Source organism: Clarias gariepinus, chromosome 2 (genome assembly GCF_024256425.1).
Source record: "Clarias gariepinus isolate MV-2021 ecotype Netherlands chromosome 2, CGAR_prim_01v2, whole genome shotgun sequence".
In the NCBI taxonomy this organism is placed as follows: Eukaryota; Metazoa; Chordata; class Actinopteri; order Siluriformes; family Clariidae; genus Clarias; species Clarias gariepinus.
The window spans coordinates 31,783,211-31,912,500 of record NC_071101.1 but is presented as its reverse complement, the minus strand read 5'-3'; the positions used below and the strand labels follow the sequence as shown (position 1 = coordinate 31,912,500).

General features: G+C 37.0%; 7 protein-coding genes across 12 annotated transcripts in view; 1 reads left to right on the top strand and 6 right to left on the bottom strand.

Moving 5' to 3' along the window:
* The window catches only part of shisal1b (shisa like 1b), a 38,847-nt gene extending 16,344 nt beyond the window's left edge, over nt 1-22,503 (top strand). The window contains exons 2-5 of one of the 2 annotated variants that reach the window (XM_053486410.1): nt 3,696-3,881; nt 5,650-5,863; nt 7,578-7,907; nt 20,671-22,503. In XM_053486410.1, the coding sequence (XP_053342385.1) occupies nt 3,797-3,881; nt 5,650-5,863; nt 7,578-7,907; nt 20,671 (630 nt within the window). In that variant the 5' untranslated portion in view covers nt 3,696-3,796 and the 3' untranslated portion in view covers nt 20,672-22,503. Of the gene's footprint in view, nt 1-3,695; nt 3,882-5,649; nt 5,864-7,577; nt 7,912-20,670 lie in introns of those variants that run through there. The other variant, XM_053486402.1, reaches the window with a different exon arrangement.
* An 8,361-nt stretch (nt 22,504-30,864) lies between these two features.
* Nucleotides 30,865-40,381, bottom strand: parvg (parvin, gamma). The gene is made up of 13 exons (XM_053481448.1): nt 39,968-40,381; nt 39,422-39,478; nt 39,152-39,216; nt 38,959-39,061; nt 38,699-38,848; nt 36,617-36,732; nt 35,378-35,433; nt 35,247-35,269; nt 35,088-35,149; nt 34,906-34,974; nt 34,381-34,482; nt 33,682-33,754; nt 30,865-31,304 (listed from the first exon to the last, which is right to left on the bottom strand). The coding sequence occupies exons 2-13, from the start codon at nt 39,456-39,458 to the stop codon at nt 31,231-31,233; spliced, it is 930 nt and encodes a 309-aa protein (XP_053337423.1). The 5' UTR covers nt 39,459-39,478; nt 39,968-40,381; the 3' UTR covers nt 30,865-31,230.
* Nucleotides 40,382-42,453: 2,072 nt separating this feature from the next.
* On the bottom strand, nt 42,454-56,146 carry parvb (parvin, beta). 3 transcript variants are annotated; one of them, XM_053481438.1, is made up of 13 exons: nt 52,277-52,341; nt 49,301-49,390; nt 46,862-46,932; nt 45,793-45,895; nt 45,460-45,600; nt 45,274-45,389; nt 45,136-45,194; nt 45,025-45,044; nt 44,420-44,481; nt 44,154-44,222; nt 43,943-44,044; nt 43,779-43,851; nt 42,454-42,816 (listed from the first exon to the last, which is right to left on the bottom strand). In XM_053481438.1, coding segments are annotated over exons 1-13 (984 nt in total). In that variant the 5' UTR covers nt 52,278-52,341; the 3' UTR covers nt 42,454-42,739. The 3 variants fall into 3 exon arrangements, with proteins under 3 accessions (XP_053337413.1, XP_053337396.1, XP_053337405.1); XM_053481421.1 differs by lacking the exon at nt 52,277-52,341 and adding an exon at nt 55,870-56,146 and having other exon boundaries at nt 42,455-42,816; XM_053481430.1 differs by lacking the exon at nt 52,277-52,341 and adding an exon at nt 50,460-50,573 and having other exon boundaries at nt 42,455-42,816.
* Nucleotides 56,147-59,574: 3,428 nt separating this feature from the next.
* Nucleotides 59,575-73,304, bottom strand: hdac10 (histone deacetylase 10). Of its 2 annotated transcripts, none has more exons than XM_053489609.1 (20): nt 73,103-73,304; nt 72,880-73,014; nt 70,133-70,229; nt 69,864-69,961; nt 69,609-69,713; nt 69,448-69,516; nt 69,232-69,358; nt 67,701-67,766; nt 67,529-67,588; nt 66,188-66,277; nt 65,977-66,083; nt 65,684-65,751; nt 64,864-65,095; nt 64,453-64,543; nt 64,055-64,140; nt 63,840-63,893; nt 63,657-63,738; nt 61,871-62,062; nt 61,285-61,444; nt 59,575-61,039 (listed from the first exon to the last, which is right to left on the bottom strand). In XM_053489609.1, the coding sequence occupies exons 1-20, from the start codon at nt 73,162-73,164 to the stop codon at nt 61,008-61,010; spliced, it is 2,013 nt and encodes a 670-aa protein (XP_053345584.1). In that variant the 5' UTR covers nt 73,165-73,304; the 3' UTR covers nt 59,575-61,007. The 2 variants fall into 2 exon arrangements, with proteins under 2 accessions (XP_053345584.1, XP_053345574.1); XM_053489599.1 differs by having other exon boundaries at nt 59,575-60,359.
* Nucleotides 73,305-76,352: 3,048 nt separating this feature from the next.
* Nucleotides 76,353-86,310, bottom strand: LOC128508998 (von Willebrand factor A domain-containing protein 5A-like). The gene is made up of 5 exons (XM_053480508.1): nt 86,271-86,310; nt 83,541-83,579; nt 78,057-78,196; nt 76,798-76,921; nt 76,353-76,633 (listed from the first exon to the last, which is right to left on the bottom strand). The coding sequence occupies exons 2-5, from the start codon at nt 83,563-83,565 to the stop codon at nt 76,554-76,556; spliced, it is 369 nt and encodes a 122-aa protein (XP_053336483.1). The 5' UTR covers nt 83,566-83,579; nt 86,271-86,310; the 3' UTR covers nt 76,353-76,553.
* Nucleotides 86,311-89,333: 3,023 nt separating this feature from the next.
* On the bottom strand, nt 89,334-105,880 carry LOC128508988 (von Willebrand factor A domain-containing protein 5A-like). Its single transcript, XM_053480497.1, has 13 exons — nt 105,743-105,880; nt 101,755-101,957; nt 101,245-101,467; nt 100,993-101,159; nt 99,039-99,153; nt 94,705-94,880; nt 94,473-94,561; nt 93,226-93,370; nt 92,980-93,059; nt 90,879-90,993; nt 90,411-90,560; nt 90,210-90,319; nt 89,334-89,730 (listed from the first exon to the last, which is right to left on the bottom strand). Exons 1-13 carry the CDS (start codon nt 105,780-105,782, stop codon nt 89,391-89,393), a joined length of 1,953 nt encoding a protein of 650 aa, XP_053336472.1. The 5' UTR covers nt 105,783-105,880; the 3' UTR covers nt 89,334-89,390.
* Nucleotides 105,881-107,103: 1,223 nt separating this feature from the next.
* Nucleotides 107,104-128,798, bottom strand: LOC128508693 (von Willebrand factor A domain-containing protein 5A-like). Of its 2 annotated transcripts, none has more exons than XM_053480133.1 (21): nt 128,670-128,798; nt 128,432-128,516; nt 125,574-125,776; nt 125,264-125,486; nt 124,253-124,419; nt 121,336-121,450; nt 120,132-120,307; nt 119,875-119,963; nt 117,041-117,185; nt 116,714-116,793; nt 116,442-116,556; nt 116,019-116,168; nt 115,707-115,816; nt 114,987-115,204; nt 114,822-114,848; nt 113,799-113,933; nt 109,613-109,642; nt 108,786-108,851; nt 108,552-108,700; nt 107,554-107,677; nt 107,104-107,390 (listed from the first exon to the last, which is right to left on the bottom strand). In XM_053480133.1, exons 2-21 carry the CDS (start codon nt 128,466-128,468, stop codon nt 107,311-107,313), a joined length of 2,439 nt encoding a protein of 812 aa, XP_053336108.1. In that variant the 5' UTR covers nt 128,469-128,516; nt 128,670-128,798; the 3' UTR covers nt 107,104-107,310. The 2 variants fall into 2 exon arrangements, with proteins under 2 accessions (XP_053336108.1, XP_053336116.1); XM_053480141.1 differs by having other exon boundaries at nt 108,561-108,700.
* Nucleotides 128,799-129,290: the final 492 nt, after the last annotated feature.

The window sequence follows — 129,290 nt, the reverse complement described above, 5'->3', positions numbered from 1 at the left end:
TTCAATAGATGGTTATTCTCTCTCTCTCTCTCTCTCTCTCTCTCTCTCTCTCTCTCTCTCTCAAAAAAGCAGCTTGACATTTTACAGAGATTCCAGAAGATCCTTTTCCTGTAGTCTTTCCCATGCTGGGATATTTATTTTCAGTGTAACGAAGCGCTTACAGCTGAGACTAATCTGTAATTTGTAAATAAATGTCTCCTCTAAAAACACTTCACCACATTAACAATTGCAGGTTTTAAGTTTGTTAATAAACAACATGCGTATAATTGATTTTTTAGATTTGTTTTTAATGAATTTCTTTTTTTTTGTTTTAAGTTGATTTCTTTTTAGTTTTAGAGTATGCATTCACCTGTGCTATGATAAAGTAAATCAATAAAATTGAAAAAGAATATTTTACATACAGTAAGAGAACCAGCTACATTGCTTAAAAGTTCGAAATATCTTCACATCTATTTTTTCTTATTATGAGAAGCATAAAGCAAACAAGACTAAGTAAAACTAAATAGAAAAATACAACTGATTTATGCATGTGTTCTCTGATAACTTGTGATAGAAATATTCAACAGCATGTAGCTGAAGTGTTTCTAATGCACTTTGTTGTCTTGCCACTCAAGTAATTAAGGAAGTAAACAGCCAGGACCACAACTAAACAGTGTATTCCTGAGAGAATGTTCCACAGGGTCTGGTTACCATGGTGATAATTAAGGGAACACGGAGTTGAGGCTGATGGCATACATAAAAGACAGAAAAGGAAAAAAAAGGAAGTAGTAATCCATGTACATGCAATAGAAATAAGAAATGTGTAAAAGAATACTGTAAGGATAAACTACTTCACAATACTGTATTTTACAGACCCATTAGTGTAGTGTTAACAGAAGCAAAAAAAATCTCCTAACTACAGTACTACTAACAGGGTGCAGATCAGTGGACTGGGGAATAACAGTGAGAAGGTAGCAAAACGATTAGCATGTATACACTGTTTATAGTAATTATTAATCTTCTCAGATCACCTGAAGCAAAATAGATAAGTAAGAATGTACGTACATATGTAATCACCAGCAACAATAAAGTATTCTGACTAACTTGCTACACAGGCCAAGGTAGCAGCTTATAGTGGCATAGTTATTATTTAAAAAAGACATAACTTCATATGCATACCTAAGCAGTAATAAAGATTTTCTATCTGAGGGCTAAAATTTCTGATTTCTTATTTGTTTGTTTGTTTGTTTGTTTGCTTGTAAGTGGAGAGAGCTTTCTAGCCAGATTATACATAGAACTTTTACATTTAAATCTTTTATATAATATATATATATTTTTGCAGGCCTTCCAGGTGGACCCCCTCTTTGTTCATGAAAGAAAAGTCTGGTCTAGCTGTAAATATTATTATTATTATTATTATTAGAAGTAGTAGTTGTAGTACTAGTAGTAATCCTAATAGTAGTAGTAATTTCAAATTCTAATTTTATTTGTCACGGACTCAACCATACACAGTATGATATGCAGTGAAATGTTCAGTAGTAGTAGTAGTAGTGGTAGTGGTAGTAGTAGTGGTAGTATTGATTTTGACTGAATAATTACATTTTCTTTAAAAAAGTTTAATGCAAGTAGACATATAAGTGCCATTTAAATATTGTTTATATTATTAAATATTGATCAGAAATCATGAGTGTATTTCAATGTATAATTATCACAAATAAAATGTTAACAGAAAAGCTGACAAAAACAGAATGCTTTTGCCTTAATACTTCAATAAAAGTAGTAAAGTTTAGTGCTCTTCCCAGACAATACTTAGTAAAAGAAAATACTTTTAACAAATTTAATACAGTGACACTGTAAGCACCTTTAAACACATTATGTTGAAAATATTCTAGGAACACCCTGAAGCTTGAAGGTTTGATATCACCAGATGTTCCTGGAACCAGTTAGAAATGTGCTACAGTTTTTACCTGGGCAGCAGCAGTTTACTGCATTTACCTTCTTTTTTTTATGTCAACCCGGTTACTGTGGCGCTTCTATTTGACGATTAGATTCTGTTTAATAAAATCAGAAGACTGCTTTAGACTCTTTTTCCTCTCACATCTCTCGCCTGACTATTCCAACATGTGTTAGGAATTTTGCCTCTCTTTTTCTTGGTTTGTGTGTGTTGCGCATTTATGTTAGTGGCTGCCTGCCTCAGTAGATCTGAGACTTTAATGGCCAGAACTGTCTGCATTTGCAGCCAAAGCTGCACTCTGATATGCGCTAAAGGTTAACTTATATTCAAGATGTGTAACGACTTTACCATACTCTATATTACATTTGCTGTTTTATATACAGTACCACGACCATAACGCTATTTCTGAGCTGAAAAAAACCCACTAAAAATGAAAACCCTTTATTCGTATTGTTGCACAGTACATGCAACCCATTTTCTCATATGTGTAAAGAACAGAGGTTGTTTAACAGAAACACAGGAATGAACCCTATACTTCTGTCCTATACAGATATACTGTGCATAGAAACATTTTGCAATCAAATTAATGAAGAAATGAATTTGCCAGAAATATATTCCTTTACACCCACAATGCTGTAGTACATGTTTTATCAGGTCTAAAATAATGTGAGAAATGGTGCCTGGAAACAGAAAAAGAAACAAAGGTAAGGACTAAAACAGGTCCTATTTTTAATTCCAAGTGTTCAGTTGTGTTACAAGAATCATCACTGCTCTGAAGGGAAATTCATTATTGCTACAAACAGTGTAAATTTGTACCTATGCCAAATCATGTTTATTTAGATAAAAACAACAACAACAACAACATATATCAGATTTTAGGTAGTGAAGAAATTCTTGGAAATCCTGTTTCTTTTATGATGTGTCTATTACTGCATACTGCATAAATTACACTTATTTTATTAGTCTATGTATAGTCTAATGTATAGACCTTGAACACAATATAAACATGGATGGTTATGAATGCTTGAACTTCACCTAGGGTTTTCAATCAGGACAGATATACAAAAGACAATGTAAGACTATACTGTATATACATATACAGTATATATATATATATATATATATATATATATATATATATATATATATATATATATATATATATATATATATAGTGCTAAATGCTTCGGTATAAAATGCACGATAAAATCTTTCTGAACCCTGAATGCTTAAAATGCTAGGTTTGGTGACCTGTATTAGAAAGAAATCCTAGAAAGACTTAATAGTAGAGGAAGGAACTGAGGTAGACACTTTGAATTACAGGACTGTTCCTCTTTGAATGTGTTCATGTAAATGACCATACTTATGCACAGTAGCAATGCTCTTTGCTTAAACACAAGGCTTCAGGCAAGAGCTTAGGTGCAAATCATTTTCAATTTCATAAGGAACTATTAAATGAGCATTTTATGTGCTTTGCTATGGTGTGGACACATCTTTAATGGTACTTTACTCACTCTATTTTTATGCATATTTATTCACCTGCCTGCACCTTTAATCTGCATCTCTCTGTTAATATCACTTTCAACCTACTGTATGCTGTTATTTATTTCTTTTTTTTTTTTTAGCAACACAATGAACATAATTAAATATTTTGAATTGTGAATTGTGATTTAGTGGGAAAAATTGGATAGAATTCAATCCCTTACTGTGACACAACTGTCGTTAGATCCATCCTGACCAGCTGGATATTCTGTCTTGACAGGTGGCCTGTCAGATTGCTGCAGCCATGACAACATCAGCTGGACACAACACATGATGCCTGAGCTCAGCTGAAGCTGTCCGTCCTCCTCTGGCCATCCTCTCATGGGGGAGGGAAAAAAAATGAGTGTCACTAGATGTCGGTCCATCAACCTTTTGGCCATCATCCTACTCCTATTTTCCTCTGCAGGTAAGACTAAAAGATCAGTGTTTGAGTATATGAGCTTGCTACATATGGTATCGCAGGATGTTTTCTACTCCAGAATAATTGAGACTGTGCGTAAGAATAAAAAAGTGTATAAAGCAAATGAGACACTACTCAAACTAATATGTATATGAACCATTACACAACATATTTAGTTTGTGGAATGTAAAAAGTTAAATTTCCCACAATACAATTGACACCTTTAAAGAATATTCGAAATAAATCCAAGTAGATAGCAAAAAATGCAACAAATAATAATCCATTAGGGGAAAAAGCATTATACTGTATATATACAGTACATATGATGTATAAAATTGTACATACAGTATGTAAACAACTTTTTATTTAATGCAAAAACAAACAAACAAACAAAAACACTATTTAATACAACAAATTTGCCCAAAAAAAGTTCCATTGTACACTGAACTTTTTATTTTTTTTTAAATAATAAAAAAAACAAAGTGGTTAAAAAAAAGATACAACAAAGTTGTTAATTCAAAGAAGTGCCTATTTCTATTCCATATACTGTATATACTAAGTATTTTGTAAAACTGCATCAGGATTAATGTCTGGTATTACTATAGAAATACAGCTATACAAAGTTATTAAACATGGAAACAAAAGGATTTGAATGATGTCTCAAGCGGGGTATTTGTGTCTTGAAGCAAACTAAAGCTTTGTCTGAATTTTTATACCTCATAATATTATCTACTTGCAAACTTTTTTCCCTTTGTCCATCAATACGATTGCTCTTAATAAGAAAAGCCTGAACACAACAGAGTCCATTCAAGAATGGATGGAAACAGGAATGCCCTCCTTATTCGAACCTTATTCAGTGCTTGCTTTTAAAAGCACATTGTTCATTATACATGACAGAAATAGATTTAACCGTATCCAACCATTTACAATGAGTTATTAATATCTATTTTAAAAAATGCTGCTTTTACCATGTTGACTTTCTTTTGTGATAAATGTTTTTAACATGGCCTGAAACAGGGACTTTGTTTTAAATCCAGGTCAGTTTATAAATTATACAGCAGGTTTGTTTGAGGTTCTAAAAAAAAATCTAATGTAAATGGTTCATATAAAAGGGGGTTCATATATTGACTCAGCTCTCTTTATTAAATGCTTTTCTGCCTAGTTGTGGTTTAAAAGCTTGCATGTTGGCAGGGCTTATTTAAAGCATGGGGAGGTAGACAAGTTTTTAAATTCATTATGAAAAACAGGCCCAAATACGGAGCTCAGGCAAACAAATTAGATTCGGTAGGAATAAGAGAAAAAAAGTAAGTTGACCAAACACTATGTGTCTAATTGCACGATAACTGATTCAAAATAAACCTAGGTTATTATGGGTCATGTGATGTGATGTAGAACACTGCAAAATTAATGCAAATTTTCTCTCTTTTTTTTTTTTTTTTTTTTTACTATTTCTAGCGATTCAGATGGCTGCATTTACTCCTGTGTGGTGTACACACACAAAAAATTAGAGAAAAATTGTTGTTTTTTATCTTCTTCCTGTTTTTAACAGTCCAAGGCTTAAACAAGCCAATTAGATTTTTCTGCTCTCTAGTGTGGTGCAGCTAGGCATTTACACAGACACTGAAATGACAGTTCAGAGCAGGAAAATGCCTTATCTGGGCGTTTTAGCTGGAGCATTAATAGACACACTTTGAAGCAAGCTCTAAGACTTGTGTTAACTTATTAAAGAAATGCTAAAACATGGTCCTTTTAAATTCTGTTTTCTGTTTTGCAGCTCTCTCAGCTCATTTTCGGGTGTGTGAACCCTACACTGACCACAAGGGCCGGTATCATTTTGGATTCCACTGTCCTCGTCTGTCAGACAACAAGACCTATATGTTCTGTTGTCACCACAACAACACTGCTTTCAAGTACTGCTGCAATGACACTGAGTTTCAAACCATCATGCAGGTCAACCTCACAACCACTCTAGATGGGTTTTCTCACAAGTAAGTCAATTAATGTGTTTATATACTACATTGTTTCTTAATAGCCACTTAAGCTTGATAATTTCGTTGGAAGCAGCTAATAGACTTGATCTGCTTGTGTAAAATTTCTGTGTAGTAATATTATGATTTTTACATTTTTCTTTTTTTTTTTAATCATTACCCAAACATGATTTTTTTATATTAGTATAAGCTAACATGGAATAGCAGATTTTCATTGACATTAAGCTGTGTCTACCATGTTGGTTGACCACACACCACTGTTATGTTGTTCCCACTGAGAAGACAGCAAATAGCAAAGCTTCCAGATGGATGGTGGAGCAAGTAACTGACATTTAGATAGCATGAGGCATAGATAGAGGGATTATCAGCCTGGCACCAACCCGTGCAGCCCACTCAGATCGGAAAGCAAGATTATGTGATAAATCTGGACCTCAAAAGAGTCTGATATTTTTTGCTGCATCTTGGAACAACATCTCATTTCCTACGCAGACCTTGCTGTTTTTAAAATGCTAAATTAATTTATGCGACTCTCATGCACTCCTTCGCCTTTAACCTAATGAAGTTATTATCACAGTTTAGGAAGGCTAGGAGTTGTACTTTGTCTCCCACACAGTATGTCTCCTTTTACTAATGGTCACGCCAGACTGTGCTCACCTACTATACTCTCAGGCATTATTGTGTAAGAAAAGGAAACCTGGGGAGAAGCCATTTTATTCACATTTGCGGTCAGCAGGACATAGCCAGTGATATTTATCAGTGCCCTTAGGTTATAAAAAAAGACCAAATCCACTCACACTCAGCTCAGCAGTGGACACTTTTTGACAAAGCAAGCTGATGCATAACAATCCAGTAATGAGAATAGAGTAAAAAGTGTTTTTTGTCTACAGATTGGTGTGGGATTGAATAAATATTTCAAGGAAGTTAACCTAAATGCACATAAAAGACAGAATTTGTTTAAAAATTACTTTGTGAAAGGGCTTGCTTTTACAGCTACCATAATTTTCATCCTTTTGTATTTCACCTTGTCTGATCAGGTAATTGAATTTCCTGTGCATAAAATTTTGTGCACTTATGCACATTTAATTTGTTCAAAAATAACCATCGGCTATACACAGTGTCTATAAAAAAGGGCATGTTTTTGAAAAGTCTGAATTTCACTGCTAGTAAAAGCAAGTAACTGAAGTAGTTATCAGCTTAAAACATCTATGGTCTTCAGTGACAGGCTGTAAATGATTAAAAGTTGTTTTATACTCAAGTAGGAAATCATTTTGCCATTAACATGAGATGCAAAATCATTTGTATCAAATTTTACAGCTACTTAAATATAACAGGCTGCCTCATTCATCAGTTCATTTATCTTCAGTGTCTGCTATATCCTGGTTGTAGTGGTGGAGGTTTGTTACAGAAACTCAGACGAAGAAGCATGAAAATTACCCTTTATTGCACTTTAATGATAACTTTTATATTATACTTTTCATTCTCTTCTCCAAGTACTGCTAGCTTAAAATGTTGCACAGACTTATTTTTGCCAAGAAGAATTGTGTCAAAGCCAAAAATATCTTTATATTGCTGCAGCCAGCTAAAACAAATAAACAAACATAATCAAAACCAAGGCAACTAGACATTATAACCAGTCGTAGGCCTTAAAGTGCTCGATTTGCTACCATTACTGAACAGAATCAACTGTTCTTACCGTATCTGTGCTTTATTTCAGTAACTACACAGCACTAGTTGGAGTGTGGATCTATGGCTTTTTCATCATGGTGCTGCTGGCACTGGACTTCCTCTACTATTCAGCCATAAACTATGAAATGTTCAGGGTTTACCTGGAGAAGTGGGGGCTTGGGGGGCGCTGGTTGAAGCAGGCTCGCAATCAGTGGCAACGGCCTGAGCAAGAGGAGAGTCAGGGGCAGCCTTCTCATCCTGGAGCTCTGTCAGGATTATCCCACTACCAACAACCACAATATCAATCCCAGCCCAGACACAGCCTGAAGCCAGAAGCCCAGAGTCCGACACACACCGCACACAACACATCAATCGCCTGGTGAGTGCTAAACTGTTCTGTACTCTAGATTTAAGGTCCCTAAAGTGTATTTTAGTGTATTGCAATGAGAATCTGAGCAAATTTTTAGCAATTCTTGTTTTTATATAAAAATAATAATAATAAATAAAAAAGGTTGTTTTTTTTTATTTGGACAATTTAAATGTACAGATGCTTCTTTTCTATTGTAACTTATCAGATAAATTTTAAAAAGTATTCTCTGATATTAAGTGGAAAGGTACAAACCGGATTCCAAAAAAGTTGGGACACTATACAAATCGTGAAAAAGGTGCCAACTTCTAATATTTTATTCAGAATAAAACATAAATCACGGAACAAAAGTTTTAACTGAGAAAATTTATTATTTTAAGGGGAAAAATATGTTGATTAAAAATTTCATGGTGTCAACAAATCCCAATAAAGTTGGGACAAGGGCATTTTTTTACCACTGTGGGGCATCTCCCCTTCTTCTTACAACACTCAACAGACGTCTGGGGACCGAGGAGACCAGTTTATCAAGTTTAGAAATAGGAATGCTCTTCCATTCTTGTCTAATACAGACCTTTAACTTAGGCCTTCTTTGTCGCACCTTCCTCTTTTTGATGCGCCAAATGTTCTCTATAGGTAAAAGATCTGGACTGCAGACTGGCCATTGATTGTTGTGATTGATGCAGAATGTGGTCTGGCACAGAATGGGCTCAGGAATACTGACCACATTCTGCATCAATCACAACATCATGGCTGCGTAGTAGAAGGATCCGGGTACTGAAATGGCCAGTCTGTTCTTGTTGAAAAATGCAGGGTCTTTCCTGAAAGAGATGACGTCTGGATGGGAGCATATGTTGTTCTAGAACCTAAATATATTTTTCTGCATTTATAGTGCCTTTCCAGACATGCAAGCTGTCCATGACACATGCACTCATGCAACCCCATACCATCAGAAATGCAGGCTTCTGAACTGAGCGTTGATAACAACTTGGGTTGTCCTTGTCCTCTTTGGTCCGGATGACATGGCGTCCCAGATTTCCAAAAAGAACTTCAAACCGTGACTCGTCTGACCACAGAACAGTCTTCCATTTTGCCACACTCCATTTTAAATGATCCCTGGCCCAGTGAAAATGCCTGAGCTTGGGGATCTTGCTTAGAAATGGCTTCTTCTTTGCACTGTAAAGTTTCAGCTGGCAACGGCGGATGGCACGGTGGATTGTGTTCACTGACAATGGTTTCTGAAAGTATTCCTGAGCCCATTCTGTGAATTCCTTCACAGTAGCATTCCTGTTTATGGTGCAGTGTTGTTCAAGGACCCGGAGATCACGGGCATCCAGTATGGTTTTACGCCCTTGACCCTTATGCACAGAGATTGTTCCAGATTCTCTGAATCTTCGGATGATGTTATGCACAGTTGATGATGATAACTGCAAAGTCTTTGCAATTTTTCGCTGGGTAACATCTTTCTGATATTGCTTCACTATCTTTCTGCGCAACATTTTGGGAATTGGTGATCCTCTACCCATCTTGGCTTGTCAGAGACACTGCCTCTCTGAGAAGCTCTTTTTATACTCAATCATGTTGCCAATTGACCTAATTAGTGTTAATTGGTCTTCCAGCTCCTCGTTATGCTCAAATTAACTTTTTCCAGCCTCTTATTGCTACTTGTCCCAACTTTTTTGGGATTTGTTGACACCATGAAATTTTGAATTAACATATTTTTCCCTTAAAATGATATTCAGTTTTTATTCACGATTTGTATAGTGTCCCAACGTTTTTGGAATCTGGTTTGTAAAGTGAGTAAGTTTTATGATATTTATTTAACAAATTGTTGTAGTAACAGGTAGTCTGTCTGGAAACGCCACCTCAGAGTACTATATATTGAGTCCTTCATCTTCTGTAACTACATACACTTACTGGACTCTATGATAAATGATCTGATTTCTTTACTTAAGGAAGAACAACCAAATTCACAGTCAGACAGAAACAAACAATAATGCACACAAAGGTAAGGACACATGCTCATGTGGCATGATAACATGTTTAGATGATTATACACTGTACAGATGAAGCCCATGCATACACACACAACACACACCCTCCCCTGTTATATTGAACTTGCAGCCTCTTAACACCCTGTATGACTGCAAATCAATTCCTGCTATCCATTATCACCAAAATGAGGATGGGTTCCTTTTGTATCTGATTCCTCTCAAGGTTTTTTTCTATTGCCATCTTAGTAAGTTTACACTTGCCACCATTGCCATCAGCTTGCTCATCAGTGACAAACTGATCATTTTGATTTATACATATTTTCTCAGACATTTCATACTAATTTCACAATTTTTTTTAAAACATTCTGTTAAGTTCATGACAACAATGACCCTTTTAAAAATAATTAAATGTATAAAATTATTTAGTATCAGATTTCTGTTCAGTTAGACCCATAGTCAATCTGATGCCGATGCTGCCAGGCAGGGAATCAAGAACAATACAAAACACCTGCTTTGCCTGTTTATAAGGTGCTTGGTTGCCTTGCTTATGAGCACATTAATTCTGTTTGAAAGTGGGTCCATACCGCTCTGGTATTGGCAAAGGTATATTTTAAAAAATATATATTTTTTTAAAGAAATATCTAATCAGAGAAAAAATTTGATAAGAGAGAATATTTTATATTTTGAGATTTATTTTACAAAAGCACTTAGCTTCACCCTACACTTCACTTACGTATATCACATTAACAATGTGGCATCGCCAAACCATTCTGGTATTTGGTTCGCATTCTTCCCTAGCCTGTATTTCTTTCTATCCAGTAGATGCCTGCCACTTACTCCAGTTCAGCATTTCTATAACTTTCCAGGTTCTTAACTCAGCATTTTATTAACAGCTCAAACCACAGATTACCAAATTCTGGCACATCATTTACCTTTTAAAACAAAGCTGTCCATAACCAAACTTATTTTTCCAGTTGTAATATTTTCTTTTATTTGTAGCTTATGAATTACATGTTTTTTGCAAAACACAACAGTGAATGACAACATGTAATAGAAAAGTACACCACATCCCCATAGACATTCTTCTTTCTGAAACCTGATCAGTAGAGTGAGTCTACCAGCTGTGCAAAAAAAGTGGCGCCATGAATGAGCTAAATGTGATAGATGGAATATTTGAGAATGTTGGTGCCAAGAAAAAGGAGGTTTACAGTCTGGTTTAGCCATTTCAGTTCTCCCAGCAGTTATGGATTACTATGATAAACTGCTGGTGACAGCTACCGAAGAAGAGTAGAAGGCTAATGATGCATTTTAAAAATGAACCCTTTGTATTGTTTTTGTTTTTTAAATGTTTCTCATGATCACAACAATCTTTATAAATAGAGCCAAGGCCATAAATTTTGGAACAAGTATAAGTTTTACTTCCTCATGATGAAGAAAAATTCATTTGCAGCATACAGTTTACCCAACTCAAGGACAATCTTAAGAAGATGGACACGTTATTGTCAAAGTAAATACAAATGTCAAGAGTAAATGTCAAGTAAATACAAAAGCTCCTTAATAAGCTACAACCCACTGCTTATGCTCAAGAAAGGCCAGATTAGACTTTGTCAGAAAAGTTTGCCAGATTCTTTGCACTGATGGAACCAAAATTAACTTGGACAGGAATAAAGGAAAGAGAAAAGTAAGGAGACCAAAAGGAACAGCTCATGAGCCAAAGCATACCACATCATCTGTCAAACATGGTTGAGGCAATGTTATGGCTGCCAATGGAAGTGAAAGAGTCTGGTGTTTATTGATGACCTGACTGGTGATAAAAGTAGCAGGATGAATTATGAAGAATAGACTGTAGGGCTATTCTGTTAACCAGATGCTGCAAAACTGAGAGGATGCTGTTTCACATGTACTGTATTCACATTCATATAGATGGATATGTTTTAAGTATGGACCAAAACATCCAGTGAAAACTATACAAGGCAATGAGATGGGATCATTTTTACTGGCCAAGCCAGTCCTTGGCCCAGTAGAGCAGGCCTTTCACTTGAAGGCAGCTGCATAAAAGGGTGGGCAAAGCATCTTGTAAGAAGAAAATCAACATTTGGTCATGACCATGGGTTTCAGGGTTAGTACTGTACAGAGGCCAAATGGCAAAATGTTTTGTTGTTCCAAAATTTATAGAATATATAAAGAGGCCAGAGGGATTTTGAGCCATTCTTCTTGCAGAATAGTGGGCAGGTCATTATGTGATCCTGGTGGAGGAAAATGTTTCCTGACTCGCTCCTCTACAACACCCCAAAGTAGCTCAATAATATTTAGATCTGTGACTGTGTAGACCATGGGAGATGTTCAACTTCACTTTCATGTTTATCATACCACTCTGTCACCAGTCTTGCTGTGTGTATTGGTGCATTATCATCCTGATACACGGCACCGCCTTCAGGATACAATGTTTGAACCACTGGGTACACATGGTCCTCCAGAATCGTTCGGTAGTCCTTGGTAGTGATGCGCCCATTTAGCACAAATACTGGGCCTAGGGAATGCCATGATATAGCAGTCTAAACCATTACTGATTCACAACCCATGCTTTACTCTGGGCATGCAACATACCCGGTTAGTACCCGGACATCCCTTTCAGACAGCTTCCTCTTGAGTCCACAGTTACTCCTGTTGAATGTGGTTCGTCCTTCTTGGTGATATGCTGACATTACCCTGGATACCTTGGCTCTTGGTACATCACAAGGACTTGCTGTCTTGGTCACAGCTGCCCCAGCGAGATGCACACCAACAATTTGTCCTCTTTTGAACTCTGATATGTCACACATAATGTTGTGTAGTATTACACATAATATTTTAAGCAAAACTGTGCTATTACTCTGATAATTAAACCTTCACACTCTGCTCTTACTGGTGGAATGTGCAATCAATGAAGGTGGCTGGTCAGATTTAGCCAAGAAACCTCCAACACTAAATTGGCCAGTGTTTCAGTTTCATTGTCCAACCCCCATAAATTTAGAGTCACTCATATAATATGCTGCTTTTTCTATTCACTTTATCAATAGCACGTTACAAATTTTGTTATATGTTTATCATGCCTGCATTTTTATGTACAAAAAAATCTAATATTTCCAAACGTAAAAATTTTAAATAAATAACAACAGAAAAAAATAATTTATTATTTGTGACAAATCTACCAGAAGAAATATTTTAAAACCTGCTATCTGTTTACTTATAAAATTGCGCAAATCTGGATCTAACTCCTTTTTTCAAGTTTTATTTTCAAGTAATGGGTGTTCACACAAAATACTGTGTTTATTTTATTACTTTTAAGTGCTCATTATAAAATTAGAAATGCATCTTTGCTTATGACTTGTTTCTAAAAACATTTGCACAATACTATAAATAAGTACTTTTTTTGTTTATATCTAAAAACTGGTCTGCTACAGTATGTAATATTTTACTTTCTTTATATCCAAATAACCTTCTGTAATGTTCTTATTTTTAAAGTTATTAATTTTTAAGTTTGAACACAGTGAATGATTTTATACATAATAATGCAGACATGATAAACATACATAGATCCATTGGACTAAAGATACAGTAATATGGTGCAGTTTAAGGGTCCTCAAATCTTTCCTGCATCTCTCTCAGCTCAAACCTGGATAAATCAAATGCCTTTTATTTAACACAGTTTTTGAATCTTTCTTTTTTTCACCTAGTTTAAAGAAGCCTTCCATAGAGGTCTATGACATCCATCTCTTAGGCAGCTGTTATTGTTACCTTGCAAGAACAGGGCAGAGATTGCAGAAACAACTCAGTTTTTGTGACTGTTCTCCATAGACACAATGGATATGTCAGCATACTGCATTGAATTAAATTGTCTGCTTGAGGTCATTGAAGACAGTCTAATCTGTTCCTCGGGGAACATTAAGGAAATTAATAGAACTGGCTCCAATCCTGAAGAAAATATCTGAGGGTCAAAGCTTGTAAGATAGGTCACTGTTATTTTATTGGTTGTGATGTACTTGGGAATTGAAGCAAGCGGAATATTTTAAGCCAATTTTATGTCTTTGTATAAGAGTTCTCTAAGCCATTTCCCCCTGGTATGGGTATGGTATGAATATTGTGCCATTTGGATACCAAGAGGCAACCCCTGGGAATGTTATCAGGAGACAGAATTATTCCCCTATTTGTTGGTTGACTTGTGTTCTATCAACATCCTGCATGTTTGAAGTAAATTAACAGTTACTGCATATAAACACCACATACATATTTATGTGTAATCTTACTGTGAAGAGGGTGGTGTTTTAGTTGTTTTCTTAAAAATCTCAGACAACCCAAAACACAAAATAAGACAACCTTACTTAGGCATATTATATGGGACCATTAGAGACTCTTCCTAATGTATAAATGCTGGAAGCGTATATACAGTACTGTAACTGGAGTTCCATTAACTGCCACTTGGCTACCTCCTTGTACAAAGTCACATTGTGACACATGATGCAGTAGTTTCAATAAATAACTTTTATCCCACAATCTATCCATGAAACCATTGCACATGCAAACCTTTGCATTAAACATGGTAAAAATAAATAGATTACATATATCATGGAACAATACTGATCCAAGGAATGAGCGTAAGTGTTAAGATTTGATGACAGCTACGTCTGCACAACTGTAGGAGCTGATTGTGAACATGGACAAGGTGCTGGGTGATACTAAGGAGCAAGATTTGTCTGTCTCCAAATAATCCCACTCCTCATACAGCAAGAAGTCATAGTATCATGTATAGGCCATGATAATAAGTCCAAATCAGTTGCAAATCAGTATTTAATTTGGGACACCGCGTCACTCTTCAGTACGTCCAGTAACTCCAGGACTGCTTGGGCTCTTACCAGTATACACCGACATCCCCGCAAGGCATGCTGGTCGTCAGCCGCCGCCCCGCCCACGCCACACTGCCCCCACCCGAGCTGTGACCGTCCCTGGTCACCATGACGAACTCCGTTTCGGAGGCGTGGAGGCGGTCGGCGCTGGCGGTGGGAACACCGGCGTCCTTTGGCAAGACGGTCCCGGTGGGGCAAAACTCATGCCTGCCCTGCCAACCGCACCCGGTAGATGACATCGGAGAGCCGAGCTGGCTGTGAGTGTCCATGCCCATTCGCCCCATAGGTGCCCCCACCCAAAAGTCTTGCAGCGGTGGCCGCGAGCGCTGGGTGGGGCCCTTCTGCCTGGCGATGAGCGGTTCACAGTTCCACAACCCGTGGGAAACAGTGGAGCCGGTGTCTACGAGCGCCCGCAGTAAGACGCCGTCCGGCACACAGTCGATGTAAAGCCCCGCGGGGCTCCCCAACCGTCCACCCGGCGTGTGAGCTTATTATTTGCTGCCCAATGCAATGGCTGTGAGTACTTATTTAGCACACAGCAGGTATGGCATGAGCAGCCCCTTCACTCAGGAGCCTACATCCAATTCAGCACTAGCTTGAACTGGAGCACATTTCACACGTCACACACCCCCATCACACACAACAGGGCCTAAGCCACTAACCAGAACACCTTTCCCCAACATGGTGAACACACACCGACATCCCAGAAAGGCATGCTGGTCGTCAGCCGCCGCCCCGCCCACGCCACAATATATTTGTTTTGTTAAAAATAAAGTAAAGGAAGAAAAATTATAGCTAAATGCATCTGCTGCATCTCAACACACTTAGCAACTGGCTCCCTAGAGAGGGACGAACACGAATGAAGTTGTCATTACTAAGAGATGATTGGCCACAATGCCCTATGACTGTCACCGCAACAGTCATTTCTATAGGGAAGATTACATTATTGATGACTCCATCCATGGAAAATAATACAATAAAAAGAAATATGCATTTAGTAGGTGAACTTATCATCATGAACTAGATCATGGTGCAGGTGACATTCTGCAAGTTTTTCAGGCACATGCCTTGTGTCACGTACATCTGTTAACAAGATACAAAAGTAATTAACATGTTCCAGGTAGAACAAAGAGAATTAGTCATATGAAGACTCGGAGATAGACAGATGATAGGAACCACACTGACATGTTCCAATTAGACAAAAGGATTTCAGCAAGCCATAGGAATGATTACCCTATAAGGAATGCACAGCAAGAAGGTAGTTTTATGGACATATGACATAGAACAAAGAGAGATGTAAGAAATAGAGACATGGGAAAGTTCACACAATTTCAAAAAACCTTACAATATTATAGATAATGAGGACAAAGTCTATTTGGTTTAATGTCATGTGGCTCATTCTCTGTCTCTTGGGCTTGTTATCTCACTCCCCATATTCACAGTCTTCTCCTGACTTACTGACTGTTAGAACTGAAAAAACAAGGTTTAAGAAGGTCTGTTTGTGTTTCCTCCCATTGTTGACTATAGTAAATTCTCAAAAAATTATGTACTAGTTAAAAACTGTTTATGAATTTAAATAGAGCCAAGTATTTATTTAGTGATGTAATTAATTGCAACAACATTAAATCTGTAAACTGGAATATTTAAAATTATGGAACTCAAATATTTGTTATTGTGAAATTATTATATAAAAAAATGTCATTAACCAGTGACAAGCATGAAATAAGTAAAAAGTCTACAAGATACAATAGACAATTATTTTTTATATATTTTATATATTTTTTTTATTTATATTTTCTAATATACAGTATACTAATATACTAAGAGAAATATTACTTGAATTTGCACATATTATAGATTTATATTTGTTAGAATATTTTTTTTATGTTCTATGCAATTCCTGGACACATGACTGTTCCATATTACATCAGTCAAAGTCTGGCTTTAAACAAATAAGAATTTCATCTGGTCTTTATTTTTAGAAAACCACACCATATTGCTTGCAACATACTATTCTCATGGACACACGTCTTTCAATTACTGTTATCAATCCATCATGTTATTTAGCTTAAAAATGTCCTAAATGGTGACTTAATCAGCACAAAAAGGCATGCAAATGAATTCTTGACTCAGGTGATTTTAGGATGTATTTAAGTTAGAGGTGAAAAAACCCATTGCACTAGCTAAGGCTTTGTCAGCATCTTGTTGTGCTTGTGAGTTGTTACTGAATGTTTGTGACTAGCAAGCTGTTTAGACTGCTGTGTTTAGGCCAGATTCGACTCTGTACAAGGGTCTGAAACTGTCAGCTGGGCTCACCATGTCAGCATTATTTGCCTGAAAATAAAAAGGGGAAGCCGACTGTAGTGGACGCTCTGGGGCATTCTGCTAAAAAAATGCTTATAATACAGTATACAGTAAATACACACCAAGATGGAAAGAAGGAAAAAGAGACTATTTTATTTCTGGGTGACAGAATATTTGTAGCAGAAAAATACTCTGTTGCATGGCTTTCTGTTGTGCTTTAAGTCATGCTTTATGTGTTATTTGTCACAACACACACTCCATCACTGGTGCTGTAAAGTCAAGGTTAAGTCAGATACCTTAAAAGGAGGACGGTATATTGATCCATTCATTCAAGTTGTCATTACTAAGAGATGATTGGCCACAATGACCTTTGACTGTCACTGCAGCGGTCATTGCTACTGTATAGGGAAGATTACATCATTGATGACCCCATCTATGAAAAATAATACAATAAAGAGAAAAAGGCATTTATTGGGTAAACTTATCATCATGGACTAGATCATGGTGCAGGTGACATTCTGCACCATTGCAGGTAATGAAAATCGTATAGGCATTACACTGGGTCTGGGATGGTAGCAATAAATAAGGTCTAATCACAAGAGTACAAAGAAACACTTTGATGTTGATAAAACAAGATTTTGCATATGTTGCTTTGTAAATAAGATAGAAAGCCAACAGAAGAGCAGTTGGGCTGTAGGCCTTGGCAGTGTCTCTACAGACCATTGCAGGGCATGCATGTTAACTTTTGCATCCCAACTGAAGACAGAATGCCAAATGGTCTGGCTTAAGTTACAGACATCTAAAAGCCCACTGGGATTCTGCACTAAGCTGAGGAAACTCTATCTGGCTGTGCTATAGTAGTTGGGGCAGTCAGAACTTGGGGCATGCCATCATTTTAGCTAAAAATACACCATAAATGAAAACAGACAGAACGAGGCAGTGGGAGTGCTCCTTCTGGACACAATTATATCAGTAGCTGTGCAATGCATCTTTTCCTACTGTTGGGAAAATGATCATGATTGTCTGTAGATTTTGATGTCATGACCTTTATAAAAAACTACTTGGCTGACTTGGAAAAGAGATCATGCTCTGAAACAGAATGAGACTACAGAATATCAGAGTATGCTATAAATGAACAATATTGATGGTATTGTAATTTATTTCAGTTTTATTTCAGAGGGTAAGATAAAAGCAATGATTACAATTCTGATTTTGATACAATAATGAATTATGATTTCTATAATTATACAAAATGTATGATTAAAATATAAATACTACTTAACAGGTATACTGTAAATACTGTATATACACTAAACAATTGAGGGTAGTGGTCGAGCCACCGGTTCTCCACTGTTGGATTCTTGGACAAGCCCGCAACCTATGCCCATGCAACACAGCAACTGCATGCAGTGTTGGTGCCAAACCTGGATAGAAAAAAAGGGAGCATATTTTTTTTAGAACAAAAGAGAGGGTTGTGACAGGAATGGCATCTTGCGTAAAACCCATGCCAGGTCTTGCGGATCAAATGATCCAGTGTGATGACTTGCAGGATAAAAAGGGCAAAGCCAAAGAAAAAAAATAGCTTAAAACTGCATAGTAAAAATATCTTCCTACATGCTGACACAAAAGCATGATAAAATATTATTAGGCCAGGTTTAAGGTTTTATCCAGCAGAAACATCATAACTGACAAAGACAGCCTTTATCAAATATTCATCACATACACAGTCCCTGCATTGTATTGAATGTAAGAACAATATATACTAAAAGTAGCACAGTATGCTGACTTTTCAGTCACACAGTGTGTTGAATGAATCTCATGGAAGCACAATAACTGATGTTTAAAAATCATTGTTTTCCATATTATTATCTAACTATCAAAGATATTATGATGCCTAGGACATAATGTAACATGACTTATTACGCATAACAATTTTACATGTTACTTACCATCTTTACTCATTATGCAAATGTTAATGCTATTCTTGGAATTTTTGCAACTGTACCTACCGAAATATATTTTTTTGTACTAACTGTGCATTTTCTTGTTGTTGGGGTAGTATGGTATCTTTTCTTTTTTAATAAGTGTCTTTTAGCTTTAAATGTGGATATAGTTGATATAGTGAAAAAATATTTAACATATATCATTAGGATCATAAGGACCATAAATACCTTTTAGAGTAAACCTTTAAAGGTGTACATTAAGTATACAGCCACAGCAACAAGTAATGGTATATTTAATTACCTTTTTTCTGACCATCTGCCATAAGTAGTTAATTGAATAATAAACCATATCCCTACAGTATGCTGTAACTAATATTCATAATCTCAATTACTTTAAAAAATGCTAATGTTTCCAAGGACGTGACTTGAGGGTCAGATTGAGTGTACTTCAGCTGCCTACAATAATGCTTAGTAAATTTATGCTTAAGCACTTCTTGACTGAGATCTGGTGTGGAACCAATTTATATTAGTGCTGCCCTAAAACACATGAAACCACACTGTCACTCAGTTACTTACTGTACACTTCTTTTCTGACTGATGCTTATATTATTTCGTAACTTATTCATAGGAAAGCATCAACTGCCCTTTTTTTGTATGCATAAATCTACAGATATGCATTTTCATTTAATAAGATTAGGTTCCATACTCCAAAAGTACAAATATATATATTTTTTTTATCTTACGGAATCCCCCAGTTTAAAAGTATGTTACAAATGAGAAATTACAGAAGTAATTTAATTAATAAAGTAATTTAAAGTAAACAAAAATCATTCTATTTTTAAAATGTGCTTGGCATATTGTATGTAAAATTAAAAAGGAAACAGAAAACACCTTCCACTTAAAATAAGACTGCTCCTTAAATCTCCTGAATACTAGGCCATTTTTCTAATGCCAAGTTCCATCAGCCTGAGGTTATAATACAAAGAAGTTTATTTTCTAATATATTCATGTTGTGTTTAAACATTTTGGGAAAGGAAACAATGTTATGGCTGTGAAGTTGGTTACTCTTTATCTTAAAGCAGAAATAAAATAATGATAAAAAATGATCATCTTCTTCATCTTCTATACTGCTTACCCTGTAAAGAAATGGGGGGGGTACAACCTGGACTCCTAAGTCTCCTAATGCGAATTGCCCTGGAGGTTTTCATATGGTTCAGCATTTTTTTCATCAGAAACTTACAGAAACTATTTAGATAATACCCCTTAGGAAGTATTTTGCTTTTAGCAGGGATTGTTAGCAGTGCCTGAATAAATCTGTAAATGACATTTACAGAAGGAGAAGGAGAAGGAATAGGGATTCCATTTGCTACCAATGTTATGTTCAAGTAAAGTTTTTAACTACAGTAAAGATAGTAGATAGTAGATAAAAATCATGGTGAACCTACAGCATATTGTTTATTAAGCTCTACAAATTATCCAGGAACTACAGCAAACCAAATATGTAAATTACAGTATGTAAAACGCACATCTGAACCCCTGGGAGTTTATAGAGGGTTAAATTTGAAAATGCTCATAGTTTTGCCAGACTTGGATACAGTGGAGTGCATGTTTGTCCTTAAATCTCTCTGACTCTGTATTCTTTCCCCCTTTTCAGAGATGCCTGATGATGGGAAAACATCTGAGCAGAACGCTTGGAGGAAAATAAAGTTTGTGCCTCAGTCCTTGGAGAATAACCCTGTTGTTAGTGAATGCTTGTTCAGGCGTGCATCCCCTTCCAGCTGTCGCTCTTCAAGCACAACCATGTCTAATCATCTGTTCTTCTGTATGGATTTCCCATCAGAATCACACAGAGAAACAGTAGAATCACTGGCATACTTGGTTCTGTTATAAAATCAGGTAATTAAAGGAACTTCATCATAGACTGGATTGAAGGAAAAAGCAATGATGATGATCATATGAACTGAACTGAACTTCAGGAAGATCTAATGAACTTACTGTAGAACACCTCTATGTTTAATATAGATTTATTTATATTGTTGACACATTGTTTATGACTTAATCCCGAATAATTACTGAAGTTGTGTGGTGCAACCAGCTTTTTTCAATTTTACATTATTTATGTATTTTTTTATTTAGGAAATATTATGAAAACCCTAAAAGAAGCCACTGAAACAATATCATTTCTGCAAAAGCAGCTTACTGAAGTCTGAACATGGTACATGTACATATTGTACTCCATCATATGTGCAGTGTTTTCTTTTTTCTTTTTTAAGTAATATTTAATTGTGATGAAGCCAGCTAACAGAAATTTGAGAGATTTTCAGTTCCTGGACAGCAAAGATGTTTACCATTCCAAACATGTAAACAGGTGTGATCATACTGTAAATGTCAGCATCATGTACTGTAGGTTCAGTCAATTGTGTTTACTTTGTTCAAATTGTTAGAATCGCTAAAACATCAGATGGAGGCCATCTGAAAGCAGGTAATGCTTTCAGTTATTAAACTGTATTTTTATGTAGATTTTTTACATTTTTTTTATTTAAGACTAGGAAATTATTTAAGGAGTGAAAGTAGCAGCTTCCATTTGCAATCAATGTTTAACCAGTGAATCCATCAGTATGTGTACTTAGTACTGCCTCATCATTGATGTTTTATTAATAAGTTGGAGTTGTAAAATGAACATGAATACAGCATGCACTGCAACATTATGTGAAAAGAAATAACAAGTCTCATGGGAAATGTGTGACTGATTAGTTAATGATTGTAATCCTGCAGTCTGTAATTATGGCAAATACACTTAAAAATGCCCAATATAGCTAAAATCCTATTACTTGATTTCTAGAGTGGAACGGTATCATCTCGTATTATACTGTACCTTAACATTCACTGCAATGATTAGCTGGCTGAGTATTCAGGAGGAAGACAGGCAAAGAATGAACAATGGCAGATAAAAGGAACAAGATAGGTGATGGGAATTTAATTGGAGATGGGAGGCAATTTATAATTCATTGTGGTCTAGTACACAGACTGCTAGGCTGATTCAATCTATAAACATCATTAAGTGTTCGGATTGGAATTCACCAAATGTCAGGATTTTTAAGGGAGTAGACAAGTCATTAGGCTGATATTAATAAATTAATATTAAATAAATTAATGTCATTGGTTTACCACAAAGAGGAAACAGCCTCGCATTATTATTTTCTGTTTATTTATTAACAATTTTTTTTTCAAGACAACCTGTCTTGGCAAATGTTGCCTTAGTAACTTTATACTTGTACGCAGCAGCAGTGTAGCTACTGGTACCTTAAAGAAGGTTTGTGTGATGTTCCACATGTATACCCACACCCACCCACAAATGTGCAGGCAACATTCTGCACTGCACCTGTGTTTTGCTGTTAGGTAGACTGTACAGTCTCTATTTTAACTGTACTTGCGATTGTTTACTTTGTACTGTTACTAATGGGAAAAATAAAGATCTATCTTTCCAGCTGTGTTTCTTGCTAAAAAAAAAAAATGTGTGACTCATTTTTCTTTTCTTAAATGCAATCTAAAGCATACATCAGCTATGAATTTGCAACAGCATGCTCATCTTAATACATATTGAAGTAGCCTATGTTGTTGAGTGGAACAACAAAAAAGCCATTACCTTAAAGTCTATGGAAATTGTGAGTTTAAATCCTGATGATGCTGTAGCTTTTCATGTCCAGGAGCCAAGGGCGCATGGGGATGGCAAACTGTCTATTACATTTCAACCACCGGGATATGGTAGTCTATCGTGGACATCTGTAAGATCATGTTTGTGGGAGAATGTGTTATGCCACTCTGTGATGCAACATGACCAGCAGTTTAAAAAGTTGCATTTGGTTGGTTTCATCCTTCTCATTTAGTAGATGTTGTATTATCAGGGAGAACTGACTTTTGTGTGGGAATTTTTACACTGATAAAATTTTCGAAAATACATGTGTCCTAAGGAAGAGACATATTCTGTTTCTCCTCACAAATGTCTTTATCTTGTTAGAATGTTAGTGTGCCTCATTATTGAGGAGTCATATGGTCAATACTTCAAAGCCACTCTTGTCTGTGACTCTCCTGTTTTGATCATTTTGACAGTATCATCTGATCCATCTGGCCGGAACTCAATCCTCCCACTGCCCCTGTGAGCCCTCATGACTCTTGGGGTTGTGAAACATCATTAAGACTAAGACAGACTGTCATATCCGCAGCCATGTTCTGGAATTAGGACATAGCTGCAGATCTAGATTTAGCCTCATTGCACCTGGGATGTCCAGCAAGAATCACACATCTACATGCTTTGTCTGCACGCTTTGGTTTGTCTGGGCATTCTTTTGACAGTTGTCGGGGTGCCAAGAGCAGCCAGCCGTTCTGAGACTACTGCCACCAAAAACTGTTCAATCTCTTCCTACAATAACTTCATTTATGATATATTTTCTTTCTTTATTTATTTATTGCAGCAGGTATATGCAATTTTTTAAAAATATTTTGTACATGGGTCTAAATCTGTTTAAAGGGTTTGACTAATGAATTGGAAAATATAATAGGTATTTAAATTGATCTTAAAATTGGACATGATATTATGTTATAACATTATGAAAATAATACAACTTTTCAGTCTTACTGCATATATACATTTAAACTGTGATATTGAACCTGCTTAACTCAGATTTGTGGACTGTTGACACTAAATTCAAAAATAATTGTTTTTTAACAGTATGTGTCGGATATTTGAATCACTTAAATAGTTGTCACATCAACAAATAAAAAATAACTGATTGTAAAATACAAAGTAAATAAATACAGATGCACACAAACACACACTACAAGGCTAAAAAAAGTCACACACTTGAAGATTTCATTGACTTCCTTTAGCTTTGATTATTGTGCACAGTGGTGGCCATGTACTTATGTGAAAATGATTCCTGATGCTCCACACTTTCACAATTTGAATTCTGTAATGTGCCTGTGCCATCAGGAAAAAGAAAAACTCCATAGATGTTGAGCAAGGCCCTTAACCCTCAACTGCTCAGATGTGTAATGAGATAAAAATGTAAGTTGCTCTGGATAAGAGTGTCTGCCAAATGCCTAAATGTAAATGTAGATGTAGATGTGATAACATGGTCATTTAGTCTATTCAAGTCATCAGCTTACTTCATTGTATTGCCACAAAACCTTGCTAAGCCTAGACCTGACCAACTCAAGCAGCACCAGATCATACCACTGCCTCACTTCATGTCATCACTCTGGAATAGGGTCAATGACCTTTTTTCCTTCGATCCAAACTCCAATATTTATGCCCCATATTAAAGTTAAGTGTTTTTTTCCTCCTGATTAGTCTCACTAACAAGTAGATTTCTTATGGCTCTAATTATGCTGTTATAAAAGCCTTTATTACAGCTTTTATCTGAGGTGCTGTTAATTTGTGATTTTTGATGCTAACTCTAAATGAACTCCTCCTCTGCAGCAGAGGTAAGTTCCATCAGGGTATTTCATGGTTTTTGCAAATGCACATGATAGAACTGATCCAGAACAGTTGACCTACACCCACATTGAACAATGACAACAATAAAAACAACAACAACAACAATTTCCTATTGTTGTTACTTACAGTAATTACCTATTTACATATGTTTCACAGTTTTGAAGTATCCACTATGTTTTAGAAAATAAATAACCAAACAAATAACATTGAATTAGAAGACGTGTCCAAACATTTGACTGGTACTGTATTCCTCTATGAGATGTTTGTATGAGATCAGCTCCAAAAAAAAAAGCATGCTTTTCAGTTAAAAAATTAATCTTATTTATTTTTATATTAAAACTTTAATTGAAAAAAACAAGGATTCATCAAAACAGCTGTGTGAGATTTTTTTTCTCAGTGTGCTTGATTTTTCAGTATGCTTTACTGTATTCCAAAACCAACAAAATCTATTTTTAAACCTTTTTTTTTGTATTATGGAAACGCATTTGCTAGTGAAGTTGGTGTTTTGACATTCCTCATGATGTCTGACATGGGTATAATATGGGTGTAGCTTTTTGTCATATGATAACAATTAGTACTGTGCAAAAAGCAGAATGATTGTATGGATGTCACAATCATAGGTGCAGAAACAGATCCATAGAATGAAGTGCTGCTAATCAGAAGAGAATAAATGCAGATTAATTTATATGCACTGAGAAATCCTGAAAGCAAAGAAGAATAAAGCAGCACAAATAATTTAAATCATTCAAACAACATGAACTACAATTAACTAGAAGAGCTAAAAGGGTAATAAAACACCTGAACAATGCAATCTTACTTAGAAATCATTACTCTACATTCACATCTATATTCAGTCAGAGACATCATTACAGTACATTTGCTCATGTTTGCTCAAGACATACAGGAAGTTCTGTAGTAGCGGTAGATTTCTGTGTGTTTGAATGTGCAAACATTATTGTGGTTTCAAATATGGCGTAACGGTGGCCCTAAAGTCAGTTTTGTTAATTTGTTTTGCACGTCAAGGCCATCATAGTTTAAAGTGAAGCAGAACACACAAAAAACAAAGATAGAAAAATAAGTTTGTACTTCCTGTATAGCTTGAATGACAGATGTCTCGTCCAATCAGCGGTAAGCATTTCATTCACAAACTATACCTACCTTTTCCGGTTTGTATCGGACTGGCCGAGAAGTGCAATACAAATTAACAAAACGAAAAATGAAAATAAATTAACAAATTCAAAACCAAACCAGTGGTTAAGGCATTGGATTATGGTTTGGAAGATCACAGGTTCAAACCCCACAATCACCAAGTTGCCACTGTTGGGCCCTTGAGCAAGGCCCTTAACCCTCAACTGCTCAGATGAGTAATGAGATATATAAAAAAAAATGTAAGTTGCTCTGGATAAGAGCGTATGTCCAAATGTAAATTAACAAATTCGAAAACAAAATAACAAACCCCCGCCCCAAAAAAATAGTTTTGGGTTTTGAATTTGTTAATTTGTTTTCCGTTTTGTTAATTTGTATTGCACTTCTCGGCCAGTCAGATATTAGTTATTTTGTTTTCTGTTTTGTTAACTTGGTTTTAAATTTGTTATTTTGTTTTCGGTTTTGTTATTTTGTTTTCAGTTTTGTTAATTTGTTTTGCACTTCACAGCCACGGTATATTATTGTACTATACAATTATTTTGAATTTAAAGTTTAATTAAAAAATCTGGCAAAAGCATGATGTTAGTATACTTTTTATATATTAACTGATGGTACAACTTTTTGTTAGTATGTTTGCAATATACTATCCAGGATTGCAAAATATATTTTTGTAATACACTAAAGTGTTTTTTTTTTTTTACTGGGGATGGTCCAACATGGCCAACTCTTTTCAAGAAGATTCATAGTTAATTAAATGAACTGCTACATGTTATCAATAAACTTACCCTAAATACAGGCATGCCACAGGGTTGTGTTATACCAATCAAACTATTCGTCATTTAAGTAATAAAATTTAAACTTAGAATTCTTTAGCTCTTATATAAAGATGGGAATATACTGTAAAGTTCATATATTTCATATATATTGGCAAAGTTCCTAACTGGTGTTCCAATAGTTATCATGCTTTAAATACAAGTAAAGTAAGAGTAAATTATAAGCAACAAAAATTTAGGCATCCAAGATGCTAATTAAGCTAAATACTTTACAAGTGTACAAAGATTTAATTGAAAGCCTTTTAAACTACAAAATATTTACTTGGGTTTGGTCTATTCGGGTAAAGAATAGAATAAAACTGTCTAGGATTGTTAACAAGGCAGAGAGAATTATAGGCAAACCACAGATGCAGAAAACTGAGCAGTTTGTGAGAAAGATCTCTCTTTCCATTCTTTGTTTAGTGAATTTGATAAGTCTACATCTGGGTAAGTGATATAAATAACATTGAGGAATCCTTTTATACAACAAGCTGCTTTACACATTGTATTTATTTTAGCCTGATGGATACATTCCCATTTCAGATTTAAAATTATATGTTTGTTTCTACCAGATTGCTCATTGCACTTTTTAACAAGAGATTGAAGTTCCTGTATTTGTTATTTGTTGTCTCACATTCTATGTCCAGGCCTCTGAGTCATGTCTCTGCATGTGGGTGTATGGACGTGACATGGGTTTTTGTCAAGTCAATGTCACTTTCCAAAAATTAACAATAAAACAATTCAATAATTATGCAAGGGCAAATCAAGAATGTAATAATTATTTGAAATAAATAATAAATTGACACTGTTAACAAACCTATAAAACAAATAGGTTTTTATTAATTAATAATTATACTGCTGTTTAATAGATTTTACTATACTCCTTGGTTTCCACATAGGATTAAGGTTTCAAGATTGTCTATGCTATTCTATGACCTTGATGGTATATTTTAGGTCATTGTCATGCTGGAAGGGTCCAACCATGATCCAACTTCAGAAGGTTCTTATCCAGGATTTTACAATACATGGCTCTGGCCACTGGCCCCTCAAATCAGCAAAGTCAGCCTGTACCTTTAGCAGAGAAACACCAGCTCCAAAGCATAATGTTTCCACCTTTTGACTATAGGGATAATGTTCTTAGAGCCATAGCCATCATTCTTTTTCACCAAAAGCGGGAAGTTAAGTTAATGCCAAAGAGCTGAATTTTGGTCACAGCACTTTCTCCAAATCCTTCTCTGTTCATTGGCAATCCTTTTCACCAAACTTCTTGCTGATGGTCAATTTTAGTGCATGTCTACAATCTTGTTACTAAAGTTCTTTTACAGCTCTTTTGCTCATGGTGGTAGGGTTTAAATTGAAGGTAGAGATTCTGTGGACAGGTGGCTTTTATACACATAACAAACTGTGTTTGGATCGTCTTACATTAGTCTGTGCACCACATAAAAAACATAAGCAGTCTGTGGGAGACAGAATTATTGTTGCTTGGTAGGGGATCTCTTACTTATTTTACTCACTGAAATGCAACTTAATTTATAACATTTATATAATGTGTTTTTTTCCGCATTTCTTGAGAGATATTGTTTCTCTATCTTTTAAAATAAATCTATGATAAAAATTATAGACCCTTCATTTATTTGTAAGTGAGCAAACTTTAAAATCTACAGGGGATCAAATAATAATTTTCCCCACTGTGTACACTTACAGTACAGACGGGCCCAAAAATATGTTTACAAACTTCAACATGAAAAATATATGTCTCTCTTCTGATGGTCACATGATCTTTAGAGGAATTATAGTATTATACATGGCTACCATAATAAAAATTTTAAAATAAAGACTTTTTAAAAAGGGCATAGATAACAACTGTTGAAGTGTGTATACATTTCTGCGTATATATATATATATATATATATATATATATATATATATATATATATATATATATATACACACGCAGAAATGTATACACACTTCAACAGTTGTTGTATATATATATATATATATATATATATATATATATATATATATATATATTTATATTTATATATGTTTTCATTATCTGTAGCACAAATTTTCTTATATATGTTTAACAATTTTTGCTTTTATTGGTATAACACCTATCTTTACCTTTAAAAAGAATGCCGTTAGTTGTGTATGTTTGTGTGTGTGTTTGTTTCCAGCACCAGCTCCACTAAGTCCAGCTTAAAGCCTACCACAGATTCTGCCATTTCTTTGCGCAGTAACATAGCTGTAGTTTTTCTGGTAACTTTGTCACACCTGCCCCTCTCTATTTTCATCCAAAACCCAAATTTTTTTCCATCTGAAAACTGGTCTGACATGTAATATGTTTCTTTCTTTACAAACATGCAAATATTCTTCTGTAAAGTTATCTATTTAGATAATCTGATAATAATAAAGTGAGAATACTTACATATTGGCTTTCTAAATAACTATGTTATAGATGTTCAAAAAAAAAAACAAGAAGATAGCTTTCTGCACAATAGCATTAGTAATGGTTGCACATTGACCTACTATTTTTTAACCATTTGTGTATTGTCAAATTTAGTACATATTTAAGCCTTACTTTCTGAATTTCTCACACATTTTATTTTCTAAGAGATTTGAACACACATCTCACATCACATGGTGGAAAAATAAACTGGAGGTCTTCCAGATAGCATGGAGGCAATCTGTTAAGAACTACAGCCAGAAGAGCCTAATTTACAAACTTGCAACAGTATAAGGTCCTTATTTAACAAATGTTTGGGATATTTATTTTCAAATTCCTCTAAACCTTAGCAACAATGATTTCTCAGATATGTTTTGCAAGAAATTATAGACCATAAGGGCTGAAATTCAGCCAGGAATCCATTAGGTGTTATCCCATCATTTAATGACCTATGGTGCCATAATCCAAGATGATTCAGTGAGACATATTAGGTATAATAAGCTCTAAACCTTGATTCTGCCATATGTCCGCAACCAAAATAATAATAATTGATAAAATAGTTACTTATCAAATTGTGAATTATTTCAAATTGTCAGTTTTCCTGTAAACAGTATTGAGAAAATTATACTAATTATCTGGTTTTTTTTTTCTGGAGGTTAATTAGTTTGACAGTTTAGGATGTATTTACGGTATGGTAACTTTGCACATGGCAAATTACTGTAATTTAGTGGTTTTGTACTGGCATCCTGTTTCTTTAACTGTGTTTTATAGGTTATTTTTAATGGTTTAGCTCAGCTGGTGCAAGATGTTATTTTTACATCCCACCTAAACTCTATAACAGTGTTTCAGAGGTGCAAGCAAACAGTTTTTTAACATTGTGAAAGGCATTTATTTGGTTAAATTATACTTAATTTAATTAGTAATTATTATAGATGTATAGGCACTTATTTAATAAATCAATATGGAGTGTCAAAATCAACATTTTATGATATTTACACCAACTATGGTTGCACTTTGGCATAGTGGTTAGCACTGTGGCCTCACACCTCCAAGGCTGAGGGTTCGATTTCCACCATGCTGTCTGGCTTCTTCCCACGGTCCAAAGACATGCAGGTTAGATTAACTGGTGTTCCCAAATTACCCATAGTGTGTGCCCTGTCATGGATTGTGTACTGCATGTTCAAAGTCTTAAGCGGTATAGAGGACAAATAAATGAAAGAATGAATAACACCAACAATATGAACATGACCGAGTAAATATTAACACATAAATTAAACTTGTCACGTACAGTAGGCAAATATGGTACAGTATGCGCCAAAATATACAGTACTGAAACTCACTTTGCGTTTGTTTACAGGGCATAGTGAATCCAGTTGTTGTGCATTTGTTGTTGGAAATAAGTCTCTTAATAGAGGAAAATGTATTCATAGCTGAGTTTCCACCATCTGCATTCTGCGAGCAAATCATCTCTTTTTGCAGGAGTGCAGCAACCTTTGTTCCGAGATATGTTTGAGAATCTGTGAAAGATATGAACACTGTCTACACACTGATAGTCTGTATGTTAGTTTCTTTCAAGAGAAATAAACTCAACGTATGTTTTTAATGTTTGTTTTTGTTTTTTCTATGATCAAAAAAAATAAATAATAATAATAATAATAAAATTAGCATTTTGTGAGTTCTACATTTTTTGCAATCTCATTCCTATATTCCTGAAGCATTAAAACTTGATAAAAATAATCATAACTTTGGTTCTACCTGATATATTTAAACACCCAAATGCACAGTTTGAGGTTTTTCCATCTACACACAATGACAGCACTTCCATATAAGAAGTTTTTGTTTGTTTGTTTTGTTTGTTTGTTTGTTATCAGTCAATAAATAAGGGTGAAGACAGTGGGAAAGACTCTTGACAAAAACAGGGTGAATGAAGGACACACGTCAAGCTTTTGATGGAAAGGTCTTTATTTGACAGGAAGAGAGATGACATAAAGAAGTCCGTCTATAAGAATGAGTGACAACCTCAAGGGCACTCATTCAATTAAAGAGTGTGTGGGAAGACAAGGGATGGAGAAATGGAGAGGGGGGGGGGGTCACCATGCTGCCACTATCCACAGCCAATCTGTGTAATGGGCTGAGAAATCCAGTGTTCACTCATTTTTATTAAACTAGATGACTATGAGCTGTTTTTACAATTTTGAGACTATGTATATACTGTATCATTACAAAATTGCACTCCAGGAGGATTTAAAGCTTATCCCATGACTTTTAAAGTCATTTTCATCAAAGGCTGTAGCTGTGGCTTGTAGGGGATTATTTGTCCTTGTGTTTCTTAAACAAGGCGTAGAGTACTTTCAGTGTAGCCGACTCATCTTGTGACACAATATCTGTAGAAATAGAAGATCAGGCACAGAAGACAGGGAATCATGAAAAGATTCTCTTTTTGGAAAATCACACGTGCATGTACAAATGTATAAAACATTATAGACCAATTAGTTACACAATACTCAACTACATACATAACGATCAATTCATTACATAATTATAGATAAGCATACACACATGATGCCTATTTTAGTTTACTATTGCATGCTTATTATCTTTCTATGGTGCAGGAAATTAACTTAAAATTCGGATCGTCCTTATTTTTATTCAATTACTTTTTCTGCCAAACTCAGCAAATGAAGAACTAATGAATGATTGATTATTGAGATGAACAATTATGACCTCTGAGCAGCAAGTGATTTCTACTTAATTATTTACATACGAGAATGATTCCCTTCTCTCTGATTGCAGAATAGCACAAATAATAAATTCATACACTATACAGTATATAAAAAGGTCTGTGGGTCTTCCCCTACTTGTTGACACATAATTAGAAACACACAATTGCATAGGATGTCATTGAATACTGTATTTTAAACCTTGAATGGGATGTACAAAAGCTTCATTTATCCACAGGCTTTTGGCCATAGAGTGTAAGATACAGTAGATAGGAATGTGGGGGCTATCATCTACAGTGCTGTGAAAAAGTATTTGCATTCTTTCAAATTCATGTTTTTTGCACATTTGTCACACTTAAATGATTTAGATCATCACTCAAATTTTAATATTACACAAAGATAATCTGAGTTAATACAAAATTCATTTTTAATTTAATTTATTGAGGGAAAACAGCTGTCCAAACCTACCTTGCCCGGTGAAAAAAAGTTATTGGCCCTAAACCTAACAACTGGTTGTGCCACTCATGATGGCAACAGCTGCAATCAAATGTTTGCGATAACTAGCAATAAATCTTTCACATTGTAGTGTAGGAATTTTGGCCAACTCTTCTTTGCAAAATTGTTCTAATTCAGCCATGTTGGAGAGTTAAACCTGTAAAGGTCATGCAACAGCATTTCAATTGAATTTAAGGCCGGACTAGGCCACTCTAAAACCCTTATTCATATATTTAATTTTGAATCATTTAGAGGTGGACTTGCTGGTGTGTTTCGGATCATTGTCCTGCCACAAATCCAAGTGCGCTAAAGCTTGAGGTCACAAACTGATGACTGGACAGTCTCCTTCAGGATTTTCTGGTAGAGCGCAGAATTCACAGTTCCATCAGTCATGTCATTTACTTTGCTGTTTATATGTTTTTGAACTTCTTTAGATAATGCTGCTTTTTTTTTTATTTAATTTTTTTTAGATCTTTTAGCATGCTTCACTTTGTCAGACAGGTTAAAATCAGGTGCCAAGTAAAATTTAACTCAGCTTTTCAAAAATCACTGTTCATTTATGATTTAGCAAGAGGGAAATTACTTTTTCATATAGGGCCAGTTAGGTTTGGATAGCATTTTTCTCTTAATAAATGAAATTATAATTTAAAAACTGCATTTTGTATTTACTTAGGTTATTTTTGTGCAATGTATATATTTTTGATGATCTCAATCTTTTAAATATGACAAATATGTGACAACAAAACAAAAAAATCAGGAAGGACAAATACAGTATAGGGCACTTTTCACAGCACTGTACATCCTTGCACACAATTAACATACTGTACCATGGATGCTTGGTTGGATTAAGATCTGGAAAACTTGTAGGGCATATCAGCAACCTTTAACTATTTCCCTGCTAATCCCCATATGCAGCAGGCTGTGATGTACTGGGTGTCCTAATACCTTTCTTTAATAGCCAACATTTTTTTATTATTATTAATATTTATTTATTTTTAAAAGAAAGAAAGAAAAAAAGAAAAAGGCAGACAGACAGACAAACAAGCACACAGAAGGATACTGTATAGCTTTATTTTTAGTTCCCAGAGTCCCGTCCATTTTCGTAAACGGCGGAGCTTTGTTTATTTTGTTTGTTTTCGTTGAGTTAACTAATTAATAACCTTACAATTTCTCCAAACGGAAAGGTCTTCCCATGTTTATCTTACAAACATTAAAACATCTCGTGTTGCAGCTCTCCATACCACACCACGTAACAGATGGTGTTAATGTTGTGAGTGATCACTGTACAATTTCGGTTGTTCATTAATTACTCTTCCTGAGGAATTTGTTGAACTATTTAGTCACCTTTCTTAAATCAGTTAAAATTACATGACTGTGCAGGTAAAATCAAACATCACTTGCACAACTTTAAGGTGAGTTTATCTTTATTTCAATTCAAACACTACTCAAGGATCTTAAAAAAAAAAGTTCAAACATTGATATTGCATAAGAGATAAAATCCTTATACAGACCTTTACAAAGCATACATAGATAAGTTCTTTCTCACCTTCTGGGCCAACATTTGGTACTTGTATTTCTCTGTCATTAAGTAGATCCAAAGCCAGGGTGACATTATGAAGCTAGAAGTAATTCAGGTAAAGAGAGGCAACATTATTAGGAGATACAGTTGAATTTATTGTACAAACAAACAGAAAATTTATTGATGTCAACTTTTTCTGCGCAATTACATTTAAAACTAAACTACAAGCTATTACAGCAAAACCAGCACTGATATTGATTTGCTTATTTTGTGGTTCAGGCCTAGTGTCTCAGTTGAATTATGAATTATACGATTAAGGCTTCACATGCCTTTATAGTTAGAACATGACTGGACTGATATCTTGGTAACTGCATTTTGGTTCATGGCCAGGTGCCATTATTCCTGGGTATACTGTTAAAACACATAGTTATTCATAGATGGGTAGTGAGAGAGTTATCTATTTTGCACTAACCTAACTGAAATACTTCGGTTTTAATCCAGATGCTCTTTCATAGTTACAGCTAAGTAAGATATAGATGTAGAATAATTTTAGCACAGGGGTAGTAACATATAATCACTTAGAAAACAGATTTCCTTTCTCTGTCCTATTGTAGGTCCTCATTATAAAGCTTCATGACTAGTAATTTACTTCTAGATTATTGTTTTCAGTACATGAGGGAGAATACATAGACACTTTATAACCATAAAATTTGCTATGATGTTTACCATCTCTGAATGGCTGGCAGGGGAGAGGTAAAACTCGTAGAGTGGAATGAAGAAGCCCTCCAACTCACCAATCAGCAAAAGCAGAATCACACCGTCTGCAAACTGATTATAGCAATATTATATTCTAATGATTATATACACTTTTGCATATTCTTATACAGTACAAACACTTTATGTTAAGTTGCATTGTGGTGTCTTTGGATTTTAGTCATTCTTTGGACATCCTAGTCATTGCATTCATGTCTATTTATATTCTATGCTGTTTGCACTAGAACTGTCACTTAGCTGACATCTTATCTAATTTGTCACTTTACTTCAACTAACACTACAGTGTTTAGATTTCTGGTAATAAGTCTAATCTAATCTTGTCTAACTTAAAACATGGGTGTGTGATACAGCATACTATTTATAAAATATTAGTAATGTACCTATTGCCTACAGTAGATAGAAAGCTTTACCGTTACTACCGTTAAGTATTGACTGCCTTACTTTCTTTGAGAAAATAAATCAAGTGTGTTGATTTACCTGTTTTTCCATGTCTGACACCTGCAACCTTAATGGTGACATGTTCTTATTGATAAAGTGCAAGAGGGCCTGTGGATAATGTAGATAATGGTAAAATGTATCAGTAGTTAGTTAACAGTATAACTGTTTTGACTGTATTACTGTTCTAATTGCAGATGTAGTACTGTACAATAGTGTTCTACCTTTTTGACTGTGGCAATTTTGTGTGTCTCAAGCTTAAGCAGCTCATCTATGGGATCATCTTCTGATGAGAAAGACATTAAAATATTTTTGGGTTTACATTACTAATTAGTACATAATCACAGAAAAAAAGATAGGTCGCAAATAAAAACTCGACTTACTTTTACAATCTTCTGTATCCTCACTGGAATTGAGTTTTAACATGAGATAGGTAAAGACTAAGTATTTTAGTATGCATCATGCATATACCATGGATCATATAATTAATTTAAATGGTATTTTATAATTATACCTTTGTGAAGTGATGTATTCTATCTGCTTTTCGGACTTGATGCCACTTTTGTTTACCTACATATTAAAAATCAGGAGGGGATGTTATACAAGGAATGTGTCTTCAATTTAACAAAGTTAAAACATGTTGAACTGGACAAGGATATTCAGTATACTATTTCTTACTTACTTCCACAAAAGGAAATAATCATTTGGAAACTTGTGCACTTCATAGTGGCCTGAGAAACTACGAAACCGCAACTATATCACATATTGCACATCCTGAATCCCACCCCCTGTTGCATTATGTATGTACTTCCACAAGACCTACCTAATGGTAGCATGCACTGATGATAGCGCAAGATGATCAGAAACAAGCGTATAATATTGTTTTGGTGAGGGCACAAACATGATGTGCTACATTAGGAACAATGGGCCTCATTTATCACGCTGCACACAAATGGATTTATCAAGCAAAAAAAAAAAAAACAACAACTAAGAATATTTGAATTTACTAAGAGGGTGTTAAGAACACTTTAAGATCTTATCAAAACCTGGAAGGATAGTGCTGAACTGTCAGCTTTGTAAAAGAAATGTGCTCGAGAAAAAAATCATGGAGATTGAAGCGATGCATCCATCGTGCATAATGGCCACTGCACTTGTGTCTGGAGGCAGTGTAATGATGTGGGGTTGTTTCAGCAACATCATGTAGCAATAAAATTGTCAGGTAATGACTAGGATGGACTGGACTAGAACCAGGTTAAGCCATCAATGGAGGTTTTTCTCCCTGATAGACCAGGCATATTTCAGAACTTAAACTGAGAAAGAGTGATTCAGGGAGCATGAGGAATCATTTTCCTAGAGTGGGTGACTTTTTTAATTATTTTTTTTGCCCCAACTGTATGGTCTCACATCTGGCAGTGCACGTGTCCTCTTATGGAATTTAGGGGTCATCAAGAAAGTCAAAAAAGCTGTTCTGTACATTTGCTAGGTATTTTACCAGTGACTGGCATTCAACAGCAATAAGTACAAAGAAAAGAAGATTTTCAAAAAATGTCAGGAAAAAAATAATAATTATAATTAATTAATGATTAATTTCTCTTAGTGTATTAATTCTGTTATTTAAATTACTCTCTTGCCAAACATTATTGCATTACTTAATTAACACATTGCTGTAGTTAGTGAAGTTATGTTATGTTCAGTCTAAGATGATACTGTGCAAGTCCATTGTAACTTTTACTAGATCATATTCAAAAATCACCTCAAGCAGGACGACTTCCACAGTGACATTTTGGGGAAGGGCCAGTTCAGGCTGGTAGCACTTCACCATGGCAACCAGCAGATGCAGAGTGGACAACAGGTCTCGACTATGAATGACTTAACAGCAGAGAAAGCCTTAATCACACACTCAAAATTATTACGTTTATATATTAAACTAATTAAGAATGAACAGAGCAGCAAGTTCACCATTCATTATTCTGTAATGAATGAAAGGTTATAAATGATAATCATAGGACTTAAGAAGGCTGTCATAGAGGTCCTTGAACAAGACCATTAACCCTTACTTACATAGCTAAATGCCAGGGTATGTTCTGCCCCATGCCTTATACAGAGAAGGAGTATTAGCATCAGTACAGGTGTTAAAGTTTATATGCATGTCTTTTTAAGCAGTTAAATAATATTAATACAAATAATAAAATGCACTAATGAGAATGACAAATTTCGTTAAAAAAAAACAGTTAATTAAGCAATATTACATGAAGTGTGTTGTGCTGGTTACCATCACGCTTCCAGAGCACCACAGGTATTAAAGCCATGATGATAACCAGCACAACAGCACAACTTTAAGTAGATATTGCTTTCATACAACAGTTCCGAAAACATTTTTTTATGATAATATAAATCATTTCAATTACAGTAGAACCTCGGATTTCGAGCATAATTCGTTCTGGAAGTGGGCTTGTATTCCGAAACACTCGTAAACCAAATTTATTTTCCCATAGGAAATAATGGAAACTTAAATTATTCGCAAAAAAATAAATACATAAAAATAATTAATACAAAATATTAAGTAAAAAAAAAAAATTAACCTGCACTTTACCTTTCAAAAAAGTAAAAAATAAATCCCGGCAGATAAATGTTTCCCTTTGTGCATGCAGGCGCTGTGTGTGTGTGTGTGTGTGTGTGTGTGTGTGTGTGTGTGTGTGTGTGTGTGTGTGTGTGAAATGCGCACAGAAATTAAGGCAAGAGACACACTTTGCCCCCCCGAAGAAACTTTGTCACAAATCTTTTCAGAGGTAAGGTGCTGGCTCATTTGTTTGTTTTAATTTACAGCAGTGATTTTGTTAGTTTGCCCTCACACGAGTAAAGTGTAGGAAGTGTACACACACACACACACACAGCGATGAGGAAGAAAATTGATTTTTAACCTCTGTATTGAGAATTTCTTTTGCTTTACTCGCGCGCTCACACGTGTGTTATAAGAAACAGTACACGCGCTGTACACACACGCTTTAACACAAAATAAAATATGTTTTACACACATGTGTTATAGTATTATTACAGTTTTATAGTAAACAGTAGGCTACATGTGTGCACGAATGTTGATTATACCAGTAAGAGGCGAGCACTAAGACCCACCAGGGAAGACGATTTTGCAGCGCAAGAAAAACCGTTGGCTCAGTTGTGATCACGTGACGCTCGGCATCAAAACAAGAAGCGCATGCGTGAAACATGATACTTGGTGCTCGTAAACCAAGACAATGCTCGTTTTTCAAGTCAAAATGTATTAGAAATCTTTGCTCGTCTTGCGGAACACTCGTAAATCGCGTTACTCGTAATCCGAGGTTTTCCACTTATTCCATTAGAATATTAGTTCCATTAACCTCTGGGTTCTGAGTTAAATGAAAAGCTAGTGTACCATTACTTGCTCAAATAACCGAGTAGTGCTCTTGATTATGGGTTACAGAGGGCCCTGTGATAGAAGCTAGTTAACTTTCTAGCTTGGCTAAGACATAAATCAAACAACATGCAGGCAATTTGGAGTGTTGTTTAAAATGACAACGCTATCAGATGTATTAAAAAAAAAGTGTCTGTGACTAGTTTTGAATGTGCATCCTGGCAGATTACTGCTCTCGTCTTAGTATTACATTCCACACCAACCTACATTCACCACTGTTGGTGATTGACAGTTTAAATTAATGATTGGAACATAAATACATATAGTTGAACTTCCCAATGGTGTTACCGTCCATTCTCATTACTTCTGCAATACCTCTCATCCAATCAGATTGCTCTCTTGTAAACTCTTGTATAATAAGCAATGAAATCAATAATTACTCACGTTTAGAACTCCATTTAGCTGTACTGTCTGCTTTAGCACCAGAATCTAGCTTCTGATTGAGGGCCTGTAGAATCAGCTCCAGTTTGTACATCTGAGCAGCAGTAGTAAGTGCGATCTCCTCAACTTGTAAATGCACTCCTCCTAACTTGCCTGAGGGGTAAAAAAAAAAAAAAAATCTAATTATGTAACTTTTTATTTTTTTCCACAAACGAATGTTATTGTAATGACTGTTGCACTAAAAATGAATGCCAATTTCTTACGTATTAGGTGATGAATCACAAGTCCATCATAGATGTCTTCCTCCAGAGTCTGGACTACAATGTGTTCTTCCTTCAGAGTGGTGTTTATCCATTCCACCAAGACCTGTTGTTCAGCCAGATAGGTTAGATATGGATGTAACATTCCCACAGTATACAAGACATAGTATAATTTACAGTATAATCAGGATCTCACCTCTTTAAGCTTCACTAGTTTGGGATCATTTATAGATGAAGGCTGGATTATCTTTCGTCTTTCTCCTTCATAATAAAATAATATTAGTGGTGTGTCACTTTTTTTTCTTTTTTTTTTACATTTCAGCACCATACACAAGAAGGCTTTTCATGTTTTATTTAGTAATACAGATGCAGGGGATGAAAAGGCTAGCACAGGCTCTGTGATGTTCACAGCTATTAATGGGGTTGTAGCTTATTAAAGGTAAAGGCCTTGCAGTCAAACACTCACCTTGGAAAGCTCCCTCATTAAATTGCTCACATTCCATCACTTCATCCAACTGCTGTTCTGTAATTATATGTAAAAAAAAAATGGATAAGTAAACAAAAGTAAACAAAATAAACAGTAATCTGTAGAATTAGCAAAAAACAAACAAACAAAAAAAAACATTACCAAGCTCTCAGAGGTATTTGTTTAATCTATTTCTGTGAAATGTCTGTTTTTAAACCCTAACTTTAGTATTATAAGATGCAATTCACTATTTATGCTAAGGTCATGATTCGAATAACATGTGAATTAAATCAGCACTTTGATAAATGAACTCAAATCAGATGTTCTCTTGATAGAAGGGTGTGAATAGTTTACTTTATTTTCTGTCGCAAACATATACACATAATGCCAGCACTGACACAACAAACTGACAGAGAAAACATCTTCAACACAGCTGGAGATAGAAATGTTTATTTGTGTGTGGTGCCAGTTGTCAGGCCTATTTGCCTCAAGATGACACAAGCCTTTGCTTCATGTCTCGACACACATCTGAATAAACAGGCCTACCTTTAGCAGCGCATCAGCCACACGAGCGCCCTGGCCTTGCTCTCTGCTCTGACTCGTCTCTTGTGAACGTCTTCGCAAGTCGACACTGTGACAATCGAAATCCCACCCTGGCAGACAGTCTCAGATGTAACACTCCTGTATTATGCACTTTCCCCCAAGCAAACAAAAAAGCAACAAAGAACTGAAGTGAAATGTCAGGCTACTTTTGTTAAGGAAGTAGCACTGAAGAAACACAGCTTCCTGTTTCAGTTACATGGTGTCAGGGGTGAAAACTGAACAGCGCTGCAGTTTTGTTGCCCAACTGTTACATACATTTTTGCAGTCATGAGACAGCAATATTTAAACATTTCAATTAAATATTCAGTACTAAACCATATACCTGACTGCTGACAACCAAATGCTTGAGAGTATAAGAGACTTATAGTTGAAAGAGAGGTGTGCATTTTTTTTTTTTGTTGTTGTTGTTGCTATATAACCGTTGTTCCATTTCACACATGATGTTTAAATGTTTCGAAAATCTAAACATCTTTATATGGCGCTTTACATATCCATTTCTTAGAAAGATTATATGCGTCTTCATCCTCTCTCTGTTTCTCTGAAGTGTTGAGAGTCAGACTATGACAAGGAAGAATCTGTACTTTGGGCAGGGAGGTTACCATGGTTACCTGGCAAATAGACAAGACCCGATTAACTTCCAAGTAAACAGAGATTAGAAGCACAGTGTTCACCTTATAACTTGGCTCTACACAGACAGCACGTTCCTATATACTTATATACTGCAGATAAGTAGTCCTTTTACATTTTTTTATGATCACCAATTGTGACTGGGATAGTGCACCAAAATCCATAGTGCATACATGCAATGAATTAAAAAAAAATAGTCAAATGGTGTACTTTGTTATTGTTTTGCTTTTTCTTTTTAATGTGACTTAGTGATATGTAGACATACTATATATGCATTACATGTTAACATATAAAACATGGTTGACTATGTGGTAGGTCTGGCTTTAGGAATGTGCATCTGAGAAGTACTTATTGGTAATTGTGGGTACAAAGATGAGAAGCCTGGCTAACTTCTGCTTTCAGACCAAGTGATGTGAATATCATTATGTTTCAAATGTTTACTAGAAGATGAAAAAAAGAACTATACAGTGTCCTTAGCAACAAATACACTACAAAATGTATCTTTCTTAGCAAACAAGTCCTTATTAGATAATCAAGATTTTTTTGTTCTGGCCCAATCCTGAGCTTGGTTCCTGTATCTAATTTTGCATATTCACAATGTACATGTAGCATTCATGTGGGTTTCTGATATTCTCCCAAAAAACATGCAAATTATACCAGTAAGGTTTTGAGTGTGGGATGTCAGTCCAACGCAGGGTACACACACCCACAACTAGGGTATATTCCTGCCTCATGCACAGTTGTCTTGGAAGAAGCTACAAATTCAGATGAACTCAAATGGAGAGCAAAAGGGGAACCTAAAGCCTTTGTGGTTTTAATGTGAATGGTTTAAAGCTTTGACTAATCGGTATTGTACTGCAGTGGAATAAGTTAAGCCAGTGGTCTTGGAGATCCACCTGCCCTGCATATTTTAATGTTTTTATAGCTCCCCGTTTACCTGATTCAAGTAATCAATTAATTAACAGCCTTTTCTAAAGAGAAAAACCCTAATACAATATGTCCTACTGTGCAGGAATTGATGCCATATTGGCTGCAAAAGGAGGCCCTACACCAGACTAATCAGTTATTGTGGTCTAAAACCAAGCGTTTCAGTTTTATTGCCCAAAACCCTGTAGATGGCTTCTTTTACCTCGTTCTTGAACCATCTATCCTCTCTGTCATTTAGCAGCCCTTTGAATGGTCCTTACTTAACCCCGCAGGATTGTTGTGACTCTATTTGTGATAGTGCTCTCCAGACAAAAGCAGAATTTAAAGCATTTGAGGATCCCACGTTTCTCCCTGTTATGAAGGCAATAAAATAAAGATTAATTAAGTTTCATACTTGAGTATAATCTTATGGTGTACTCATGGGTTTCCTTATCCGGTCCTTTAGTTATTTGTAACTCTGCTTTTTAGGTTTGTTCTCCATCTTTTTAATCTTCCCCAAAAAAATCAGACACAATGTTGTTTCTCTGAAGTGACCTTAAAAAAAAACAGCTTTACAGCCAACTTAATATCTCTTTCTGCATGTTCCGGATAGGCCTAAATTCAGGAGCTTCCTATGCTAAGCTAGAATAGCATAGCTATTTCCACAGCATTACTATAGGTCTAGGGGAAAAGGTGTGTGTCCAGACATATTAGCACAGATCTTATTCTGTACTTAAATCAAGACAGACTTTTACCTTTAAAATTTGTCATTAATAGCTTAAATGTATGCTTATATACTTAGCAAATAATTGTTAAAATGAACAGGTAGTTTAAATAATAATAATTACTAGGACAAATTTTTTTTTACATAAATGTTTAATAATTGTAAGAATACATAAATTATATATATATATATAATATTTAAAATAATCAATTGTGTGCACAGTTCATAACATATCCAAAAGTCAATCATTTATTAATCTAATCTAACCATGTGAGGAGCAGTGAGCCTTGTTTGCATAAATTATGCATAATAGCAGTTGAGTTACATTTAGTGCTTTTTGAAAGAACAGAGCATAAAACATGGGCAAAAATAAGTCTTCTTAAATAGAAACAGTGGACATATAGCATCAGTGAGGCATACAGTAAGCAATGATCCACAGTGAGATTCTCTTTTCTCCATCACTCGGCAGCTTTGTAGTTGGTGAAGAGGTTATACAGCACTCTCAAAGTAGCCTTCAGGTTCAAATTCACAACATCTACAACAAACACATAAGGCATATAACAACAAAATGCAGTGTTAGAAAAAATTGGTTGCAGTTCTAGAGCAGCCAGGTATTCAAAATGCAAGACAGTGCCGTTTTCTCCCTAATCCATTTAAGGTTTTTAGGGAAGATCTTAGAATCTGTCAGTAAAACAGTTGCAATTACTGTACCAACTTCCACAATTTTCATCACAAGTTCAACCTGACAAACTGTCTAGATAATGTTGCTTCTTTTGAAACAGTGGGATATGGTCTTGAAGTTATTATTCCATATTCAGCACCAGAGAATTGTGCTGTAATGCATTGCATTCCCGTTTTTAACTCTTGTCCCTGACCATATGTTCATACTGGAGGAGTACAGACTGTGCTTATGTTATTCTGAGTAGGTGACTCTTTGTTTCCGTATTGTGTTTCTTTGTGTTAAATAATAATAATAATAATATTAATAATAATAATAATAATAATAACTAATAAATCAATGAGCCTTCATTTTATAAAACAGTTGGCGAGAGAATCTCTAACATCTTAGTAGCTTGTTAACCCTATAACATTGAACTAGCCCCAGTTTAGTTTAATTTTAATCAAGGTTTGTGGATCCAAATATAAAATTTTTATTATCAAAAACAAAAAAAAGAGATTAATTCAGGGAAAGCCTTATCCTCATAAATCTTTGACCAATGTCAACAGTTTGATACGAAAGCAACCTTGTGGTTTATTAGTTAATAACCACAAAATTTCCAATAGGTTCAGAAGAATTACAAGAGAACTGGATGGTTATATGGTAATTGTCGCCATCTACTGAACAAACCAAACACTACAGGTCAGATGCTACATATTTCAGGTGCTCTATAAGCACTCACCTATATTAATTGTCTGTGCAACTTATACAAGTCATATTAATTTTGGAAGATTCATATTTTTGTGTTCTATTCTAGTAAAGGTATTATAATTTATTACCCTCCGGTCGAGCTTTGGGTTTTTTCAGTCCTCCATCCTGCATCAATTCAAAGGCAAATGCTACATTATGGACCTGACAACACACAAATATATTACAGTTCATTACCAGTTACATGGTACAAGGTGGTCAGTGCAGATGGAAGAATCAGGAGCTTTACACTCACTTTCTGTTCAAAGCTCTCTGGTGTGAGGTAAAAGTTATACAGCGGGACAAAATAACCTTCCAATAGACCCATCAGCAGCACCAGATACACACCATCTGCAAACTATAAATACGTACACACACCTATGATTTGCACAAATTAATCTTTAGATGTTCACAGGTACACAACATGTATGAAATATAAAAGAGTAGAGAAAGTCAGTTTGGCGCACCTGTGACTCCAGCTCAGTAACTTCCAGATTCAGCTTATTCAAGTGTTTATTTACGAAGGTAATCAGAGACTGAGAAAGACAATTAAACATCATCAATCGCTATTTATTTTGGTTCGTCTTGTTTTGAATCGTAGATCGTTCCAGTAACAGTAGTAGGTAATGGCTGAACTTGGATGGCAGATCGTAAAGTTAATATAATTAACTACTAGTAAGACTTTATAATATATCAAGGCATAAATACAATCCTTTGAGGCAAGGTTTTTTACCGTCTTGACCACATTGAGCTTGTCAGGTGCATGGTCCAATAAGGTGTCAAAGGCATCCCTCTCTATATTATAAAACAATATAAGCATGTATATAAGAAATTTACAGATACAGTATTTACTGACAGTGTTATGCAGCCATTTCTTATACACTTTATAGCCAAAAGTTTGTAGACACCTGATTATCACATCATGTGGTTCTTTCCCAAAATGTTGGCACAAAGTTTGAACCACACAATTGCAGTGTGTCTTTATATGTGGTGGCAGTATAGTGGAACTAAAAGCCTAAACCTGTTCCAACAGTATAGTGTAAGTATGCACAATTTGGGCTCCATGAGTGTGTGTGAGTTGGGGTAAAAGAACTTAAATTACTTGCACAGAGCCATGACCCCAACTTCAGTGAACATTTGGGATCAACTGCAGCTGAAACCTTCAAAGACTAACATCAGGAAATCCTTTCCAGAAGCACGGAGATTATTAAGGCAGAGTAAATTTGGAACAGGATGCGCACTGTTGGGTGTAATGCTCAGGTGTCCACATACTTTTGACAATACAGTGTACTCTTGTTAGGTTACTGTCTTGTGTTTACCAACATATTTCCTACTCACCAAATCTTCCCATCATCATCCTGCAAAAGAAGAGGGTAACATAAGTTAGATATTGCCTTGAAAGCATCATCTGACCACTAGAGGGCACTAAGGGGCTGGTCAGAAACTTACTCTGTAGTACTTGTGAGTTCTTTGGTTATACGTGATGTGTGTAAGATGCCTTCCTTTTTCTGCAAAAGAATAAGAAATTGAGATCATTCCTGATATGAATTAAACGAGTATGTCTATGTTATAGACACGGTTACACACCTTAACTACCACCACCTTTACAGAGACATGCTCAGGGAGTCTGATTGGGGCCTGAAAGTGCATAGCCAGGGTCACCAGCAGGTACACGATGGCCACCAGGTTCTTTGAGTGGATCGCTGAAAAACCACAATATTTAGCCTTTTATTAATATAGGTGAACACACACTTCTCCCAGTGCTGTACTCACAATCAACTCCCCAATCTATCGTCCAGCCTTGAGGGCGGAGCAGCTCATTCACTGCTTCCAGTACAGTCTGTAGCTTCTGTTTCTGACCGATCTCTGATTGGGTCACTTCTGCTACGTTCAGCTTACGTCCTGACAGCTTCTCTATTTTCACACACACACACACACACACACACACACACACACACACACACACACACACACAATTCTCAGAATAAATTACAACACAGGAAATTTAAATTCAAATTTTTAAATCTATTTTAAAATTCAGATATAAAAAATTATATATTTTTTTATTTAATTATTAAAAGATTTGCTATCAATGCATTCTCTTACCAAATAGCTTCTGCAGCACCTGTCCATCATAAAGATCCTCTTCTAGGTCTTTAACAATGATTCTCTCTTCCTCTAGTTCATTATTGATCCAATCGATCAGAGCCTGGGATTAATGCAAAAGCAAGCAGCTTTGTTTATTCCAACCTATGGAACTTGGGATAAATGGGACTGCTAAACTTTTTCAAACAATTCAATTTAATTTGTATAGCGCTTTTAGCAATTGTCATTGCCGCAAAGCAGCTTTACACAATCAAAAGAATTATTAATGAAAACTTAATGGGCTTCTCCCTGCCTCAGTACAATTTAGCCAGTATGTGGTAGACCGCTTTTACTCCACATGAACATTTTGATCCCAAAATAAGAAAACATTTTTGTATTTTTAAAAAACAAATGTAATAGGAAGTATTGCAAACTGTGTCACAAGGGGGCTAAAAAGCACAAATTCCAAAATTATACGCCAAAATTGTTTGGTCATAAGGGCTTCTATTGTTAAAAATCATGAAAAATTTTCTAAAAATACAACAAAAAATGAAATGCAGCATCATTAGCCTACTCTACCAATTCTAGTTTAATTTTGATACTTGGCTGCAGACCTACAGTACAGACCTTATTGCGGACATTAATCGAAGCAAACTTGCACTTCATTAGTGCTGGGTTGACGGCAGTGGCGGTAAAAGAGAGTAAATGTCTTTTTCTTGGCATTACCATTCTCCAAAGACAATATAGCTTACTTGATGGTAACTACTGACTTGCGCACCTTGTTGTTTCATTTCTGATTGATATGATAGAAAGAAACGATGCTTATTAAAACATGTGCTACGTGTGGAGGTTTAAAAGTTCAAAGCTTGTATAGTAGTCTTCAAATGAAATGTTTTGTTACAGACACATTGTGTCACATTGTGAGAGAAGAATAATTAGCCAAAATTAGGTAAAAAAAAAAGTGTTTATTGTGTTTTGCTGTCAAACTGTTCACATGTTTTCTTGAACGCTTTATAGTTGTCTAGGTTGGCTAAGCTTTGTTTTGTTGCTATAAATGAAAGCAAATAAGCAAAGTGATTGAGAAACACACCTTCTGTAGCTCTTTAAATTTGGGATTCTCTCTAGAGGTGGGATCTAACATAATCCTCTCAGCATTCTCCTCTGTGAAGAAAACAAGGCATAATGAACACTCTACAAACACCTGTGTACCTAACCTAACAATAAAATGCAAAAATAAATGTTTTGTCACTTTTACTTTTAAAATAAATTGTTGATTGATTTAACAAAAACTGCAAAAAACAAACAAACAACCTATCAATTAAACCCTTATGAGGACCATCCAATTGTCCCCACAAGGTCAAAACTTTCAGACATTTTACTCCCATCAAGATTTAGAAATATGCCCGTTTCACTCACACACACATTCATTCAGTAGACAGCTTATGTACCCACCCTCCACCCTGACCAAAAATAAGTTGGGGCAGTGAGTCAGTACTTTATTTCTCTTTAAAGACGCGGATCAAATCTTCCTACTTTCCTGTGACTCAGATGTAATTCTGAGTAACAGTGGGTGTTAATGGTAAAAAAAAAATGACCAAAGAGAAATTGCTTCATATCCATATGACATTTAATTGCGTTCAAAAGTAAAGTTTGTTTTGTTTAGATGTGAAGTTGAAACTAACAATAAAGTTTTAGTTCTTTATAATTCAAGACAGAAATCTGCAGAAATAGCATCATAGCCATTAGACTAACTCAGAGTATAAAGCAGACTAGGCAATGTACAGTAAGTGCTTAGTTCCTGATTATTTGCTTACTGCTTCTTCTACTGGCATTTCAATTCCCCATGATTACAAATATCACTATTATGGAAAATAGCCTCCTCAAACCCAAACTCTAATGTTGTGTACTTTGTAATGTCTCTTCACTGTTTTTGTTTATTACTACCAGATAACTATTGAACTTGATTATTGTCAGCAAATATAAATCAGTAGGCCGTTCTTATGTATTAGTAATTGAAAATTATTACATTCGGAGGACAATGTGGCATTTACTGTCCTGTCTACTATGATGTCATAGGGTTGCTGTTATAGTGCTCGGGTCCTAATGAGTTTGTGCATAACAGCAGCCCTATGACATCATAGTGTATGAAGGCCCCTCTTGTTTTTCTAAGGATTTTTATTTTTCCAGCATCCAGGGCTTTTTTTTTTTGGGAGGTCAAAAAGTCATGAAAATCAGCACACAGGGTGAAATCTGCTGCCATACAAGATTTTGCTGCACAGGTCATACACACTTATTGCATTTATATGTGTTAAACCCAGTACAAATTTAGATCTCATTGAGCTGAACAACTTTCGCTGTGCATGTCATGGGCTACTCAACAGGAAGTGAGTTATTTTTGGTTGTTTGCAAAACACACCCAATTGAATTTGATATACTCCTCCAAGGGGACCACCAAACCGGGCAATATGATCTGAAGACCCTGAGGAGGCAAAATTGCGAAGAGATTTTTGATATCTCAAACAGTTCCGCAGTGCCTTAATCTTGTGCTTAAATATGGCTAATAGCTTCCTGAGTGACATCAGATTGAGTGACATCATAGCATGATACTTGTTCCCCTAGCACCTGGGGCTTTTTGAAGGTCTTAATATGAACATAACCCTATTATAAAATCATGTCATAATGGTATTGGTAGTTCCCATTTAAATGCACATGTCCACTGTGCCAACTGTTTTTCTGGTGCGCACAGGCCCAGTCATTGTTGCTTTGCAACTATACAGTATTTTATATTGTTGGTTGATGTTTGTTTGTTTGTTTTTAAATAAAAACAGTCACTTTTACATCTTAAAAACGTCATGCACTGGAAGAAGTCAAAGTGTGCTACAATGCAAAAGTGCAAAAGTTAAAAAAAAAAAAAGGCTGTTCAATCGAGAATGACAATCCTCACTGAGGTGGCTTGGAGCCCACTGCAGCCATTCCTGTATACATTCAGCGAGTGGAAAAACGACAAATAACTTGTTGCCCAATTTTCTGTGGGAACTGTACACCCAATAATTCATGAACACCACTTGCACATTACTGGAATTCAGCTGGGAGTTATTGTCACAGTCCTGACCTCACACCAAACCATTTCCACGTGTTTGTGCCAAATGAGTTCCTGGGAGGCCAATGTTTTAGATGTGAAGCAGGCAGTCCAATCCAGAATACTGAGAAAACTTTCTAGCACTAGTCAAACTCTCGGATAATTGCATTAGTGTAGCAGGGGAAAAAAATAAAGGTAGTTTATAAATGTGTTGTGTTAATCTGCACAATTAAAGATCCAGGTGTTGACTTCAAAGCCCCTCACAGATGGAACCTTTTGGTATGATTTCAGAGACACTGAAAATCAAGTGCTTTAAGCATCAGCAAAAAGAAGCTTTTGCTATAAGAAGAACAGAGAATCAACATGATGCAGATACTATGTGTGTTCAATCATTCCCGGTAGTAAGACAGTAAATTTAATTGAATTGATGAAGAGGGAGGAGAACGTTACCTAGCAGCATGTCCTCTGGGAGCAGGTCAGAACTGGCAGGGAGGAGTGGAGCGTTAATGGCATACTTCCCCTCTTCCTGAAGGTCACTCACTAAAGATGCACAAACATTAGAGACAATGTTAACACAACATTTAAGCAACATAAGGGGATTTCTGAAGCTGTATTTGTGGACCATTTTTCCGATATAAAAAGTGTACTGCCGACGTGTCGTTGGAAGAGCAGCTGTATTTGCGATGTCAAATAACCCACAGACACAATACACCCTACACCCATATCATCCATATTTCCCCTTTTTCCTCCTTCCCCTTTTGGAGCAGGTCACTAATGGCTATTCAAAGTGACAGAAATGTCCTCTCACTTCCTCTTGTACTACAGTTTGCCAGATCCTTACTTATATATATATATATATATATATATATATATATATATATATATATATATATATATATATATATATATATATATATATATATTTCATACTATATCCTAAGGGGGTATGTGGAAGCAGAGATTCGAGATTCATACAGTATGAGAGACATTTATTAGCCACCAAAAAACAGCCACAGCCTTGGCTGAGATACTGATATTAAGGTTGCCATAAAGCTAAGAAGCAAAATTTGTTCTCACCTCTCAGCTTTCCTGAAGTTATGAACTACAGAACGTATGTATACTTCTTACTAGTGACTTCTTTCCATATTTCCTGTTTCAAAAGTCTGCTAAGAGGCTTACAGTGGGAGCATGTTCTCTATGTTAAACCAAACTGGCATTTCCTTCGTAATTACAGCCTAAGCATTTATCATAATTATGCTATTTCCTTGCAAAATAGCTGCACTGGCTAGATAATCTCTGGACCCTCCAGCTCTGAACACAAACTAATCTGATATAAAAAGAGAAACCAGACTTGCTGGGTATAAATAATCATAAAATCTCAGCAGTGACTGCAGCAGCATTTATCCATGCAGTAGAACTAATGGACTGCACAAGCAAACAAATATCAGGCATTTGGTCCGAAGTCTATTGAGCTGCACCACATGCATTTTCAAAGATACAAATTCTGAATAATAACACAAGTGTCCACTATGAAGCACAGTCACGTACTCAAACAACTAAACAACACATTATTTTCATCATCCATTGATTCCCTTAAACCCAACACTACCTTGCTTTTTTTTCTTAGTCCCACACAGTAGCCCAGCCATATTGTTAATACCGTCCGGGATCCAGCAGGTACCCTTACGATAATGACAGGAGAAAGAGAGTGAGGATTTGTGTGTGTGTGTGTATGTGGGCACATTTAGTGGGCTGCTGTTTGAAGGGCTATGGCATTGAATCCAGCTTTTGCGGCGTTATTTCTGTCCATGCACAACCCCCTACACTTTGCTGCTCCTGTTTCACTAGGCGACAGGAGAGGAGGGGAGACGACAAAAACAGCTAAAATCCCATAACAAGGCTGAATCATAAAGGACTCGAAAGCACAGGTAGACTGGCAATTTCTTATAATATCAGTTTTTTATATGCTGGTGTGTGCATGAAAACACGCTGCATGACGATCAAACAAGTGGCTTTGGTTTCCTTAAGTATACATGCAATACCAGTTCCAAATAATATAATAAAACAAATCCATAAACATCATAAATGTTCAACAGCAGGTGTTTTTAATTATGTTTACATTATATTTTAAAATTCCCTTCGTTTTGCTATGATACATGCTGTCTTTAATTTTAATTAATATTTAAATTAATCAGCAAACCTTTTGCTTACTGGTGAGCCTCACATATCCCTAAAAGCAATGCAGGCTTAATCTTCTAAAACCATTTTCATGTTCAACCTTCCATTAGGAAAGTGCAGCTGAGCAGGCTAAATCTAACTGCATTGTCACAGAGCACCACTTACAACCAGTACAAATCAATACCACTGCAACCTGGACAGAGAAAATCGACTCAGGTACTGACTCCAAAACAGGTTCTTGCCAGATTCTATGGTCAATTTTTACCCATAGGCTTAGTTTTATCACCAAAGTAAAGTAGATACAGTAAATTAGCAATTAAAAATACCTCAAATAACTTAAAATAGTTTTATTCTTAATAGCTGACCATTTTGTATTTTTCAAGCCTTTATTTCTGTATATAATATATACTGTATAGGGTTGCGTGGGGCCTGGAGCCTCACCCAGGAAACTTATTTACGAGGCAGGATACACCCTAGACAGAGTGCCAGTCTATTACAGGACGGACGGACGGACTGACACACACACACACACACACACACACACACACACACACACACACACACATACACACACACACAACTGGCAATTTGGAAACACCAATTAGCCTAATCTGCATTTCTTTGGACTGAGGGAGGACCCAGAGTACAAGGAGGAAACCCAAACAAAAACACAGGGAGACCATATAAACTCCACACACGTACAAACAGGACCTTGGAGGAGCAAGGCGACAGTGCTAACCACTAAACCATGGCGCTGTCTGCCTTTATTTCTATTAAAAAAAAAAAAAAAAAAAGAACATCTGCCAACAGAACAGGACAATTTTAAGCTTTTAAAAATTGTCTTTAAGTATTTGTTATAATAAGATGAAATATTAAATACCATTCACCTACTAAGATACCATATGTTGCAGTCTGATATGTTTAAACTGCTAGGAATATAAAAGATTTTTACAATCAAGCCATGGTAACATGTCACATGTTCTGCGAGACAAAATAAAAGTTATTTGAGCTTGGCCACACAAGGAGTCACCATAAATGTAGCCCTGGATATTTCTGGAGCATTGCTGGTTAAATTTGACTCATAACTGCCAAATGAGCAACAGGGCACAGACTAAAAGATAGAGCTACTGCCTTTAAAAAAAATGTGTGTTGTCGAATAATAGTAGTTAAGCCTAAATTTACAATTAGGAAATTGAAAGCAGAGGATCATATTTAACAGTTTAAGAAATGAAAATATACACAACTTACTTTTAGAACCTTTCTTCTGTGTCACTACGGTTAACACACCCTGGAAAATGTAACTGTGAGTATGTAGAAAGCAATGACTTGCATTTATGCAACTCTATTTCATGCTTGTCAGTGAGTAACATTCGGATTGACAGATCACAGACACACAGTTCCTCCATGCTTATCTGTGAAAAACTAATTGTGCATTAGAAAATACAACTGTAGACAATTTCTGTTCATATACAGTAAATGGTGACTGGTCTAGTTTGCCAAACTAATTGGCCTTAACCACATTTCTACTTTAACATTCTAACAATCTTATTTTAAAATACAATTTCTCTGTATTATAGTTTTCTCCATGTGCAAACAAAAGACAACCATGCAAATTTAAATGCTAAGACAAATCTCTTCAGTTTGTACATTTCAGTTGTAATTAATAATAATTAAAAAAAAAATGTTAGGTTGCAAGAGTGACACCAGTCAGACAAAAAATGCTTTTATATGTTTAGCCAGTAGAAGGGTGCCAATGTAGCACTGGGCCTTGCCCTTGCTGTTCTCTTTATGGAGCTCATTGGCATCACCACACCCTTGACTGCAGTATTCACATATTTTTTGTACTAATAATATAGTCCACATTGCTCTTTTTTTCCCCTTTTTTTTTAATGATTGTGTGGGCATGGCATCTGACTGTTATGTCTCAAAAACAAATAATTACTTCTGGAAGGATCACAGGATGAGATAGTAGATATTCATTAGTATAGCAGGATATGGGTAAAGTTTGTTTCATAGTAATGAACACACTCAGCAAAGTGGACAGATTATTTCCAAACTTTGGAACTGGAAATAATGTGAGGCAATAGATACTAAAGTATTCAGTTGAATGGACATTAATGCAGTTCGGTGGACTATGGAGAGAAATCTGGATATACAGTAGGTTAATTTCTTCCCAAATACTGTATGTACTAGCACCATACCAAATTATGCACATCTACCATTAGGAGGGTCCTACATGGGCATGATCTAAAAGGCTGCTGTGCAAGAAAAAAGCCTCAACTTAAAGTCCATCATAAAAAAAGTGAACTGAAGTTGATGGCAAGTGATTAACTGCCTTTAACAACATCAACTGTGAAGCAGGGAGAGCTGCATCATGTTGTGGAGAGGTTTGCTGGAAAAGGGATGTTCAGATGACATTATCTACAAATCCAGACAACTCAAAACATCTGTAAGAAAGCTGAAACTTGGTCACAACTACATCTTCCAGCAGGACAATGATAATAATTATACCTTATAAAATTGAAGTTGGCACCCTAATTAACTCAATACAGGAACTGTATATAAACATAAATGTATGGATGTGTAAACAATTGAGTTTGGCCTTAATTCTATAGTAGAACAACCAAAACTACAACAACTACAACAACAAGATGTAGTCGTTTTAGGTTTATATGCTACAGTATGTGACCTAAGGTTTGTGGATGTCACATGTGTCACATGTGTGTTCCTTCCTCCAAACTGTTGTAACTGTATTACGCTTTCTCATCCATGGAAATAAAAGGCTAAAAATTCTTCCTGCATGACAATGCCCCTGTTCACAAAGTGAGCTCCATGAAGATATATTTTGTAACTCAGGAACTCGAGTGACCTGCACAGAGCCCTGACCTCAATCCCACTGAACACCTTTGGAATTAAAAGAAATGCCTCTTATCACGACCTGACCTCATAATTGTTTTGGGGGCTAAATAAACTTATTTTCAAAACCACACAGAAGGTTTTTAAGATAGCAAAACAAGGGGACAAAATCTGGAATCAGATGGTAAAGTAAACTAGCAGGCATCCACAGCCTTCTGCCATATATTACAAACTACGATCAAATCAATTTAACTCATGTAGCAAATGTCAACTTAAAAAAAATCTATACAGTGGCATTAAAATGATGATATTAGACAAAAAGAGAAGATCTAGGGCATTGGTGGCTCGGTTCAATTCCCTGCCCAGAATGAGGGGATTGCATTAGGAAGGACATCTGATGTAAACCTCGTGTCAAGTTGTATATGTGGATTGAGTGGTTCACTGAGGTGACCACATAACAAGAGCAGCTGAAAGAACAGCCACTGAAGATGTATCGAATTTTTGTTTTCATTCAGTCTCCTCTTTACCACTGACCACATGCAAGTTATCCACCCATGAAGTACCACACCCTTGAAAATCTAATCAAGGAAGTTTATTTTTTTTCAGGATAAATAGTGTGTCCCAAAGGTATTAGTTCTCAGTATTAAAGTCCACAACAGGGTTATAAGCTAAGATGAAAAATCTAATATAGAGTGGGTGGAATAATATAAAGTGACGTACTGCTGCTGTATGTTGTTGTCAGTGGTGACATGTCATTTAAATGTCATGTAAATGTCATGTAGTCCAATTAACTACTGAGCTTCATAACAAATTTTATAATGTTTTAAGCGGTAAAAGATTAGTTCCCACACCATGCACCTGTCAGGTCCATAACAGAATGTCACCAGTATTACCAAACTGACCACCTGTCTTAGCGCTATTTCAGCCCAACAGTCAGCCCCGGCAACTTCACATGGCTGTGTTTCTGTCATCAGGATAACTTCCTGAGCAACTTATTTGTTGATAGACTACACAATGGATACAATATTCCTCATTTTAAAATTAACCAGTCACAGAGGAAGTGTCTCTCACACACACAACTGTCAAAACAAGGCTGTCAAACAGTCCTAAGACATGGTTGATTAAAATGTAATCCTGGTAAGAAGAAGAAAGGAAAAGAAAAAAACCCTTTTGTTCAACATAATTGGGTTTGCTAACAATGAGTCCTCCTATCTTAAGAGTGTTCAGCAATCATGCATAAATAAAACAACACAGTACAACCAATAAAAGTTTGTCCTTGTTCGTCCTACTATCCCTGTGAGGACCTTCCTCTAACATGAGTAATTAATGCAAGGCTTACACCTAAAACTAAGCTTTACCTCGGTAATCTAAGAAACATTTTCATTCTAAAAAAAAAAAAAGTCTGACATTTCTTCATTGAGTCAAAACTTTCAAATAGCACTATCCATGTGGGTCCCCACAAGGACACACACACACACACACACACACTTTGCAGCTGTTCACACATAACAGTGAGGTGACTGATGAAGAATAAAACTAAAGGGAGTGAAACTAAAGTGAAAATGTATTTTAATAACACCATCCAAAGTACAACAGAAGTTGTAGAGTAATAAATGCAGGTAGGAAAATAAGTCGTGTTATCTTCACCTCCCTACATTCCTGACATACGTGTCTATTTACAGGATGTTCATTTCATCTGCACCGGTGCCAGCATGCAGGGTGACATTTTCACACACCTCCACTGGACACCAGTGATTATTCCCTTTTAATATCACTCCTGGATTCTTTACCTGAACATCATGACCAAGATAAAGACGACTGATGTCAGATAGACACGCAGGGGGAAAGGTGTACAGTGTATAAAACAGCACCATGGACAGTAGCGCTACAGTACAGCTCTGCGTGTCACATCACATTTCATTTCAGCTCTCATACTGTATAACAGCGAGCTTGATTTGTTTTTTTTGTTTTTTTTTTTGAAATACCTTCTTTCGCCTTCTTCTTGCGCGCCAGTGAGCCTCCCAGCTTCCCCAGAAAAGACTCGTCCTTCTTCATCTTCCCCGAGTGCGGCGCGGATCTGCCTGAAGTAGCGGACATCTCCTCTCACACTGCCGAGATTTCCTTCGCATCCAGGGCTGTGTTTCAATCCGGTTAGAAGTAGACTTCAGAGCGCACCTGGTGCTAGCAGAAGTGCCACGTTAAAGCACTACAGCGGCGCAGACAATAGCCAGGCCTGCATTAGGACGAATGGTCAAGGGGACTCGTTATACAGTGACCAGGCTGAGCTACTGTATGGAAGGCCAACAGGGCCGAAACACGTAGAGTATTTTGGGACATTAACCTTTTGCAGACACATGACTTCCACAACAACTTCCACAACTGTGGATGGAGGAAGGACTTTTAACTGACATCAGGCCATTTGGTTATTATATTGCTAATTATGTTCAATGTGTATTTCAGAGCCAAAACAATACAAATATTGCCTGATGATTAACTGATCAGCTACTGGATCACCCACTTCCTCGTCACACACTAGAAATCCATAGCTGCTTTTCTGTTAATTATTTTAATATGCATTATGCGGTGATGGGCATATTCAAAAGAGACAATCATGTAAAAATGATTGAAGAAGGTAATTAAAAAAAGGGGGCAATTGTAGATCAGAGGGTTAGGGCATCGAGTTACTGTTTGGAAGGTCAGTGGCTCAACCACCAGCTCACACAATCAATCTGCCCTTAATCAATCAATCTGCACCGTATCATGGCTGACACAGCGCTCTAATATCAGTCCTGAAAGTAAGAATTTTACTGTGCTGTAATGTACGTGTAACAAATAAAAGTTTAACTTAAAAAGAATACTAATTGCAGAAGTTTGATTTGTTACCATAATGTAATTACCTCAGATGTGCAGGTACAGTTGTGCTCAAAAGTTTCCATACACTGGGAGGATTTGCAAGGTATACAAAGGTGTACCATTTAAAAAAAAAAAAAAAAAAGAATGAGAGGGCAAAAAAATCATTTTATTTCTTATAGGACTTTAATTCATATGTAAGGCATAATCAACAAACAAAACATGGCAGTAAAGAAAAAGTTTGCATACTTTTAGTCTATACATATGATAAAACTTTAAAGTTTACTTTAAAAATACTTGAAACATTTTTTTTGGGGGGGGGGGGGGGTGTAAGATAAGTAATAGACAAAATGTTTTTGGGAATTTTTGTCAGTCTGTTTGTTTGTGCAAACATCACGTAAAAACTACTGAACGAATTTTAATTTTCAGAGGTGTATTTGGCCGAGCTTGAGTAATAGGCTTTGTTTCCTCTGAATCGGCCTACGGGAAGAGAAGGTATGGTGAAAACCATGCACTGCACAGTAACGCGTAAAAAGTTTTTAATTCCAAAATTCAACAAAGGGAGTTGTACAATTTTTTATATACGCCTATATATGACTGTACAATTGCATTTTAAAATATACTGGTCAGTTAATGTATGTCTGTCAATTTGCGATAACTACACAATTTTAAATTTGTAATAATTGTGCATGAGGTCCTTAATTCTCTGTGGTGTAGCTGCTCATTTTACTTGGTAAAATGCCTCCAGATTTTGTATATTTTTGTACGTCTTTCATTAACCGCAGGTTTGCAATCTCCCCAAAGTGGCTCAATGATATTGAGGTCAGGTGACTGTAATGCCCACTCTCAAACCTTCACTTTTTTCTGCTGTAGTCATTGGAGCGTCATCTTGGTCTTGTGCTTTGGATCACTGTCATCTTGGAAGATCCGAGCATCCTATGTGCATCTTTTGTGCTGTAGAATGCAAATTGTCTGTCAGTATTTTCTGATAACATGCTGCACTCATCTTTCCATCAAACTTGGCTAACTTACCTGTACCACTGGAGTCTACACAACCCCAAAACATAAGAGATCCACCACCATGCTTTACAGGGGGGATGGTGTACTTTTCACCATAAACATAGCATTTATGCTTGTGACTATGAAGTTCAATTTTAGTCTCATCGCTCCAACTGACTCTGCTCGAGAAGCTGTCAGGCTTGTCTACGTGCTGTCGAGCGTACTGCAGGCCTGCCTTTTTGTCACTTGGGCGCAGTAACGGCTTTCTACTGGCAACTTGACCATGCAGGTGCGTGTACGCATGTTACACACATCAAGTAGTGCTCCTGGGGTCCGTTCTTCGTAGGTCGATTGACACATCTGAAATTAATTGACACATCCAAGATGAGATCATCGTGCTAATTACGATATGGCCAATTTGGTTCTTCGAGCACACCTGTTGTTGAAGATTAGTATGGCTGGTGCTATGCATCCACAGTAGATACACTGATTACAACCCCTTTGATTGGTTGATGAAATGGCAAAAAAGCAACCTCCATTTTTTTTTTCTCAAGAGCTTTTAATAGAGGATTATGTTAAATTTCAAACTTTAATAAAGACACTGGTAAACAGCAAATGATGCAAAAGCCAGGAGAGACGGCTGGCAAAAAGTAGTGAACAAATTAAATGCATAAGTGCTGCCCATGTTAAATGTTCCTCTTGTATCGATTGCTCCTTTTGTCATCTTTAATGTCAGAGCCAGCAGTGGACCCATGTAAAAATGGGAACAAGTAAAAGTAAAGTACAAGAACATCTTACAAAATGGTATCTTTAGCGTAGTAATCTTCATTTTTTTTTTAAGACCCTGGCAAATCAATGTGTTTCATGGTTTAAAACAGCACATGTACACATATACTGTATGTTTAAGGACATCCATCCATATACAGTATATATATATATATATATATATATATATATATATATATAAGATACTTATCAGTCATGCTCTGAAAAGTCAGTCGTGCTCTTTAACCAATCAGATATGACCTCGCCATTTCAACCAATCATAACCCACCAGGAGCGCAGCCTATATCCTGTTTAAATGAAATAAACCTGCTTCCGAGCAGGTTTAAGCTTACAGACAAGTTGCTATGACAGCAAGTGCGAGATGCGCATCGAAGAACGAAACAATTCAAGATCAGGACAAATCCACAACAATTAAATCCAGCTAACTGAGTTAGAGACATCCCTGGTCAAGGGTTAGAGAGGGATTTGGGAATTAAGCTTTAAACTTTTGTTAGAAGGTATATGTTGTGGCTTAAACAACAACACAGACAGTTCAAAGACAATTCAGAAAGACTTAGAAATAATTACCTAGGAGGTGTAAGACAAAGTGTTTAAATCAGAATTAAAATTTGCTAATAGATGGCACCAACAATTGCTGTTTACATAACTTTAGTCAGCCTATGTCAGTGGGAAGAAATAGAGAAGTTGTAGTTATTGAATGTTTCAGAATAGAGCCATTGAGAGTTTTTGTACCGCTCTGGTTTAGGAAGCCAATATGTGGGAGACAGCAACTTTGTTACATATGGATTAAAAGCCCAGGTCAATTTAAACGTGAGCAACTAATAGCTGAAATGGTTTCCACACAATGGGTTTTTCTGCTAATGTAGAATATTAAATTTCTAGGCAATTTTAATACACTACTCCATTTACAGATCCAGTGATCTATACAGTATATAACATCTACCACACTCTTTCATGTATAAATTATTTATTATTTACATACAGTATACAGTATTTATTACTATTGTAAAATAATCATCTTTTCCAAAAACAACAATACAACTGCAGTAGAATCCAGCATTTTTATGTAGAAAGTTTATAAACAATGGTTTACAATATATAAAAAAATCATTTAAAATCATTTACTTTTTTGAAATGCATGTTTTCAGTTTTCACAAAATAATATAATTGTCAACAAAGAAAAGCAAAAACAATGTTTTACTGAAATGTTTTTCACAAAATAATAATAATAATAATAATAAATAAAAAAAAATAAATGTAACCAAAGGCAGCTTAATGTTTTACTTGCAGTGTATAGTTTTTTGTTTTTTTTGTCGTGTCCAATTACTCCCCGTCACCAGGGGGCTCGCACATTAAGCTTCTACTACCACTTAGTCGGTAGGGCTGCAGACTATCACCCACGTGACATCACCGACCGCATCTTTTCCAACTGCTTGCTCACACACCGTTAGAGGCGGCGTAACACACTCGGAGGACAGCGCTATCCGCTCCTTCCACTGGCATAAGCTCACAGATGCCCCTGATTAGCTGTAGAGCCGTCATTAATGTGGAAGCACGAAGTACCTCTCTTCTCTTCCCTGTGAGAGAGCTTGGCCAATCAGCTCTATCTAGGCCTCTAGCTGCGAGAGGTTACAGCATCACCCGGGAATCGAACTTGCGATCTCCGGATGATAGGGCAAGCACTTTACCACTTGTATAGTTTAATAGCAAAAAAGTATGATGTCTGCATTAGTACTGCAAACCAGTCACAATTGACATGTTTATGGACTGGTTGGCCTTCCATACTGCCTCTGCCTCCTCCCACTGCCAAGTCCACAGCTGCGAATATCCTCAGAAAACTCTGGTTTAAAAATGATTTGCATTTTTAAATGAATTCCATTTTACCTTTTAATTGCATTTATAATTCTAAATACCATAGCAAAACCAACTTTTTGTATAAAAACAAAAATATACAACTAGTCATAAATGAACTTGTGTTATATAGTCCATCAATTGACTATAGTATTATCTAATTATATTATCCACTGAAGATCTTAAATCCTCATGTTCCTATTATCTTCTTTATACTCAATGTTCCACTGACCAATATTTATAACATGCCTTTAAAAAAAAAAAAAAGAAAAATACACACTACAGTTAAACCTTGGATTGCGAGCATGATTAATTCCGAAAGGAAGAAGAAAAAATACTTATATAAAAATAATTAATACAAAATGTAAAGTCAAAATAAGACTAATTAACCTGCACTTTACCAATAGAATTGAATCTGGTGTAAGACAAGAGAGGAGAGGATCGGGGCTACTGTGTAGGACGACTTTTACACACATAGACACACACAGATACACACGTCAAATCTATACAGGTAAATGTATTTTTATAACAGCATACATTGCTGTCACATTTAAATCCAGTTTAATCACACATTAGAAATTGGGTAACCTCTATCCTTTACTTAAATTACACTGATGTCAGCAGGAGTCGTCTTCATCTATCCTTGATCTTCTGTTGTATTTTCCGAAACTGAGCAGATACACATTTAGATTAACTAGGTACCATTTGACACATTTAGCTTTACTTAAGATACTCATTGTGTGCCATGCAATTTCATCTAAATAAGTTCTACGAAAAATAAGAATAAGTACATGAATAGAAATCTAAACGATGATTTTAATTTAAAGCAAGGACCATTGACAGAGAAGTATAATCTCCTAACACTTCCTGAACAACAGTTCAACATAGCTACAGTCTAAGTTAAATGAACTCACCAGTGTTCGACAGTAACCCCCACTGCTTCTGCAGTCTCTGCCTTTGTGTCTCTATTGCCTCCACATTATCAGCCAGAGGAGGACCGAGAGGCCCGAGCGATGCAGCGGGAGCCCCAGAGAGAGAGGCTCCTATAGCTTTCAGCAAGGCTCTGTCACAGTCCTGGTTTTTAAAATGCACAAATAAAATTATATTAAATTAAATAAAAAAAATCTACAATTCCAACAAATAGTGCATTCTTGTCTTTTTACATGTAAACATTTCTAGCACAATTGCCTTTTTTTTTTAACATCTGTTACAGGATCAAACTAGATGCGTTTCATTTGTCTCCAATATCCGCTCCACTATTTTTGCCAATATCAGTCGAATATATAGACCATATCAGAAGAACATCAGACTGGGACTAGTTATAAAATATGCAGTATTTTATTTCATAATCATTGTAATATATGGTACACACGATTTATAGTAAGTAAACTTAACAACATTTCCGAATGTAGCAAGGTATAAATGCAACTATTTAGTCAATATTAATATGATGTGTCCCTTTCAAAAAGGGAACTGTGCGCACGTCTTAGTGCAACATACCTTAAGCAGTGCTAGAGTTCTGCCCTGTGCTACTCCCTGCAGGAGGCTGGTGATCTGAGCCCACACATGCACCTCCATACCACTACTTCCCTCTGCCACAACCAGCAGCACCAGGCTTGGATTAAACTCATATGCCAAGGGCAGGAACAGACTCAACACTGCAAGCATGACACTCGAGCTGGAGAACACACCCTGGAGAAGCAAAGGAAGAGATTAAACCATGCTATGTGCTATAGTGCCATTATGTCTTCATTAGAAATTGACAAAAGTATACAAGAAACAGAAATAAAAGGACAAGCACAGTAAGAAAAAGCAAATGCATATACCAATCAGCCACAACATAAAAACCACCACTAGGTGACCTGTTTATATATAAGTAAAACGACAACAGTACCATGGGCACCCAAGTCTCATTTATGCCTCTGGTTAGCAAAGGCTAACCCATCAAGTTCGATCCCATAGAAAAGCCAACTTAGCACATATGGCTAAAAAGGGGCAATGCTGGCCACCACAGGAAGGTATCACAGCTTGGTGTTTATGGGGCTTAGCAGGCAAAAATCTTAATGATACAGTCATTGATGGTTTCTTCTTCTTTGTCTTTCGGCTGTTCCCTTTCAGGGGTCGCCACAGCGAATCATCTGCCTCCATCTAACCCTATCCTCTGCATCCTCTTCTCTCACACCAACTAACTTCATGTCCTCTCTCACTGCATCCATAAATCTCCTCTTTGGTCTTCCTCTAGACCTCCTGCCTGGCAGTTCCAACCTCAGCATCCTTCTACCGATATATTCACAATCTCTCCTCTGAACATGCCCAAACCACCTCAATCTGGCCTCTCTCACTTTATCTCCAAAACATCTAACGTGGGTTGTCCCTCTGATAAACTCATTCTTAATCCTATCCATCCTTGTCACTCCCAAAGAGAACCTCAACATCTTCAGCTCTGCTACCTCCAACTCTGCCTCCTGTCTTTTCTTCAGCGCCACTGTCTCTAAGCCGTAGAGCATCGCTGGTCTCACCACTGTCCTGTACACCTTTCCTTTCATTCTCGCTGATATTCTTTTATCGCACAACACACCTGACACTTTTCTCCACCCATTCCAACCTGCCTGTACCCGCCTCTTCACCTCCTTTTCACACTCTCCGTTGCTCTGGACCGTTGACCCTAAGTACTTAAAATCCTGCACCTTCTTTACCTCTGCTCCCTGTAGCCTCACCGATCCTCCTGGGTCCCTCTCATTTACACACATGTATTCCGTCTTGCTGCGGCTAACCTTCATTCCTCTGCTTTCCAGAGCATACCTCCACCTCTCCAAATTTTCCTCCACCTGTTCCCTGCTCTCGCTACAGAGCACAATGTCATCTGCAAACATCATAGTCCATGGGGACTCCTGTCTTACCTCATCTGTCATCCTGTCCATCACCAGAGCAAACAAAAAGGGGCTTAGAGCCGATCCTTGATGCAGACCCACCTCCACCTTAAACTCTTCTGTCACACCTACAGCACATCTTTCCACTGTCTTACAGCTCTCATACATGTCCTGCACCACTTTAACATACTTCTCTGCCACTCCAGACTTCCTCATACAATACCACAGCTCCTCTCTTGGCACCCTGTCATACGCTTTCTCTAAATCTAAAAAGACACAATGCAACTCCCTGTTACCTTCTCTGTACTTCTCCGCCAGCATCCTCAAAGCAAATACTGCATCTGATGTACTCTTTCTAGGCATAAAACCATATTGCTGCTCTCATTGATGGTTTATAATAGTTTAAGAACACATACCCTGTTCAGACACACAGGCACATGATACAGAGACTTCACTCGTTCAGGCTCTTTTGTGCAGATCTGCACCAAGAGCACTCTCCTGTAAAAGTAAAAAAAAAAAAATTCCAGTGTTAAAGTTTAATTCCTTAGACCAAAGTTGCTCAGCATATCCAGGAGGAGATCATTAAAAACAAATCCCACCCATGGGTAGTGTCCACTGGAACATCATCATCCCCCACGAACAATACCAACACCCTGAAAATTAGGACATAGAGCATTATAAAGCCTTTATGTAATGTTACTGTCAGTTTCTCTCTTAAATATATAAAGATCTAAGATCTACATATTATCCTATTATTAGTAGAAACATTACAGCATTTTAAACAAAGGAAAAAGTATGAGAATAAAGTTTATACCGCTCTGACAGCGAGTTTATGGCATGCTCCACAGCACACTTCAGAGACATAAACGCATCAGGCACCACAATCATGCCATTCCGCACCTGACCATTAAATATTGTTAGAACTGTCAGTTTTTACTGACATACAGTAGCATCAAACAAACAAGGAATAATCTCTGTTCGATAAAATAAAAAGCAATAATTAATGGAGTATAACTATTAAAGTATCTATTAGAGTAACATTTACTTTCTTAACCAAAACTATATGACTTGATTTATCCCATGATAATTAAAATGTATTATATTATATTTAAATAATAATATTATTATATGGTATATATATAATTAGATTATAATTTTTTATTTTTTTATTACCCTGGATTGCACATACAGAAAAGATTATATGCATTGTACCTCATTGTTCTTGATTTTCTCCAAAAGTAAAACAACATTCTTGATGCACTGTAAGGACTTCTCATCAGTCACATCATGAAAATGTTTAGTCCTGTTAGTAGAAAACACGGTCAAGCTTAGTAAGAATAAATCACAAAGAACATAAAGAAAATTACAGACCATGCACAAAAGCCACTTTACACATCTTTAACAATCAAAACACACAATTTTAACATTTCAATTTTACTGTGCAGTTACTCGATATTTCTAATAAGACAACATGATATAAGTTATAAGACCAGGTAATCTTCATTGGCTCCATTGTTCAGTTCTTACTAGTGTACTCTGACTTATTATTGGTCAGCAGGGCTATGTGCACTCTGAGAATTAGGGAGTAATTATTACTCCCTGAAACAATTTTCTTTAAATTACCTGATTTTCTCTGCCTCCTCAAAACACTTAGATGGTATTTCACCAAGGCACTGACAAGCCTCAGGGAGCAAGTCCCCCTGCTCTTTAGAGATCAGTGCAGCCGTGTGCACGGGAGGTGCATCTCTGGGCAGGGGTTCAGGCCAGGATAGATGTCCAGTTGCCTCTTCTTTCTGCTGTTCATCCTTTTTCTCTACTCTGCAGCGCTTGGTGCTTGGCTCATACAAATGGCAGACTACAAATCATATTAAACATAGATTTTATTTCAATGTTTTTGCTTGTATACAGTATCTGGAATGACATTAGTATCATTTGCAATACAAGATTGTATAGAAAGGGAACAATAAAAAGTTGTTCTGCATGAGACTGATGCACACCTAAAACTTGCAAACTAATCGATCAGAGATAAGCTTTATTTGTGTTATTTGGCATCTCAGTTTAATCGCTTTTTTGTGTGCAATGGAACATATACTGTATTGTCTGGCCACCTTATTAGGAACATCATTAAAACTACATTATAACTGGGAAGGACCTTTTTTAATTCTTCACATCAGGATTTTAAACTACATCCCATATTTAAAGTCACTAACATTTTGGTCATGCTCATGTGTGATGTGATCACATTATGCTATTCACTTGTACCTTGTCTAATTCCATGCACTGTGCTGCTGCTGCAGCATGATTGGCTCCTTGAATAATTGCATGTTCCTAATAAAGTGGTTGTCACATGTACTGAATGATCCTATATTCATTCACAAGTACACTAATATTTCGCTATCAATTTGACAAAAACTATTAATGTTTAAAATATAAAATAATATACCTATGTGTTTAAGACAGCACCAGTGGTTCTTGTGAGCAGCTCGAACATTATGAACAGACTCCAGAGCACTGTAAAGTGATAACATACTTAACTGCAGAAAAGAACATGCAAGTATTACCAGGCCCATGGTATTAGGCATGTTTAAACTGAATTTTAAACAAGTAACCTTTTCCCCCTTTATTTTTAATATCTATTTGCAAATAATTAACTCGTCTCCTCTTAGTACTTCTTGCACCCTTTCCAGAAGTGGAAATCTATTTGATAATTAGCTACATTTCTGCAGCAAAACCCACCTATGACATGGGGTACCAATATCACTCAGGACTGGGGTAGGATCTCCAAGCAGGGTTTGTACAGTTTGGCAAACTGACTGAGCAAGAGACGTCAAGTTGTATCCGCCCTGGGACATAGAAACGGACAAGGAATTACTACTGTACATTACTACAGACTACTAAATAAAACACAAACACAAGCTTCTATTTAGGTTTACATCAGTGTACATGCCTCTAAGACAACACACAACCTGCCCCCAGCCAGAGACATCAACAGATGGGTTAGGTGGCCAAAAATCTCTGGAGAAGCACACATGAGACCCTGAATGAAAAAAAAAAAAAACAAGCATGATAAATACACAGTTGAAATTTTCACCAGAAGTTTAACATGTTTACCTCTGCATAGTGGCTGTCAACATTTTTTTTTTCAGCTGTTGACCCGTGAATTATCCTTGTGGACCCACATATTATTAAGTTGAAGTCACAATGTATTGCGATGGGAATCGCCAGGGGCCACCTAATGTGATATTTTGATGATACCAATTTGTATTGTAATTCTTTAAATCTCATAATTTTATAAATATCCTAATTATATATATAGGCTATATCTTTTTTTTTGTTTTCTTTTTTTGCTTGCCAATGTGTGAATAATTTAGGGCACACCAAGGATTATTATGCCTTAACTAAAAGTTTAATGCACATGGATGTCCTACTGTTGTGAATGCTGCCATTATATTGGAAATTGTTTTTTGATCCTAAAAAGGTTTTTGGTTGAAAATTTTAAAATATACTTAAAATATATCTTAGAGCCATTGTATTTCAGAAAAGATATATACATAAAGCAATTTTGGGTTGTTTACCAATTTATCTCTGCTGTCTTATACAAAGGACTTAGTTTAGAAGTTACGCACTACGTTCTCAATCAATTTACAATCTTTGTGTGCCTTTTGTTAGGACTCAACTTGGTAAAACTCCTTTTAAATATGCTGCTACTTCAGATTGAAATCTTCTTCAAAAGGAGATAAAGTTACAGAACTTAGTGTCACTTAAAATTTTTAAGTCTTTATTGTGTAACTTAGAGAGAAATCAAATTGTGTGTGATTGTTTTTAATATGTCAATTGTCTTCTTCGTAACGTCTGTTGTTATTTGGCTGCCTAACTTGGCCAGGACACTCCTGGAAAAGAGATGTTAATCTTAGTGAGTTTTTTTCCTGGTTAAATAAAGGTAAATGAAATGAAATAAGTAACTTTTATTACTATTGCTTAAATTAACAGATATGCTTAGTTATGCACATTCACAGCTCTATCATTAATGTAGCAAATTTTTGGATTAAAAAAATAAATAATACCCAACACCTATACATAATCAAATTATGTATAATGTCAGCAGTAAAACTTTATTTTATTTTAACTTTATTTTGAACATTTTACTGTTCACCCAGGAATGCAAACAATTTAAAGCAAAGTAATATTAAGTAATAAAAACCTAAAAAAAAGTTATTTTATATACCTAGATAAAGCACAAAGCAAAATCATATAATTACTGAAATATAATAAATTGGATATTATTAACCTCTGGATCTCCTATAGCAGAATCAAACCCTGCACAGACAAACACCAGCTCAGGATCAAACTGAAAAAATGAAGTAAGATTAGAATTAGATAAGATGACATTAGAACGTCCGCTTATAGAAGCACTTAGATTTTCAAGCCTGGAGATTTTACAAAACCCTAGCATAAATTACCTCGTATGCAATAGGCAAGAGGACATGGAAAAAAGCTGAGAGGTAGTCACTGTTGGTCATTCCCACCTACGAATCATGCAGAGAATACAAGAAATTTTAAATAAATGTACTGGTCACAAAGTAAAGACAACACAGACAATAGATCACTTATAGATTGGGTTATTCAGCAGGGCGTTGATCTGTAACACACCAGCAAGTCTATCTCTGAATGGCTCAAGAAAACAAAAAAGTTTTGGAGTGGCCTAAGTCAAGGTCCAGACTTAAATCCAACAGAGATCCTTAAAGACTTTGTTTATCCTCAAAAACCCTCAAATGTGGGTAAATTAAAATAATTCTGCAAAGAAAAGTGTGCCAAAATACCTCCGCAGTGATGTGAAAACTCATTGGCAGTAATTGAACACACTTGACTGCAGTTAATGCCGCCAAGGGTGGCACAACCAGTTATTAGGTTTAGGGGGCAATTACTCTTTCACATTAAGACAGGTAGGTTAGAACAGTTTTTTTGCCTTAAAATAATTTAATAATCTTTTAAACTCTGCATTTTGTATTTACTCAGGTTATCTTTGCATAATACTAAAATGTATTTGATGATCTCAATCATTTAACACATGGGCACAATTTAACACAATTATTCACACGGGCGTTGAGTTTTTGAATAAACGAACGTGCTCTGAACGTCCTAGATGTTTATGTTGCGTTTTGTAGTTGCGCTTGATTGACTTCTACACCGGCGTTCGCTTGTCTCTGTCTAACGTCAGCCTGCAGCCCAAATTGTAGTTTGCGTGTTAACCTGTGGGGGCAGTGTCGGGAACTGGATATGAAAGCCCGCCGCTACTGGGTTCACTCTTTGACTGCACAACGTCAGATTAAAGGAAGTTTTTTTGTGGTTTATGAAGAAATTTCTGCGTAAGTTTTTCAACAATTATTATTTTTTTATTTTGCCCTTTTCCGCACTTTCCTATCTATAACATGTAGGATCATGGGATATATCCGGTCCTCTGAAGCGTAAATTGAACGCGAAGAAAACTAACTATAAGCGGTTTCCTTGCGTTCGTTGGGATTTGAACGCCAAGAAAAAGCTGCATGCAACGTTTTTTTAATGCCGTATAAAAGCTCAGCCGGACAAATGCATGTCACCAAAGCCCGTGCGAACACTCTCATTGACTCCTATGTGTAGAAAACACTCGCCGCTTGATCCGCGCTCACCGGACGCTACGAGCGCAAGAAAACGCTTGATTTTAACGCCTATGTGAACAAGGCCTAAGTGTGACAGATATGCAAAATAAAACAATCGGGATTGAATTATGCACTATAAAATGCACAATATACTAATACTGATGCATTTGTAGCTGATCACTAGTAATTGGAGAAAGACATCTTTACAATAGTAGCACTTTATGAAAGTTTCGTTGTGTACATTTTTTGTGAAATAAAACCATGAACAAGAATTTTTTTTGAATAAAACTGTATTCAACTCTCACTCTTGCAAAAACTAGTTTTAGAAATAAATATTCTATTCTAGCAGCAGTACCTTATTCCAGGGCAGGTTGATGTTAAAACCAGCTCCTTTGCCCTTCCCCACACTGTCATAGTCAGACTCAGCAAGGTTGGGCCAGAACTGCTGGTGCTCATAGCGATGCCAAGAGAAATACAGGACACTGGAAAACAGAAAGTAAAAGACAAAGACAGGCACTGAATAGTTTGACTTTCATGGCCTGATTTCATAAACAAACACGCACACACATACCTGGAATCCTCTTCAAAGCAGTACTGCACTCCTTGTCCATGGTGAACATCCCAATCCACGATTAACACTCTGAACATATGGGCGGAAAAAAACCTTTATGCTACAGAAAAGACGCTTTTGCTAACACTATTTTATCTTTCACCCCATTCTCAACTCTATACCTGTTGACGTTATAGTGTTTCTTGGCATATAGGGCGGCTATGGCAACATTGTTAAAAACACAGAAACCACTGGCTTCACTCCGCTGGCTGTGATGACCAGGAGGCCTGAACACAACAAAGAAGAGTATCGAAGAGAGACGAACAATAAAAGCAAAGGAACATCACTAATTGGGTAAAGAATATAAAAATATTTAATTCAAATTAAGCGTATTTACTACATAACTGTATGCACAGAACTCCAGCGTTGTTATTTACCTTACAAGAGCCATTCCATTCCTCACTTTCCCCGTCATAACGCTGTCCACCAACTGCAGCGCAGCACCAACTGCCAGTGTAGCACAGTGATAGATATTCTACAGATATATTAGGGGTATATATATAATAGGGGTATATATATATATATATATATATATATATATATATATATATATATATATATATATATATATATACACACACACACACTGTATAAACAAAAGAAAAAGAAAAAATGTTTTATCATGTCCTGCAACATTGTGGCTTACGGGATGAAAATAAACGTCTCCATACTGCTGAGTAAAAGTCAACAGGTCCTCCAAGCTCATTTGTGGTGTTTGTTTCACAGCTTCAAGATACTCATTACTGCAGAGCACACAAAACAAGACAAGAAAAAGAATATTGCCCAGATGAGCTTGTTAAGAATTTGGTGAATGGTGTACAGGGTTTGCACATGTCAAAAATAACGTTCTTGAAATTATAAACCTAAAACAGGATTTGATGTGAATTTTATATCCAAATGCTTCACAGTCACCACCGGATTCAATCTTTGAGGATGATCTGAGTGTATTAAAAGACAATAGAAAGGTGCACTGCACAACTTGTGTTATTTGAGCATTTTAAGACATAAAAAAAGTCATCGCCACCTGGGTGTACTGCACAACTTGCACACGTCACACACTATATAGGGCTGATGTCAGTTTGGGCCCTAAATATTTGTTGAATGCGTTAGCGTGTGTGAGAGAGAGATTTGAGTGTTAGTGTGTGTCTGTGTGTGTGAGAGAGAGATGTGTGTTAGTGTGTGCGAGAGAGAGGTGTGTGTGTGAGACATGTGTGTGTGTGTCAGTCTGAGTGTGAGTAAATGTGTTTGTGTGTGGTGTCTGAGTCTTTGTGTTAACATTGTGTGTGATGTGTATGTTAGTATGTGTGAGACATGTGACTTGTTAGTGTGTGTGTGTGTAGTACTTGTGCATTTCTGCATGCGTGCATGTGAGAGGGAGATATAAGTGTGTGTGTGTGTGTGTGTGTGAGAATGTGAACATTTTGTTGTTCAGCTCAATAAGGGAAAGTTTTTCAGCGCAATGAGCTCTAAATGTGTATCGGGTTTTGCGTGCACGTGTGTATGCGCTATGCAGCAAAATCTCATGTGAGGGCCCCTAAGAGCCACAAACTCTCAGGCATCCTAATTGCAGCATATTCCAACCTGTCGCAAAAATAAAAAAAAAAACCTTAGGAAAACGAGAGGGTCTTGTCTATAGTGCTTGGGCCCTATTGCTGGGGTGAAGACCTAACGTCCGTGAGTGTCTATTCTGGTCTAGGTGGTTCGGAGCTCACTGCAGTCATTCCCCTGAACATTCAACAAGTGGAACATGTGATCCATAAAAATCGCCTTGTGGAAAAGACACATATGTCTAGGTGTGAACTGTACACACAACCATCCAGGAACACCACGTGGACATTACAGGGACTCAGCTAGGCAGGGGCGTAGATTTAGGGTGGACGGAGGGGATGTGTCTCCACCAATATCCTCCGACCATTAAAATGTCCCCACCAATAATTTAATCCACTTAAAAAAAAAGAAAAAAAAATGTGCTGTCAACATTAACCTAGACATGCAGAAAGGAATATATCATGTTCTCTCCTTGAGTCCTTCCGCCCCCAAAACACATATGAACATTTTGATTGGCTGTGCCTTTCCCTGCTATCATGTGAGAGCCTATGGCTGCGTTCAGATACAAGCAGCGCCAAATGAAGTGGACTTTTTTTCCCGTGCAAGAAGGTGTGTTGGGTGACATACATGTGAGGATGGCGGCAGCAAAAAAAAAAAAAGAAAAAAAAGCTGGACATAAGGAGCTTTTTTTTAAAAAGAAAAGTGTAAGTCACTTTAAGTTCGCTAGTGAATCTATCAAAGTCCATCAAAGTAACAACAACAGTTAACATTAATGCTAATTTTTTTTTGTTTGTTTTTTAACCGCTTTGACGCACATTCATTATAGCAGGGCAGGCTATAGTCTGTAAATACGGACTTAAAAATAACAGCAGATTAAACAGCTAAATGTAAAGGTATAAATATGATCCCTGTCAGTTCTCCTAATCTAATGACGACTATTTGTCAGAAATCAGTCTTGTAAAAGAAATTGATATGCTACTGTACATACTAATCTTGCCATGTTAGAATTATGTTGACAGTTCACCAATAGACAATCCGCTTCGCACAAATAATTTTTAAAATGCATTCACTGACTTGGCAAACATTAATGATTTGATTCGAGATTTGCACACTAAGACTCAGAAAAAGTGAAATAAAATGATTGCTGTTTAAATGGCATGTGTTTATCCTGTTTTGTCAGGTGACAGAACCTAAACAACTTTGCTGTATATCAGACAGTGATGGAGAGAAGGGTCTTTTTGGCTCCTTCATATAGGAGCAATAGGCATTGAGCTGTTGTGTGGTACCTAACAGTAGTTCATGTTTAGATGTAATCTACTTTTATATATACTGATGTTTGAGATGTCTCATTCATCTTTTTGTCAGTTATTTAACATTCCTTTAACTTTACACTATTCCTTAATTTAACTTAATGAATTGCATTTCGAGTGAAAGAATATTCGAAGCATTGCCAGGCAGGGGATGGGGGGGGGCGGCTGGGGTTGGTGTCATATGTCCCCACCAATGTCCAGAGCAAATATACGCCCTTGCAGCTAGGAGTTATTGCCACATCCTCCTGTCCAGTCCCGACCTCACGCCAAGTTATTCCCACATGTTTGGACCATTAAAGAGTTTCATATATATATATATATATATATATATATATATATATATATATATATATATATAAAAGACATACTAAGAAAACTGGCATACTGAGATATCCAAGTAAAGTGTAAAGAGGGATTATATAGAGAAATAAAGGGAGGTTGTACTCTAATAACTGTGTTCTGTTTATTTTTATTTAATGCTGTTTGTATTATTATTATTATTATTCACACACAGTGCAGGAGCAGAACAGACCACCTGTGATACAGCAGGATTTCCTCGTCAGTAGCTTGGCGAGTGGGAACACACACACACCTCTGCTCCAAGCCTTTGCCCTTCAGGGCCTCATAACTCACTGTTAAGCGCTCGGGTACCTCAATCTTACACACCGGGCTGCAAACAACAGACAAAAAAAAGCGCTTACTGTACAAACAGCTGTAAAACAGCATTTTGCAAAACTACTGGTAGATCTCAGACTTACTCATTCCAGAGCAGCTTGTATCGAGTCATTTCCTCATCGTAAATTAATGCAGTTCCAGACATGTTGCTAAAACTGGTGTATCACAACAAACAGACTCACTGACACGATTTGGAGAAACAAAAAACCGCTTTATGCAAGTACATAAGATCCTCAGATTCCCGGAACTCACTGTATTGGCGCCTGATTCGGTCTGCCATGAACACGTGACCGATGGGGGTAAAACTGCTTGAACCCACACAATCGCTTGAATGAGCTGAAACGGGATGCACTTCATCCATTTGGCCACCAGATGTCACCAGCGAAAGTTTGGTTCATTTTAGTGACTCGGTTCTGTGAATCTCGTTCATCAAAATGAACAAATCTTTTTAAACCATTTAGTTCATTTCGTTCTTTTGATCAGAAATAAAATACAATGTTACATTTTTTCAATAAACAGACCCAAACACGTCAACATACACACATTTTGGCTATAGTTAATAGCCAGTAATCAAAATATTATAATGCAGCTAAGGACATATTATGATAAAGAGAAAGAGCAGCCCACCTCTCATATCATCTGGTCCGATTCGTTCGTTCTTTTACGCTATTAACGTCCATGAGAGTAACGTGACAAACGAATGAAAGATTTGAAACAGAAGACCCAAAAGATGGACCCCGACAGATTCGGACCAAGACTCGAGAGGTAACCTACGGAAGTTTTGCGATGCTTTACGCATGCGCGCCCAGTAGAAAATGAGCCAATCACTCTCTGAGACTACTCGTTCTTCTGAGTCACGTTAAATACTCAATAAAAAAGAACAATTTGTAAATAAACAAACCATCACTAGCGGTTGTAATATGTAAAGAATATGTATATGTAAAGAAAAATATTCTCTCTCGAAGTACAGACGTAAAATAAATTTTTTTGTATACAAAAAAATACACACAGTAAGTACACAACATTCAGAAACTGTACAGATTAAAGAAAGTTATAAAAAAGGTGAAAAAGGTTGTATCCTGTGTGTGAGCGGGGGTCTCATCAATATGACTTACTAAAGCCATGCTTAGTACATGGCCAAGCTCCTACAGGAAACCAGATGGGATCTACTTCTTGCCATCGTGATAAATCTGTCCAAGATGGCTTTGATGGAAATAGTGGGATATGGGATATGCCTTAGTGCCTTGATGGGCCTTGCATGTGTATATTTAAAGTATGAAATCCATTGACATGGTCAAATGCTGGGTTTCCTTTCTCAAGATGCTTTGCCAGGTCTTTACTGTAGCTGTCTTTAGTTTCTGCCTGTTTAGGGGTCTTTCTGCCTTTATTCTTGTCTTCATTAAATGAAAAGCATGCTCTGTTGCAGTAGAAGTTCTGTGTTAAGGCTCAAAGTTACTAATTGAAAAGTGAGTATTTCAAGCCCCAGCTTCAAGTTGTTGCTATTGGGCCCTTGAGCAAGGCACTTAACCCTGTCTCCCCTCCAGGAGCGCCATATAACAGCTGACCCTGCACTCTAACCCCAGTTGCGAAAAAGAAAGAATTTCACTGTGTAGTAGCGTGTATATGACGAATAACAGCTTAACTTAAACTACCTTTTGGGTTAAAAGCAAGTGATCAACTTGGCCAGTAAAGAATTTCCAATTTATTTGCCTTGAAAAACTCTCATGTAGTTCCACTGGGACTCTCATTGTTCCACTGGGATGAAACTGTGCCAGGTGACGTTAACGCACTTTCAAAATCATACTAACTTTACACTGATCTGAATAACTTTGAATGATGAATGCTTTTTAACACCCTTATGACTCAATAAGAGACAATGCACAAAATATTTTCTAACAGCCGGTAAATTATACATTTTGGCATTATTACCAGTATTACTCTTTTAAAATAAAAAAATTAAAAAATCACAATACTGACAAAATGTCTCTTTTTGCTGTGAAACTGTTTATAAGCTTCCTGGGTCTCTGTGAGACTGGTAATACTGGACACTGAAAATATTGTCTTTATATGTAGTTTTACATGTTGTTTGTCTTATTGTTCTTTCCCTTGTTTCTTTGTTTTACAAATATGATGCAATATATCCCTTTTTTACATGTTTGTTATATTTTTATACTAGTATGTGGTTTTAAAAATTAATCTCCACTTTAATGAGCCAGTGTATTACGATGTGAGATGTGGTGGACTGCTAGATCCAGCCTCACTGTCCCTGACCGTAATGTTAGAGCCATCAGAGCCTGCAGAACTGTAATTTTCCTTTACACCAAAGGCAGAATCTATTCATTTGAAGCATTTCACAGCATTTACCTCTAAAGCCTTTTCCTTCTTTTCGCGTAACTTTAAGCTCTTCCTTTTCATTTATGGAAATTATTGTTAATTTGCTCAGAGAAATTCGCTGCATCGCGAAAGGATCAATACAGTATCTCTCCCTCTTTAAATTATTAGTGAAGAGCTGGGGGTTGGGTGTTTCAGAACACAGATGGAACAGACCAAACTAATTAATATTGAGAGAGGCAATACATCAGCATCCGTAACATAAACACACGCTCTTTGTTGGCAGGGCCCGTGCGATTAATGCACTCATCCATATGCTTAGAAAAGAGATGCAATATTATGGTTTCCGTAATTTTTTAGATATTTGCTCCAGATGGCCAGTCCGCCACTGCGCGCGCACACACACACACACACACACACACACACACAAACACACACACAGCGCCTGCAAGCACAAACAGAAACACTTATCTGTCAAGACTTATTTTTACTTTTTGTGTGCAGGTTAATTTGTTTTATTTTTACTTTATATTTTGTGTTAATTATTTTTATGTATTTATTTTTTTGGGCTGTGGAACAAATAATTTACGTTTCTTTTATTTCTTATAGGAAAATTCGATTTGGTTTACAAGTGTTTTGGAATACAACCCTTCTTCCTGAATGAATTATGCTCGTAATCCAAGGTTCCTCTGTATTCAAAAACCTCGCTGTATATGAGGCAACTTTTGAGCCAAACAGCAGATAATCAATATTCAGATAATGTGTTCATCTATAGTGGAGTCCCACTTTTTTAAACAGACTAAGGAAGTCAGAGGGTGCATGAAAACGTAATACCATTCATACATGTGATTCTGGGCAAACAATCCTAGCACCCTGAGAACCTGTAACCCACGGTCCTTGTTGGATAATTGGGCCAACACCACATAATATACGACTATAATAATAATAATATAATAATATAATAATAATATAATTATAATAAAGACTACAAACAAACGATAGTACAAGCAATCAATTTTAATTTCAGTTTTTGCTATTAAAAACTAAGGCTGATATAATTGCTTACTTTATCCCTTCAAGATTATCAATCAGTATAACATTAGATCCACAGTAGCAGCATGCTAATGAAAGTAAGTATCTTTAAAAATGTTAAAAAGAAAAATGATGCCAAGGCATTTTTTATGCTATAAGAGAAAAAAGTCTTCAGATCCTGAGAGTGTCTTCTTTAACCTGACAGCCCAGTACAGCGTTACCTATTCGAACACACTCTGATTGGTTGTCCACTGAAACAAACACACACAAACAACACTCAACATCGTCATAGTCGTCTTCATCATCATCATCACAGTAAGATAAATGCTTTTTAATCAGAAAATGGATTAATCAACATTTCAAGCAGTACAAAGTCAGCCATGTTTCATTGATTTTCCAAATTTTGGGAGATTACCTTTTTGAGTGCGAATCCATTCCACTGCTTTCAATGCCAAAAAATGCCACTCAACTTGGGCATCAATCTTAAAGCCATGTAACCAAATCAGAGCCAGAAGTGTAGCCCAGAAGTCTGGTTTTACCTGCATACAAAACCAACCTGCATAAATACAAATATCTCTGTACCATTCTTATAATTAAGTGGCACATTCCACCGAGGCATTCTAAAATAGCTCAATCTAGAATGCGCTTTAGGTTTTATGGGTCAACATTTAACTAGGAAATGTTAAACAAAGTGCAGGGTCATTCACTCTAAAGAGTGCCCCATTATTCTGTAATAACGCTCGCTATGATGATGCAATATGTAAAAAAATATGTAGCAAAAAAATTACATACCTTAACATGTGTAATCAATCACATTACATGTGGTGCTGGAAGTGACCTCAGTTTTCTGCCAGATACATTTTGACATGGCGCTCCATGTTTCTAAATTTATCAGCAAGGATATCAGCAAGAATATTGTTGTCCCTCACAAATGCCTGGAACCAGTAAGAGTATCTGACACTTTTTTCCAAATCACTTGCTTTGAGCTCATGGACAACGGTGACACAATGCGCATGCAATTTTGCCCTTTTTTCAGCTCTCTAACATGTTAAATAAGATCTAGCAGGCTCCTGTATGAGGCATATCTAAGATTTCGTAAGTGACTGCTGCAGACAAAGTTGCACATCACTAATTGAGAAGGGATCAATCCCATTGTTTCCAGCTTCTGTACCATCCTCTGAATACAGCAACACTCTATAAAGGTATGTCAGGAACACCATGTTTCTTCCTAAATTCACTCTGACATTGGTGACCCAATAGGTTTACACTATGAAGACGTGCTGTTCTTTACTGTACACCACTTTCCCATTACCTTATCGGTCTGACTCAGGGGCATCCCAGCGCGTTCAAAGCTCTATATACTGAGGTGCACATTGTTTTCTTCAGATTGTTTCATTCTAGCAAGAGTTATTACAGAATATTCAGGGCCTCTTTTGAGAGAATCACCCTGTATTAGGGTTAAAAAGACAAATTAAATCTTAAGTGTATATATCCTGAAATCTATATTGTTTGGAAGAAAATTCTAGTATTAATTATTACTCCTTCTACTACTACTACTACTAATAGCAACAACAATAATAAAAATAATAATATGCATATAAGTTTGAAGGGTAAATTTTCATTAGATGTTTGACATGATACTCAGACACACAAACATATTTATTGTGTATTAACCTGTACTGGAATCTGCTCAATCAGCTCTTTTTCTGTCTTTTCAAATACTTCAGCAAGTGCAGGCTCCATTTCCCAGCAACCTGAAGCCTTCTGGAGAGAAACAAGCTGCAACAATGGGTCCTTTGGAGCCTCAGAAGTTTCTAAAGAGACATCAGTATAGTTATACAAAAACACACAGAAACATAGCTTACTAGTACGTAGGAATTAAAAAATATAGAAGATTATTAAAACCTCCCGCACACACAAACAGGACATACACTTACTATCCACTTTAATAGGGACATGCTTACCTGCACATTTATACAGGTCTCTACTTAGTTAATCATGTGACACCAGCTCAAGAGTGTAAAAAAATTATTTGAGAAGGCTTGAGACCTGTCTGAGCTCACAAGAAGTCTATAGTAACTGAAATAAGCACTCTTTACAACTGATGATGGGCAGAAAAGCATTTTAGAAAAGACAATAAATCAAAGCTTGAGCTGGGTGGGCTTCAACAACAGAAGTGGAACTCAATCCTTTTGACCATTCTTTTTTTTTTTTGGCTGCAATGAAGAAAAGCAGCAGGGTCGCAGCCAGCGTGGTTGGTGCAACCACCTTCTGATGGCGGCTAAGCTGAAAGGTGAGGCTGATGATCTTACCAACTTCTCTCTATATCTTAGCAGGTGAAGAAAAAAGGTAGTTTTGCCCAGCTAAAACGCAAAGATCCAAGCCTTAAAGGGGTCATCCAGAAACATTTTTCATTAAATGTTGATATGATCTTTGGGGTCCTAATGAAAAGTTTGTAATATATTTAATTAAAAATTCTAAATGGTTGTGTAAAAAAAAAAAACCACTACTTTTAACTGGTAAAAACTAGCTCTGTTCTCAGCAACCTATTTCAGTACATGTTCCTTTAAATGCTTATGATTTCTGCTGAGCCCGCCCCCCCAGTTCTGTGGGGCGTGTCTTCACAACACACGTGGGGTATAGCCACCGGAGTGTAGTCCAGTGCGGGCAATGCTTTGGACTGCATTACCCACAAAGCATTGCCCACAACGCAGTGCGGGCAATGCTTTGTGGGTAATGCAGTCCAAACTGAAAAACGCTGGAATATAGAGCCTGAGCATGTTTTCTTAAGTAGTTTTTGGTTTGATTTAAGTACGTAACCTACGCGGAAGTTTGAAATATCGGCTGACAACGCAGAAATTATCACTGCATGGGCATGAATTAACAGGCTGTTACGCTGCCGCGAGCAACAACAACAAAAGCGGAGAAACTTACTGAGAGAGATACGGACGTGATGTGTTTACTGATGTGTTTACATGACTTCTTAATCTTTGACAGACATCGTTATAAACCATCTAACGTTACAAAGGTAAGCATAATATAGTTTTCCGACTACGTACACAGTTTGCAACTAGACAATCACCTTAATCCATTGTTTATTATAAACGGGCGATTAGGGATTATATAGAGACGGCTGTACATAGAGAAGACGACATAACACATAAAGACAAGTTAACTTACACTCCGCATTCATCGTGATTATTAGAAAAGGCGATCTGCAAAGATTCAGAGAAAAAGGAAATTACTCACTGAGCCTGGTGAAGATGAAGCAGGAACACGAAGCGTTAGTACAGATCCATTTTTTAGGAGCTGCTTCTTAGCAAAACCTGCTTTATATTGACCCGCAATTATAAAGCAGTTTGGTGAAAAATGATTAGTGCAAACATGAACGCATTTAGGTAAATCGGCGGGGACGTTAGCTTCAAAAACTAAATTCAGCCACTGTGTCCTCAGCGGCTCAGATGTCGGTAGTGAATGACGACTTCTGTGTTCGCTATAACACCCAACAACTGTACACCACACTCGCTTAGGCGGCATTTTGCTCCAGCGGCGAAAAACAATGCCCGACAGCTTCTTCTCACTCGGGGCTTTGCTAAAACACCAGTGTCAATCAACTAGTGTAGGAGCGGCCTCTTTTGGTGTGGCGTCACACTGCAAGGCATTTGAGAATGGCCTGATTTCAGAAGGGGCATGTTATTTTAATAAATGAAAAGAAAACCACTGGGCGGCTCTTTATTATTGTAAAGTGGTTGTGTACGCACTCTCCTAACACACAGTTCAGTCCAAACAGCTTAAAAAAGTGCATGTAGGCCCGTATGACCCCTTTAAAAATAGCTTAGATCAGTTTTAGAGGAAGAAGTTGGAGGAAGAAGTTGGAGCAACCCTGCAGACCATGCCAGCCTCATACTTTTCTGGTAAAAGATACTTTTAGTATAAATTATACTATTTACAGAGGCACTGATGTAGATCTTTTGATGGTCCCATCCGGCGCATTCTATACCGTTCAGCGGCTACCTTAGAATCAATAACACCATTAAAAAAGATCAAAGACCACTTCCACTAATTGGGGCTTCAAGCATACTGTAGGTACACAACTTCTGTCTGCACTGCCCAGAATTGAGCTCTTGCAATTGTTCACAGGTGAGACTTCCAAAACAGATCCTAACTGTGTCCTAATGTGATAGACTAATGGACTTGTGAAGCAGTTTATTTAGACCTAGAAGCAGATGTTGAGGAGAGTGGAAGAAAGTGACCGGAATTAGGACCAGATGATTCCCCATGTCCTGTTTTTGCGAAATGTCGCAGGCCTGCACTGGTTTCACCGTATTCGAGCTGCTCTTCGGCAGCTGGCCGTGCAGTCTGCTTGTCATACAGTAGCTTAAGAAGCCTCGGAGGATCAGCCCTCACCATTTCAGTCAGTTATCGAATATGTATAAAAGTTGGAAGCAATGTAAGTATTATTAATTGTCCAACAGCACAGGCACAGGAGGAGACACAGCAAGGAGAGCAGAAACCCACCTACAACTGTCTGGTAAGCCACAGGGGTTCCAGGTGTGTGATCACTGCTCCTCCTCAGCACCAAATGTAAGTTCCTGTCCCGTTGGCAAGGACCCTTCACCATTGTGAAAACGAGTTGAGTCAGTGAACCACAGACTGCAACAGCCGGGTAAGCGCAAATGCATGGAGCTGTACCATCCTTTAAAATGGTAATTTGAACCTATAACACGCACACCAGCTCATGCCTATCTCTCTGCTGTTGAACAGAGCCACGGCTTAATCCAAGTGGGGATCTGGTGCCCACAGAGAACCAAGAGTTAAGTGAACTTGTGGATCAGTTCGTGGACATGTTCCCCACCAAACTGGGGCTCACTTATCTCATGCGCCATGACATCAAGTTCGCCAGGACCTATATTGAGCCCCTTGAAGCCCGCCAACGTGCCATGAATGCTGAGGTGGGCAGCATGGTGTGACATGGCAACATTATAAAGGAGTCAACAAGCCCCATAGTGCTTAAGCCTGACAAGGCGGTCAGGCTCTGTAATGACTGCCGTCAACTGAATGCCATCTCCACTTTCGATGCATATCCGCTTCCATGTGTGGATCGACTTGGAAGGACCCGGTTCATCTCCACCCTTGACTTAACCAAAGGTTACTGGCAAGCTGCACTAAAACCAGAACTCCAAAAAAAATAAAAATAAATAAATGCCTTCGCCACTAATCAGGGAAGTACCGGGTCCTGTCATTCAGTCTCCATGGTGCTACAGCTACTTTCCAGCAACTGATAGATATCGTTCTTCGTAACCACCAACATTTTGCTGCTGCATGCTTGGACAATGTTGTGATCCAATCAAGTAGATGTATAGATCATCTGCACCACCTGAAACAAGTGCTGGGTGAGTTGTGAAAAGCGGGTTTTACAGTAAACCACCGGAGGCGTCACGGGGATGACCAAGGCACAGTACCTCATGAACCATATCAGACGCAGCATGCAAAGGCTGCAGAAGCAGAAAGTGAAGCCCTCCAATCGCAACGCACCAGGCAAACACAAATAAATTACTTTTTGTGGCTCGCTAACTATTATAGAAGATCTGGGCCTTCTTTCTTTTCTCTGTCAGGACTCTTCTCCAACCTCCTGAAAAAGGGACTTCTGGAGAAAAAAGGAGCGGTATTCAGGGAACTAAAGACCCACCTGACCAGTTCCCTCATCCTCTGGGACCCCAACTTCGACTGCCCATTCCACGTACAAACAGATGCATCAGGAAACCGGGCTTGTACGCAAGTAGGAAACTATCTTCTGCTAAACATAATTATGCAACAATAGAAAAGTAGGCTCTTGCCATCGAGTGGGCAGTAGAGTAGCTCAGGTATTACCTAAAAGGTCGGCATTTCACTTTAGTTATTGACCATGTTTATCTACAATGGTTGGCAAGAGCTAAGAACACCAACCCCTGTATAACTCGTTGATACCTCTCACTGCAGGACTTTTCTTTCACTATATTTCATATAGTGAAAGAAATCCCCTATTGAGCCCTCTCGCGACGACACGACTTGTGCGAGCTCGAAGCTGAGAGGGAGTGCCATGATGGTGGGCTCAAACTTACTCATATTCGCCAATGTTACGTCCCGTAGTATTTTTGGGTATGTCACTTGTGTTTGGTTTCTATGTCTTTCAGGTCCTGGGATTGGACATCAATCTTTGTTTCCAGGGCAACAGCAATTCCCGTGGGAACCAATGAGGCAGCCCTAGCCGAAAATAAGAACCCGGAAGTGACGCAGCCAGCAGCGTGGCTTCTTTGTTTTATGCATATATATTGTTGTTACGACAGCGCTATATACTCCCTAGGTGTATTGCTTTCGTCTGACTGCGCCCAGTACGAGTTCTTGGACGTATCTCAATTTGCAGTGTTGAGTCAAGGTTAGTATGCCCTAGGGTTGTTGTACTTATGTTTTGGGTAAGTCAGTGTAGTTAGCAGGTATCCCACGGCCTGGTTTTGTTTTTGTTTTGTTTATAGGTTAGATTGACTGCCGCGCGTAAGTTAGCAGGTGCTTTGTTTTATTTCTTTCTTTGATTTAAGCTCCGCTCGTGATTTTCTACCATCGAATGTGCTATTTAATACTTTTTAATATTTTCTGTAAATATTATTTCTTTCTCTACTTGTACTACTAGTTTCCACTGTAAACATAGAGCAACTGGGTGTGTGTTTTAGTCCATTAATTAGTAAAGTTTGCTGAAACTCATTGCTACTTTCGAGTTTTGTCTCATTCTTGTACACAAGTGACTCTTCTAGTTATAATCAGTAATGTTCTTTAATATATTAACCTGCTTTTTTATTTTTATTTCTTCCTATGTTGGCTTCCTATCTCCCTTAGACATCAAGAGCAACATAAGGATTGCATAGGAAACCGAAACAGCCAAGAAGGAAGCAGATGGCCCACTGCTCTCGCGCATGCTCTGCTGTCTGCTTCGCACCACCTACTCAGCGCTGTTTGTCTCACCTGCCCCAAAGAGGACATTGCACCACCTAAGCATTGACCCATGGACCTGAGACACTTATTCATATTGGAATTTCTTTGTTTGTTGAGATAACAATTTTATTAAAATGAGTTCTATTCAGACTTCTATTCAGCAACAAAATAAGTCAATGTTCAATAACTTACGTGAATCAAACCACTGTAACTTCATCCGTTTTGATGGAACTATTTTAATTTAGTACAAAAAAACACAAAAGTTAGACTTTCTGAGTGTTATAGATATGCCATATGTGGTTAAATTAGTGGAAAAGTTTGCTTCTAAGGGCAAGTCACACTTCTGTTTTGGTAACAAAGATGAAAAAAAAAAAAAAATTCCAGCAGCATTTTTTACCTCTGTCTGCCACCACGCCAGCAAGCTAATAAATAGTGTGATACGCAGGTTATTGTATGTCTTTACCTATTACCTATGTAAAAATGTTATGCCAATTTTTAATACAAGGGGCAACGTGTACTATATTAAAATATTCTCAATTTTTTTTAGATTTGGATGCAAAAAAAAATGAAACTCTGCAGTTAGCTTTAGTTTGTGGGTCTTTCTGCCTTATTATTTTCCTACACAAAGTTAAAATTATGCGTAATTTGTTTTGGCTTGGATGATATGTTTTGGTATAATTTGATTTAAGGGGTCATTATGCATCAGTTTGCAAAAATTCGTCTCAATCTGAGCAGAAAGTATAGCTCTATACTGTACACTTCACAATTCATCCCGCTACTTCTATCAGCAGTTACCTTACCAATTAACATCAGTGACCCAGTTCCATTGTCAACCTTACATACTCATAACACAGCCACCACCTCTTCTTTGTTTACTGCTCTAAATTCTTAAATTTTAATTTCATAAATTACAATTTATTTTTCTATTAAGGACTGGGGAGACTATAAGGATTTTTTTAAGGAGAGGTTTTAGGATACACTAATCTGTTATTTTTGTTCTGAAGACAACTCAAGGTGCTGTTTGCCGTTTGCATCTTGGCAAACCATTTGCATTTATATTAATGAAGGTGTCTCTTGAAAGTAGACTTTGACAATGATCTGTCTACCCACTCCAGTCGTTCTTGAATTGCCTAGATATTGTAAAGAAGAATTGCTTTACCAAGGAATGTCCACTGCGATCAACCACTTAAGTTGGCCTTCAAGGCCTGCTGGTATCACCGATTTTGCTAATGTATTCTTTATTTTTAAGGATGTACTAAAGCATATAGTGGAACAAATGGCTATTGAGCAGCTGCATGACGAAGTGTGGCCTGTTCCCTTATTACTCCATGACTAATCAAGCAAATAAAATGCCTGACGGTGGTGCTGAGTGTTACATTTGCATTTGGTAGCTGTTCACCTGATCTTTCAACATGAGGGTAAATGATCAGAAGATTCAGATGAAGGCCATTATTAGGCTAGAAAACACAAGAAGCTCATTAGGGAGTTAACAAAAATACTGGGAGTGGCCAATATAACAATTTGGAACATTCTTTATAATAATCAATTACCTGGCAAGCTCAGCAACAGCAAATAGACTGGAAGACGGATGGAAGACAAGTGGATGACTGCATAATTTTGCCCATAGTTAGGATGAAACCTTTCACAACATCTAGAAAAATCAAGACCTCTCGAAAGGAGGCATGCTACTATATTGTCAAAGTCTACAGTTAAAAGATGGCTTTATTAAGTAAATAAAGAGGCTTCACAAAAAGGTGCAAACAACTAGTAATGCTTGAGAACAGAAAGGCCAAATTTCACTGTTAGAAAACAACGCCTTCCCAGTTTGAAATAATATTCTTTAAACTGATAACACCAAGATTGCCTTGTACCAGAATGATGGGAAGAGAAAAGTATCGAGAAAGACAAGATCAGCTCATGATCCAAAGCAAACCACATCCTCTGTCAAACATGGTGGAGGCAGTGTCAACCCAGCCACTGGTGTTTATTAATGACCTGACTGCTGACAAAAGTAGGCCAATGAATTCTGAAGTGTATACAGTAGGCCTATTCTATCTGCTGAGATTAGGCCAAATGCTGCTTTCATTTTAAATTCTATGTAGTGGTGTACAGAGGCAAAGTGCCAAAAAATATTGTTATTTAGAAACCTGATTGTATACAGTACAGTGGAACCTCGGATTGCGAGTAACATGGTGGCTTTTTGACTTGGAAAACAAACAAGTCTTGGTTTACAAGTACCGAGTATCATGTATCACGCATGCGCTTCTTGTTTTGACGCCGAGCGTCACATGATCACAACTGAGCCAACGGTTTTTCTCTCTCTTGTGCTGCGGAATTATGGGTAATCGTCTCCCCTGCTGGGTCTTAGTGCATGTCTCTTACTGGCATAATCAACATCCGTGTACTGTTACATATATGTACTATAACACTGTGACTACGTTTGTACGTAAAACATCTTTTATTTTGTGTCTGTATGTGTGTGTGTACAGCGTGCGTGTAAAGCAAAAGCAAGTCTCATTAGAGAGGTTAAAGATCCATTTTCTCTCTCTGTGACCGCCCGCGTCATTGGACACCGTGCCACACACACACACACACACACACACACCCCTCCTACTTTCGCCTTCGCAGACACTGTTTTTGGGGGCTGTTGAACAAATAATTTGAGTTTTCATTATTTCTTATGGGAAAAATCGATTCGGTTTATGAGTGTTTTAAAACACAAGCCTGCTTATGAATTATGCTCGTAAACCATGGTTCCACTGTACATGTTTCTAAAAACAGTATGGTAACAAAATACAAAAAAGATCAAATCAAAGTATATATTTGTTTTCATGTTTACCACATTAAGTCTATTGTGCAGTAATTTACAGAGAACATCTACATTAAGTCTATTGTGCAGTAATTTACAGAGAAAACAATTACCTATACTTGACTCTGGGAACAACTCTGTGTAAACAAAAAAAAAAACAGGATGTTGGATTATTGATGTTTTATCCATGGTATACACATACAAAAAAGCACAATACTTTACTGGCAAAAATCTAATTATTGAAGTAGCTTAAAATGTGTTAGGAATAAAAGCATTTGATGTTTACTGTTAACGTACTTGAAAATATTTTCACAAAATTTTTTTTTATAAACTGTAGAGTAACATGACATCCCTCCACCCCTACACCCTGCTTTAACATTTAAGGATGGCATTGATGGGTGTCAATGCTTTGCATTGTTGGTAAACAAACTTCCTACTTGTCTTCACATTTGACTTGTCAAGTCTTAACATTTAAAAAAATGGGGAACATAATTATTAAAATGTTCAATGGCTTAAAAATTAAAAAGCTTTTAGATTTAAACAAAGATTGTGTAACACTTCTAAATGTAACTTACGGTAAGAACATCCAATAATCGGTAAACCTTGTTTTGATTAAAGAGACAGAAATAAAAAAGGTTAGATTCTCCAAGTGCTTTGAATTTGACATTTTAACATTAAGATATGACCTAGAGATAATAACAATAATTATATCAACATTAATCAACAAGTACCTAATATAATATTCAGGAACAGTGTGGTATGCAAAAATTGTAACTGAACTGAACCAAGATTGTGTTGTGAGTTAAGTTTCGGCACATCAATTATATATTAATAAAAACACCAAACTCCTACCAAACTTTTTTTACAGTGCAAATGTTCCTACAGTTACAGTACAGTGATTTAAAAAACTTGGCTTAGAGCGACATCAATCAATTACAGACTTAGGACACTGTCACTCACTGCTTAAACTGTGAAAGGGAATCACAGTTCCTTGATTTTCAGAACAGAGGACAGACACGTCACATTGTTTATGGTGTGTAAATCTTGCTTTCTGAGGCCATCATGTATTTCTAATTGTATTATTTTCCATGGGCACCCTCTGACTGGTTTATGGTCCCCCCCTTGTGCCCCCCCACTTACAAAATCATAGAATCGCCCCTGAGACAATAATCTAAAATACACCAGCATGTCCACCTCTCTATGGTTAAAAAAAAAAAAAAAAAAAAAGGTTTTGGAGTGGCCTCGTCAAAGTCCGGAAGGGTTTCACATCTAGTTATTAGGTTTAGGGGCAATTACTATTTCACATAGGCCCAGACATGTTTGGATATTTTTTTAGCTTTGTAAATGAAATTATCATTTAAAAAATGCAAATGCACCTAGGAGTCGCCATTTTATTTGCCTAGAGCAAGACTGTGTTGTAAGTTGTGTATTGGCATGGAAATCTTGAGTAGAAATCTTCAGAATGTCAAAAAAGCAAGACATGCTCATTTGGAGACTGGTAAAAACAAACAAACAAACAAACAAACAAACAAACAAAAATCCCCCAAAACCTAATGATCAATACTGAAGCTAAGGAGTGACTGTGACTCAACTACATCCTGAACCTGTGAGTGCTGCAATTTTAACTTCTAAAAACCCGTTTTGATGTATAGCTGGACATGATCTTGGTTCATGTCAAAACTTCCATCAACCTAATATTTTTTAAACTATTTTTACCGATTCTCTACCTAATTTAGTCATGTCCAATTTCTCCTGTCACTAGGGGGCTCCCACATTAAGGCTACTACTACCACTCAGTCGAAAGGGCCGAAGACTATCACATGTTTCCTCCAAACCACGTGACGCCAGCCGACCGCATCTTCTTTTCAAACTGCATGCTCATGCACTGTTGGGGGCAGCGTAAAACACTCAGAGTTATCCTCTCCCTTCGCTTACGTGAGCTCACAGACGCCCCTGATTGGCTGTAGAGCCGTGATTTATGTGGGAGCACTAAGTACCTCTCATCCCTCCCTTCTGAGAGAGCTCGGCCAATCAGCTCTCTCTAGACCTCCGGCTGCAAGAAGTTACAGCATCACCCGAGAATCGAAGTCACAATCTCTGGATGATAGGGACAAGCACTTAACCACTGCACCACTTGAAGGCCTTCACCATCATGGCATTTCTATCATTCCTGAAATCACTGTAGCACATCAATAACCCCTGATTGAGTATCAATGGAAAACAATCCAGCATCTGTTGTACCATTGTATACAACATAACTGTAAAGTTCTGCTTTAAGAAAAGTAATATCAAAATACTTTCTTGCTCTTGAAGAAGACTGAACAAGTATGATTATGGCTTGCCAGGTATAACCTATTCTTTTCTATAATGAATACATGCAGAAAAGTCGAATATTGAAAAACCAATTGTGTAGAATTTTAAAACTTTAGCCTGTAACCTGTACATGCTTGACTATTCACAGCATCCAAGTAGCAACACCCTAGAAACCAACTGTGGCAGCCTAGCAACCACATACTGAAATAACACCTTAGCAATCAATTAGAACATTATATCAGCATTTTAGCATTTTGATGCTTAAATATATTCTTTTTTTTACATTTTCAACATTGTAACTATCACGAATTATAAACTTGATTAGCATTTTAAGCAAACTCTGACATGCCAACATCAACTTATCACTTGTTGTAATAAATGTGATAAAACACATACATAGGGTGACAACATTTCATAAGTAAGCATAAGTAATCTAAATTAATATAAGGTTTTTGTACACTCAAATCCAGGTCATATTATATACATGATACATATATCATGTATCTAATATATACATATATAATATAGACATATCATATTTACCCAACTGTTAACAACAGTCTAAGCAACTAAAGTCTTAATGCAATTTTTAAAGTAAATACAACATAATATTACACAATAATTTCATGATAAACTCATGTTATATTACTTACTTTGCCCCATGTTACATGCCATCCTCACTAAAAAAAAAATGTACACTCAATATATAAAACATCTTCATACAACAACTCACATCTTCATACAATTTATAAATGAAATAGAAGGTAAAAATACAAAAAGGTCAATTTTAACATTTGTCACAAAGTCATGTCACATTTTATAAGAACCTAAACTCACTAAAAATGTCTTGGTAGTTTACTTGGTAGTAAAACATGTTAGTTTTTATTATGTGAGTTTTCTATATGTCCTGTTTTAGATGTTTATGCATAAAAGACTCCAAAGCTGTGAATGCTGCCCTTATTATTTCTCATAGTACTGCAAATATACATTAACAATATAAATTCTGGTTGGGTGAATTGACACACAGAAAAAAAAAAATACTGACTTATAGGAACTCTCCTGGTCACCACTGGTCCTTTCACAGCTTGTCCACTGCCCTTATTGACAGCTATGAAGGCAGTGTGTGAGCTGCTTACTCCAGACTGTTTACTCAGTTCCACTACTCTGGCCTTTAGAGCCTCTTTATTAGTTCCATCATCCTGCTCTTCCCTTTCCAGCGAGCGGACCAGAGAGCGAGCACCCAACCTGTGGATGGCCAGTCTTTTCACACGCACACACATGCACACAGTACACACACAGTACCCACACAGTACGCACACAGTACGCACACAGTGCACACACACAATACACACACACAGTACACACACACAGTACACACACACACACACACACACACACACACACAGCTGAATGAGTAACAATTGAACAAATTACTTATTTACTACCTTAAACAAATTTTCAAATTAGTGTGATTTTGCCATGTTGGAATTAGTTGACAGTTGTTGTCATGGAGTTCAACGTATTTAAGTAAATACCACAAATTCACATGTCTTAACTAAATATTGCTCATTTCATTTCAACCGGTTGACTCAAATCCTCCATAAACTCCTACCTGATTCCATATAGCACCCTAAACAACCACAAAGTGTCCCTATAAGATTATAGTACCATATATTGAATACTAAAAGTTAAAAAGAGAAATAAATCTTTAAATATTACAAAGTACTTGTAGCAGTTACCCGCTGTCCTCTGAAGGCTTCATGGAGAAGTGGACAGTGTTTGAGACCTCCAGATCTCCTATTAGGTACTGCACTGTTATTTTCCCCATAGCATTTGGTTTTTTACAATCCTATAGACATAGACAAAGGCTGGTGATTATGAGTACATGCAGTCAAGTGTTTGACCTTTTCCAGTTATAAAGTATTTTGTGTTAAACTCACCTCTCCTTTTAACTGAGCATAAATCAGTGCTCTTTGCCCATGGAAAAGTGTTTTAATCGGGGGGCTCAGACGGATGAAGGACAAACCAGTCCAATCCTCAGTGATATTAGTTACTGCTGGTTGTAAAGCATAGCGAAGAGACTGCATTACCTGGCATTGGGAAATAAATACAAAGAACTTTCAATAATAAGTAAAGAAGAATGTACAGTAGAAATATCATATTTCTTGATAAACCTCCCCTATTCACCAATAGCAAATTCTGAGATGCAGGACTGTCATAATAATCTGATAAGGATATTGTAAATGAATCACCACATAAATGAAGTGATAAATTGTGACTAATAAAATAAATTATAATTTGACACTATTTGTCATATTATAGAAATTAAATGCTGTAATAGAAATTCCTGTTATTAACAAAATATTACGTTGTTTATGTCTTTGCTGCTGTTTGAGAACAACACTTACTTTGGCCTGCATGCGTTCCGTTCCTGTGATGAATTGGGCGTGGCCAGAGCCATTCTCAGCCAACCCTGTAATGAGTGCAGAACTTGCTCCTTCACCAATCCCAAATGAGAAACATCTGTTTAAACAAAGAAGTGGATTATAAATCCCTTATCAGCCAGACATCAGAGGGGGGTAAAATAAGCTAAGTAAGGGATGAATACAATTGGGGATGCTGTCTACTTGAAAAAATGTTAAATAAATCTCTTTTCTAATACAGTCAGCTTGAACATAACAAGTGTTACCTGATTTACTTTGTTAAACAGCAACTTTTTTTTTTTTTAGGACTGATGTAATGAGTGTCCTCCACAAAAATTTTCACTCTATAATATTATAATTGTTATTTTACAATAATAAACTACTGGAGACTACTGAACTCTGAAACAAACATAAGTGAAACCTGAAGATAATGGGACAAAGACAAGATATAATGAGATATGTGATTTCTTTTATTATTGTTAGAAGTTCCTGGTTATACTACAGTAATAAAAAGGCTGAATAAATGCAGTTTAAAAATTTTAATGGGCTTTTATTTTTTATTTTTTATGAGTATCTGGTCAATTTCATGGAATTGTGGTTTAAACCAGGTTATTCACTGGTGCAATTCTAAATGTGTAATGTTAGTTTTCTCCAAATAATAAAATATGTGTGGCTCTCAGTTACTTAAGTGATAGAAATCTATATAAATAAAATAAAGGTTTTGTCTGTACACTCTGGAGGACCAGAAACCAGTCCCAGAAAAGTTTCTCTCTGTATGTCTGTCTGTCCAGCCAGATCTTTTTTACAGCATCACGCAAAACTGTCTGGACAGAATTTAATTTTTTGGCAGTACTTACATATCTGCCTGCAGTTTAACCTGCACCAGAAGTGATCTCAAAATGAGAACACTTATGTGCTGGATTTAATAATCTACTTTAAAATAAGATAATAATAAGCTAAAGTTTTTTAATGCAAACAAACACATGCACCAATAGATATTCAGTTATAAAATCAAAACTAATTATTTTTACTGGGGTTACTAACAATCAGCCCGAATGAGCCACACCTGGCGGCGTGTTTATTTAGGGGGCCAAATACCTCCGCACTTCATTTAGGTAGCACCGGTAAGGTATCAGGGCCAAAGAAAGAGAAAAGAAAAAAAAAGAGACAGACAGAGTGCGCTGTTCAGGGGCAAAGCCCCAGCCCCTGCCTGTTTAAGACATCGGCAAGAGAGAAAGAAAGTGAGAGAGCGACATGCATCAGTTTAGTTTGTGCTCTCAGATAAAAGTACAAAGAGAAGACACAAACTCTCTCCCTCATAAATCCTAGGTAAGGGCCTAGGCCCCGAGAGGATATATGTTTTAGTTTTAGTTTCCAGAGCCCCATCTGTTCTCACGTAGACAGCGGAGCTCTGTTTATGTTGTGTTTTCAGTTTTCTTTTATTTGCTTCTAAGTTTCAAATTATTAATCCTACGGTATCTACAAACAGAAAGGTCTTTACGTGTGTATCATAAGCACTCTCACAAGCTCCTATTTCATTGACCCCCTCTAAAGCCCTGTGTTAGGGCTCTTACAAACATCAAAACATCTCGTGGCGCGGCTCTCCATGCCGCAACACGTAACAATTTTTACCACTAAAATAAGTGAATATTACAAAACATGATCTTTACTCGATTCACTTTTTCAATTTATCATCTGTGATTCGTTCTATTTGATTATGGAACAGGGCGTGTATTTGGGTGACCGAAGAAAGAAATACAACTCAGTGTAAAAAAGGCGTAAGATACTCAACCTTATGAAATTTTATTTCTTGCTTAAGTTAGGCAGATAATACAGTAAGACAGGCAGACATGTACTGTACATGGGCTTTTACCTGAAATAATAATGTCACTGATTGCATTAAAGCTGAATGGCTTGTTTTTAGCTTTAACCTTTTAACTATTTCTGAAAACTCTTTTCCTGTCAACGACGGTTACTAACACTAGTAATTTAAATATCATACATATTTGTGGTTTTGGTCACTCAGTCTCCCAGAAACTAAGATTTTAAAGGTTAAAAAAAATCATGTTATACAAAGAGTACATGCCTGTGAAAATCAGCATTGTTTCTCACACAGTGAAGAACAGCTCTGGTATTTCCTACTTCACCATCTGTAAATATAAACAGCTGAAAAAAAGAGAAGAATTTTAAAATCTAGGGTGAAAATGGTTAAAGAAGAGCAATCTTGATCCCGATTCTTTTGTTTTTACCAAAATCCTAATCAGTTAAATATGAAATGAATGTCATCTTGTCACTGATAAATCACAGCAGTTTGGGTGGAGGATAATGTTACCTGTCTTGGGTGGTTGGGGATGCACGGCTGCTTGTAAATGTGTTCCAGAGGTCGCAGAATCTCTGTGCCCCCCATGTTTGCTTGCATCTCATTTACCTTTTTCACAGCCTGGTCCATAGTGTCCTGACTGTACTGCAGACTTTTCCTAAAGCCAGAGAAACATACAGCAAGAACAGCAAAGCTTCAATACAGCAGATGTACACCTGTTTTACTTCCACTCAATCACTTTCAGGTTGCCTATCCTGAGAATACTGGACATAAAGCAGGAATACACAGTGAGTGAAACAACAGTTCTACATGCACACATTCTTTTATACCTATTTGCAGTTTATCTTAGCTAATCCACCCACTGACATGTTTAGTGAAATGGAAGGAAACCACAGAAAACTTACATGGACATAAGAAAAAAATACAAAGAAACACCACAGATATAAAAATCTGTAAGGAAGCAATACTACCCAGTGCAACCACCCAGCCCTGTACAGTTCAATTTTCAAGTTCAATTCATGCTTGTTTCTAATTAATATGTTTGCACCAGATGTTTTTATCTCTAAAATTAATAAACTATAATAAAATATACACTGTACTGGATATTTTATTGTATTTAAGTAACAGAAATATTTAGTGCATTTTACATGTCTTATACCATGACAAAATTTTCATTAATAAAAATAAAATGTCAGAAAACCCAATCCAATTGCAAGACTTTGCTTGTTTATCAAGTTAATATTTATTTTTTTTAAAAAAGGTTGCTCATTTTGCAAAAAAACTCGCAAACTAAGTTACTTGCAATGCTAGGTTTTACTGTACATCTTTTTGACCTATTGTTGCAAATATGTTTCCTTAAGACAATCTCATCTTGTTCTACAAGAGTGTAAAAATAGAGCATAAGCTTGTCAGGTCACACTGTTTACATGTGCAATATTAAGTGCAATGGTTCAGGTGCTTCGATATCTCATTTGCACAGTAGTATCTGATTAATCTGACTACCTATTGTTTCATATTTGTACTCTTTTATATCTACTGTTTGTTCATCCCTTACTCTTTTTATTCTTTTTTCATGCACCTTAAGGACTGATACCTAATTGCGTGATAGCCAGTGCAACGACAAAGTATCCATCCATGATTTTAATCACCCCCCCCAGACATTTTTTTAAATCTAAATTTAAGATATAGAAATACTTGTCAAGGATCCATAAGCACCATGGAAAGACTACATATTCACAGTACGTGTGAGGGTTACTCACGGGAAGAATGATTCAAAGTGAGAGCCAAAGCCATAGATGTTGAAGTAACAGCCCATGGGAAGACTCTTCAGCAGCAGGAGCAGAGTGTCCTAAGCACATTATTATTCATATAGTCAGGACATTTTTTCCTACCTTAATTTATATCAGTAACAAAGTTTTTTTTACTTTTTAAAAGCTGATTCAAGAAAAGAAAGAAAATAAATGTTGCGGTTATTTAACTGTTGAATCTTACCCTGGCACACATGATGCGTTGTTGGACATGTGGTCCGTTATGCATTCTGCAGGCCATACTACCAGATCTGTCCATAACAAACACAAACTCACCACATGATGATGTGGAGGACATGACTGACTCAGGGAACTCAGGATAAAAACTAAGCATGACTGCAGCGTCTCCCATTAGAGTACCTAAAAAAAGATAAATGAATAAGAGCATAAGAAGAAGAAAAAAAAAAAAACTTTCCTATTTTGTTAAATTTGTGTGTTCAAATTACATTTGCATCAGCAATCAACATTAGCTTATCTTTTGCTTTTGGTTTAAATAGAAATTTTCAGGGGTTGTTTGCAAGCACAAAACGTCTCAGGTTACTTTGCTGTAACCCTGTTCCCTGAAAAGGCAGGAACGGGAAGCTGCGTGAAAACGCTATGGGAACATCTTTTCGTGTTGCCGGTTGTGAAGCATGTGTGTATCAAACATGCCAAATTTTGGCTTATATAACCTCGGTCAGGTGACGTCATCTGATGAGACGCACCTGCAGGTTATAAATAGGAGTAAACCGGAAACATTCCTCAGATCGATTTTGTCTGAAGGGACGTCCGGTCACTCAGGCAGTGCGGCATTGGAGCGCAGCATCTTGTTCCCGCCGTTTCAGGGAACAGGGTTACAGCAAAGTAACCCGAGACATTCCCTTTCAAAGGCTACACTTAATGCTGCGTGAAAACACTATGGGAACGAGAATACCAACGCCGCCGCACTGCAAGTGTCTGGACCCCAAGGTTGTGTAGCGTGTGCGCACAAAGGCCGAGGAGGTCTCAGAACTATCTCTGGGAGACGTGGAGAAGGCATGCAGATTTCCAATTCTCTTCAGAGAGGTAATGGCCATAGAAAAACCATCTTAAGGGTCAGAAACCTGAGGCGCTGACTCTATTGGTTCGAAAGGGGTGTCAATTAGACCTTCGAGCATGATAGATAAATCCCACGAAGGGACAGTGGCTCTAGTGGGTGGCCTCAACCGTTTAGCTCCACGAATGAAATCAGAACGTTGCAGGCTAAAATAGCGGCTACGTACGATCTGAGAGTACTAGGGCACAAACCCGAGGACAACTTTCCTGCAGAAACTCCAGGACTGAAACAATTCGGTAGTGGACAGACAGCGCCTGAGACAGAAGATCCCTCCTTACTGAAATCACCGATGGTGAGCCATCGAGGAGAGATATTACTGTAGATCTAAGAACCACACTCTGGTCGGCCAATGGGGCGCCATCAGTAAGAGGCGCAAACACTGTGGCCAACCCTCGCCAAGACTCCTGGGAGCAGAGCTATAAGGAAAGACGCATAAAGGCGTAAACTGGGCCACGTACGGGCCAAGGAGTCCAGACCCAGGGGAGCTGAAAGAGTCAGAAAGTAGTAAAGGGGACATTTGCTGTTTTTTGCGAGGCAAAAAGGTCCACCTCTGCTACCTGAAATCTCTCCCAGATTGACTGACTACTTCGGGGTGGGGTTTTCATTCCCCATCTGTCAGAGCTTGACTGGACAGCACATCTGTCCCACGTTCATATGCCCTGGAATGTAATTCGCCCTGAGGGACAGGAACTTGTGCGCTAGACTTAGAGTGGGACCCAGAGTCAGAAACCAGGGTCTGAACCACATAGAAAGGGTACGAAACCCCTGGCGTGTAACTCTTATTGGGGATTGGCCCTCTAATGAAATCCCCTGATTCTTAGCCACAACTGAGATGCTCTTATGTGCAGAAGGTACAAAGGTATCACCGTGGATGCAGCGCTAAGATCTCTAAAAGTAATGAACAGTCACTTTCTGGTCTAGCTTGATTTCCTTGAGGGTGTTGTGAATGGATTCGACACGAGTGTGCCCGCCTTACGACCGAATCGCATGTGAAACTCAAATATGTTGTCCTCTGAACAGGAAAGAGCACGCTTTTCGTGGCATTGGGTCTCAATCCTAAGAAACAAAGATGAGCTAGGACGGCATCCTGATGTCAAAGCGCTAGCTACTGAGACTAGGCCAGCCAGTCGTGCGGGTGAGACCAAATGGAAGGCCCCAATACTGGTAAGCTTCGCCCCCGAAAGTGAACCTCAAAAATCTCCTGTGTTTTGGCAATATTTCTATATGAAAGTAAGCGTCCTTCACATCGATTATCACAAATCAATCGCTTGGTAGGATTTGAAAACATTACAGTCAACAAAATGTTGACAGTTAACATTGTGAAGCTGTATTTATTTATTTTTCAGATGGCGGTTCAGTCCGTGAAAATCTAAAAATTGTACGCAGCCCCCCGTTCCACTTGGGAACCAAGAAATACAGATTATAGTAGCCTGACTTTCTGTTTGGTAGGAAAACATGTCCTATGGCCCCTTTTCCCAGCAACTTCTGTTAGCAGATGCGTCCCTTTCCGGTTTCACGGAAGCGGAGACCATGCCATTGAAACGCGGAGGGTGATGTGAGAACTGAATCCTGTAGCTTCTCTCTACAGTGCTTAGTACCCAAGGAGATATACTTGGCAGTAGCTTCCACGCTTCCAGTTTCTCCGAAAGGGGCAAAATTCTCGGCGGCTTGGTTAAACGGGGGGGGATGTTAGATGTTTGGCATCCTGAAACATGGCAGGAAAAAACAAAGAGCTAACACTTTATTGGAGACCGGTGTTGCCCGAAACACCAGTGGTGGCGGAGCATGAACATCTACCTCGTAGGGGAGCCAGCGAGAACACTTCATTCTAAGTGGAAAGGAATTTTACGTGCCTCTCCCCATTGGGGGGGGGGGGGGGCACCCCCATGGTCCTGGGCACATGAGCCTCAGGACTTCTTTGTGAAGAAGACAGTATGCCAGTCCGACCTCTTTGAGGCGGATTGCGAAGCGCGCCGCACCCCAATCTTTACGAAAGGGTGTCTGGCTCAAAAACACTCTCCTTGTTTGTTTCAAGCCTTGCAAGAGTCAGACCCGGTCGAGACTGGGTGGCCTACAGTCCCGACTCTTAAGCACGGCGGGGAATGAATTTTCCCGAAGGCTTGTTCATATAACTTTGCCTCATGAACCTAGTGGCGACCGAGTTAATGACATCGCCAAACAGGCCGCAAGGCAAGATGGGAGCATCAAGGAGGAATGCACAATCCTTATCCTAGATGCCCCTGAGATTCAGCCACAAGTGCCTCTCCGCGGAAACCATTGCAGCCATAAAACGGCCGATAGCACAAGCTGTCTGCTTTGTTGCACGAAAAGACAAGTCTGTGGCCCGGCGTAATTCCAGAACGCCCTATCTCAGCTGAGATACTATAAGGATCTCAGCAGGTCAGCAATCTCAGCCATGGTGTGCAATAAAGCACCAACCTGACCTGCTGCCTGAAAAGCTTTTCCATCCAGGAAAGATGAAAGTCTACACAGCTTGAAAGGAAGTGTTAGCTTTTCAGGGAAAATGATGTCCCAGGAGAGAGATAGCCTGGAAGCGTCTCTTCTTTCTGGGTGTACTGTACAACTCCGCGCTTCCACATCAACTATATTTAAATAAATAAATAGGTCGATGGCACGAAAAACACGAGATGAACACAGCTTACTCCATGAAAGGGTTAACTCATCATGGAGATTGCTAAGAAAAGGGAGAGAGCATCATTGAGGCTTCACCCCCCGGCCACCTGACAGAACCTGCCATCTAATGTCAAGTGCTTGGAGGCCATTTTCATCTCCGCGGAAGCAAGAGAGGATGTCTATCCTTGCCCATTCACAAGAAGCGCCAGGGCGCGCTTGAGAGTGGACGGAGGAATTTCCCGAACCTGCAAGGGCGCGAGAGAAAGGAGGAGAATTTGTCTCCCGCACACCTGCCAGATTCACGTGTGAGTCCCAGGAATGCGCCACGGCTCGAAGCTTCTCTTAAGGAATGCAAGCCGCGCGCGAAGCACTTTAATTGAAACAGAAAGTGCAGAGATCGCCCTCCAATATGGATTTATCACACACGGAGGGACATCTCGTTTAAAAATCTGCCATATCGGTGAGTTAAACACTTTCTTATCTTGGTGGTTTACACACAGACACGCAAAACACAACTAGGCTGTTCATGAAGACAAAAGATCTGAGGAATGTTTTCGGTTTACTCCTATTTATAACCTGCAGGTGCGTCTCATCAGATGATGTCACCTGACTGAGCTTATATAAGCCAAAATTTGGCGTGTTTGATACACACATGCTTTACAACCGGCAACACGAAAAGATGTTCCCATAGCGTTTTCACGCAGCATCGAGTGTAGCCTTTGAAAGGGAACATGTTAAACCTTGTTTTTTTTTATTATCCACTGTTTTTGAAATGCTGTCATTTGGGAATATTTCATTTAATTAAATACCTGGCTGTGCTGTCGGTGCTCCAGCCTCCACTATAGCAGTGAGCTGATGGGGATTCTGATAATATACATACAGCTCAACATCTCTGTCAAACTTATGACCTGTGGTAAGGCTTACCTAAACACACACACACACAAAATACAGTGTTCTAAAAAAAATCTTTTAAACAGAATCATATCAAAGATTACATGCAGTTGAATATTTGTGAATGGCAAACTATATAAAGTGGAACCTCGAATTGCGAGTAACGCGGTTTTTCGAGCATTCTGCAAGACGAGCAAAGAATTTTAATAAATTTTGACTTGGAAAATTAACAAGTCTTGGTTTACCGAGTATCATGCATCATTCATGTGCTTCTTGTTTTGACACAGAGTGTCACATGATTTTTTTTTGTGGGATTGTAAAATTATGGGTAATCGTCTCCCCTGCTGGATCTTAGAGCAGGTCTCTTACTGGTATAATTAACATCCGTGCACAGGTGTACTGTTTACTATAACACTGTGACCACATGTGTGTGTAAAACATATTTCATTTTGTTTTGTATGCATGTGTGTACCAAAAACAAGTCCCAGAGAGGTTAGAGAGGTTAAAGATCCATTTTCTCTCTCTCTGTATCAGCCTGTAGTTATGTGTGCATGCTCATCATTGGACACCGTGCCCCTTCACGCACACACCCTCCTCTCGCCTTTACATTTAGGCATTTGGCAGACGCTCTTATCCAGAGCGACTTACATTTTTATCTCATTTCACATCTGAGCAGTTGAGGGTTAAGGGCCTTGCTCAAGGGCACAACAGTGGCAACTTGGTGGTTGTGGGGTTTGAACCTGGGATCTTCCGAACCGTAGTCCAATGCCTTAACCACTGAGCTACCACTGACACACACGCACGCACGCACACACACACCTCCTCTTGCCTTCACACACACACACACACACTGCTCTACACAGAAACACTGCTCTGTCGCAATTTTTTAAGTGCAGGTTAATTTGTTTTCTTGCAAATGTTCCTTGCAAATTTTTCTGATAAAACAGTTTTTCCGTTAATGTGTGTGTGTATGTGTGTGTGAAACTCAAATAAAAGTACGCACACATACACACGCACGCGCACACACACACACACACGCACACACACACACACAGCGTAACACTTATCTGTTGGGATTTATTTTTACTTTATTTTTTTTTATTAATTATTTTTATGTGTTTATTTTTTTGGGCTGTGGAATGTATAATTTAAGTTTCCATTATTTCTTATGGGAAAATTTGCTTGTGTTTTGAAATATAATCCCTCTTCCGGGAACGAATTCTGTTTTTACAATCCAGGGTTCCACTGGATATAAAAAATTAAAGATACCATTTTTTTTTTTTTTTTGTAACTTATGGAAGTTTACCATACAAATCATGAATTCTGGCATCCTTAAAATTCGGTCTGTTTCACTGCAGTTTCAAATGTACTGTTTCACTGTCTGTAGCTTTAAATTAAAATAATCTGATAATATCAAACACTCCGCCTCCCAAACACACACACACATGCACAGACAGACGTTCTTGACACTTGAAAATCTCTAACTTCACTGTACAGGTGTTCTTACTAAGGTGGATATTTGGATATGTATTTGTGTAAAATAACATAAATATTAACAATAATAGCAACACACATTAAGACCTGAAACATATTAGTCTACAAGTCAAAAGGCAGTGCTTGTGAACAACATATTGGATGCAAAGAGAAAAATACAGGCCTAAAGAACTGATCAAAGAACCAGCTGACTGGTTTAAACCATAGGAGAGCCTAATACTGCTAATTCATTGAATCAGTAAACATAAAATTGATTCATGATTTTAGTTGAGTTAATCATTTTATGCCACCATAATGTTACCTCCTTGCTTTACAGCTCCATATGGACACATACATGCCACCTTTCTCTCTGACACACAGACACACAAGCACACACACCTTTGCCTTTGTGTGCTCTGTGTTGAGGAATGTCAGGGGCTCTAGAGGACACTTGGACTCCACTTTAGTGATGGGGTTTGGAGAGCTCACATGTGCAATAAAAGAAAGAGAATAGGGAACACCAGTGGAACTTGATATTATCTCTGACACTATACCACCACCTGTACCTGAAAATAAAACATATGCTTATGACATATATATTATGCATATATGACATTAAGGTGTGTGCAAGGAAAAATGTGTGTGTAATACCGGCTGGTGAGTAACGAGGATTGAGCACTGCAGGCAGGCAGAATTGCAGTGAATGATCAGCCTGCACACTCAGCTCAATGATATAGATGAAGGTGACGGCTGCACTCTGGTGTGGAGGCAGAGACCCCACACTCAGCCTGAACACATCCACAGACTCCTCACTCTCCTCCAGCAGGAAAGCCTGTTGACCTGAACTCAGTGCATCATCGTACTGCTCCCGCGCCTGACACAGGTAAAGTAGATGTGTACAGTAAATCTCACATTCCCCTTGGTGTGAGAAACAGGCAACAAGTCTGCCTATGTAATGGTTTTTTTTTTTGTTTTGTTTTTTTACAGTTAAAAGGCAGGTAATGATGTGGTAACTATGTTTCGACTGCACTGACGTTTCTGTTACCTAGTCTACAGGATACTGCAGTCTTAAGGTTACTTAAGTCAAAAGTGCAAAAAATATTGTCACCCCATCATACGGTCATAGTCATCAGATGTTGAGGTCACAATTGTTTTACTGACCTCCTGTTTCTCCTGCAGCTCAGCCACTATCTCCTGATCTGCAATCTTGACACTGAAATGGCAGACAGCAGCTCCTGAAGGCATGGGGAAGACAAACACAGCCTCCAGGGGGCACTCTTCCTCATTTATATACTTGAGGGTGGAAGTCACTGTTGCTGCATGACCTTGTACCTGCAAATCCACCTCGATGTGCTTCAGTGGAACTGAGCAGAAAACATACAAGAGCTTTAAGCAGTCACAAAATGGAACACAAATGTGGAATTTTAATGTAAACTTAAAATTAAAGCAATAGAGTAAATTGTGTGTCACTGCTAACTAAATTCTCTGGAACTAGGAATTCCCCAGAGGTACCAACATCTATGCTACATCCGTACCATTCGTAACCTAAATAAAGAAGAACATGTTCGGTTGCTGTGGTTACTTTCACTTTTGTTTCGTTGCACCTCCCCTGACCCTCAAATAAGTCTTTTACAGTTTATAACCCAGCTATTCAAATAATTGGCTCATTATTTAAACTATTATAATAAATAATTACTTCATTTACAATGACAGGGTCACCACATGTGCTGTTTTTAAATTTATTTTCTGTATGTTTTTGTTTTTAAATCCAAAATTATTTTTGTCTTAATTACTTTATATTAATCACAGACAAATATAAGCACCTTTTTAAAATAACACTTTAAAATAAGATAATATACCATAATTCACAGTTACCCTTGTCTGTAGCGTTAATGTCTTTTTCTGTTAATTGAATTAGTAAGTATTTTTTGTACTTAATTAACAAAGACATAATGGAATTGTGAATGATTGACAAAGCAGGAAATGACTAAAAGAAATCTGGAATGATTATGTCAAAGAACAGCAAAAATATTGCCTGTTAAGTGTTATTTATAACACTGTTATAAATAACACACACACACACATATATATATATTTATATACACAGTATATTTACACATACATATACAGTATGTATATATATAAACTTTTTTTCTTTATTCTACAAACAAATGTGTGAAAAGTAATAAACATTCTAAGCATTTTTTTAAAACACTTTTTACTGGTAATGTTTATATTCTAACAAAACCCTTTAATCAAATTCTCTGACATGCATGTCTTAACCTGTTTAATATGTCAAAATGTTACTAAAAGAATTAGAATTCTAGAATTAGAACAGTACATTTTACTAGTTTATTTTAGATGATTAAAAACATGTGGTGTGGGTTAAAGAGCACAAAGTCATTTTCTATTCTAGCATCCCCCCACCACACTTCCTGCCAATGACAACAGAAAAAGTTGTAAAAATTTCCAGTAAAAAAAAATAAACATAATAATGAGTAAAAGTGCAATGTATTCTCATTTACTTTTGTTTGCAAGCACAAAAAGGACACATTATTTCCCTTTGTAGAAATAGGAGATATAAATTGAGATTTTATAGTTCTGTTTTTAGAATAGATTTTTGCCACTTTTATGTATACCATGTTGATCATTGATCATTTTGTCTCTTTTTATGGTAGACTCAACACTGACCTTGCCAGTGAAAGTGAGACCTGCTGTTCTAGTTGTGGGCAACTGTTCAGATGAGTAATTAAGGTGCTTTTTGACAAATTTGGGTACAGTAAGTCAGAGTTCATTTACATCAACATTAAACCCAGAGGCTATTAACTGTTTGAAAATAAAGGAAGGAAAGAACCATGTCAAAACAATTACAGGAAAATCTAGTAAGAAGGAAATATATAAGTGACAAACACAGTTGACAACTGTTTTACTGTATGCAGCAGAGTGAATGTCACATGGAATAGAATAAAATGACAAACATTGAGTTGAGAGTTTAAACAAATTAAAATTAATATATTTTTAATAGTCTATGTGCAAAAAAATTGCAAAATATTCTGATGATTAGAAAATAAACATAGCAGAAATAAGAAGAAAGTATACTTGTACGTATATTTAAATCTCGCATACCAAACTGCAGCAAAATCTAGTTTCAAACATGTTAGGGATCCATGAGTGCCTTACCAGGCCAGTCACATTATTGAGTTGTGTTACTTAAACAATGACATTTTTATTTAGATCATACTGACAGTCTGATGACTGTTATCTCAAAACCTTTTTTTGGAATTTGGTTTTTTACATATACAGTACATACATTTTATATATATATACTGTATATATACATATACTGTATATATATATATATATACTGTATATATATACTGTATATACAGTGGTGTGAAAAACTATTTGCCCCCTTCCTGATTTCTTATTCTTTTGCATGTTTGTCACACTAAATGTTTCTGATCATCAAACACATTTAACTATTAGTCAAAGATAAAACAAGTAAACACAAAATGCAGTTTTAAAATGCTGATTTATATCATTTAGGGAGAAAAAAATTCCAAACCTACATGGCCCTGTGTGAAAAAGTAATTGCCCCCTGAACCTAATAAATGGTTGGGCCACCCTTAGCAGCAATAACTGCAATCAAGCGTTTGTGATAACTTGCAACGATTCTTTTACAGCGCTCTGGAGGAATTTTGGCCCACTCATCTTTGCAGAATTGTTGTAATTTAGCTTTATTTGAGGGTTTTTCTAGCATGAACCGCCTTTTTAAGGTCATGCCACAACATCTCAATAGGATTCAGGTCAGGACTTTGACTAGGCCACTCCAAAGTCTTCATTTTGTTTATCTTCAGCCATTCAGAGGTGGATTTGCTGGTGTGTTTTGGGTCATTGTCCTGCTGCAGCACCCAAGATCGCTTCAGCTTGAGTTGACGAACAGATGGCCGGACATTCTCCTTCAGGATTTTTGGTAGACAGTAGAATTCATGGTTCCATCTATCACAGCAAGCCTTCCAGGCCCTGAAGCAGCAAAACAACCCCAGACCATCACACTACCACCACCATATTTTACTGTTGGTATGATGTTCTTTTTCTGAAATGCTGTGTTACTTTTACGCCAGATGTAACGGGACACGCACCTTCCAAAAAGTTCAACTTTTGTCTCGTCGGTCCACAAGGTATTTTCCCAAAAGTCTTGGCAATCATTGAGATGTTTTTTAGCAAAATTGAGACGAGCCTTAATGTTCTTTTTGCTTAAAAGTGGTTTGCGCCTTGGAAATCTGCCATGCAGGCCGTTTTTGCCCTCTTTCTTATGGTGGAGTCGTGAACACTGACCTTAATTGAGGCAAGTGAGGCCTGCAGTTCTTTAGATGTTGTCCTGCGGTCTTTGGGTAATTTTGGTCGGCCGGCCACTCCTGGGAAGGTTCACCACTGTTCCATGTTCTTGCCATTTGTGGATAATGGCTCTCACTGTGGTTCGCTGGAGTCCCAAAGCTTTAGAAATGGCTTTATAACCTTTACCAGACTGATAGATCTCAATTACTTTTGTTCTCATTTGTTCCTGAATTTCTTTGGATCTTGGCATGATGTCTAGCTTTTGAGGTGCTTTTGGTCTACTTCTCTGTGTCAGGTAGCTCCTATTTAAGTGATTTCTTGATTGAAACAGGTGTGGCAGTAATCAGGCCTGGGGGTGACTACAGAAATTGAACTCAGGTGTGATAAACCACAGTTAAGTAATTTTTTAACAAGGGGGCAATCACTTTTTCACACAGGGCCATGTAGATTTGGAGTTTTTTTTCTCCCTTAATAACGTAAACCTTAATTTAAAAACTGCATTTTGTGTTCAATTATGTTATCTTTGACTAATAGTTAATGGTTTTTGATGAGCAGAAACATTTAAGTGTGACAAACATGCAAAAGAATAAGAAATCAGGAAGGGGGCAAATAGTTTTTCACACCACTGTATATATATATATATATATATATATATACACACACACATATATATATATATATATATATACTGTATACATATATATCTTTTAATAAATCTTAATCTTACCATGTCATGAGTGTCAAAACAAGACAAGTTTCTTAACGAAGAAAAAAAAAAAAAGAAAAAAAAAAGACAATATGCATTTCTTACCTGGTTCATTATTGTGTGTCAATAGGCCACAGTTCACCATTTTGCTTATGTTATGTAGGTAGAAACCTGAAACAGTGCTTATCAATGCACAGTTCAATTCAGTTATACACAGAGCAAGCTATTGCAAACACACATAAAACCCGGACGAACATTAAAGTAAAACTGAAAGTAAAAGTAAACCACTCTTTTTAAGGGTTAAATTAAAGTCACAGATGCCCAACATAAGCTCGGGTCAATCCAAAATTGATTGAACATAAATTAACAAATTATTCTTACTGTATCTTTATTGTCATGATAAAAAAACATAAGAACATTAAGAATAAAAAAACTAATTTTACTTTTGTCATTTTGGCCAGCACTGTATAGAGCATATTTATGCAATCTGCTTCTAATTAGCACTTTCAGGATGGTTAATTTTTTTCTATACAAGTTCACCCTTTCTTTAGGACACTTAATCAAGATTATATATATATATATATATATATATATATATATATATAGCTAGGAAGACCCATGTTCATAGACACATTTCACCCCATTATAGAACAGCAAAAGTCAACTCAAGGGATATAACCTTACATAATACACTTGGTTCTGACCTGGTCATAGAAGTTATTGCTATTAAAGAAGTTTTAGGTGTGAAAGAAGAAATACATTTTAGGAGATTTGGATCACCCAAATTCAACCTTTTCTGTAGAATGACCAGAGTACAAGTAATGAGGATTTGTGTCAATCTAGCCATGGTTCTCAATGAAGTGGACCCCTCTGCTGATACACACTGGTCAACCATTGCCCCCATGAAGACCATCATGGCGCATTGCTAAGCAGTATTCCCAGGTCCAACAGACACACCACATTAAAGGTGTCACTCCACAACCTGGACATCACTTTGGACATGCATTAAGGATTGTTCGTACTTATGTTTTAGTGAAATAAAATGATCAAACATTTTAAAAGCATTTGGACTGGCTTTATGAACTATGTTTACCACTTAAATAATCACTATATTACAGTATAAAGAATTATGGTACCCATTTTAGAAGTTACCACAAAATTCGTTTTTAACTATTTGGCAACTCAACCACTAAGTGAACAAAACCAAAAACTTACATTTTTACTTACAATTACTTCAAGTGAAAATAAATGACAGACTCAGCTGTATAGGTCAGTTATATTATTATGCATAGCTTTAATAAAGGTTTTCAATGAACAGCTTTCTGTCTGAGATTTAATCAAAACAAGACAGTTAACAGAATAACAGTATTAAGTAAACATACACAGAGCATAAACATCACAAGCAAATCCTTATTCAAATAATGATTTTACAAAAAAAAAAAAAAAAAAAGGTAGTGTAACTTGTGAATTAATGGAAGGCTTTGCATTTTACAAATATGTACTGTATGTGCATAGATGTTCATGTAACTGTTAACTTTACTGCTACAGCTATATGTTTTCACTGCTGCATGGTCATATTAGTAACTCCCCTGACAACTGTGAATGTAAAGCTCTTTTTAAAATAAGAAAATGATGCCAAGGCTTTTGTGTGAATGCTGTAAAAAGTGATGTCTTCAGAGCCCAAGAGCGTCCTCTTTAACCTGACAGCCGAGTAAGGCATTCCCTGCCTGAACACAGTCCGAGTGGTTCATCACTGAAATGCACATGCATGCACACACACAAAAACACAGACCAATCTACATCATTGCTTGATATTGTAAAGATGTTAGTGTTCAACTGTGTGACACTGTACTGGTTATGCATGATTTAGAAGTAAAAGATTTACTTAAGCAATAACTACTTGCTAAACTGTTTACCTTTTTGAGTGCGGATCCATGCCACTGCCTTCATGCCCAAAAACTCCCACTCAACCTGTGCATCAATCCTAAAGCCATGTAACCAAATCAGAGCCAGAAGTGTAGCCCAGACATCTGGCTTCACCTGCACACAAAACCAAACAGGAAACTTACATAGATATAAATAATGGAAAAACCCATCTCTATGTGCAGAGTATAGAAAGATTAAAAAAATTCACATTTGTAAAAAGTGACCCGAAAAGACAAAAAGTTGCTGCTAAAATACTGTTTTCAATTATTCAGTAAAATTCCTACATTCATGTGGTACGCTGTGTTGTTTGAATCAGGATAAACAAGTCCCTTTAAATCTATAAGTTTACAGAAGATGAATAACAAAAATGTTTACTAGGGCAGTGCAACATCCTCTTTAAAAATATAGGAAGACAAGGCCAATAGTGTTTTTTTTTTTTTCACTTCAAATTATTTAGCCCACTGCTTGCGCAATAACCCTTATTGATTTTCTATGTTTCTCAACATTTCTCCTATAGAAAGCTATAAAGCTATTTTTCTTTATTGCATATACGAGTTAGGGCGCTGAAGTCAGAGTGCAGGGTCTGCCAGAATGCAGCCTGGAGCAGACAGGGTTAAGAACCTTGTCAAGAGTTACCCAAAGCTAAAATAAATAAATAAATAAATAAATAAATAAATAAAATCAATCTATAGGTAAATGTATGAATGATCAATTAAGGCACATCTGGGCAAAAAAAACAAAAAAAAAAGCCACATGCATAGATGACCAGAAACCAAAAAACCACATGCATAGATGACCAGAAACCAAAAAATTTAATACTTTTAGAGGGAAATGTATATGGAAAACCAGTTATCAAAAGTGTGTACGGGTAAAAAGAAAAGTTTTGTGTCAAAATATGGAAGACTATTTTCTAGTCATATATATATATATATATAGGCTTTTATTGTTAATTTTCTATCGGCATCACACATTACACAGACATATTTACTGCACTAACTTGTGCAGGAATCTGCTCAATCAGTTCTTTTTCTGTCCTTCCAAAGACCTCAGCAAGTGCAGGCTCCATTTCCCAGCAACCTGAAGCCTTTTGTAGGGAGACAAGCTGAAACAGCAGGTCCTTTGCAGTCTCTGAAGTCTCTACAAAGAGATCAGTGTAAATGTATAAAAACAAATAGATCTCAATAGCTAAAACTGAAAAAAAAAGGTTAATTAAAACACAAACTCTGAATATGCGAAGTTCTCAAGGGCTGTGGAACAAGACCTGGACTCACGTCAAAAGCTCCATCACCTAAAAGAATGAAAAGCACCACTGACATCTTACCATCTTGGCAATTTCATAAATCACTGTAGCACTGCAATAACCACAAAATGGACAACAAACAAGCATTAGGTGTACTGTTTTATACCACAGAGCTGTAAAGTTCTGCTATAACAGAGAGAATAACAAAAATTCACTTGTTAAATTATTACAGTACTATATAGAACTATAAGCAAAAATAATGTTTTACTCACACCAAATTAAAGATTATGATTTTAGGCAATTTCCTATAAAATATGAGGAATTAATTTCTCTGATGTATGCTGATAATCAACCTCAGAGCGGCAATGTCCCTAAAGGTTATATGTTGGGCCACATCTGACCACATTATTATTGTTTATTTTTCATAACAGCTCAGCCGTATTATTATTTATTTTACTTTTTTCCCCCCAGCTGCAATAATAAAGTCAGAGATGCAAACATTGGGTACACTTACACTCAACCACTGGAAGAAATCCAAAAACACAGTGGAAATAAATAACAAAAGAATATAATAGAAAGGAAAAAGAGAACAATATAAGTTTCATATTTTAAAAAGAGCATTTTAAACTTTTATCCTAAAAGAACTTATGTATACAATTTAAAAGATTCATCAAAAGATAAACAAAAGATGTATACAATTTCCTGTGGGTTCTAAAGAATTTTAAAAATAAATAATACTTTAGTTTTTACTGTAATTCTATGGATATGTATTGTGTATCAATTATAAACACTTGTATTCAGTAACTTACTTGCTGAAACTGGAGCACTTCTAGCCATTGCTGTACAGAAGCAAATAAATACACACACAAAAAAAAAAAATCAGTTTTGCACAGCATAAAAGTACTACATACTGTATTATAACAGTGCTATATTAATTAACAACCTGCACAAATAAATCATGAAGAACATTAAGAAATGTATTTGTACATTTGTTTGACATTAATTTAAAGGATACTTACACATAAGCGCAGACAATGGTTTATTTAAACTTTTGATAAAAAATTTGTATAATTACATTATAAAATGTACTGAACTTGCTTTTTATTTTTTCTAGACTAGAAAGTAGGCTCCATTTTACTCATTGAAAGGTTAATGCAGATAAAAACATTTTTTGGCTTTACCAAAATAAGTTATTACAAATATTAATGTGTTAACCCAATGTTTAAGGATTGTGGCTATGATTAATATAATAATATTTAACATCAGTTGCACCGAAAGTGAAAAATTCTTGCCCCTTTTTAAACAATAAAGATTTATACAATCAGTAAATTCTAGCTTTCTTTTCAGTGATTCCAGTCAAAAATCACAAAAAGCTGTAACTAGTAAAGCCTGATTTATGCTTCTATGTTAAGTCTATGCAAAGCCTTTACACTTGTGAGCATTTATACTTGTGCACTGGTGTGTCTGTGTCGCTGTGCGTTACACTGGCAAACCACTAGTTGGTGGGGTTTCTATGCCACTCTGTTGAGTCCCTTTGACACACTCTGGTGACTTTTTCTGGTGTACTAAAGAAACTGAGAGGACCTAGTTAGAGTTAAAGATGTTGAACAACAATATGTCCAAACATTTGTGGCAATACCTCTTTAAGAATTTGCCTTCATCTGACAGTCTTTATAGTGCGGCAAAGATGAATCGAACAAATGTATAGATGTACAAGCTTCTTCAGTTAGTGTCTCCTTAATTTTGTCCATATTTATTTAACTTTCAACTCAATATGGAAAAAGTGCTCTTTGCGTCACCACGATGTGTAGTTACATTTCTGCGGGGGGTGCACGTCAGGCTACAAAGTACAGTAGGTCGTTATCACCACTTTGGCAGAAGCTGACTGAACCCAGTTAATCCATCAATAGGCAAATGGGTGGAACGGACAGAGCCTGATTGATGGTTGGAATGCCTATTTATCTCAGTTAACACAAGCTAGTTAGTTAGCTTTGGTGGCAATGTATATGCTACAGGTACTTTGCACTTGATGGAACACTTACCCTACACGCCATCCTGTCTCAAGTCCTACATTTTTTATGGCGGGTTAAACCAATCTTGTGGCAGGTTAAACCACTCTTTCCAGTTAGTTGGTTGGCAAGAATTGGCAAGATGCAAAGCAGACAGCTAGCAGTTTGTGACACTGCAAGTGAGACACTGCACAAGCAGACTAAAAAATAGCCTTTTTTCCTATGGCTGTTACTGCACTAAATAGCTGATCATAGAATGTTAACAAATACTGTACACCAATACACTGTGACTTTCTGTCCATATTGCACTGCTATATTCCTACACATCTTTGCACCATCTATAACTTGTGTTCATCATGTATAACTTATATGCATGTCCATAATTTCATCTTGTTCAACTTACAAGCACTACTGTATATTCCACCCATAATTATTTTGTACATACTGTATTATACAGACATTCACATATCTATATATGTATATCGTGTTTGTTATTTGAGCATATGTTCCTGACATTGCTTATCTACTGCACAATGTTTGCAATTATACTGTAATGTTATACCGAAGCAATTATGCAGTTGCCGTACCTCGCTGAGATGCAGTTTATACATACAGACAGACAACCTGACCGACAGTATGGCAACTGCACTGCGTCAGAAGGAAAAGCCCTTCAGAGGGTGGTGAAAACAGGCCAACAATGAACCTGTACATATGGACCCATACCATAATTTACCCAAAGTGTTATTTATTGTAAATAGGCCACTTATGCACTTCTGGTTAGATGTAACTGCATCTCAATAGCTTTGTACATACAGCATACTTTGCACAATGATAAAGTTAAATCGAATCGAATCAATGCAGCTGCCACTTTAAATGGTCATGCCTCTATTATGCATAATTTATGGTTTAATATAATTTGAATTGATAACTTACATAAAAAAAAATACAGTTGACTTGAATTGAAAATCTAGCTATGGAGACTAAAACTTATTTTTGCACAAGGCTGCAAACATGTTTATTTATGGTGTAAAGTTGGGCATTTTAACACTTTTGGAACTGCACATTTTGGCACTTCTGGGTTGACCTTATTTTTCAATAGAAGCATACTAGTTCAAAAACCAATTTTGTTATACATGTTAATCATGTCTGCATAATTATGTACAAAATTGCTAAGTATTTCCATATATAACTTAATTAACTTAAAAATTAATACATAAATAACATTACAGGAGAATATATGCATTACTGTTAAGAAAAAAAAAATAATAATAAAAAAAATAAAATGGTACAAGACATACCGGTTTTAAGATGGAAACCTAGTGTAAACTCCTTGGATTTGCATAAAAATAGAAAGAAGCAGGTGTGACAAAGTTTGCAGAAGAACTCGTATTCTCCAGCAAGCTCAGTAAAACCTAACAACTGTTTTCTTATAAAACTGCACAAATCTGTGTCTAAAACTCCTGATTTTAAGCAATGAGTTTTCACTCCAAATATTGACTGTTTATTTTATTACTCTTTATAGATGGGGAGAACATGCAAACTCTGGAAGTGCAAGGCGACAGTGCTACTTACTATACCACCGTGCCACCTACATGATAAACATATATAACAAAATTGGCACAGCATAACATTGTGCTTAAGACTTTTGCACACTACTGTATATATGAAATATAATGTAATTTTATATATAATATAGTGTATACACAGTATATAATTATTGTTAAATTATATAATACTTATAATAAAAAAAATATTGGACATTACGATTGAAACAGTTACTCAGTATTTGATTATTCTTTTACCAAATACTTTTTAAATTCTACTTAAGTAATATTGTTTTGAAGTACAGCTACTAATTTTTCTGTATGTCTGTGTCTGACCAGCTGATGTCACAGCATTACTGGCTGGATAGAATTTAATGAATTTAATTTTTTTGGGCTGTGGAATGAATAATTCCAATTTCCATTATTTCTTATGGGAAAATGTGCTTTGATTTATGAGTGTTTTGGAATACACTCCCGCTTCCTGAACGAATTATGCTCGTAATCCGAGGTTCCACTGTATAGCACTTTTTCCTTGAGGTGGGCGTCACTATATGAGTCACTCAACCGAGCCAAACACGATAGTTTAAATACACCAGGTATGCGGAAGACACATAAATGACGGTAACGTCCCCACAAAGCGTCCAAATTCTCACGAAGCACAACTGAAAGAAGTACAACTAATGTACTTAGTAAGTACAGTGGAACCTTGGATTATGAGCATAATTCGTCCTGGAAGTGTGCTCATATATCAAAACACTTGGAAATCAAATTACAAACACTTGTATTAAAACACTCGTAAATTGAATTTCCTTATAAGAAAAAATTAAAACTCAGCTTATTCTTTCTATAACCCCCAAAAATAAAAATAATTAATACAAAGTTGCAGGTTAATTTTTACTTTAGAGCAGTGATTGTTTGTGTGTTTGCGTGTGTGTGTGAAAGCAAGAAGAGGAGGTGCACTGTCTAATGACACGGGTGCACACACAAACAGTGCAGGCTAAGAAAGAGAGAGTGGATCTTTAACCTCTCTAATGAGACTTGCTTTTGCTTTACATGCGCACCACACACGTGTTATAATAAACGATACTTGCGTCAAAGGATGACTTTTACACACACACGCACGCGTTGTGACTACGTGGCGCTCAGGGTCAAAACAAGAAGCGCATGCGTGCCACATGATACTCGGCACAGACATATATACACACACACACACACACCATATATACAAATTGCAATATGTAGCCGCTCTGCGATTTTCCACAATAAAAGTGGTTTAAACAAGCTTTTTGTCATTTTCTAATTACACAACTACAGTTCTTATTCCGACCATGTATCATATTAGAATTTCCTAGTATAAACTACTCTCTTGGTTGTTTTATGTCAGAATACAAAAAAAGACCTGTTAGAAAGTTACAACAGTAAGCATATTTCAAACAACTTACCAAAACTACAAAACTGTGGTGAAGGCAGTGGTGGAGGCATTGGTGGAGGAATTGGTGGAGGCATTGGTGGAGGCATTGGTGCACGCATTGGTGCAGGCATTGGTGCAGGCATACACAGCACTGGACATGGAGAGACTAAAATGTTAGATTATTCATCTGTGGTCTACTGTGTACAGGCAGAAAAGTACAATCATTTTATTACACATAAAGAAATATCTTTTAGCCTTTTAAAAAGGTGCATGTTTAACTATTGTAGCATGGTAGCAACACAGCAACACCGCAATACCTTAGCAACCAACTAGCATATTAGCATTTTGATGCTGGCACCTTTAAAAATATATTTTCTTCTTTTATTTTTAACACTGTAACCATTACAGTTTATAAACCTGTTCAATGATTAGGGTTTTTCTAGCAAAATCTGACATGCCAACATCAACTCATTTTTACTCTCTGGCCTTCAACTCAGTGTGAAGCATTTTGAGATGTTTTGTATTTTTGTGTTTTATATTTTGTTTCTCTTTGGATTATTATTATTTTTATTATGACTATTATTAGCAGTAGGAGATTATTGTGTCGTTATGTTCTTAGTTGTTTCCTTTTCTTGTTACGATCATTTTACATTTTAATTTTGTTTTTATTTATCAAATTTAACATTTTTTATTATAAAACACCCTACAGTATATGTCCTGATTGTTGTCTTTTGTACAGCACTTTGGTCAGCTTTGTTGTTGTTTTAAAGTGCTTTAGAAATAAAGTGGTATGGTATGGCATCAACGTTTGTTGAAATAAATACAATAAAAATCATAGGGTGACAGATTTTGATATGTAAAAATAAGGCTTTTGTACACATAAATCATGTTATATTATGTACATTATACAAAGCACCATATTATATTTACCCAACTGTCAACAACAGTCTCAGCAACTTAAGTCTTAATACAATTTATGAAGAAAATACAACATAACGTTAAATATCAATATCATGATAAATAAATATTTACAAACTCATGTTATGTTACTTACTTTTCGCCATCTGACATTGCATCATTACTAAAAATATAAAAAAATGAAAACAGGATGTTAGTTTCTCCATGTGCACTGTATAAGGCACTTATGCCTAAAAAAATGAAATACATTAATAATACAAATTCTGGTTGGGTGAAGTGACTAAAAAAAGGAAATACTGACGTGGGATAGGAACTCTCCTAGTCACCAGTGGTCCTTTCACAGCTTGTCCGCTGCCCTTTTTGACAGCTATGAAGGCAGTGTGTGAGCTGCTCACTCCAGAAAGTTTACTCAGTTCCACCACTTTGGCCTTAAGAGCCTCTTTATCAGCTCCATCATCCTGCTCTTCCCTTTCCAAGCTACGAATCAGAGAGCGAGCACCCAACCTGTGGATGGCCAGTCTACACGGAGATAGAGTAAGAGAGACACTGACTGATCTATTCACACGCACAGACCGATAAACACACAGCTGAATATTATTCATTTAATTTCCCTAACCCTAACTCAGATGACTCAAAACCTCCTTTAACTCCTACCTGATTCCATATACCCAAATAAATGGCCCCTAGGGCTTACTAGGGCTGCATGAGTATCACAAAAAAACATGAAATCACTTTTTAGTGATCATCAAAAACTTTTATACATAATAATCGAGATGACCATTCTCACTCTATTCTCTTTTTTTTTTTTTTCAACCAAAACGTTTAAAATCACACTCGACTAAAAAAACATGCTTTCAACATCTTTCTTAATGTAAATACCTTAATACATAAAAATTACTAATGAATAGCATGTGTGCTTTTTGGACTTTCAGCCAACAACATGACTAAGATTATAATAAAATATATTGAATACTATATGTAGGCTTCTTTGAACAAAATACAAAATAGTTGTAGCAGTTACCCGCTGTCCTTAGCAGGATTCATGGAGAAGTGGACAGTGTTTGAGACCTCCTGATCTCCTAGGCGGTACTGCACTGTTACTTTCCCCATGGCGTCTGGTTTTTGACAGTCCTATGGAGAGATACAGAAACTGGTGATAAGTATATGCAGGCAATATATTCCATTGCAGTCAGTACATGCAGTCAAAATATTCCATTTATGAAATTATGCACAAATAATAAAAAAATTATAGATAAAAAAAATTTAATGCAGAAAAGCATGGAATATTAACTTTTACAGAATAAGAATGTTTTAAATGTTTTTGTGAACTCACCTCTCCTTTTAACTGGGCATAAATCAGTGCTCTTTGCCCATGGAAAATGGTTTTAATTGGGGGGCTCAGACGGGTGAAGGACAAACCAGTCCAATCCTCAGTGATATCAGTTACTGCTGGTTGTAAAGCATAGCGAAGAGACTGCATTACCTGCCATTAGAAATTTAGTACAAAGAATGGTAATTAATAAGGAAAAGAGAATGTAAAAAATATTGCATTTTCCAGTAAACATCCCCTATTCATCAATAGCAAACTAAGAGATGCAGGACCATCATAATAGTCTGATGTGGCTGTAAATGAACCATTACATACTATACATTTAACTGTAATTCATTATTCAACACCCTTGGTCAAAATAATACAAAGACAAAGCTCTAAAACAAATTCCTGTTATTTTTGTTTGTTCATTTAAAAAACACTTACTTTGGCCTGCATGCGTTCAGTTCCCGTGATGAATTGGGCGTGACCAGAGCCATTCTCAGCCAATCCTGTAATGAGTGCAGAACTTGCTCCTTCACCAATCCCAAATGAGAAACATCTGTTTAAACATACAAAAAGGATTAGGAATTCCGTATGAGCCATCTAAATAAAGAAACCAGGAAAAAAATGTTAATATTTTAAATATTTTTACTAAAACTGTATACATCGTAAAATGTTCACATCATAAAGCTGTATACACCATAAAGAGTACATGCCTGTGAAAATCAGAATTGGTCTTCACACAGTGAAGAACAGCTCTGGTATTTTCTACTTCACCATCTGTAAATATAAACAGCTGAAAAGAGAGAGAAGAATTTTAAAATCTAGGAAGAAAATGACCTTAATTTAGAACAAATAATCCAATAGGAATGTAAAAAAGAATGTAGAACGTAGAAAGAACACCGTTCTGAGTATGGCATAATGGTAATCTAATGACTGGAAATATAAATCTAAACAGAAAAAGTCATCATTAGGCAAATCTAAAAATGAAGGTCATATTGGCATAGATAAATCACAGCAGTTTGGGGGGAGGATAATGTTACCTGTCTTGGGTGGTTGGGGATGCACGGCTGCTTGTAAATATGTTCCAGAGGTTGCAGAATCTCTGTCCCTCCCATGTCGGCTTGCATCTCATTTACCTTCTTCACAGCCTGATCTATTGTGTCCTGACTGTACTGCACACTTTCCCTAAAGCCAGCAAAATATACAGCAAGAACAGCAAAGCTTTAATACAGCAGATTTAACCGGCATTGGCTCACTCTCACTTGACCCGAGCCAGCTATCCCAAGAATACTTGATATGAGGCAGGAACACACAGGAAATTAAACAACCATTACACATACACGCACGCACACCTACCTAGGGGTAGGTTATCTTAAACAATTCACCCACTGGCATGTTTCTATAAGATGGCAAACCAGGCACCTATATAGTTCCTACCTGTACAGTTTCAATTAATTCATGTTTGTGTCTGCATAATGCAGCTGCAAATTTAATGACAAACTAGACTAAAGTATACACCGCTACAGACTTATATTTATGAATAACAGAAATATTTAGTGTATTTTAGCTGGATAATAACCAAATACAAGGCACTTACCATTAAACAAACATAAGAGGGCACTGTAGAGACAACTTAACACCCAAGTCATCACATCTTTTTGACAAGTTGTAACAAAAATATGGGCATAATGCAATCTCATCTTGTTTTACAAATGTACAAAAGAAAGCTTGGCAAATCACACTGTTTACAGGTGCAGTAATAAATGCAATGTCTTTATATCCAAGTTTCAAGTCAAGTCAAGTAGGCTATTATTGTCATTTCAACCATATACAGTTTAGTACACAGTGAAACAAAACAACGTCCCTCCAGGACCAAGGTGCTACTTAAATCAACAAAAACTAACTAGCTAACTAAGAAACCGAATTAGCCGGCTAGCTGAGACAAGACATCAATTAACAACATAAATTAACAGAAAAACTAACCAGCTAACTTGGAGACCTAATTAGCTGGCTAGCTGGAACAGGACAGATTTACATTTTAATTTAAACAGAGAACTATTTACACTTTTATTCAAATCAGACAACATAAAGTAAATAATACTTTTAAATTGTAACACAATTACAAAAATAAATATAGTTGCGGGCCCAAGCACCCTGTGCCATCGCCTCCCAGGTGCACCACACAACCTGTGTGTTTTGAGCATGTTAACACCTACAGAAAGCCATCACCATCCAGGTACATCGCACAACTTGCACACTTCACACACTATATAGGGCTGATGTCAGTTTGGGCCCTAAATACTTGTTGAGTGCGTTAGTGTGTGTGTGTGTGTGTGTGTGTGTGCGCGTGCGCGTGCGTGTGTGTGTGTGTGTGTGTGTGAGAGACAGAGAGGGACATGTGGGTGTGTCAGTCTGGGTGTGACGAGTAAATGTGTTTGTGCATGTTTGTGTGTGCAGTGTGTGATGCGTGTGTGAGACATGTGACTTGTTTGTGTTTGTGGAGGGGGGGGGGGGTGTATGTGTGTTTCTGCATGTGTATGTGCAAATGAGTGTGAGTGAGTGTTATTTTTTTTTTTCAGCATCTGCGGCCTATTCTACACAGCTAGACATCACAAATGTTAACAGTCTCTCACACACACAATTGATGTTACTCAATGTGATGTCACTAAACATGTCACTAAAGGTGTCACTGAATACAATATCACTCAATATAAGGCCACACAAAGTTATTAACCATTTTTTCAGCATAAGTTTAGGCATCCCAATGGCTGACCCGTTTAAGATATCAAAAATCCCTCTTCAATTTTGCGATCACACAGGCCCGGTTTATTGCTGATCGTATAAATCCCCTAGGAGGAGTATATCAAAATCTATCGGGTGCATTTTTGTGAATGACTCAAAATAAGCTTCCTGTTAAGTTAAGGCCAGGACATTCAGTGCAAAAGTTGTTTGGCTCAATGAGCTCTAAATGTGTACCGGATTTCGCGTGCATACATGCAACTGTGTATGATCTATGCAGCAAAATCTCATATGGAGGTCCCCGAGAGCCCTGGGCCAAGCGACTCTCAGGCATCCTAATGGCAGCAGATTCCAACCTGTCTGTCTGGTTATGAGTTTTTGAGCATGTGAAGACCCCCAAAAAGCCCAAATGTGTGGGGGGAAAAAAAATCCTTAGGAAAACAAGAGGGTCAAGAGGGTCCTAGTGCTTGGGCCCTAATAAAGTAAATAAAGTTAAGTAATACTATCCGATTATGTATTTTTATATTTATGTTTATTTTTGTGCACCTTAAGGAGTGACACACAAGTTTTGTTATGCACTGTACAATGACAAAGAATCTATCAAGCAACAAACAGTATATTTGCTTTTTTGAGAATTTAGGCCAGTCACAATCTATTCAATTGTTTGACCCAGTTTGACCCTGGGCTCCATGTCGCTCATGACATGTTGCAGTTCAGCTACAGGGGGTTTAAATCTGCACTAGACAGATCATCTCTACTACATACAGCCAAACTAGCAGTATTAAGCCTGACTTATGGAAGTTGCTAAACGGTTTCTGCCAGTAATTATATTTCATCACCCTTCAAAACCTTCTGAATCTGCATCTAACCCTGTCTGAGCCTGCATTGCTTGCTTGCAGCATTATGTTTATATTTTTTCTTACTGTGGGGCAAAATACTTTTTAACTAATATAAAACTGAAAATAAATTAATTTAAAAATTCAATGCCCCCACCTACAATTCCAAACGTTTTTAAACATTTTTAAACCATACATTTTAAAAAGTAAATTTAAGACATACAGTATAAAGGCCGTTTAAGGATCCATAGGGACCTTGGAAATACCACATATCCGCAGTTCACATGAGGGTTACTTACGGGAAGAAGGAGTCAAAGTTAGAGCCAAAGCCATAGATGTTGAAGTAACAGTCCAAGGGGAGACTCTTCAGCATCAGGAGCAGAGTGTCCTAAACATATTATTTATATAGTCAGGATTATATAGTCAGTTTTTTTCTACCTTAATTCATATGCATAAAATAACTTTTTATTTATTGCATGACAAAAGCATAAATAAAAAAATGATAAAAGAAAGAAAGAAAATAAGTATTATGGTTCAGTTAAGTGTTGAAATTTACCCTGGCACACATGATGCGTTCCTGTGCATCTTGTCCATTATGCATTCCGCACGACATACTGCCAGATCTGTCCATGACAAACACAAACTCACCACAAGATGATGTGGAGGACATGACCGACTGAGGAAACTCTGGATACAAACTAATCATGACTGCAGGATCTCCCATTAGAGTCCCTAAAAAGGTATGAATGAAGAGGAGTGTAAAAAAAAAAAAAAAAAAAAAAAAAAAGACTTTGCCCATTTTGTGCTACTCAAATTACAAACATTTAGGGTGTGTTCAGACTTGCCATCTTTTGTTTGATTAAACCAACTCTAGTGTGGTTATTTTTATTAGTGCGGATTAACTATACAGGTTTGAACGCCAAACTTTTTTGCTGCCATCTGAACTTCCGGGCACACCGACAAATGAAACGGTGGGTCTCAGTACGATTTCAAACAAACACAGATGTGATTTGGTCTTGCACCAATGGTATTTAACAAACCAAAACTGCTTTTCTAGCAATATCTAATGATGACTGTACCTAGAACTGTGACTAGTTGACACTGCATGTGTGACATTCAACGTAAAGGAGGCAGAGTGAATGGACAAGCAGAAATAGAGGAAAAAGTCTAAGCTACATAACATGCATAAGTCAGCAATGGCACTGGATGTGTTTGCTTGGGGGGGAGAAAAAAAAATTATGTCATTAATGCCCAACATCATTAATAAAACCATTTAATGTCATTATTATATTTAAAAATGCCGAATTAAATGTTAAACTTAGTGGGCATACAAGGAAATTCACTCAAAAATGAAGGAGTACACTTGATCACACATCACTGCTGTGTTCAAATAACAAGAGAGATTACAAACCATTCACGAATGTACGATTAAATTGTTTGACGAAATGTCACGTCCTTGAGAGCTCGTTATTGAGCACAGCCCTTCAGTATTAACACACGTGGTCCTTTGCTCTCATACCAGACTCTCATTTTCTATTTATTTATCTAGTTGTTTTGTGGAGGATGGTCACGAAACCACAAATAAAAGCTAGTGACAGTAGCACTCAGAATCCATCAGAGAATGTTTAAGAATTAGTTGGTTAGTTTTTTTGTTAAACACATGTTTCATTTAAACATTGATGAAAAACATGCTATTGTTTAATTATTAGCCACTATGGTTAAAACACTGTAATTTAGGATGACTTCATTTTAATAAATACCTGGCTGTGCTGTCGGCGCTCCAGCCTCCACTATAGCAGTGAGCTGATGGGGATTCTGATAATATACATACAGCTCCACATCTCTGTCAAACTTATGACCTGCGGTGAGGCTTACCTAAACACACACAATATTCATTGAGTTTGGCAAACTATATATTAAATTTTACATGCCATACTTTTATAATAAGTTAATCAAAGTCTTAGAGGTCCAAAATGTCTCTGTTAATATTCCAGCTCAAATACCATACAAATCATGCATTCCAGCATCACCAAATTCCTGTCCCCCGCCCCCCGTTTCAAATATGCCGTTTCACTGTCTGCAGTCTTAAATGCAAATAAGCTGATGACTGATGGATTTTTTGCCAATTAGACTGCAGGAAATAGGAATTCTCTAAAAATGCAAACTGCCTCCCTCTTTTTGATTTCTTCTTGTCTGTAATGACATCATATATGGACTTAAATTTGATAAAAACAGTAATTGTGGAATCAGACAAAGTTGATTTTATATAATTCATTATTAAACAAGATCCCTTTGTTTCTCCTTTTCTTCTCTGGATTGTGGCCAAATATTTGTACTATTACTTGATTAGTCCACAACAGTTGCACTATCCTTACCTGTGAATTCCTCTTCGTGAAAAGCAATGATGACTGCACATCTTTGTTTGCAGGTAACCATGGTTAACAAATAAAAGAACAATGGTTACAAGCACTACCCTCCTTTTAAAGCTTCTAGTCTGTTATTCTAACTCAATCAGCATAACCGAGTAATCTCCAGCATTGTCCTTGTCAACACTCCCACTTGTGTTAAAGAGAAAGACTGATAGCTGTTTCTTTTGTGGCAGGGCTGATTTGCAGTGAAGATTTTTTTAAGGGGGTTATGTTCATTTTCATGACAAAAAAAAAAAAAAAAGGACATTGCAATTCATCTGATCATTCTTCATAACATTATGGAGTATATTCAAATCGCCATCATAAAAACTGAGTCAGCAGACTTCGCGAAAAATAATATGCGTGTCATTCTCAAAACATTTAGCCACTGCTTTACAGGTGTACATACATACATACATACATACATACGTACACACACACACACAGTATATATACATACATTAATGTTATTTTACTTATAGTAAAATAACAAATGAATAAATTATTAATAAGTAAAATAACATTATTTTTAATAACACCTATCAAGGACTGAAATATATTCAACATAGATATACTGTATCAACAACATATTGGATGTAGGAGAGATAAACATGCCTGAAGATTTGACCAAAGGACCAGGGGCCTCATGTACAAAGACTTGCGTTGAATTCATACTAAAACATTACGTACGGACAAAGCTGTAAATGTGCGTACGCAGTAAAAAAAATCTGATGTATGAAACACTGCATACGCAGAATTCCACGTATATTCTCTTTGTACACCTGAATTAACGCGAAATTGAGCGCACGTGCACAAACGCAAAACCACTCCCTGCCTCCTCCTCCATATAAATATGTTAATGACTTCACTTTGGCAAAACCAAACAAAAAAGCAATGGCAAAAGCAAGCAAGAAGAGAAACTTCACAGAATGTGAATTGGAGGTGCTCCTATCGGAGGTAGACCGGAGAAAAACTGTGTTATTTGCAAGTTTGTCCTCCGAAACTAATAAAATAAAATAAAAAAAATAGCTGGAATAAAATTTTAAATACATCACTCACCAAGAAGCCACCCATCGCGCACCCTGCCACCTTGGGGCCTTATCCTAACCATGCTGTTTGTGAGGATGAATGAATCATGAGTTGACCCAGGCCACCTTGCCACAATATTTGTTAGGTGCATTTGAGCATTACATACTGTATTATTTGCACATTTATTGAATAGAAATTTTTCCGATTCACGTATGCAAATTCGTCTTCAGATGGCACCTTTATAGTGCGTGTAGTCGATCGCTCCGATTACATTAGGAAAACCGGCGATCGCTGCAAATTGCGCTTTAATGTTTGGCTAGTCAACTGCATGGTATGGAAACCTTATATACCTGCTAGACATGCGGATGATCCCGTCCCATACAGCTGGCATTGCACGGCTCAAAGACGACTGGCTTAACCCCGAGCGGTCTGCCAGTTCCCTTTGGAAAGGACCAGTTGCCTGGAAATCAAGCGTTGTCAGCACCTGTAAGGGAACGGGTAATGCGTGGCTCCTCGCTGTCTCTCTTTCCAAATTTGGACCCAACCCAGCACAGAGCTCCAAGAGGATAGCTCTTGGAAATCTGAAACGGCTAATAAGCCAGTCATCCACGTGGGCCAGAAAATCACTGATCCCTAAAAATGCGCTCCCTTCGGATTCAGCCATTGACAAGGTCCTCTAATAAAGCCTACACTGCCATTGCCATAGACTAAGGGTTGTATACATTTGCAAATTTATGTTAAAGTTCTAAATCACATAATTGGTAGACAAATATTGTGTCAATTAACCCACTTTATCAATTATAAATTAATAGCAATGTTTTTCACATGTGTTGGTGCAATACTTTGTAGTGTGCAATTTAACATAATTGCCTCCAGGAGTCGCCAACGGAAATAAAACGAACACACTCAAGAAATACACGTACGCCAGACATGAAGTTGGCGTGGAAGAACGCACATTCTCACGTTAATTTCACTGTTCGTAAATCCGACCGTGAGCGTGAAAACTGGCGTAGGCAAAGTTTTTGTGCGTACGCAGCGTTGATACATGAGGCCCCAGCTGACTAGTTTGAACCATGAGAGAGCATAATACAAACACTACTGCTATTTCAGTAAATCAGTTAATCTAACATTAATTCATCATTCTTGTTCAGTTAATCGCTATATGCTACCATAATATTTCACCTCTTACTTGCTCCATATGGACACACACACAGACATGCACACAGACACACACACAGACCTTTGCTTTTGTGTGCTCTGTGTTGAGGAATGTCAGGGGCTCTAGAGGACACTTGGACTCCACTTTAGTGATGGGGTTTGGAGAGCTCACATGTGCAATAAAAGAGAGAGAATAGGAAACACCAGCAGAACTTGATGTTATCTCTGACACTATACCACCACCTGCACCTAAAAATAAAACAGAAACCAGATTATATGCTTTATTTACTTAATCTTTAGGGAGATTATCTGTTTAGCTGATCGCATGCCTAATTAGCAGAAACACCTACATTAAGATGTGACAATCAATTATAAATATTTTTTTACAGTTATGTGCGTTAAGTTTATATGTATATACAGCGGAACTTCGATTAACCCTGCAAGATTGCGAGTAGCCCAGTTTGCGAGCGTTCCGCAAAACAAGCAAAAGAACAAAAGTCTTCATATACGAGTACCAAATATTATCTAGTATCATGTGGCATGCATGCGCTTCTTGTTTTGATGCTGAGCGTCACGTGATCACAACTGAGCCAATGGTGTGCGTGTAAAAAAAGTCATCCTACACAGCAGCTAACTTTCCTCCTCCTTGTCTGCAAGCTGGTGGGTGTGTAGATATCCATGTGTCTGTGTGTGTTGTGCGTGCGCTTTGTTGAGGGAGAGTCTCTGTTGGTAATCTGGTGAGTTGTCCACGCACAAGGATGTTTGTGTAAATGTAGTCCTACACAGCAGCCCCCTTCATCCTCTCTCTTATCTCAATCACTACAGCCAAAATTCTTTTCAAAGGTAAAGTGCAGGTTAAATTTTCATTTTTACCCTATATTTTGTATTAATTATTTTAATATGAATATTTTTGGGTTGTGGAACGAATCGCCAGAGGTATTATTTTTTCTTATGGGGAAATTCGCTTTGATATACAAGCACACTTCCAGAAATAATTATGCTCGCAATTTAATCCAATCACAATATATATTATATGGATAGATAAATAAATACATAGAATTTGACATTAAGCTGTGTGATGTGTGTGTAATACCGGTTGGTGAGTAACGAGGATTGAGCACTGCAGGCAGGCAGAATTGCAGTGAATGATCAGCCTGCACACTCAGCTCAATGATATAGATGAAGGTGACGGCAGCACTCTGGTGTGGAGGCAGAAAGCCCACACTTAGCCTGAACACATCCACAGACTCCTCGCTCTCCTCCAGCAGGAAAGCTTGTTGACCTGAACTCAATGCATCATCGTACTGCTCCCGCGCCTGATCAATGAGAAACGTACATGGGTTAAGGCCACACATTATTACTTAGCACAAGCTACTGTATCAGAATCTGATTGTTCTATTCACCTCCTCTTTCTCCTGCACCTCAGCCACTATCTCCTGATCTGCAATCTTGGCGCTGAAATGGCAGAGAGCAGCTCCTGAAGGCATAGGAAAGACAAACACAGCCTCCAGGGTGTTTTCTTCCTCATTTACATACTGCAAGGTGGAGGTCACCGTCGCTACATGCCCCTGAACCTGAAGATCCACTTCAATGTGCTTCAGTGGAACTAAGCAGAGACCATACAAAGGCAGCAGGTGTCACAACATTCAGTTCAAATGTTTCTAATGCCTGATTTCTAATGCACCTGAAATGTCATGTCCTCATTAAAATACACAAAAATACTCTGTACAATTGACAATATTTTTAAATATGGTATAGATAAAGCTGTAAGAAATTTTATTTAAGACATTAAATGTCAATGGCAAAAAAAAAAAAAAAAAAAAAAAAAAAACAGTAACAGAACAGAATTGATGCTTTTCCATACATAGATCAGGGTATAAATGTAAAAAGTATCTACTTATTTCCTTCTAAATAACTTCACAAGCTAAACTTTACTTCTGGTTAAGAACTGTGCAAAACAAACAAGTGTAGTTTTAAAAATAAAAACTTCAACACCCAGAACATGTATAAATTCACCTAATTACAAGCACTTACATACAACCACAATTCAAAAGGACATTCAGTTTACACACTGTTTGCAAATTATACACTCAGTTATCATTAGTCTATTCCAAGCCATTGTATTGTAATTGATCAACTGGTTACTGATCATATTTTTCCTTATTTTCTGTCCCCCTAAGACATAATGTGATTGGTAACTGTATCAGTAACGCTGCCAGTTACTCCATACCGATTTCTGCTTCACATGTTGTGCTGATTCACCTTAAGATAAAGTTCTGTCTACGTACCCTTGCGTCCTCGACTCCACATTCTAACAGATTGTACCTGTGATTACATGCCATCATTTTATTTGGCCTAGTCTTTAAAAACTACTAATCACAGCAGATTTTTTGCAGCCAGGAACCCCCAAAGTTGCCAACATCCATGTTTCAGATTTTTTTTTTTGTATCATACCAAAATCACAACCTCTATTTGCTGCTACAGCAAAATGAGGAAAGTGCCCAGACTTGAATATAATAAAACTGCCCAAGTACATTTTTATAGGCTGTCACTTTTATGCCAGTCCTTTGAATTCACAAACCTTTGCCTCATAATCTAATGTATACAATATCCAACATCTTTGTTTATATTATGTTCCTACAGTACCTACAGAATTGGGCCATGTTCACACGGGCGTTAAATCGAGCGTTTTTCTTGCGTCCGTAGCGTCCGGTGAGCGCGGATCAAGCGGCTAATGTTTTCTACACATAGGAGTCAATGAGAGTGTTCACACGGGCTTTGGTGATGTGCGTTTGTCCGGCTGCGCGTTTATACGGCACCAAAAAATGTTGCATGCAGCCTTTTCTTGGCGTTCAAAACCCAACGAATGCAAGGAAAACGCTAGTGCGTTTTCTTCACGTTCATTTTACGCTTCGGAGGACCGAATATATCCCATGATCCTACATGTTATCAAAAAAAAAAAAAAAAACTTCCTTTAATCCAGTAGCGGCGGGCTTTCATATCCAGTTCCCGACACTGCCTCCACAGATTAACACACAAACTACAATTTGGGCTGCAGGCTGACGTTAGACAGAGACAAACGAACGCCGGTGTAGAAGTCAATCAAGCGCCACTCCAAAATGCAACATAAACGTCTAGGGCGTTCAGAGTACGTTCGTTTATCCAAAAATTTAACGCCTGTGTGAACAAGGCCTTAGTGTAAGTAATAAACGTGTTAAGATTGTATACTGAAGAACAGACGTGTAAAGTCAGAGAACCAAAAGTAAATATCTGTTTATTAATGTTTACAATATCTGACAGGCAAAAGAGCTCTAGAGTGGACATACAGTAATGGTGATTTATAAAACAAACAAGATGTTTTAACCTAAAACATCTGCATTTTTTAAGTGTAAACATGTTTTATCACTAATGCTACATAATACTATTTTGTTCACTGAAAGGCAATCCTATTCAAAAGTATTGTGAGAGCATGCCATTTTTTGTTTTTGCTACACACCAAACTTCACCCTTGCCCTGAGGAGTTTGCTGGTAATGACACTGGGAGTGGCTTTAATGGATTTCTTCAGAAATCTCACAGGGGATATGTTAAATTTATAATTTTAAAGAACAAATTAAAGTTAAACAATCATTTAAGAAATACATTTCTGATGGTAGCACATCAGACAGGACAATGTGGTGTGAGCTCTATTTGATTTAAAGTGTTTGCTAAGTTACTTTACATATTTTCTTTCACTTATTCTGTTAGTGTTTTCTTGCATTTTTAATTATTGATTAAACATTCAGCTTCCATTTTACACAATGCATTGTTTAATCAACTCGTCCTAGTCTCTAATCACGTTTGGCTAAAGACTGTTATGAAAACCAGCAGCCACAGCACTCCTGTGCAGATAAGACTGAGGACCCGTGATAAAGCATTTTTTTTCTTGACACACCCCCTTTCGGATGCCGGAAGTAATGTGACGCAGGAGAGTTTACATTTCGCGTAAATAACCACGCCTCTTCAATGCAGAGTAACGTAAAGTAAATGTGCGCTCTATAGTGACGTACAGTTTGATGCATTATAGCTTTTTACAAAACAAACATTAAAGCTATTGGACGTATTATTACTACACGAATATTTCATGGGTGTGACGTGACAGTACGCCAAGTGTTTTCGGGATCCACCTCAGCCCTGATCAGGATCAGGTTAGAATCGCTTTTACTGAGTGAATGAGAGAGACCTCCTTATTAATAAAAACAACACACATCACTCAGATTCTACCTGGCTCGTTCTTGTCTGTCAACAGGCCACAATGCATTTTGTCCTCCTGGCTTTTGTAGGAATCCTAAAACACTGCTGTTAATGCCTGAAAATAAAGTTCCAAAATAAACATTAAAATCACAAACATTAAAATTAAGAATTAAATTGAATTAACGTTACACACTGCGTATCTCACACAAACGAGGCACGAATAAATAAACATGCACACAAGACTGAAAGTAAAATCAGGAGGATAAACCTTTCCAGGACGTTTCCAGTCAGCAGATTCCTGCAGCAATGTTAAAACTGTAGACGTGAATTTCGTGCGGCACAACTTGAGTTGTTGCCGAAATGTCTCGCTGCTAATCTGACACAGGCTTCTCTTTATTCAGGCGAGGCGGGGCTGCGGTTATGGAAAGCCAAAAGGCTCATAAACAATTGAAAGAGGTGTGTCAGTTCACTTCTGTAATTATGGAGTGCAATATTGCACATGTCTATGTATGTTTTTTAGTCCAGAAATGTTACGTGATTATACTGAATATAAATATATAATATATTTTTGCCTTGATCATAATATACCAAAATTGTCTGGGAATCAGCAGTGACAGGAGTGTGCTCACTACCTCCTTCTGCAGGTGAGTGAAGGGGCGGGGTCGCTAAATCTGGCACGCCAGGCGGTACATTTTCATCAAAACCTGGGCGGCGAGTGGCTTAGTGGTTAGTACCATTTCCTTGCACATTCAGGGTCCTGGGTTCGTTTCTTGCTTCTCTGTGTTAAGTCCTCGCTTCTTTCAGATATGAGGTTTGTGAGTTTTGTTGATCGGAGATCAAGGATAGAATTTTTTAAACGTCAACCAAATTCCAGCTATGTCATCCTCAA

Bases quoted from the DNA above. Each gene is read 5' to 3' on its own strand.
- parvg (XM_053481448.1), bottom strand. From the start codon at position 39,458: ATGGAATGTGAGCAATTTAATGAGGGAGCTTTCCAAG. The intron at 35,150-35,246 runs GTAAGTCGAGTT...CTTTCTCATCAG, and splicing joins GGATACAGAAGATTGTAAAA to AAGATGATCCCATAGATGAG. The intron at 31,305-33,681 runs GTGAGAAAGAAC...CTATTTCTACAG, and splicing joins ACCAAATGTTGGCCCAGAAG to ATATTGTGTCACAAGATGAG.
- parvb (XM_053481421.1), bottom strand. From the start codon at position 55,981: ATGTCCGCTACTTCAGGCAGATCCGCGCCGCACTCGGGGAAGATGAAG. The intron at 45,896-46,861 runs GTGTGTTTCTCA...CATTAATCCCAG, and splicing joins AATTTAAAGAGCTACAGAAG to GCTCTGATCGATTGGATCAA. The intron at 45,195-45,273 runs GTGTGTAACCGT...ATTCTTTTGCAG, and splicing joins TAAAGGTGGTGGTAGTTAAG to AAAAAGGAAGGCATCTTACA.
- hdac10 (XM_053489599.1), bottom strand. From the start codon at position 73,164: ATGTCTGGAACTGCATTAATTTACGATGAGGAAATGACTCGATACAAG. The intron at 66,084-66,187 runs GCATGTACACTG...TCTATGTCCCAG, and splicing joins GGTTGTGTGTTGTCTTAGAG to GGCGGATACAACTTGACGTC. The intron at 63,739-63,839 runs GTGGGATTTGTT...TTACTTTTACAG, and splicing joins CCAGTGGACACTACCCATGG to GAGAGTGCTCTTGGTGCAGA.
- LOC128508998 (XM_053480508.1), bottom strand. From the start codon at position 83,565: ATGAAGTTACAGTGGTTTGATTCAC. The intron at 78,197-83,540 runs GTAAGTTATTGA...ATGTCTCTTTAG, and splicing joins GTTACAGTGGTTTGATTCAC to AAACTTCTGAGGCTCCAAAG. The intron at 76,922-78,056 runs GTTAATACACAA...TTTTGTATGCAG, and splicing joins TTGAGCAGATTCCAGTACAG to GTAAAACCAGACTTCTGGGC.
- LOC128508988 (XM_053480497.1), bottom strand. From the start codon at position 105,782: ATGGTGAACTGTGGCCTATTGACACACAATAATGAACCAG. The intron at 101,468-101,754 runs GTCAGTAAAACA...TACCTGTGTCAG, and splicing joins AGCTGCAGGAGAAACAGGAG to GCGCGGGAGCAGTACGATGA. The intron at 90,320-90,410 runs GTGAGTTTAACA...CTATGTCTATAG, and splicing joins ATGCTCAGTTAAAAGGAGAG to GATTGTAAAAAACCAAATGC.
- LOC128508693 (XM_053480133.1), bottom strand. From the start codon at position 128,468: ATGCATTGTGGCCTGTTGACAGACAAGAACGAGCCAG. The intron at 121,451-124,252 runs GTCTGTGTGTGT...GTGTGTGTTTAG, and splicing joins CAGAGCACACAAAAGCAAAG to GTAAGCCTCACCGCAGGTCA. The intron at 116,169-116,441 runs GTAAGTGTTTTT...TTCTAATGGCAG, and splicing joins CTGAACGCATGCAGGCCAAA to GTAATGCAGTCTCTTCGCTA.